The following is a 144,179-nucleotide window of genomic DNA, read 5'->3' on the forward strand; positions in this document are numbered from 1 at the left end:
ATTAGTTGGAGGCTAATTATTTTACAATATTGTAGTGTTCATCGCAGCACTGTTTATAATAGCTAGGACATGGAAGCAACCTAGATGCCCATCAGCAGACGAATGGATAAGGAAGCTGTGGTACATATACACTATGGAATATTACTCAGTCAGATAATTTTAAGTAGCGGCATTCATGGTGTGAGAGAATGCCTAACCCTAACCCTAACCCTAGTTTTCTTTGGGAGGATTGTATGGGACTCACTATCCTTGAATGAATGATGTTTAAGACTCTGGCAAGCTCAGAACTTTGACACCTGTTCTCCAGACCTAAAATACCTTTGTCCCTGCTTCTTCTGGCTACAAGGAGGATTTTGTCACTGGATTTGACCACAAAGCTGGGCTTTCATGCACCTTGGAATGGGCCTTTTATGTGAGCATGATCATATGGCCAGAGCCGAGTGTGGGGTTTCTGCCACATAGAAACTGGAGTTTGAATTGTAATTCTCAGTGGAATTTGTCCCTTTCATTGTTCTACTACCTGGTAGTGAGGTTCTGGTGAAGGGAAAGTCTAACTGCACCCACTCTGAACCACTGGAGAGTCAGCTTCTGGTTGTTCTGTTGTGCTGTGTTAGTTGCTTGTGTCTGACTCTGATCCTGTGATCCTGTGGACTGTAGCCCACCAGGCATCTCTGTCCATGGAATTCTCCAGGCAAGAATACTGAGCACCGAAGAATTGATGCTTTTGAACTATGGTGTTAGAGAAGACTTTTGCGAGTCCCTTGGACTGCAAGGAGATCCAACTAGTCCATCCTAAAGGAGATCAGTCCTGAATATTCATTGGAAGGATTGATGTTGAAGCTGAAACTCCAATACTTTGGCCACCTGATGCAAAGAGCTGACTCATTTGAAAAGACCCTGATGCTGGGAAAGATTGAAGGTGGGAGAAGGGGATGACAGAGGATGAGATGCTTGGATGGCATCACTGACTCAATGGACATGAGTTTGGGTAAACTCCGGGAGTTGGTGATGGACAGGGAGGCCTGGCATGCTGTAGTTCATGGGGTCGCAAAGAGTCAGACATGACTGACTGACTGAACTGAACTTCCAAATGCTCTGGGAGATTACCTCAAGTGATTACCACCGATCTGCACTTTTGTATGGGGGAATTTCATCTATTTTCTTCTGAGTAGGTTTTGTCTATAAGACATCATGAAAAAAAAAAAAGACATCATGAAGACAGCTAAGGAGAAGGGTCCCATGGGAGTAAGGGCAGGATTGGCATTGGGGGTATTAGAGTGTACTGACTTCTAAATTTTTCCTGGGGTCTCTGAATTCTACTGTGAAATGACTCCTGGATGGCAAGTATTCTCCAGTAAACTGGTAACTCTAAATTGAAAAAAAGTTCATATTCATTTTTTCACCCTATATTTACTATCAGCTATTACCAATCAACAAACCACTGCTCCAGACTCTAGCGGTATAAGACAGAGACAATGGTGAGGTGGATAAGGGCAGCAGTAGGGATGGAGAGAAGCAGGTTAATTCAGGTCATGTTCAGAGGTAGAACTGAAGAATCCTGGATGTGAGGGAAAGAGATGAATGAAGACTGATGCTTAAGGTTTGGATTTGAACCACTGAATAGATGGTAGTGTTATTTATAGAGATGAGGGATAGGATTGGGGTGGTTGTGAAATAGAGAGTTCTAGTTTTGTCATGTTAATTTTGAGATGTCTGTTAGATATTCAAGAGAAGATGACAAGCAGGCTTGTCTTAGCTTGGGTTGCTATAATAGCATAAACTGGATGACTGAAGTATCAAACATTTATTTCTCGCAGTTCCAAAAACTGAGGAGTCTAAGAAGAAGGTGCTGGCAGATCCAATGTCTGGTGAGAGCTTACCTTCTGGTTTGCAGATAGCTGTCTTCTCATTGTCTCCTCACATGGCAGAGAAGAGAACAAGCCCTCGTGTCTCGTCTTATAAGGGCACTAATTACATTCATGAGAGCTCCAGCCTCTTGGCCTAATTACCTCCTAGAGGTCCCACCTCCAAATACTATCACACTGGGGTTAGAATTTCAACATATGGATTTGGAATACAGGGGCAGACACATTTAACCCATAACAAGGTTTTTCGAAATGAAAGTAAGGCTGAAATCCAGGGTAAAGTTCATAACCAGGGATGTGAATCTGTGAGTCATTTCCATGTAGTGGGCTTCCCTGGTAGCTCAGCTGGTAAAGAATCTGCTTGCAATGCAGGAGACCCCAGTTCGATTCTTAATACCATGGGATTGTAGCTAGAGAAGAAAAAAGAGGCAAGGTTGAGCTCTTAAGGTTTTGCAGCCTGTAGAGACGGCTTGGAGCTGGCAAAGGAGACTGTGGAGGTGTTGTTACTGAAGTAGGAGGCTGACCAGGAGGCCTGGTGCTTTATGGAGGCCAAGAAAGGGAAGGGTTTCAAGGAGGGAGTACTTACCTTGAACGCTTCTGAAAATCAGATAAGATGAGAATGGAGACATGCCACTAGATGAGGTGACCAGTGATCAGGATAGGACCAGGTGCAGGTGAGCAGAGATGAGGCCAGATTGGGGTTGGCTAAAAGGAGTCTGGGAGGTGAGAAAGTGGAGGCAGTGAAAGGAGATGACTCCTCCCCCCAAAGTCTTTTCTGTGTTACAAAAGTAGAAGCATGTTGGGCTATAGGAACAGGATGGAATTTGAAGTCAGAAGACTTGAATACTAGGACTGAGATGCATCAGTTGGATGATTTGAACAAATACCATTGCACATCTCAGTGTCAGTTTCTTCACTGGCAACGTGGGTTTGGCAATACTGCCTGCTCCATGGAGTTTTGTTTTGCTTTTGGTCTTTAAATATTAAATATTAATATTTGCCTTTTGCCCTTGATCCCAAGAAACTGACCATAGCTCACCTACCCAACAGATTTACCTGAAGGGAGATATAGGCCACTCATCTACTCATATTGTAAGAATCAAGATGGAGTCACTCTCATAGAATCTCTCTCCCATTTGATCATGAAGACTTATCAAAATTCCATTAAAACAGACACTGCATTAAAACTCTAAGTAACCACTCATTCACTTATTATTTTTTTCATTTAGTCAACACACAGTAATTAAAAACCTATGATGCCCAAACACTGGGCTTACTGCAGGGGACCAAACCAAGTCTCTGCCACAGAGTTCATATTACAGTGTGTGAAGGCAGACAAGAAATAAGTCCACATACATATTAGACAGTGATAAATGCTATGGAGAAAAAGCAGGGGAAGTGAGATTGAGGAGCTATTTTCCACAGGTGGCTATGGAAGTCCCCCTAGCTAGAGGGCATTTAAGCAGAGACCAGCAGATAGAGAGGGATGGACCAGGAGGACATAGGGGCATCGCTAGCAGAGGACACAGTGAGTGTCAAGGTCCATAGCAGGGAATGTACCTAGGGTGGTTGTCTGCTATGGGGCTGATTTTTCCTTAGGAATCCACTCCAGACATCCTTGATGTTTTATTGTCCTTCCGAGTTTCAAATTTCATAAACTGCTCTTTAGAAAAAGAAAGCAAAGTCTGGTAAAGTGAAGGTTGCTAATGGTTGACTACACAATTGCCATTCCTTCCATATATGGCCCTTTGGAGTTTGCCATTCAGGATGACAATATTTCCCCTTCTCTGGTGACCCCCAGATTTCCTCTTCCCAACCTATCACAAGTCCCTCCAGTCCCATCTATGCATCACGAAATTCCACACCTCTCCTGATGCATAAGGCAATTCTCAGGTGGTGGTGGGTGGGCCTTTGGTTATATCAGTACTTAAAAGAAAGTCAGAGCTTCCCGGGTAGCTCAGTGGTAAAAAAAAATCTGCCTGCCAATGCAGGAGATGCAGGTTCGATCCCTGGGTTGGGAAGATCCCCTGGAGAAGGAAATAGCAACCCACTCCAGTATTCTTGCCTGGGGAATCCCATGGACAGAGGAGGCTGGCAGGCTACAGTCCATGATATCACCAAAGAGTCGGATATAACTTAGTGACTCAGCAACAACAAAAGAAAGTCTCTGATGCTAATGTATTAAGGACGTGGGCTGTGGTGTTCATGCAAGTTCTAGGCACTTCCCTCTCTCCTTCCTACAGCGCAGTCTTCACTGTAGACTCCGAGGCTGTTGTCTTGTTCCCCACAATGAGTAAATGAGAGGGAAGTAATCGAGGCTTGGAAGTGGGCACAGGTCAAAAGCACCTTTTAAGGCAGGGTTTCTCCTCTGAGAGATGCTTAAAACTGCAAACTTTTCCTGTCTTCTTACCTGTGTCTCAAAGAAACAGCATGGACGGCTGTCGTTATCTCCATGCTGTCCAATTACCAGAATTTTCGAATCTCTTGAATGCCCAGCCTTCCACTTCACCAACAGAGGAATCATCCCAACCCTATACTAAAATATAGTATAGTCAATTCTACTTTTTGCTTTGTGTCTGGATGCAGGGTTCTGTACCACGGGAGAAAACGACACAGTTGTGCAGATTGAAAAAAAACATGAATCTCTATCTATCTGTCTGTATAAACTATTGTTCCAACTAGGACACTGTCGAGAGTGAATGGATACTGTGAGAAATCACACCCGGACAACATGTGTAAACCAGGACTCTCTTGAACACAGAGCAGGTAATGGTCAACCTACTTATAAACAAGCTTGCATAACCAAAGAAAAGGGAAGGAGGAGCAGATCAAGAATGATTCCAAATAGTGTGTGATATCACTTCATGCGGAATCTAAAAATGACACAAATGAACTTATTTACAAAACAGAAATAGACTCATGGACAAAGAAAAGAAACTTATGTTTCCCAAAGGGGATACCGGGTAGGGGATAACTTTTTTTTTTTTAGTAAAAGGATGATTCCAAACCTTCCAGACCTGTGTTGAACCCATCTGTACTTAATAGGCATCTTTCATCCCATTTCATAGAGAAAATCGAGGCTACCAAGCTCATTTCCCTGTGCTCTGACCCATAAACTTGCCATATATCTCACTTGCCATATATCTAAGTTCGCCCTCCCCTCCTCTCCTCTCATTCAGGACAAACCTCCACTCACATGTGAACCCCGTTCCTTCCAGGATCTACCGCCAGCTTCCCCTCTCTTTCCTGTAATCTTCAATCTCTTCTTCTCTGTTTTTCACCACCTAAAAGCAAACTCTAATCCTAAAAATCTCTTTCTTGATATTATGGCCCCCTCATCCTATAATCTAATTTCATTCCTTCTCTTCTAATCAAACCCTTTGAAGTGCTATCTGCATGTGATGTCTCCTCTTCTTTGTGTCCCATCCATACAGGGTTGAGCAATTTCTGTCTCCCTCTGAGTTATTAAAGCTAGTCTCATCAAGGTCAGTTTTATGGAGAATTCCCTGGTGGGCCAGTGGTTAGCACTTGACGCGCTTGCTGCTCGGGCCCCAGGTTCAATCCTTGGTTGGGGAACTAAGATCCTGCAACATGTGCAGCATGGCCAAAAGAAAAAAACGTTAGCTTTATCCCAGTGGTCAAAACCACTGGATGACCTTTATCCTTCTTCACTGCTCTAGATGCCTTTAGCACTGTCAAGCCTTCCTGATGGACACTGATGACTTCCTCATTCTCCATGAAGCAAGACCTCCTGGTTCTTTGGTACCTCTGTGAGACTGCTCACTTACAGTCTCCTCCACAGTCAACTGTCACTAGTACGTTACCTGGACTAACACCATATGAAGATAAAGAACATCTGGCTATTTCTACTTCCTGCAATGACACCAGAAACACAGGGTCAAGAGCAAGTGGACAGAGAAGGAGCTCAGAGAAGCTGGTGATGCTCTTTGTCCCTGACTTGAAAACCCTCAGTGCTCTGGATCTGGAGGAGTCATGTGGCTGAGGCACTTAGTTTTTTTCAAGTCTCACCCAACTGTGGGGTGAAGGTAGGAGTGGGCCACATGTGTAACTTGCATAAGAGGGAGGCCAAACGCAGCACTAAATTGTTTTTTGGGAAGCAGAGTTCAACAATTTAAAATCAACTTTTGTTCTCAGATAGCCAAAAATAGCTTCCTGTGGCTTCTTCTATTTCTTTCACTAGGGTTACCAGAACTCAGCTTTGTGTCAGAAATGCAAGTTTAGCAGAAACATCTTCCCCTAATGAGGCCTGGTGCCTGTCGGTATTATGTCTGAGTCCCTGGGGCTGTTCAGTGGGTGATTTTCCAGTTGTTGTGAAGCCCATAGGCATCCTGCGGACATGTTAAATGGCCATACCCCCCACCCTGGGACTCAGTGTAGAGCTTCCATGTGGGGCCTGACTCTACACGGAGCCTTGTGGGGAGCAACTTACCACTCAGAGCTGGCTGTATGAACCCCCTGTCTCTTGGTGGGTGGCTTTACATTGAAGCCTGTGGCCTGATGGAGCCTTGATTCTGAGTGAAGCTAAATTCTTTATACCACCAGCATCTCCCACTCTTTTTATGAACTTGTTGCCACTGTCTTCTGTCCTCACCTGACGTGGAACAATGGACTGGTTCAAAATCGAGAAAGGAGTCCATCAAGGTTGTATGTTGTCACTCTGCTTATATAACTTGTAAGCAGATCTGGCCATTGGAAGCAGAGGATTCACCAGCTGTGGGAAGGTGGCAAGAATTCCCATTATGGCTACAGACCAGAGTCATCTTTGTGTGGTCTGTGTTACTGAAAGGCCTCTGGAAAAGTTCATTTGTTCAAGGCATCATGGATTACAAGAGCTGGCAGGGGCCTCAGAGGTCCACCAGCCCAGGATGTCAGTCTTTTTAAGTTTTGAAAGAGCCTGACCTCCATCATTGTATCAAGTCATGTTATTTCAAAATGTTTTACATTCTTTCAATGTTAAGCTCTTCACTGCTGACAGCAAAACATGAAATGAGAACCAAGTGAAACATGAAGGTCTTGTAAAGGTAAACTTGTTATACCACCAGCATCCCCCACCCTTTTTAATAACTTGTTGCCACTGTCTTCAGTCCTCACCCTCTTCAGAGACAGATCTCGAGGCCTTCATGTCCTCCTTCTTCCTGGGCTCTTGGGCCATCTCCAGTGACCCACGCTTCAAAGTCAAGCTCCAGTGCCCAAAATGGTTCTTGGTCCCCTCATGTTCATCATATATGGCCTTTTGTTCTACCCAAGGCCCTTCTAATGGAATGCTGTTCTTTGCTGACAAACTAGTGTGGCAGAGTAAACTTCTCTACTATTTATTTTGAGGAGGTCTTTCTTTTTCTTAACTGAGGTAGACTATCAAGTAAGTTACAAGTATATAAAGATAGTGATTCATAATTTTTAAAGGTTATACTTCATTTATTATAGTTTAGTTGCGAAGTCGTGTCTGACTCTTTGTGTCCCTATGGATTGTAGCCTGTCAGGCTCCTCTGTCCATGGGATTCTCCAGGCAAGAATACTGGCACAGGTTGCCAAATCCTTCTCCAGGGGATCTTCCCGACCCAGGGATCCAACCCAGGTCTCCTGCAGCTCCTGCATTATGGGCGGATTCTTTACCACCGAGCCACCAGGGAAGCCCCATACTTCATTTATAGTTATTATAAAACATCAGCTATATTCCCTGCACTGTGCCATATACCCTTGTAGCTTATTTATTTTATACATTGTAGTTTGCGTCTCTTAACCCCCTACCCCTCTCTTGTCCTTCCTCCCTTCTGTTTCCCCACTGGTAACCATTAGTTTGGTCTCTGTATCTGTGAGTTTGTCTCTGTTTTGTTATACTCATTCATTTGCTTTATTGTTTAGATTCCACATATATGATAGCATATGGCATTTGTCTTTGTCTGACTTGTTTTATTAAGCATATGCCCTCCAGGTCCCTCCATGTTGTTGCAAATGGCAAAACATCATGGGTGTCCTTGTGAAGACATCCAAAAACAGAGAGCTGCCACACCCCCTTCTCCCAGTCATTCCTGTTTTGGCACTACATGAGGTCTATGGCACTTCGACAGAACACAACACCACACAACACAACACAGGGCAATGCAGGAGAAAAAACTTCAGTTCACTGAGAAATAGTTTTTTCATCCACAGCAAATTGAGAGGTCAAAACAGAAATCAAGTTGAGTTTTTTAAAAATGTAGAAAATTATCATTTATGTACACGTGAATTTGTGGAGCTAGAGTTGTATACTAACTCAGTAAAATGTGGATTTATCAAAAGAACTCAGAAGACTCTCATGGAAACAAAACTTAGGAAGTACATCTGGGTTTCACGGGACTAAGAAAGCCAATGGGCAGCAACTTATGGTCTGTCACTCTGACTGTCCCTCATAATCACATTTTCTCTGGGACCCGGTGCCAATCCTCTCTCTGCAAAGACCTAGAAAGAGGCAAACAGCTTCCTCTCCTGACTCATGGTCCTTGCAAACCTTTGCAGACATGGCTGGTGCTCATTAAGGTGCCATCTCCACATGACTTACTGGCCTGAGATCACCACCAATCATTTCATTCTTAATGCTTCTAGGATGAAAGTTTCAAGAAGGAATCAGCTTTGACACTCTTTTCTCTGGGGTCCATGGTCCTTAGACGAGAAACCCACCCTGCCCCAGTCATGGTGGGGTGGGGGTTAAAGGGAGGGTGGTCATGTAAATGAGACATGGCTGCTCAAGCCAGTCACATCATCAAAGATGTATGGCTTGGACGTTCCAGAGAAGCCCAGTTTCTAAAGCACCCTTATTAAAATTACTGCTATCCTTGTCTTACACTCCTCTCAATATTTTTATATTTTATTTCAGTTTTTGGCTTTGCCAAATGGGATCTTAGTTCCCTAAACAGGGATTGAACCCGTGCCCCCTGCAATGGAAGTGCAGAGTCAACTACTGAACCATCAGGGAAGTCCCAACTCCTCTCTATTGTAACTTCCTTGGACGCAGGGGCTCTAATTCATTTCTGTGAATGACATCTTTTCTGTGCCTTTTCCATTTGGAAGAGGTCAATGAATATTTGTTGAGTGAATGTCCATCTCTATATTCATTCTCTGTTCTCCTTATCTTCATGCCTCAGAGAACAGTGTTCAGGTTAACATCTGAACAGAATAATTCCTGTTGCTGGGGCATAGCAGGTGAATGCCAGTCAAAATGACTAGATGATTAGGTCTGAGTGACTATAAGTGGGTTACATAGGTGGGTTTCCTGATTAGATACTATAAACATCCTTAGAATCACAATATTTATCATGGGGCTTTCCATAACAACTGAGCATGATAATTTCTCATCATTCTAGAGCCAACTTCACTGCTGCAGAAATTGGCTGGAGACTTCATTCAATCTTTGAAGAACTTATGTGATAGATGAGAACTAATTTAAAGAAGAGGAGCAAGTGATGCTCTATAGGGAGATAATTCCTAGTCTCTTTTTGACACTTTGAATGATTTTTTCTAAATTAAAATCTTGAAGTTTATTGGCAATCACTGCTTGAAGTAAAGAAATCCAAACATTTTGTGATTCTTTGTGCACTAATTAAAAGGGCTCTATTTAAATGGCAGAGCTATTCCGATGCCAAAGATGACAAATCAGAATCATAAAATTTTGAACCTGGAGGGAATTTACAGATCACTTAACCAATCTTTGCATTTTGTAGGAGAGAAAATGGAAGCCGTGACACATCTAGAGGTAGAACTACCACTCCCACCAACCTGGTCCAAGGTTCTGCAGCCCCAGGAAAATCAGCTTGACTATGGGCAAGTGGGGGATGCTGGAGATTATGAACATGGATGACATACGGCATCTTCAGTAGTTCAGATCAGTTTAGTTCAGTTGCTCAGTCGTGTCCAACTCTTTGTGACCCAATGGATTGCAGAACATCAGCTTCCCCGTGTCCTTCACCATCTCCCGGAATTTGCTCAAACTCATGTCCATCGAGTCGGTGATGCCAACCAACCACCTCATCCTCTGTCATCCCCTTCTCCTCCTGCCTTCAATCTTTCCCAGCATCTGAGTCTTTTCCAATGAGTCAGTTCTTTGCATCAAGTGGCCAAAGTATTGGAGCTTCAGCTTCACTCCTTCCAATAAACACTGAGGACTGATTTCCCTTAGGATTGACTGGTTTGAACTCCTTGAAGTCCAAGAGACTCTCAAGGGTCTTCTCCAACACCACAGTTCAAAAGCATCAAAGCTTCCCTGGTGGCTCAGATGGTAAAGAACTTGCCTACAATGCAGGAGACCTGGGTTCAGTCCCTGGCTTGGGAAGATCTCCTGGAGAAGGGAATGGCTACCCACTCCAGTATTCTTGCCTGAAGAATCCCGTGGACAGAGGAGCCTGGCGGGCTACAGTCCATGTGGTCGCAGAGTCGAACATGACTGAGCGACTGACACTTTCACTTTCTTTCAGCTTTCTTTGTGGTCCAACTCTCACATCCATACATGACTACTGGGAAAACCATAGCTTTGACTAGATGGACCTTTGTTGGCAAAGTAATGTCTCTGCTTTTTAATATGCTGCCTAGGTTGGTCATAGCTTTCCTTCTGTTAGGTAGTTATAAGAGGGAAAAGGAGTCCAAACTGGCAGTGGCTAAAAGACAGGAAGGGAAAAGCCCGCAAATATAGAACAGAGGAAGGTCAAGGGAAGGTCCGAGGACCAGAGTGAGGACTTCACGTAGAACAGCGCTCCTGCCTAAGCCCAATTTGCATAGGACAGGCCCAGGGGGAAGGAAAAAAAACATATAAAAAGAGGAGCCGAAGGACTCTCTCTATCTCCCGCACAATGGGGGTGCTCTTCTCTTTGCGTCTTTGGATCGACGTGCCCTCATGCCCCGAAGATGGATTTTCCTGCTATCTTCTAAATAAAATAGAGCTGTAACACTGAGCTGTAACACTGATTTCTTTAAGAGCTATAACACGGTCCGTTCGAGACCTGAGAGCTATAACACGGTCTGTCCAAGACTCGAGAGATGTGACCCGCCGAGGGGGCTTTAATGTCCGTCACTCCAAATCTTTGTTGTGACGAGACAAAGAACCGAGGAACATACACTCACCTGACGCTTCCAAGCAGCAAGCGTCTTTTAATTTCATGGCTGCAGTCACCATCTGCAGTGGTTCTGGAGCCCAAGAAAATAAAGTCTGTCACTGTTTCTATTGTTTCCCTATTTATTTTCCATGAAGTGATGGGACTGGATACCATGAACTTAGTTTTTTGAATGTTGAGTTTTAGGGCAACTTTTTCACTCTCTTTCACTTTCATCAAGAGGCTCTTTAGTTCCTCTTCACTTTCTGCCATAAGGGTGGTGTCATCTGCATATCTGAGGTTATTGACATTTCTCCCAGCAATCTTGATTCCAGCTTGTGCTTCATCCAGCCTGGCATTTCTCATACTCTGCATAGAAGTTAAGTAAGCAGGGTGACAATATATAGCCTTGACATACTCCTTTCCCTATTTGGAACCAGTCCATTGTTTCATGTCTGGTTCTAACTGCTGCTTCTTGACATGCATACAGATTTCTCAGGAGGCAGGTGAGGTAGTCTGGTATCCCCATCTCTTGAAGAATTTTCCACAATTTTTTGTGATCCACACAGTCAAAGGCTTTGGCATAAACAATAAAGCAGAAGTAGATATTTTTCCAGAACTCTCTTCCTTTGTCTATGATCCAACAGATGTTGGCAATTTGATCTCTGGTTCCTCTGTCTTTTCTAAATCCAACTAAAACATCTGGAAGTTCTCAGTTCACATGCTATTGAAGGCTCACTTGGAGAATTTTGAGCATTACTTTACTAGCATGTGAGATGAGTTCAATTGTGCAGTAGTTTAACATTCTTTGACATTGCCTTTCTTTGGGATTGAAACGAAAACTGACATTTTCCAATTCTGTGGCCACTGTTGAGGTTTCCAAATTTGCTGGCATATTGAGTGCAGCACTTTCACAGCATCATCTTTTAGGATTTGAAATAGCTCCACTGGACTTCTGTCACCTCCTCTAGCTTCATTCATAGTGATGCTTCCTAAAGCCCACTTGACTTTGCATTCTAGGATGTCTGGCTCTAGGTGAGTGATCACAACATCATGATTATCTGGGTCATTAAGATCTTTTTTGTATAGTTCTTCTGTGTATTCTTGCCACTTTTCTTAGCATCTTCTGCTTCTGTTAGGTCCATACCATTTCTGTCCTTTATTGTGCCCATCTTTGTATGAAATGTTCCCTTGGTATCTCTAATTTTCTTGAAGAGATCTCTAGTCTTTCCCACTCTGTTGTTTTCCTCTATTTATTTGCACTGATCACGGAGGAAGGCTTTCTTATCTTTCCTTGCTCTTCTTTGGAACTCTGCATTCAAATGGGTATATTTTTCCTTTTCTCCTTTGCCTTTCACTTCTTTTCTCAGCTATTTGTAAAGCTTCCTCAGACAACCATTTTGCCTTTTTGCATTTCTTTTTCTTGGGAACAGTCTTGATCATTGCCTTCTGTACCATGTCACAAACCTCCATCCATAGTTCTTCAGGCACTCTATCATATCTAATCCCTTGAATCTATTTGTCACTTCCACTGTATATTCATAAGGGATTTTATTTATGTCATACCTGAATTTTTTTCCCATTTTCTTCAATTTAAGTCTGCATTTTGAAATAAGGAGTTCATGATCTGAGCCACAAGTCAGCTCCCGGTCTTGTTTTTGTCTTCAGTAGTACATATGGCTAAGCCCAAGGAAGGAAAATGAGACGGCCTTCTATCCTGAAGGAAAGAGAAAAGATGGCTCAGTCTCAGGAGTGTGTGTCTAGCTAGAGTTGTTCCAAACTGGTCAGAGAAGCCCCATGGGCCTGGCAGGGGTCCTGGGTATAACAAGGCTGCCCAGTGAGTTCTTACCACCAGCCAGACACCATGCTCAACACTCAGTCCTCATGGGCTGGAATAACCACACAACCCACCTACGGGATCAGCATCATTACCTTCCTTTTACAGGAGTGGAGACAGAAGTTGAGACAATTAAGAGATTTGTTCAAGGTCACCTAATAACATCTGAACCGTGATTTGCCCTCAGGTCTCTTAAGGAACCAAGCTTATGTCCTTAACCAGGGATGACATTTGAGTAGAGGCTCCCTGGGGACACTGGTGACAGTCTGGGGTTCTCTGGGCAATCTCGCTCTGCACTGCTTGTGCATTTACATTTCTGTGGTTACCTGAGCCTGCCAGAAGAAAAGTCTGCATGCCTGGCTCAGCCTGGCCTTCCAACCCAGGCACAGCTACACCTCCAGCTCTTGCCTAGGACACAGCCGGCCCGGGGCGGGACCATTCTCTGTGCTAACACTCACATTCCTCCTGGACATCCTTTCCATTTGTTCAGAATTCGAACGTGAGAATGGTAAATCTGGAAGGACCTAAGAGATTTGGTGCAATCTCCATTTCCAGAAGGAAGTAACAGAGGCTCAGTTTGCGTTTAATTCTTACTCATTTATCTGCAGGTGTATATGCACCAGGTCAGCGTTGGGGATTCAACAATAAGCTGGAGCTCACTCTGGAACCTTAAAGTCGTCTTCGGTAAGGTCCTACCTCCACCAGGAATGCTTCCCCCTCCATTCTCCATTTCTCATCAGCGCCCGCACGCACAGTAAACTCCACCGCAGAACGAGCCGCGCAGGGCGGGCGACTCGTGTTCTGTCCGTACCGAGTCTGTCAGGGTGCTCTGGCCCCGCGGCGTGTCGGCGCCGTGCACCCGGGCGCCGGGCGGAGCGTGATGGGGCGCAACAGCTGCGGGCTGCCGGCAGCTTTCCCCGCCCCGGCCTAGCCCCCGCGCTGGTTGGGGGCGGCGCCCCCTGGTCTCGCTCCGGGTCCCGGCCGGGGTCGGGGAGGGGCCGGCGCAGGTAGCTCCGCCGCCACCGGGGAGCGAGCTTGGGACGCGGGGCTGTTGCAGCGGGATGGGGCGGCTCGGGGCCCGCAGCCTCTTCCTGCTCGCCGCCTTCCTGGGGCTCTGCGGGGCGCGCAGGGTGCTTGGAGGTACGCGCCCCAACTTCCCCACTTCCCCTCCCCGTCCCTTCTCCGGCCGGCCGCGCGCGGAGCCCGCTAGAAGCGGCGGGGAGCGGGGCGGAGGGCGCGGGCGGGAGCCCCCGGTGATCCGAGGGCCCCGGGAGACCCCGCGGCCCGGCCAGTCCCGTGGCAACCGCGACTTGGACTCTCAGGCGGGGCCTTGGGAGCCGGGCAGCCCGGGGAGGAGAACGCTCGGCCCTGCGCAGTGGCTCCGTGGCCTCCACGGAAAACTTCCGATTCCCCGCCTCGCGCGGCCGGGCCCCTCCGGTCCCGGCCAGTTCGCGAGCCCCGGGGGCGGGCCCTGGGCCGCGGGTCTGGGCTTTGGGGCCGGACTCTCGGCGGCACTCGGAGGAGTAGACGGAAGGCGTCCTGCTGTCCTCCCTTCTCAGGCTTTCCCCCCTACCCTACCCAGGCCCTTCCTCGACTGCTCGTGACCCTCAAGAGGCCTTAAACTGCTCGCCGAGTTTCTTTTGTGGATGGCTGCCCTCTTGTTCCCTAAGTCCCCGCACACGTCCGCAGACATTTTCTGGACCCCGTTCGCTGGAGGTGCTCTACATTTCCTTGGCGGCTTTCAGAAGTCAAAGATGACTAATGAAAGCACAGTGACTTTTTACATCATTGAGCTGGACACTGGGGCCTTCCCGCCCTCTTTGGCTCTTTGAAATTTAATTCAGTTTATAACAAAAGGCATTCTTCGAGACTTGAGAACGCATTCTTAATCAAAGGCCTTGCCAATCTTTGTGGTCCCCAGATTAAGTTCGGAATGGTTCTTTACCTCACTTTAGGCGATTTCGCAAGGAGCTCTGGAGTGATGTTCAGCGCCCGGCCCTGTGCGCAGGCACGCCTGGCTCTCACCCCCGTGCGGACCTGCTTCAAAGTTCGTCTGACACTGCGCAGTCAATTCTGCTGTTTGGGGCACTTGCGAGCTCCTCCCTCTTCATCTTCCTCCTTCCAGATTCTTTTTTCTGCCCGCTTCCCGGCCTCTTCCTGCCTGGCGTGCAGGGAGCAACCTGAGGGTACCGGAGTCCAGGTGTGAGGCCACTGTGGCTGTGGCTGTGGTGTATCCTTGAGAGGGAAGGTGCTGGCTGCAGGCCAGGGGCATCTGAGTGAGCAGTGAATGGAGCTGGGGGACAGGTGAGGTGGGGATGGCCAGGGCCGGGGGAGGTGGGGGAAGGGTTTTAATCCCTGGGTTGGAAAGATCACCTAGAGGAAGGCAGGGCAACTGACTCCAGTGTTCTTGCCTGGAGAATCCCATGGACCTGTTGCAGGAAGGGGGATCCCTTCCAGGACCCCAAACTGGACTCTTGTTTAACACTCAGAAATGAATTGTCCGAGGAGACACATCTGCTGACAAAGCAAGAGATTTTATTGGGAGAGGGCACCCAGGTGGAGAGCAGTAGGTAAGGGAACACAGGAGAACTGCTCTGCCAGTGGCTCACAGTCTCCGGTTTTATGGTGATGGGATTAGTTTCTGGGTTGTCTTTAGCCAATCATCGGACTCAGAGTCCTTCCTGGTGGTGCATACCTTGTTCAGCCAAGATGGATGCCAGAGAGGAGGATTCTGGGAGGTGGTCAGACATGTGGTGTCTCCTTTTGACCTTTCCTAAACTCTTCCATTTGGAGGTGGCTTATTAGTTCTGTGTTCCTTACCAGGACCTCATGTCTAAAACAACTCATGCAAATGGTTACTATGGTGCCTGGCCAGGGTGGGCGGTTTCAGTCAGTGTGCTTCCCCTAACAGACCGAGGAGCTTGGTGGGCTACAGTCCATAGGGTCACATAGAGTTGGACATGACTGAAGTGACTGATCACGCGTGCAGGCAAGACCTCCACACAGGCAAGACATGGCAGCCTGGAAAGTGAAATCGCTCAGTCGTGTCCGACTCTTTATGACCCCATGGACTGTAGCCTACCAGGTTCCTCCATCCATGGGATTTTCCAGGCAAGAATACTGGAGTGGGTTGCCATTTCCTTCTCCAGGAGATCTTCCCAACTCAGGGACTGAACCCGGGTTTCCCGCAGTGTAGGCAGACGCTTTACCATCTGAGCCACCAGGGAAGTCGGCAGCCTGGAAACTACTGGATAAATGTTCATTTCCCTTCTCTCCTACTAATGACTCTCCTGTCCTCTTCATCTGTGAGATTAGCTTGGGCATGAGAAAGACCCAATAGGTTAGATATCCATTGAGGGGTACAGAATATGGATAGAGGAGATTTATTGAATGAAGCCCTGGAGAAGGAAATGGAAACCCACCCCAGTTTTCTTGCCTGGAAAATTCCATGGAGAGAGGAGCCTGGCAGGCTACAGTCCACGGGGTCACAAAGAGTTGGGCACAACTGAGTGACCGAGCACACATTGAATGAAGAATTCCACAGCATATAATTCAACATCTATACTGTTCTTCACCCTCGACTCTAATTGTATGACAAATATCTAATACTGAGATCTCACCAAAAGCTGTTTTCGGGCACTTTGAAGAATATATTCTTGCTTAGCCAGATGTGTAATGTGAGTTTATCTTTCCTCCTTGGGTGATTCAGGCTGTTGTTTTGAAGAATCTAATTGTTGAAGATGCCAACTAAAAAACGCACAACATGAGAGTTGCAAGTTAAGTTTTATATTTGGGGCAAAATGAGGAGATGGCAGGGAGACAGCATTTCAGATAGCTCTGAGAAACTGCTCCAAAGAGGTAGTGAGGAAGCTCAGTATATATGTGATTTTGGTGAAGGTGGAGTACATGCACTCAAGCATCTATTTTCTGCAGAAGGTTTTTGCTAGTCACAAGGAGCAGTTGTCACCATGAAGGATTTTAGTGCCTTTCTAGATGTGAGGAGACTCAAGAAATGGGCTTATAAAATCGTCTCCTGAAAATATCTAACTATCTGAGGACCTGTTCTGCAAGTTTTTCTCAGAGCACAGAATGCCTCACTTCTACTCTCCACCCTAAACTTGCAGAGGGTGTTTTGTTGAAAATCAGCAGCTGCAGTAGCAACTGATTTAGTCCTTGTAGAGGTAGATGGCAAGTGCCAGTTTATGGTTGACAAAGGCTTAGATAAATGCTGCTCTCAGTCTTTATATGACACAGGGTGTTATGTCCTCATGGAGTCTCATCACAGTAGGAAGTTACTTTTGTCTGGTAAGCAGATTGGGGATGCTACAGATACTCTTGCAGAGATAGTTACATCTTCAATTCATTCAACATGGATTGTATTACTTTAGATAGTGAAAGGGACTTTGCAGATGTTATCAAATTAGGGATTTTGAGGGTAGAGAGATTATCCACCCTGAATTATCTCAACGGGCCCTAAAGGTGATCATAGGGGTGCCATAAGAGGAGGGCAGGAGGGTCAAAATCAAAGAAGGAGATGATGTGATGGAAGCAGAGGTCAGAGTGATATGATTGCTGGCTGGGGCCACAAGCCAAGACATGTGATGGTCTCTGGAAGTTGGGAAAGGCAATGAGACAGATTCTCCCCCAGAGCTTCCAGAAAGAATGCAGTCCTTCAAACACTTTGATTTAGCTCAGTGAACTCCAGAACTCTTCATTGTCTAATCGGTGTGTGTCATTTTAAGCGATTAAATTAGTGGCAGTTTGTTAACAGCAGCTCAGTCATGTCTGACTCTTTGTGACCCCATGGACTATACAGTCCATGGAATTCTCCAGGCCAGAATACTGGAGTGGGTAGCCTTTTTCTTCTCCAGGGGATCTTCCCAACCCAGGGATCAAACCCAGGTCTCCCGAATTGCAGGCGGATTCTTTACCAGCTGAGCCACCAGGGAAGCCCTAACAGCAGCAATAGGAAGTTTATAGAGGTTTTCTGAACTAGTAAGAGATCATATAAAGGGCTATTTAATTCTGTTTGTTTTTAAGCTTTTTATTTTATATTAGAGTATGCATGAATGCTGAGTCGTTTCAATAGTGTCCAGCTCTGTGACCCCATGGACTGTAGCCCTCCAGGCTGCTCTGTTCATGGGATTCTCCAGGCAAGAATACTGGAGTGAGTTGCCATGCCCTCCTCCAGGAGATCTTCCCACCCAGGGATCGAACCCATGTCTCTTATGTCTCCTGCATTGGCAGGCAGGTTCTTTACCACTAGCCTCACCTGGGAAGCCCTGTATGTTATAATATAGCTGATTAACAATGTTGTGATAATTTCAGATGAACAGTAAAAGAACTCAGCTATGTATATGTGTGTATCCATTCTCCCCCAAACTCCCCTCCCATCCAGGCTGCCACATATCATTGAGCAGAGTTCCAAGGGCCATTTGATTCTGATTGTCAGGAGAAGGCACATGCCATCAGAGAGCAAGGGAGCTGGGAGCTTTAGAGAAGGTTCTGTCCATGTGCAGAGTGAGTCTGGCTCTAGCACTCACTCTAGAGCCTGTGGCTGGGCCTTGAGAGCTCCTAGCCAGCGGGGGAGCAGACACAAAAATGTCTGAGTGTCACATGTGGAGCATTCAGGATAGGACATAAGCTCTGCGGTCACTAAGGAAGGAGCTGTCAGCTCAGCCTGAGGTGGCTGGGGACCAGGATGACCACTGCCTCATTCTAGGGGTTTCTACAGGAATCTACAGCATCTACAGGATTAGCTCCCCCTGGAGTTGTGCGGGACACAATCTTTATGACCATTTTTAGCAGGCCTAGAGAACGCCCCACTGAGAGGGGGTATGGGCAGGGCCAGTGCGGCTTTTCTCTTGCAACCTGAACAGTGGGCATGGAGACTGGTATTTGGGGAATGAATGAAAGTTGAGAGGCTGGTGGGACATGTTCTGCAAGAGCCAGGATTCCAGGGCTGTGGATTGCTCCAACTCTTCCTGGAAACCTAAGATTTCCATCCTCACAGTGGCCTTGGGCCTACTACTCGCTTCTCCACCACCCTCCCAACTATGTCAGCAACACATTTAGTACAGAGATGTGGAGCCAGGGACCTGTCCTACCCTCCCAGCCTAGTGAATACCTGGTCAGCTGCCCAGCCTATGGCCGTGGAGCAAATATCTATTCACTCATTGATTTTCTTTCTTAACTTACATGTTAGTGGACCTGACTCTTGTGGGAGAAACTTAGAACTTTCCCTATTGGGATTTGCTTTCAGTGAATAAAGGAGGTCGGGCCTCCTAGGGCATGTTAGATATTTGTGCTAATTTTTTTCACATTTATAAGTTTTCTTCTTAGAGTGCTGTGGATTAAGTTGTATGCATGTGAGCTAAATTGCTTCAGTCATATTAGATTCTGTGTGACTCTATGGACTGTAGCCTGCCAGATTCCTCTGTCTATGGGATTCTTCAGGGAAGAATACTGAAGTGGGTTGCCATGCCCTCCTCTAGGGGAGCTTCCTGACCGATCGAATCAGCGTCTCTTTCGTCTCCTGCATTGGCAGGCGGGTTCTTTACCACTAGCACCACCTGGGAAGCTAGTGCATAAAGTTAGTGATCTCTTGACTAAGTGCTCAACATCAGTTTGATAAAGTATGGGCCGTCAATACCATGGTGAAACACTGTCAAGGCTCTTATGGATGCATTGTGGGGTAAAATGTGGCTTTCCTATCCAAGTGAAGTTATTCCACTCAAATGATACAGCATGAGTAAGAGCTGTTTTATAACTTCAGCCCTTCTCTAAGGACTTCATCTTAGGAGTCTGTATAATGCAAATACTCTAGCAGAGAAGTTTGTTTTCATTGTTTTTTATTTTAATTTAAAAAATAAGTTTCTACACTTATGCCATATCATCTATAGAACATCTTGGAAGAAACACAGTACATAAAAAGGCATGACATAAAGTTACCAAAAATACTGTATTATGAAAAGACAATTCTAATTTCAGTGAAAGCAAACAGTTCTGAAATCTTTCTTTAAAATATTTTTCCTGGTTAATTTCCGTCCTATTCTTGTTTTGCCCTTGCATAGTCACCAGAACAGATACGTCTTTTTCCAACTGAAAACCATAATGCTTCCTTACTGTCTGCAGAATAAGGTTCAACCTTCTTGATATGGCTTGTAAGTTACCCACCCCTGTAAGTCGGGATCCAGGTGATCAGTCAGTTATTTGCTCCCTAAACGTTTATTGAGAATTTCCTGTCATATATATACACAACAAAACAAAGGAAAACTAAAGCTCCCCTCCCAGGTTCCCTCACTTAATAGCTGGCTACTCAACCAGAAATCTGGACTGCCCCCTTGGCCTCTCCCTTCCCCTCTCCTGACAGTCCTACTTTTAAAATATCTCTTGAACCTGCCTACCTCTCCCCACTGTTTGCTTCCCCCCATCCCTACCATCCCCTTGAATTCATTCTCTGCATTTCAGCCAGAGTCCTCTTCTAAATTGCAGTCTGGTTATATCATGTCCCTGTGTGACCACTTTATGGTCCTCTTCAGATAGTCTAAACTCTTCAGCTTGGCCTCTAAGCCATCATTTACAGAGTGCCTAATGTGCCCCACACTGCTGTGTGCACGGTGAAGCCGTGATCAAGATCAACAAAGGCTCCTGACCTCAGAGTCTTACCTTCTGTTTGGAGTGGTGTGGTGTTGGGACTGAATAATAACCCAGAAAACAAATAAAGAAGATAATCAGAGATTCAAGTAAGAGTCTTGAAGGGAGTAGCCAGGTACTGGGACTGGGTATCTACCTTTGCAAACATGCATGTGTGTGTGTGTGTGTGTGTGTGTGTGTGTGTGTGGCTGTGCGCATGCCCTTTAAACTGAAAGTTCAGGGAAGGCCTCAAATGGATGCAGTGGTATTTGCCCCCTAACCCCTCGTGCCTGTGCAGCTTCAATCCTGGCTGCCCACTCCTTATGCTGTGCTCAGCCACACTGGGCTTCTGGTTCCTTGCAGTCTCCTCTCTTCTATCTCTCCCCACTCTTTTTCTTTCCTCTTCCTTTCCTCCGCCCCTCACCAGCTCTTCCTAGAAGCCAGTGCCTTGCCTGAAACACTTTTCTTCCTTCTACCCTTCTTGACAAGGCCCAGTGCTTCTGTTGTGGTCTGCATTTCCTGGTTAATAATCAGGCAACTGTAATTGCTTGATATACAGTCTTTCTCAGTCACCACTGAATTCCTAGGACCAAGCAGTCTGTGTGGACAGAATATGCACATGGGATGGGATATTTACATCTGCCAGGGAGAGACCTTAATAGATTGCTCTTTCTCTCATACCCCACTGGGCTCAAGCCAAGCTTCTGTTCTAGCCCTTCCTATTATCACTTGGATACCCTCTTTTTTCTAAACAATTTTCTCCTGTGATAGATTGGGAGTTCCTTTGTCTTATTAATTCTCCAACCAACCCCTCATAGTACCTGGCACACAGTAAATGCCAAAAAACTTGAATATAAAACCAAAATCAGACAAAAATCCAGGAAGATAGAGTTTGAAAAAAGGAATGGAAGCCAATTCTAAATGGTAAAATGAATCACATAGTCACCTACCTGGGGAAAATTACAGAAACCTTCCACGCAAAGTACTTTACCTCATGGTAAAACTTTGGTTTCTATTCAGACATTTCACCATTTATTTAAGGACACAAAATCAGGAAGTTGCTCTGATTTTTTGGTTCAACTTGATTCGCTGCCCTCCTATAAAATACCCAAGTACAGCCTTCCCTTCACTGCAGGTAGAGATTGCCTTTCTTTTTCTAGAAACCAGTTTTACTTGTGCTTCTACTTGCTTTTTATTCTGATTTTGAGACACTTCCTAGGGACCACAAAAGTTAGGGTCGACTTGGAAGTATGTGGCTTCAGGCTGTCAAGCCAGAAGTTTTAAACCTGCTTCCTTGTTTTTCCCCTGAGGCAATGGAAATTTCTAGCCATCAGCTGAGACTGGGATTGATTCAGTGCCAGAGGTGAAACATGGGAAAATATAGGGATGTTGTTTATTAAGGTTACTTAGTCATTCTCAGCAGTAGATTTTATGATTTAGAAAACATTTCCTGGTTTTGAAAACTTAACAATACACCCTCTAAGTCTGTCAAAAATTGGAATGGGAGGTTTCAGTAATGGGAGAGCCAGAAGGATAAGCTAGTGGATTTGTAATTGCTTCTTTCAACTTTATGACTGTGACCCTATGTTCTAGTTTTATTGAATTTAATTATTAATGACTGTTTTTAATGAGGAAAAAGGATGCTTCTGCGTATCTGAGGAAGTCTGAAAGAGATCATGTTCATCTCTGTATCAACTTTGTACCTTGGCGAAAAAAAAAAAAAAACCCTGGCGTGGTGATTGGTTATGCTTAGGTTTTGTCAGTTCAGTTCAGTTCAGTCGCTCAGTCGTGTCCGACTCTTTGCGACCCCATGAATCGCAGCACGCCAGGCCTCCCTGTCCATCACCAACTCCCGGAGTTTACTCAAACTCACATCCATCGAGTCGGTGATGCCGACTTTTTTTTGTCAGCTCTGCTTCAAATTAACTTTGACTTTACCTAAGTCCATAAGCTTCTTTAGGCCTGACTTGACTCAACTATAAAATGAAGGTTTATTGGTTACTTCAGTGTGGTTGAGTAAATGATTGCCTGCTACCTACCTAGCTTGGATTGGGTTCCCTAGAGAGAGAGGCTTAGGAAAGGATTCTTGTGGGAGTGAATAATTGAGTGAGTGCTACCAGGAGAGAACTTTAAGGAAGTGATGGAATCAGGAGAGGGCAGGGAAAGAAACCAAACAAAGATGTGGTCTCATCTCAGCTCTGGAATATGGAGAACAAAACACCTCTTTCAGTCATTGGCTAGAGGTTGCCCTCCAGGACAGAGGGTATGATTTTACTGAAATTTCTGGATAACAGAGTTCATCAGCTGGGGGATGGATGTACCAACCTGTTAAAAGAGATCTAAATAGGGTACCAAAAATCTATTATACCACATGGGTGCCAGGTACTGTGCTAGGTATTGGAGAGAGGAAGGCAAAAAAGAGGTAATCCCTCGTCATAGGAAACTCATGGACTGGTGCAGGAGATAGATGAATAAACAAGTAATTTTAATCCCCCAGGCAAATGCTAGGATAAAGAAATGCACAATGTTGTAGGAACAAAGAGGAGAAGCAGGCATTGCAGCCTGGGTTACTCAGGAAGCCCATCTGGCCAGGCCAATTGCTACTACCTATCAGTCTTTATTCTAACCTCAAGCCACTTCTGGCTCCATTTAAACCAAATGATTAGATATACTACCCATAGTTTTACCTTGGGAGGAATTTTCCCTCACTGGTGGTTTCATGGCCATGCCTAAGAGCAGCTGTAGTGTAGTTGGAGTCCATTTCCAGTCTGCATGCACATGATGATGTTGACTCAGCCGTGAACCAGGCTTAGGTGTTTTGTCCTTCCATCAGCTGGCAATAAGGGGTTTCTCCCTTATTAGGCAACCAGACGCACAAGCTGAGGAAAAGGTGCTGACACAAGAAAGGTGATGACATGAAGCTCCAGGCCACCATGTCATGTAGCTTGCTCATGATTTCTGGTCCTGTCCATGCTCAATTCTGGATGTACCACTTCTGTCCCTTGAATCTCTGCTTCCACCATCCATCTGTCATGGCAATTCTGTCATGTGTGTCTCAGACTGGGTCATTGCACTTTTGTGCTTCTAGGATCTACCTTAGCTGTGAGTTCGCATCATTTACAGTTGTCTGTGCCAGCAGGTTGCATCCTGCATCCCTGGGGATGTGCCCCCAAAAGTATTATTAACTCCCCCTATTTAACTTTATGTTCCTGCCCCCTTGATTATGTACCCTTGGTCCCATGTGCATTTCCCGGCTGCTGGTACTACCCTCTGGATAGATCCTGCAGCTCCTGTAGGGTCTAGTCCATGCCTCCCTATAGGTTATGTTGTGACTTAGGCTTTGTTTTGGGTCTAGTGGTCAGGAGGAGAGATGGGGGCATGTCTTCAGGGGTTACATGTTATTTGTGAGGAGAGGTTTCTGCATCCTCTTTCAGTAAAGGGAGGATCACTTTAATCAGGGAATGGGTCTTTTCTTCAGGATCAGAGTGTTCAGAGGGATCTAGGGACACAGGGTATTTGAGCATCAATCCAGATGTCCCCATCCCATAAGTCAAGTTTCCATTCTTTCCCAAACAAGACCTTGGACTTGTCAGAGGCAGCCTGACATGATTGGAACTTGAACTTTGTTTGAAGCTGACAATGCCATTTCCTGGGTGAGAGTCTCAACTTCCCCTGCCCACCTGCTGTAGGAGATGAGAAAGACTTTATATGCTATGAGGGAAGTCCTTTGGCTTTCACACCTGCCTTGTAATTGTCAGCTAATCTATCCTAGTTTTTCCTTATCTTTTCCAAAGTTTCATTCAAACTTATGGATGGATATCCAATTCCATTGTTCTCATTGCTACTACTTGCCCTATATTTCTCATAGGTTGATATTTCAGAGCTGGCTAATGTGTTCCCTTTCACTATAAAACCAGTTCACCATCAGCGACTTAGGATCAGCCCCTTTAGAAGGGAAAGAAGCAGAATTGGGTAGATAGAGAAGCAGATTTGCAATTCAGTTTCAGTAGAAGCCTCAGCCCTCTTGAGAGTTCTGAAGAGGGACTGACCCATCAGAAGTGTCCTGAGTTGGAGCAAGAGAACACAGCATTTATACCCCCACGACAGATCTGTGGGCTACCCCAGGAAGCAGGTGTGGCCTTGGGTAAGGCAGCTGTCTTCAGCAGGTCTCTCCTGCAGGGAGATGACAATATAAGTGTAACAGTCGCCGTGTAATAAGTTTACTAACTTCTTTTTTCCTACAGCATCTTTTTATGGTGAAAGCTACATGGGGCTCAATATCATAGAAGTTTCCTCTGAGCTATCTCTTCAGTTAAAATTTCAAACCAGCAAACCACAGGGATTACTTTTTCTTGCAGCTGGGGTAAATGACTACTGTATAATAGAACTTCTATCAGGAAACTTACGGGTAAGATTTTTTAAAATCTTTAAAAATGTACAGTGATTCAATTACTGGAGGGAAAAACAGTGAGAGAAAGAGAACAAAACACTTGATTATTGTTATTTCACTAGAATAAAATCAGATGCCACATGTAAGGGTTGAGATCTTCCCCAATTTTACGAGCATGTCTTAAATATTCCAACTCAGAAAATTTCAATTTCAATATGTTGTTCATAAGTGTGGGAAGGGGTTTCCATGTCCGGGTTTCTCTTTCTTTCTTTTTGTGAATGGCCATATTTTCTCAATAAAACACTAGGAGATGAGATTGCTTAATTGTGATTCTTTGTCTTTCAGGTGAGAGTGAATCTGGGGACAGGTGAACTAACTAGTGCTTCTTTCTGAGCAAAGACTTCGTGTGGATGACTTGGCTTGGCATTTAGTGGAGTTGTACTGTGTTAAGGATCATGTCTCTGTGGTTATTGGCAAACATTATGAGATGACGGGCCGGATCACTGGTGGGATGCACGATTTGCACTTTCAGCATGGAATCCACATAGCAGGCCGCAGTGGACTTGATGTCTCATATCTCGATGGACAGCCCCCTAATTTCCGTGGCTGTATGGAGGATGTGGTGTTTAACCAGAGGGAGATCCTTTCCTCTCTTAGATCTTACCCTGGTTTTAAGAAAGTTTATGAGGTGTCACTAGGATGCAGTGATGAATTTTTTGCAGGGGAGGATGAAGCCATCAATTTCTTTAGCTCCAGATCCTATGTCACCTTCCCATAGTGGAAGGTCCAAGGGGACGGGCTGTTGGAATTTGCTTTGCAGACTGGAACTCAACAAGCCTTGCTTTTATTTCAGTCAGGTAGGGAAGGAGATTTTGTCGCTTTGGAAATAGTTAAAGGTTTTTTGAAGGCTCATGTAGGAAGGAATAGGAGTGATACTCAGCTGTCTTCTTTTAGATTAATTAGTGACAACCAGTGGCACGATATTCAACTCAGATTCACTGAAAGATACCTGGGCCTGATGGTGGATGAACAAACCGTAAGGACAAACCTGCCTCTGCAGAGCAAACTGTTTGTATCTGCGGGCCCCCTCTTCGTGGGAGGTCTTGATAGACACAAGAGAGAAGAACTTAAGAGGTTAGGACTTGCCTCTGTGCCTGGGAAATCTGCTGGAGGAATCTCTTTTAACGGGTGCTTAAGAGGCTTGGAAGCCAACTCAGAAAAGAGAGCATTAAAGGATGCCTTTGTTTCCAAAGATATATCTGCTGGGTGTAAAATGAAGGGCAGTGATAATGAAAGTCCTTCTGCAACAACCATGGAGAAACTGCTGCTGGCAGAAGTTCCCCTTTCCACTGCTGACTCTGAGGTAGGCAAGCCTAATCTTCAAGATGTGAGTAGCTGTTTCTTGGTCCTGAATAACTTGGAGGTCCAAGAAGGTGGACAAGCCTTACTGGAACAAAGGCATATGAAGGTGGATGTGGAGCTAAAGGATTTGGGTATCCATCAGTCTCAGATACTCTTTAAAATAAAGGAGATGCCTGTTCATGGGTTCCTTCGATTAGATGTTTCCCCCGAGCAAGGACTGGAGAAAGTTTTCACTCTGTTGGATTTGGAGCAAGGGAACGTTTGGTATGTCCATGACAGTTCAGAAGAACCTAGGGATTATTTCACATTTTCACTCTCTTCCAACAGCAAGAGGGAAGTGCCACTATATCTGCAAGGACATGTTTCTTATGTGTTTAACATTGTTGTCATTCCAGTAAATGATCCCCCAAACCTTAAGCTCCCTGAAGGAAACTTGCTTCTCGTGTTTGAGAATTCTAAGAAACGACTGACTCCAAATATCATACATATTTCAGACCCAGATACAGATTCCCTGAGTCTTAGTGTCTCAGTGCTTGGCAACTTTAATTCAGATGCTGGGTTTTTAGAAAATATCAATGATCCTGGGAGAGCCATTAATGGTTTCTCATATGGGGATTTAAGAGATGGCAACATTTTCTATGTGCACAGAGCCATCCAAACTCCCGGATCCTTCTGAGAGCAAATGATGGAGAGCTGGTTAGCAGTACAGTGGTGTTGCGGGTCATGGCTATTCCTTGGGACTTGGCAGTGGCCAATCGGACCGGTGTGGCCGTGCAGCAGGGTAGCTCGGTCCTGATTACGCAGAGCAACTTGTCAGTGGAGGTTAATGGTGAACGCCCTGAGGTGGACACCCGTTATGTTATCACTTATCCACCTCGCTTTGGCCAAATTCAGCAACAAGGGCCAAGTGGTGAGTGGGAACAAATCAGTACCTTTTCTCAGCATTCTGTTGATCAGAGTCAGATTCAGTACTGTACTACATTCAAAGATTTGCAACTAGAAAATGTTACGGATCACTTTAAATTTAAAGTTGACATAGAAGGAAAAAGCAGCAAAGAGCTGGTGTTTCCTATTACGATACAGTGGCTGAAGTTTACCCTTCTGAAAAATGTTGCCCTTGAGATCAGTAAAAAAACAGGCACGTATTGAATTCTGATCACTTACAGGCCGTGACAGAGGGGGTGGAAGTAGCTGAGAGGGAACTGCATTTTAAGTTACTGACCCCACCTAAGAAAGGAAAATTGCTACTTGGCACAGAAGTTCTACAGACAAACTCGGTCTTCAGCCAACAAAACATTACAGACGGTAAGATAAGTTATGAACCACAAGAGAGGCCCAGGGAACATTCACAAGATATTTTCAGGTTCTTGATGGTTGCAAAACACATAGAATCAAAAGATTATACTTTCAGAATCAACTTTAAAGCAGAGAGGAGGCATATTATTTTAACAAATAGAGGATTACTTGTAAAAGAAGGAGAAGGGAAATTAATCACAAAGTCGGAATTATTTGCTCAAACCTTGGACAAGAGGACTTTCCAATATACAGTCACCAAGAGTCCGCAGCACGGGAAGCTGAAACTGATTCGCTCTTCAGATTCTCCTGGAAATCAGGACAACATCACCGCCTTCACAGATCAAGACATCCTGGGTGAGCGGCTGATATATGAGCACGATGACTCTGAGACCCAGAGTGACGAATTCCTCCTTGTGGCCTCCACCGCAGGACCAGACCAAGAGGAAGCATTCAGGGATCTTGACATGGAGCATCTGTTTACAGAAATCAAAGTCACCATTTCTGTGGAGTTAAAGAATGACCAGAAACCAGTGCGCATGGTGGATAAGGTCTTTCAGGTTGTGCAGAACGGCCAGCGCTGTTGACCCTCTCAGATCTCTGCTACCATGACCCTGACTCAGATTTTGACGATGGGCAGTTGCTCTACATCCGGCGGGGCATCCCGAACGGGGACTTGGTGCAAGCCAGTGACCCAGCTCAGGAACTCTACTGGTTCAGGCAAGAGGACCTGTGGGAAGGACGCGTGCTCTTCAGGCACCGGGGTGCAGACTCGGCCCGTTTTGTGTTGTTCGTGATGGACGGTGTCCACTACACATCATCCCTCCTCGAGGTCAGCGTGTCAGACCCCTATGTCCGTGTAGTCAACAACACGGGGCTGCTCGTGCAGAGAGGAAAGGACAGCAGCCTCACGACAGCCAACCTCAGTGTCACCACCAACCAAGATGTCAGAACAGACCACGAGGTCCAATTCCACATCGTGCAGCCCGCAAAGCGTGGCAGCGTGCTGGTCAACAGCTCAGCATCTGGCTCATTTTCCATGCATGACTTGAAGCAAGGGCGTGTGATTTACAGGCATGACGGCAGTGGCAGCTTCGATATGTTCAACCTAACAGTGCGAGTTAAAGATACACATTTATATGTGGGAGTCTACATGCAGGTGGACTCAGAAAGCCACCAGCATCACACGCGGATTCTGCACAGTAAGACCCTTGTGGTTGAAGAAGGAAAACCAGTAAAACTGAGTAGAGAAAGGCTCCAGGTAGGTGGGGGTCCCAGCTCCCAGCATTCTCCCCCTCTGGAACCGCAGGGACAAGTGATCTCTTTGTTTGCTTCTGAGAGCTGATTTGTGCTCATTTCTCTCCTGGTATTTGGAATTACTTTTTAAAAATGCAGATGCCGTTGAAAAGAAAAGCCAGAAGGTTCCATGATTTTGATACTGCTAATTGTTCTATAGTCGGAAATGGAACATAAAGAATCCTAAAATCCCTTCATTTTAAAGCTGTGTGCACAAGATTACACAAGTATGCATATATGTTTATAATGTAGAATAACCTGCGAAGGAGGAGGGAATGTATATATTACAGGTCATTACAGTATATATTACAGGTTCATTACAGTAATGAAGAGGTCATTACTTTTTTCATCTTTCATGGCAACACTGACAATATTTCATTTGATCTGAGTTACATTTGTAATGTGGTGAAGCAGGGTATAAAAGTGTAATTTAACAGACATAAAAAGGATTCCTAAAACAGATGAGGATACTATATTGCACAGTTTATTTCTTTAGCTCTGAATGTGGCCTTGTGTAGTTTCTTGAAATTGGTGGATAAATTGGCCCAGACCCGGGGAATGCCAAGGGTGAGCCTTCACACCAGAAGCCTCCTGGTTTCCTGAGGCCCCGACTTGAGAGCTTCTAGCAGCACAGCCCTACTGATCAGAGTTAGGTGAGAGTGAGTAATCTGTGCAGGGTACGTAAACTGATTTATGACAGTTGGCCACAAATGCAAGCTATTCTGAATCTACCCTCAGGACTGCAAACAAGTTTGCCTGCTTGCTAAATACAGCCAATAACATCAAGTAGAAGTGAATTTGGACTTCTCTGGTGGGTCAGTGGTAAAGAATCTGCCTGCGGTATAGAAGACCTGGGTTCGATCCCTGGGTCGGGAAGATCCCCTGGAGGAGGGCATGGCAACCCACTCCAATATTCTTGCCTGGAGAATCCCATGGACAGAGGAGCCTGGTGGCTACAGTCCATGGGGGTCGCAAAGAGTCAGACACGACTGAGCGACTGAACAGCAGCAGCAGCAGAAATGAATTCAAGTCAGAGCAATTTACTGAATAATGAGTTTTGACCAAGAGAATATGGAGCCCCCCCAGCTTTTTTCTCAATTATTTTTCAGGATCTTAGAGAATTTAAGTTTCACCACAAGGGGGTGTACACAGTTCATGGACTATAAATATATCACAGAAAGTTTTGAGATGAATTTTGCTGAATCAGTAAATTAAAAGTATATTCAAAATGCTGAGCTAGTTTAAAAATAGACTTTCCTTTAAAGCCTTGCAATTTTAGTGCTTTAACTGCTACTTCTTCTACCATCTTTTATTCCTTCTCTAGATACCATTTTATTTCTTTCAGCTCTATTTTCTGAGTCCTAGGTTTCTTGCCACTGTGAATGATATCTTGATAATACATTAGTAACTGTTCAAATGTTGCTTTGTCTTTGTGATCAGGACTAAAATGCGAAATATTAGCATGGTTACCAGAACAGACCCAGGCTTAAACTGTGTCTTAACCTGGATTGTAACTTAAGCCATTTGTGAACATTAATAGAAAAAAAATTTGGTTCATCAAGGGTCTTGACTCTTCCGTAGATTAATGTTTTTCTTTTTGTGTCTCTGTGTTGTTAATGTGCACTCAAGGCTGTGCATGAAGACCTTGTTCCTTCAGAGGCAGTGTTCATTGTTAGAACTCCGCCAGTGCATGGATACCTTCGAAGGTCTTTACCGGACGAGGGTAGTGCGGGTGCAGAGGAGAAGTTCCCTTTGATGTTTACGCAGCAGGATGTTGATGATGGTTACATTCATTATGTACAGACAATGCCTGACCAACAACTGGACCGTTTTATACTGGATGTTATGAGTGGCTTCCAAGCTGTGAGCAGACTTGAAATCCTGGTGGATGTTGTCCCTAAACAGATTCCTCTGGCAGTACAAAATTTCACAGTCCAGGAAGGTGGCTCCAAGGCACTTCCAGAAGACTATTTCAAAATTCCAGGCAAGCATTTTGAGGGACTTGACTGTGAATTTGTTCTACTCAAACCACCAAAACATGGTTATGTTGAAAATTCTCATTTTCCAAGAGTAAAGCTGATGAAATTTACCAGGAAACAGGTAATAACTCTCAGTTAATATATTTGGATTTGGATATGTTGGATAAGAAAAAAATTGGCTGTTTATCACTTGGATTCTTGGACTTTGGGAAGTGATGGGGCCTTAGTAGATATCTGGTCCAACCTCCCAGCAGATGGAGAAGCCCTTCCAGGATAACCCTTTACAAAAGGTCATCTAGTCATTGCTTAAATATCCTCAGTGGGTTTTTAGAGTGTTATTATTGTGATAGTTTGCTTTCTTACAATGAATAAAAGAATGATTTCCATACTTAAAAAAAATATTGCAAAGTATCTTTCAGATCCCCATTATTTCCTTTATAAGCTCCTAGGAACACACTGTCTTCAGGATGGAAACCATGAACAGCTATGTAGCATCTTTGGATATCTTTGTCCAGTTAGCTAAGAACGCATGTTGCTGCTTCATTTTGCTTCTAAGGATTTCACCTCATCAAGTGACTTGAATCCATTTACTAAAAACTTATTCTGTTCAAGTTACTATGTAAGGCTTCCATGACAAGTAGACATATTTTTTTGCCTGCAAGAATTGCTGTGGGGGAGTTAGGCACATGAACTTTAATATAAGCTATACTCTTCTTGTCTTTCATGTAGCACTTTAACAGTGATATTGTGGGTGTGCAGAATGGTCACATTTGACTCTAATTGAAGGCTTCTCGGAGGGAATAAAGTTTAAGCTAGACTTTTAGGATAGAGTGAAAGGGCAGGGAGATAATAGAGGTGAAGAGAGAAAGCAAAGAAATGCAAGCAAAAGAGGACTATATGTCAGTGGTGTGAAGGCATTGAAGTGAATGGTGTTCTAGGGGCCAAGGAATAGTTCACGAGGTTCCCAGATGGACAGAGTGTGCTGGAGGGTGCTTAGGGGCCAACTTTGGAGAGCCCTGAGGCACATGTCAAGAGGGTTAGACTCTATCAGGTGGTATTCAGAGCCACGGGGAGAAGTGGAGAGTGCTGAGGGTGGAAAAGACCTTGGAGCTCAGTGCCTCTCAACTGGGGATCCAGGGGAGGTGATTCTTCCGTGATTCCATGCAGCCATCTCTTAATGATAGCTTCCTTCCCAAAGGCTGGACAAACCACATAAGATAACCACCTGCTCTCATGTGAATGGAATTTAATTCTATTCACCCCATGTACTCTGGGTGAGAGACTGAGCCCTAAATTTTGGTTCTGTCTTAACCGATTCTTTATCGTCTGTGCTTTGTATTATGAGAAGTGTGTATTTAAGCATGGTTGGTTGAAATATGCATCAAGTGTGTGTGTTCCCTACAGTATCCATGTTGTTGTGTAGCCTTGTTCACAGTCAAGACTATATGTTCCTGATCTTCAGGTGACCCTGTTGACTTAAAAAATAGTCACAGTCTAAAAGTTGAGAGTTGTGTTTTATTTGGTGGAAATTTTTAGGGCTTCAGGCCCAGGAGACAGCAGCTCAAGTGACCCTGAGAGAATTGCTCCAAGAAGGTGGGGGGAGAAATCAGGTTATATAGAAGTTTGCAACAAAGAGCAGGTAGTCTGAACATCAAAAGATTATTGTCAATGAAATAAAACCAGATTAACCAAGCCAAAGAATTTAGCACTTTTCTATTTATGAGACAATGAAAGAGTCTGGGCTCACTCGAATCATTCCTTTCACATGCACCTCAACTAGCTGGGGCCAGTATCCTGTTTTCATATCCTGAGCTGCTCAGAGCTCACTGTAGGGAGTGGCTACAGCCTAACGGCTGCCAGGTTGTGGGTATTCTTCTCCTTCCTGAGTGCCCATAAGGCTCAGGAATTCACATTTGGAGAACCAGAACATCACTGTGACATCCTTTGTTTACTGATGTGACTGGAAATCCTCCATTTCTCAAGACCTTTACAATTTCTCTTCTTTGATGACTTCTGAGGTCCCTGGGGTTTGACACATGGTCATTTTCACTTATGGTGACACCTAACAACTTGTGGCTATAACCTTCAGTGACTCAGAGAAGGAGAGGTCTTGGCCATTTTTGCCCTTCATTCATTCAATGAATAGTTCTTGAGTGTCCATTATGTGTCAGGTGTGCTAGTTCTAAGTATTGAGTGTAAAGCAGTGAATTAACCCAGCAACAAACCCTGCCCTTATGGATTTTTTTTTTTCCTGGTGGGGAAAGAAAGAGACAGAGAGAGAATAAATGAAATAAATAAGTAAACTTATATAAATAAAATAGATGAATGAAGATTAGTGCTATGGAGAAAAATAGAACAGGAAAGAGAGATAGGAAGTACTGGGAACATCAGTGATGTTTGTGTGTCTGGGTGTGCTGATGCTCAGCTTCAAATACAGTGGTTGGGGGCCCAAGGCAGCCTTGAGCAGACACCTGGAGGACGTGATAGAGAGTGAGCTTGGTGGATATGGAGGAAGAGCATTCAGGCAGAGGGAAGAGCAAGCAAACAGCTCTGTGAGGGGAGCAGGAGGAGCTCAGCGTGTGGAGCTTCCCACAAGGGTGGGGGGCCGTAGGTGAGGTTAGGGAGGTCCAGTATGGGAGGGCTTTTGACTTCACCTTTGACCCCTAGTGAGATTCAGAACAATGAGGGAGGGAGAATGTGATTTATTTTTGTTATTTTTTTGTTGATTTATTTTTGTTATTTATTTGTTGTTATTTTTCTGTGTGCTCAGTCACGTCTGATTCTTTGTGACTCCATGGACTGTAGCCCGTCAGGTTCCTCTGTTCACAGAACTTTCCAGGCAAGAATACTGGAGTGGGTTGCCATTTCCTACTCCAGAGGGTCTTCCCAACCCAGGGATCAAAACAGGGGTCGCGTCTCTTATGTCTCCTGCAATGGCAGGTGGATTATTTACCACTGAGCCCCCTGGAAAGCCTGCTGCAAACAGAAGGGGGGAACTTAATATTCCCTGAACATGACTGGTGATGGCGGACCAAACACTTTTTAACCTTTTAAGATTTTCTACAAGTTTATTAAGTACCTGAAGGTCAGCAGATGTTTTTCTAGCATTAGAGCTAGGAACAGATACATTCCCACCAAACCCTCCTTGCCTTTAGATTAATACCTACTAACTGGCATTTTGGGCTTCCCAGCTGGCTCAGCTGGTAAAGAACCCACCTGCCAATGCAGGAAGTGTAAGAGCTGCGAGTTTGATCTCTGGGTTGGGAAGATCCCCTGGAGGAGAGCATGACAACCCACTGCAGTATTCTTTCCTGGAGAATCCCCATGGACAGAGGAACCTTCAGGCTATAGTCCAAGGGGTCAAGAAGAGTTGGACACGACTGAGGTGACTTAGCATATGCATGTGCACACTGACATTTTAAATGGTAATTTGAGAGAGTATTACTCCATTGAGGAAATGATGTATTTCTACAGGAAGGATACAGAGAAGGGATGTCTATTTAAATGCTATCTTCCTAAAGCATATTAGGTTAGAATTTCTCCTGCCCTCTGATGCCCATCTTCCTCATTTTTAAAAAATAGCTTAAAATAGTATGTTCCAGAAATATGTGGTCAGGCCTATGGTCTGGAATACTCTTCCCAGGGAACTCCAAAGAAACTTTCATGCACCTGTGTTCAAGTGGTTACAACCTTCCCTTGAGACAGTTGGTGAACTTTTCAACTCTTGTCAGAGACACCTCTGAGAGATCAAAAGTCTTTGCTCAAAGGAAGTGCGCCATAGAACTGGACAAAGTTGAACTGTTAAGAATGTTGGCTGTATTTTATCAAAACAAACACAACCCCAGAGACTTTTTGGAAGTTCAGCTACTCCTGTTGGGCTTTGGAAGTTCTCTGCTGTTGTATTTTTGGGTCACAGGTTCAGTGAAACCAAGTTCCCTTCTACCTTTAAAATTCTTCTGGTGTCTGGTTTTGATCCATGCTTCCATCAGAGTCTTAAAGACATGAAAAGCATTCTGATGAAATCTGTGGGTATCGCAAATCCAAGAAGAATAACTAATTTACTGGACAACCGTTTCAGAATGAAAATTAGAAAGATGAAATCAACCAGGGATAAAAGTAAACATTTGCATTTTGGTTATTACAGTGAGAGAAATCTGGCTTGATAAAATAATTTATTTCCAATGTATTTCATTATACTCTGTCCTCAGGAGCTTTATGGTAGCTGTTAAGAGAGGCACCAAAAAATGATTGTATTCTGCAGGAGGAGGAGGAAGCAGGTGTAACCTCACATACAAAGAGCAGTTAAGGGAATAATGCATACTTAGCTCAGAAAAGAGAAGTTTGGGGAAACTTAAAGAGTCTGACTGAGCAGGCATGCATGCACACAATAGTTTCACTGGTCCATGTGTCCCCAAAGAGCAGAAATCCAACCAGTGGGTGGAAACTTCAGAGCCTAAGCCCAATATTCTGAATTGTCCAACTTTCTGAATTGTCTACAACTTCAAAAATTAGTCTCTCTAAATACACAAGCAGAGTCTGAATTTTAATGGCTGATCCACTGGAAGAAAGGGAAGATTATGTCGCCTACAACCCATTTTAGTGTTTGAAATAGCCTTTGAACTCAGGCCTTGTGATAACCAGACCAGCATTTTCTTTATTACCCCATGTTGCTCAATCACTCTGTTCATTCTTAAACTTAATTTTGGGATACTGCACTACTTCATCACAATTATGCCATCCATCAGAATTTGCACTCTGATTGTCAGAATCAAATTTTATGGGATGAACACATGCTTCTGTGTTTTAAAGAGATATAAAATATCAGGATTTCTCTTAGAGCGTTTTTGTCATATTTTAAAATTACATATCTCGTAGTTTGGTGATTTGTTTTTTTGGTTACAGGTAGAAAATGAATTGATTTCCTATGTGCATGATGGTAGCGAAGAGCTTCTTGACAGTTTCACCATCTTTGCAAATAGCTCAGAGCTTGGAAAACAGAATTTGCCCCAAACTCTTTTTGTGACCATTGAGTCAGTAAACGATGAGGCTCCAGTAATAACAGCCAATAAAATCCTCCAGGTAAGTGCTCCGTGCTTTTGGATTTATCATAATAATGCAGAGCTACCCACTTGATTTTCTTTTGTATTCTTTCTAATGTTAATAAGATATATGACTATGTATGTATAGTTGACATATTCCAGCTGGTTTTAAATAAATGTTAGTCATTACCAAGACATTATGTTGGTTTTGGCTTGTGCTGTTCTAAACCAGTCATCTAAAATGTTATTTTCTAAGTGACAAAGGATCTAGTCCACCAAGCTACAACTTGGTGCGACATAACCATTGCTATCCAGCTGGTAGTTGACACAAAGAGAAAAAGGATCTTTGGAGAGTGGTGTCCTGGCAGGTGACAGAGAGGGGCAGGAAGAAAGCAAGGAGAACAACAAAGAAATAAGGAACAAGAAGCCTTTGACCTTGATTTAAAAGACACTCCAGCACCAGTTGGATGATTATGCCAGCATACCCAGGAGCCCACCAAGGGCTAATCTAAATAGAAAATTTTACATTGTTAAAAATCACTGGAGCTTTTATGTTTTTATTTGCTCACAATAATTGGATCTGGGAATAGGCTTTTTAGTGCTTTTAATTCTATTACAGCTTGTTCGTTATGCAGCCTCTACATTTTAAGGGAAAAATTGATGATGGTGTTTTTAGATCTTTGGAATCCATTCCTTTATCTTTTAGTTGACTTCCCAGTCATTGCCCAGGTACGTGGGGATAGTGTGTTCCAACTGGTCAACCGTGTGGGCCTCCCTGCTCCGCGCCCCACCCCTGCCCCCCGCCACCGCTCTGTTTTCAGCTTCCTTTCTCCCTCTCTCCACACTTCTTATTTTAGTACCTGTTGACCCACTCTCAGCAAAGTGATCTGAGAAGTAGGCTGTGGGCTAGTGTGATGAACGGTAGGAGTCAATCATTATTAAACACAGTTATAAAAGTTTACATTTATTACTGAGCAGAGTACTGTACATCTTCCATGCTGGTGTCATTTTCACAGCCCTACAAAGGAACTGCTGTGATTAATACCCTTGTTATAGATGGGAGTGCTGAGGCCCTGAGCAGTCTCAAGGGAAGGTGTGGACTTGAAGCCAAGTGTGCCCAAGCCTGACTGTCTCACCACTGTGCTCTGCCACTTCCCCTCTTACCCATGACTGACTCAAGCTCTCCCAGTGTGTCTGTGTGATCAAGGGCTGTTTTATTAGTGAAGAAAAGTCTCCAGAGTTTTTCTTCCTCTTGCTCCTACTAAAGTGGGCTTACAGGAATAGGTCCGAAGCAGGCGTATTGACACCTCCGTGTGCTCAGGAACCTCGGCAGAGGATCCGAGCACTTTGCTGAGTGATGCCAACTGCGGGGTGAGAAAGATCCAGGGAAGGGACTGAGGCTCTAGAAAGAGAAGAGCTAGAGTTGCCTGAGAGAGAGAAGGACCAAGGAATTAGGTAATGAACTCTCAGGCTTCCTTATGGAAGGGAACCGAAGCCCCGCTATGGGCTTGGCGTTCAGTTCTGAGGTACCGTCAATTTGTAAGAGGCACTATCAACTTAATAATAGCTTTACTATATTTAAATGTACTTGTCAATTTAAGATGTTCAGAACATTAAATTGTGAGGAGAAAAAAGTGTGCCCTAGACTTTGTCTTTTCTTAAAATTAGGAAAATATAGTCTGCCAGGAACCTTGCTTGCTCAAGTAGTTTGCCCAGACCTCTTGCCCCATCCCGGATTCCAGTGTGTTTCTCAATAGAAAAAAATAATAGTAGCTGGGGGCAGGGGCCATTGCCTTTATTCCTGCCTTTCCCCCTTGATAGCCTGGATCCAGGCCAGGAAAGATGCAACTTCCCAGTTTCGAGTTGCGTAGTCATTTGACACTGGCTCTTTCTGAAGTTATTTTTTATTTATCTAGTAAGAAACTCATTTCTTCTGTGAAAGTTCTGGATTAAAGTTAGGAGACCAGAGTTAAAGGCTTGTAAACTGCCCAATTTAAGCAAAATTTCCCTGGGCCTCAGCTGAGCTTTCAAAGAATTGATGCTTTCAAACTGTGGTGCTGGAGAAGACTCTTGAGAGTCCCTTAGACAGCAAGGAGATCAAACCAGTCAATCCTAAAGGAAATCAACCCTGAATATTCATAGGAAGGACTGATGCTGAAATTCCAATACTTTGGCCACCTGATGTGAAGAGCCGACTCATTGGAAAAGACCCCGATGCTGGGAAAGATAGAAGGCAAAAGAAGAAGGGGTCAGCAGAGAATGAGATGGTTAGATAGCATCACCGACTCAATGGACAGGAATTTAAGCAAACTCTGGGAAACAGAGAAGGACAGAGGAGCCTGGTGTGCAGCAGTCCATGGGGTTGCAAAGAGCTGGACACAACTTAGCAACTGAACAATCCCTGGGACTCACCTTCCTCGATAGCAAAACCATAAGCATATCTGCAGGGTGAAGTATGTGAGTGTCTATGCATGTGTATGTTTTCCTTGATCATCTTGCAGTCCCTCCTAGTTCTAACATCTTCTGGTTTTTATGACTGTAAACATTGTGTGACACTCTCTGGGTGAAGCTGCACTTGGAATGGATGAAGGGGCTATTGAGCTTCCATTTTCTGTTGGATGGAATCATTCCAGGCTAGACTGGGGGAACCTTTTCTCTTTGACTGGGAAACATATGAATGGTTTTGGTTTTAAAGTCAGTGTGTCTAAAATTTGGAGGTGACTAGGTAAGACTGTAGGACATATTAACTAGTCATGTACACATGTAGAGATAGTTTTGGTAGGATTTGCTTGATTATTTTAAAATGGAAGACATCTCAAGAATTTGTTTCTTCAGTTGTAGATGGTGGTCATGGTGCTCTAACAATGAAAATCTTTCTGTATCAAGATGTTTAGGCTTATTTGCCAAAAATGATTTTTTTGTTGTTGTTTAAGTTGTGATGATTATGAATAGAGGCTTTCTAGATTTCACTGATTACTGGTCATCTGGTGCAGAACATATTAATAGTACCAGGACTCCTTAAGCATGGGTGTGTTGCCTGCTCTGGAAGCCTAGCTGGACCCTGGTCGCCCAGCCTTCTAGACACGCTCCTCTCGTAGATGCTTCCCTGACCACCAGCTGAAGGAGCAGTGTGCCGTCCTCTGTCCCTTGACCCTGCTTTATTCTCCTTCGTAGTAAACAAATATAGTGTATCTCCCCCCATAAACGTAAGCTCCATTGGGAAGGGAATTTGCTGTCTCTTTCCTGTGGTGGCCTCAGTGTCTGGCACAGCCCCTGACAAGTAATAAGGGCAATAAATTTTGACTAAGTGCTCCACGGAGCTTCTGTTGATTGGAGTAGACCTTGAAAGTATGTGATAAACAGAGTGATGAACTGCGGTATTTTTCTGCAGAGCTCTTAAGGGGACAGAGAGCCACGGGGTCAGAGGATGATGATCTTGCAGAGAACATGGTGAGCTAAGGTCTTATCAAGGAAGGGACATTTGAGCAGAGCCCTGTGTGTCAGGGGTTCACAAGCCCTCTACAGGTTTGTTGGTTAGCAAGGACTCATAGAACTCAGCATAGAGTCAAATCATGGCTAAGATTTATTTCAGTGAGAGATATGAAGCAAAGCCTGCTCAGGGAAAAGGCACGTGGGGTGAAGTCCAGAGGAAAGGAGGTCAGGCTGTAAGAGTCCTCTCCCAGTGAAGTCACACAGGACGCAATCAATTCTTCTAGCAGCAAATTGTGATGATGTGCAGGAAGTGTTGTCTACCAGGGAGATCGTTAGATCCCGAGTACCCAAGATGTTTACTGGGGGCTGGAGCCCAATAAACATAGGCGCCCTCTACCTAGTATGTACCAAGTCCCAGATTCCCAGGAGGAAAGCAGGGGTTCAGCACAAACTACATTGTTTGTGCTGTTTAGATACACACTCTTATTATTTTAGGAAAAGGTTTGTATCAGTACAGGAAACTTTAATAATAGAGTTCCCAGATGCCAGCGAAGTACCAATTTGCACACAGGACTTCCTAAGGAAAGGCAGTCTTAAGCCTACTTTTTCTGAATAAAGGCCAGGGTGAGTGGGCTCAGGTTGGGGAGAAAGGAACCATATGACTGTTAGGAGCACAAGCATTCCCAGCAAGGGATTCAGCTAGAGCAAAAGTTGTGAACCTGTAGCAGGTTTGGCATGTTTAAGGACATGAGAAGCTCAGAGTGACTGGAGCAAATGGAGGAAGAAGAGTGGTCAACCATTAGGTTCCATGGTGAGAGCTGATTGCTGGGCATAAGGACCTCCTATGCTAGACCATTTCATTCCACTAGCCAAGAGGAGATGGGGAAGTGGGCCAGCATTTATTGAGCCCCTGCCAGGCTCCATTCTAAAAGCATCACATGTGACTTCTCATTCATTTCTCTCACAGTCCTTGATGTAGAATGAGGATTACAGTAGATCTGGGTGCAGAAAGGTTAAGTTCCTTGAGCAGGGTCATACAGTTAGTAAGAGAGTGAGTTTTAAGCCCAGGTGGTCTGAGCAGAGTCCACTCAGCTATCCACGATGTGAATGATCTGGTACAGTGTTTTAAAACTCCAGGTTGCAAACTGTTCATAGTCTGTGAAATTAATTGAGTGGAACAGGACCAACATTTTAAAAACAAATTAAATAGAATCAAATAGAACAGGTAGCATCAGAATGCACTGTGTATAGCAAGGGCAGGATTGTTATATGAAACTTTTGCTTCATTTTAAACACACACACATACAAATACACATATGTGTTCTAGGTTGTTGTGTAAAAAGTATCCCTCTCTTTGTGTGTTAAAGAACATTGTATGCCACTGATCTAGCAAATCTAAATGCTTTGATATAGATAAATCGCTTTTTAAAATTACTCTTCCTGTTCCTAGGAACATCTGACCTTTGACAGGTTGAGTCAAGTCTTGGAAGTTCATTTATAGAAACTTCTATCTAGAAGGAACCTGGAAGTGGATACTGGAGGGTTGTAACAGAGTTAATGCAGCCTGTAACAACCCCCACCCCCACCCCACCGCCACATACCCCTTCATCAGGGTACTTTACCACTTGCAAGAAGTCTCTGTGTTCAGGGGAGGGGGCATAAATTGTCACTATCAGCTTTGAAGTCTCCCTGTGAACACCATCATCATAGGCCTGCCTGCCAGCTCAGCCCTACCCGCCCATTTGCTGCCCATCTGCCTGTTCCGTCCAGCAGGAAAAGAGACGGGGATGGTCAGGCTGGGTACATTGTCTGCAAACATGGCTGATTCACTTTAGGTGCCGCTCTACAGCCCAGAGTCATGGTGAGGAGGGCATATACAGAAATGGAAGAGCATCATAAATTATAAGATTTTAAATATTAGGGAAAAAAGGGATGTAGACCAGGATATATAATGACAACCTTCCTTTTCTGTTGTATATAGTATAATGTGAATGAAATTGGTTTAAGGATTTTAGAAGAAGGAAATCTTGAGCCCTAAAATTTTATGATATAATTATAATGTCTGTTATCAATCTCAGTATAATTTAGACCTGATGAAAAAGAGCCAAGAGGCAGCTAATATCGAGAGCCAATGTTGGCAGTTTATAACACCTAAGATATCCTTTACTTTTTGCCCCTGATATTTTTTTTAATTGAAGTATGATCTCTCTATCATATCCATGACAATGTGTAATAGCAATGACAAATGAACACAGAAAACTTCCTGGAAAAACTGTGTGTGTTGAACATATTGCAAAGTGTTCTCCAAAACTGACAACTTTTAATACAATTAAAGAAGTGCCACATGTTAACCTTGTTAACTTTCTGAAAATTAATATATAAAGTGTATGCATTTCATCAAAATAGCAAAGCTGTGGGAGTACTTTTTCCAAAAAATAATACTTTCCCCAAAGCTATGGTTACTAGTTACTTCTTTCTAGGGAAAAGTTTCAATGTAGGGAATTATTTCAGGCGGTGATTTTTCTTTTTCTAGATTTCAGAGCATGGGAAACAGTAATAATAACTATTATTTACATAATCATAAGAAGGGTAGTACTAAAGAATGTTCTAACAATTGGACAATTGTACTCATCTCCTGTGCTAGTAAGGTCATGCTTAAAATCTTGTATGCTAGGCTTCAGCATTATGCAAACCAAGAACTTCCAGATGTCCAAGCTGGGTTTAGAAAAGATAGAGGAACCAGAGATCAAATTGCCAACATTTGCCAGATCATAGAGAAAGCAAGAATATTCCAGAAAAACATCTACCTCTGTTTAATCAACTACACTAAAACCTATGACTGTGTGGATCATAAACTGTGGAAAGCTCTTAGAGAGATGGGAATACCAGACCATCTTACCTGTCTCCTGAGAAACTTGAATGCAGGTCAGGAAGCAACAGTTAGGACCCTGAATGGAACAACTGATTGGTTCAAGATTGAGAAAGGAGTACAACAAGGGCTATCTGCTGTCACCCTGTTTGTTTAACCTATATGCTGAGCACATCATGAGAAACGCTGGGCTGGATGAGTTACAAGCTGGAATCAAGATAGGCAGGAGAAACATCAACAACCCTAGATACATGGATGATACCACTCTAATGGCAGAAAGCGAAGAGGAACGAAAGAACCTCTTGATGAGGGTGAAGGAGAAGAGTGAAAGAGTCGGCTGAAAACTAAATACTAAAAAAAAAACTAAGATCTTGGCGTCTGGCCCCATTACTTCATGGCAAATAGAAGGGGAAAATGTGGAAGTAGTGACAGATTTCCTCTTCTTGGGCTCTAAAATCACTGCGGATGTTGACTGCAGCCATGAAATCAGAAGACTATTGCTTCTTGGCAGGAAAGCTATGACACACCTAGACAGTGTGTTGAAAAGCAGAGACATTGCCGATAGAGATCTGTACAGTCAAGGCTGTGGTCTTCCCAGTAGTCATGTATGGTTGTGAGAGCTGGACCGTAAAGAAGGCAGAGCGCCAAAGAATTGATGCCTTCAAACTGTGGTGCTGGAGAAGACTCCTGAAAATCCTGTGGACAGCAAGGAGAGCAAACCAGTCAATCTTAAGGGAAATCAACCCTGAATATTTGTTGGAAGGACTGATGCTGAAGCTGAAGCTCCAGTATTTTGGCCATCTGATGCGAACAGCTGACTCATTGGAAAATTCCCTGATGCTGCGAAAGATTGAGGGCAGAAGAAGAGGGTGTCAGGGGATGAGATGGCTGGATGGCATCACCAATGCAATGGACATGAACTTGGGCAAACTTTGGGAGATGGTGAGGGACAGGGAGGCCTGGAGTGCTGCAGTCCATGGGGTCACAAAGAGTTGGACACAACTGAGTGACTGAGCAACAACAGTCGCTGATGCTTACATAGCACTTATTCTGCTTCTAGCATTGTTATAAGCATCTTGTATTTATTTACTCATTGAATCTTCAACAACTTTATGGGATATGGTTTTTATTTTAAGGATGAGGAATCTGGGGCACAGAGAGACTCAGACATTTGCCCATGATCAAAAATGGAAGAGCCCGTGGTAGACAGTAAGTGACAGAGGTGAGGATGTAAGTTGTCACTTGTAACCGTGACCCTCTATTCTGTCTTCCGTCATGGTTATAGTTAAGAAGCCCAAAATACTGGAGCTTCAGCTTCAGCATCAGTCCTTCCAACAAATATCAAGGACCTGAGGAAGTAGATAAAGTGAGTTTTACTGTTATTTCCATTTTCAAAAGGAGAGAAAGCTTCAGAAATGAAGTGAGTTGCCCAAAATAATCAAGTTAGACAGTGGCAGAGTCTGGGACAAAAACAGTCCTAAATATGAATTAATAAGGCCTCTGTATTACAAAACATTCTTCAGAGAAAGAGAACCAATAGTGTGAGTGTGCGTGTGTATTTATTTGGTTTATCATAAGGAATTGACTTACGTGATCACGGCTGCTTGCATGTCCCAAGATCTACAGGGCAAGGGGGCAGGCTGCAGATGCAGGAGAGCCAATAGTGTGAAGTGAAGTGAAAGTCGCCAGGCCAGAATACTGGAGTGGATAGCCTTTCCCTTCTCCAAGGGATCTTCCCAACCCAGGGATCAAACCCAGGTCTCCCACATTGCAGGTGGATTCCTTACCAGTTGAGCCACAAGGGAAGCCCAAGAATACTGGAATGGGTAGCATATCCCTTCTCCAGCAGCTCTTGCTGACCCAGAAATCGAACTGGGCTCTCCTGCATTGCACGTGGATTTTTTACCAACTGAGCTATAAGGGAAGCCCCATGTAAAGGCTTTCCTGGTTCAAAGGCAGTCAGGCAGGAAAGAATACTCTTCACTCAGGGAAGGATCAGCCAGTTTGTCCCACTTAGGCCTTCAGCTGATTGGAGAGGCCCTCTCAGCTGAAATGGGGGCTTCCCTGGTGATTGAGACAGGAAAGAATCTGCCTGCAATGCAGGAGAGAGACCTTGGTTCAATCCCTGGGTGGGAAGATCCCCTGAAAAGGGAATGGCTACCCACTTCAGTATTCTTGCCTGGAGAATTCCATGGACAGAGGAGCCTGGCAGGCTACAGTCCATGGTGTGGCACAGAGTCGGAGGTGACTGAGTGATTAACACACACACACACACACATCCTTGAGAGAGGGAAATCTGTGTTACTCAGCTCATTTAAATGTTAACCTCCTCCAAAAACATCTTTGTAAAAACACCTGGAGTCATATTTGATGAAATATCTGAGTACCTTGTGGCCCAGTCAAGTTGACATATAAAATGAACCATCAGAGTCTTTCAGATTCTCTTGCTGTCTTTGACTTTCAAGCAGCATTTTCTCAAGACCTTCAGACCACCCCACATGACCGCTCACTCCCCTCACTTGCCATCGGAGCTTAGAGGAGGTGGAACGGAGAGTCATCCACAGTCTGTGTGGGAGAAGATAGCGGGAGGATGGGGTAGAACTGCTGAGGGCATCTCAGACTCTGGATGGGAGTTCAGAGGCAGGAATCTGAGCATTAACCACTCAGTCCCAGCATTCCAAGTGCACTCCTTTCTCCTGAAGTACTTTAAACAACATTGCTTTGAAGCACATGGCTGGCTGATGATGACCAATCAGTGGTGGTACAGGAGGTCATTTCAGCATGACAAACTGGAGTTAGGAATTGGAGTTAGACTGTGTGGGGTGAATCCTTTGCATTTTCCTCTGAAGTATGTTCTCCTGAGTACTTTTGTACTCAGGCATGACCAGTGGTTTTCGTGCATGTTTGATAAAATGTATTGGTGTCCACAAGGGGGCTTCATTTTTCTATTTTTCACCTTTTGCTTTCAATGATACTGTACATTTTGTTTTGTTGTTGTTGTTTATACCAAAAATAGAACGATTTGCTTGTTTCTGATAAGCACTTGCCATCACTGTGAAGATCTCTGAGAGCTATGGACAGTGGAGCGATGAAGGCAGCGAAGTCCAAAACGGTGACTGGGAGGCCTGAAGGCCTGGAAGGGTCAAAGGGTGGGGTAGTCCATTCACAAATATTTCACATCCCTCTTGATACTCAAAACAGAGGCCTGGGTTTTTAAATATTTGGATCATAATTTGGATATATTGGATCATTTTTCTAAATCTAACGTCCTGTTTAAATTAAAAGTGAATTAAAAAAATACACCATTCCAGGTTCAAGTGTTAATTTTTTCAGATATTTATTCCCTGAGCCATTATTTACTGGGCTTTGTATCACACTGAAATCTGAATTCAAGTTTGGAGTCTTTGTTTTCTTGTTCCCTCCCATTTGAAGTTTCTGTTACCAAAGACTAGGCATTAAATCAGGTCTCATCAAAAGCAATGGGACTTTAAATGGAACTAAATTTTGTTTGAGTAGAAATGGAGAACTGAGGTTTCTAGCTCTTGTTTTGAGTGGCAGATTTTACATTGGTTTTGGAAGATGATATATTCTAGAGGCAAGAGGGGCAAAACAATGTTTCACAGAAGAGTAGCTACAGTGGAAAACATGCCTCATCCAGCTTTTGTGTGCACCATTGGAAAGAATGAGTGTCTACGAGTCACAGGAAGGGAAACGGCAGTATAGTTCCAAATCAGTTCAAGTTCCTGAAGAAATGAAGATAAGATTCCTATATGGATTTAAAAACGTAAAAAGTGCAAAACTAGGATGATTGGGCTTAGAGTTTTGTTAGGCAGTCCAACTTGTATATTTTATAGATACTGTAGCCTTTTCATGGATTAACTGAAAGCCAAAACTTACAATTTGACATTAGGTTGATTAGTATTTCTGATAGCTATTAAAATTGATGTTCTCAGAGTTTAGGGCTGAAAAATCCTCCGTGAGCATATTCCAAATGCCAAGACATAGGAGCATCCACTGGCAACACAAACATTAAACAGACAAACTACGCATCCCAAATTATGGAGGAATGCTGTGGGATGAAACAAAATGTGCGGTGCATATTGTAGAATAGCAAATTCGTGGTTATCAAAGGGGAAAGAGATGGGGGAGGGGTAAATTAGAGTATGGGATTAACAGATACAAACCACTATACATAAAATAGATAACAAGGATTTACTGCATAGCACAGGAAACTATATTCAATATCTTGTAATAAGCTATAGTGAAAAATAATTTGAAAAAATACATACATATATACATAACTGAATCACGTTGCTATATACCAGGAAGTAACACATTATTGTAAATCACCTACACTCCAATATTCTTTAAAAAAATTTTTTTTTTTGAGGGGGTGGGGGATTTTCCTTGTGGCCCACGGGCTTAGTAGTTTCAGCATGCAGACTTAGTTGCCCCATGGTGTGTGGGATCAGTTCCCCAGCCAGGGATCAAACCCCGTGTTGGAAAGTGGTTAACCACTGGAACACCAGTTAAGTCCCTATACTCCAATTTTTTTTTAAACTTAAAAAATAAAAAAGAATAGCGTCAAGAGTGATATTACACTCCAGGTGACTTTTAAGTAATTTTAAAAAATCAAATCCATTCTCAGAGCCAAATCTGATGAAGAAAGATGAGTAACATAATGCTAACATTTATTGGATGGTTACTCTGTGCCAGGTAAAACTTGTTCTAAGTACTTTACAGTGCTTTATATCACTCATTCTACATAATAATTCTATTATTCCTACTTCACTAATGAGGAAATTGAGGCACAGAGAAACTGAGAAATGTGCCCAAAGTTTCATAGCTAAAGTGGCATATCATTTCTGGTAGAAAAATGTAGAAATCCTGTGTACTTTCTGATCTCCCTTTCTCAAATTCTGTTTAGTTATAGTTAATTTCACAAACTGTGTTTTCTACTGAGGAGAACAGCCCATTAGACCAGAGAGATTACCTCCTAAATAGTTTAGAATTGAATTTTTAAAGAGTTGATAACAAGTGTAGAAGAGGATAAGGTTCTTGTCAGAGAGGAGAGAATGACACATAAGCTTGGAAATATGCACAGTGTTTTTGTGGGAGGACTTTATAAATACAGAGAGAAATGTGAAAATCTATTTAGTGATAAAGCCGCTGCCTTTAGTGTTGGTGAAATATCACATGACCACAGGATTAGAGAAACCCCAAGCAGCATGATTCCATGAGATGTGATGTGATGTCTCAGCAAGCACTTTAAACTCAGTGGCCCTGGTGGTAAAGGACCCAGCCGCCAGTGCAGGAGACATAAGAGACAGGGATTCCATCCCTGGGTCAGGAAGATCCCCTGGAGGAGGAAATGGCAACGCACTCCAGTATTCTTGCCTGGAGAGTCCCACAGACAGAGGAGCCTGGCAGGCTACAGTCCATGGGGTCGCAAAGAGTCGGACACGACGGAAGTGACTTGTGGGGCTTTGGGGGTTTTGGGGGTTTCAAAACTGAACTCCTCTTACTGCCCAGATCCACTTCTCCTGCAGCTACCCTCATTTCATGGTGATTTGGTCCTTCTAGTTGCTGAGACCCAAACCAGGTCCTTTTCACCGTCTTCCTTCTTCTGCACCTCACCACCCCTAGCTCGTTAGAAACTGTCGACAGCACCCAGAATTCCCCCGCTTCTTCCCTTCTCTCCCAAGTCCCCACTCTCTTCTCTCTGCAGGATTATAGCAGTCGTCTCCTGTTATCCTGCTTCTATCCTTGGCCTCCCACACTCTGTCCTTGACACAAGGCCACGGGGATCTATTACTACCTAAGCTCGCCCAGGTTACAACTACCTAAAAAGCCCCATGGTAATTCCTGGTTGCACTCAAGTGAAGCCCAGGTGGCCTTCAAGAGCCTGCAGGATTTGACCTTGGAGGCCGTGTCGACATGCCTCCTTCTACTCTTCAGCTTGCTAATTCTGGTCCCACTGCCCTGACCTCTTTGCTGCTCCGCAGACGGCCGAGGTTCGCTTGCCCTGTAGGGCTGTGCTCTCTTCTAGGTTGTTCTTTCCCACGGATCCTCATGGCTCCCCCCTCTCCTCCTCCCAGCTTTCCTCAGATAAGCCTCCTATTTAACATTCTCCCGCTCCTGAGCACCTCATTTTGCTTCATTTAAATTTTTTTCACAGTGCCTGTGACTTTCTAACAGACGGTGTAATTTATTTCTTCATTTTTCCTCTCATTGCTTCCCTGTGTCCCTTCATCCTCTGCTGCTGGGATGTATGCTCCATGAGGACCAGACTCTCTTTTGTATACTGATGTATTTCAAGCACCAGAACATTGCCTGGGATATAGCAGATGCTCAAACAAGGATGACTTGTTGAGTAATGTAAATAGATTTTAAATACAACTGGAAAAATAGAGACTGTTACTCAGAAACAACTGTAATAAGCACTCACCGGGGCTTCCCAGGTGGCTCAAGTGGTAAAGAACCTGCCTGCCAATGCAGGAGATGCAGGCAGGAGACTCGGGTTTGATCCCTGGATCGGGAAGACCCCCTGGAGAAGGAAATGGCAACCCACTCCAGTATTCTTGCCTGGAGAATCCTATGAACAGGGGAGCCTGGCAGGCTACAGTCTGTGGGGTCCTATAGAGTTGGACACAACCAAGCACCAGAGTGCACACACACCAGCAGAAACATTGCAAGGCCATAGGGACTAGGTATTTGTTTCCCTGCAAGATGGACAGGATAAAGGAGAATTAAAAAAAAAAAAATGTACTGCTTGTGTTCTGCCCTCAAATATTTAAAAGCTGATGAAATCATTTGCTTCTTAAAGTAATGAATAGAAATCCTTAAGTCAACCCTATGGGGTAGTTTCTGTGATTATTTGAGATTCCATATGGAGTGCTTAGCATGTACCAGCCACACAGACAGTACTTAGTAACCATCAGCTTTTATTGCTTTTGTACTTTACATAAATGCATATGCAGTTTAAATAATTAGTTTTGAATAAATAACAATGAATCCTGTTTTTTTTATTGAAACCTCATAAATTAAATAAACACTGTAACATGCTCTGCATTTCATCTGGCATTTAATTATATGTCTGTTTTGAATTAAGACTCATCATGGTTTAAAAACTTGGGTGAGTTGCTCTGGTTTTTTTTCTTTTAAGTCTTTGTGCTAGGGGCCAGTGTCTCATAGCTATTCAGTTTACTGGTGTTATGTGACTGGAATTTGTCCTCACAAGATCTGTGATTCTTTCTTTTTAAGGCGTGGGTGAATTCTGGCACTGAGATTACCCGTGATGAACTCTGTGCAGTGGATGGGGACTCCCCCTCACAGGACCTGGCCTACTTGGTCTCTCCACCCAGCAATGGACATTTGGCTTTCAAGTCCATTCCTGGACGTAGCATCCAGAACTTCACCCAGGCTCAGATCAAGGAGGGCCAGCTAGTGTTTGTACACACCGGTAGGTAACTGAGAAAAGCAATGTGAAACTAAAATGTGTTTCAATCAAAGGTTAACATGTAGTCAAACCTAATAGCTGCTGACGGAAAACCACAAGCCATCTAAAAACCTTGCAGACTGTATAGTTTTTTTAAAAAGTGACACTTTTTTAGTAAGGCCAATACGTTTAAGTTTACATTTGAGTAAGGCCAATAATAGCAAACATCAGAGGGTGCTTGTAACTCATACTTGGCTTACTCCCATTGTCATGTGAGGTGAAATATGTACATTTCAGATTCTTTTCCATTATGGGTTATTACAAGATATTGAATATAGTTCCCTGTGCCGTATAGTAAGTCCTTATTGTTTATCCATTGTATATAAAATAGATAAATGTAAGCTTCTCAGAGATCTTTGTCTTGACCGCCCACTGAAATCACATCTCTTCCATTTATCTCTACCCCTTATTCTGTCTACCTTACGTTGTAGTATAGATTGATTTGTTCATTTGTGTGCTGTCTTCCCCACTAGAGTATAAGGGCTAGAAAAATAGGATCTTTCTTTTGTTTGCTCTTATATTCTCAGCACCGAAGAACAGTGACTGGAACTTAGTAGGTGCTTAATGTAAATTTGTTGTAAGAATGAAATCCTGTCGATACCTATTATGTGCCGGGTAATGTTCCAAATGTTGTGTTAGTGAACACAACAAATGCATTTGTTAAATGAATGAATGCAAGGATGAATGAATGGATATAACTGTAAATCTAAGAGACCCTGATATTAAAAGGCTTTGTTTTCTTCCCTCAGGCCATCAGTAAATCAATAAGCCACATCACCACTGTACATCTGCAGGAGCGGTGATCTAGCTGGCCTCTGTTTCCTGGCTGCCCTTGACAGTGGTCAGAGAGGGCAAGGTGCCCATTCTCAGCCACAGGAGGAAGTGGGGGGAGAAGGAGTGTGAGCCTGGGGTGCATGATGGGAAAGCCAAAAGCTGTATCTTTCCAGCCACTTTTATTATATTTTCTTTGAAAATATAATAAAGAAAACAAAGATAAAAATCTGGTAAATTCAAAGGTAGTAATTTCCTGATTATCTCTGCAGTTAAGTACAAAGAATTCCCAGATAACCTGAAAAGCATTTACTATGTGACTGTTCTTATCTAGTGGTTCCAAACCTGTAGCCTGGGGACATGTTGGGGGTTAGTTTTATTGCAATAAAATCGTAAATCTACCCACATATGTACCAAAGCGTTGTTTCTAGACTGAATGATCTTTTCCATGTGTTTTTATTTTTCAATTGTATGCAGTTGTTCTCATTAGTAAAATACAATTCATTTAAAGGGGCATTGAATTGATAGGATGTTTCTGCCAATTATGTGTGGTTTTGGTAAGTAGATACTGAAAATCCAGGTATTATTAGGCAAGGGCCTGTAAGTTTTTTTATCTCTATGAAAGGATTATTATATGTTCAAAATAGTGAGAACTGCTTTAGAGACTTGCACAGATAAAGTTTAGAATTTCTAAGACTAAGCAATGTGCAGTGGGAAGGAGTTACTGATTATCTGGCATGGGCTAGGCACTGCAGGAGATACAATGACAGGACCCATTTCATTTAATCTGCAGAAGTTTTCTGAGTTATTGGGAGTAAACGATCTCATTATAGAAATGAAGAAACTGAGGCCCAGAAAGATGTAACTTGGTCTGACTCTAAAGCTGGGCTTTCTCTAATAACTGCCACCCATAGAAGGGCAGAGTAGTTTGAAGAGCTGAAGTTACTCTTTGCAGAGAAGGATTGAAATATAAATTAGCTCTTTGGATTGATTTGTTTGTCAACTACCAAGTCAATATTTGCTTTTGCAAATAGAGAAAATAATTTCTCCTAAAAAAGCAGAAAGGAGAGTTAAAGTCAAGCTCTTTTGAGAGTCAATCCATCACATTTTCTAAATGGATCTGGAGGCAGTAATAGCCTTCAAAGTGGCAGGAGACCAGCTGTAGATGAGCCTCTTGCTGAAACCAGCTGGTTCTCCCTGCTACATCTGTCCCTCAGCAGCCCCAAACAAAGGCTTAGGTTTAATTAGTCTCTCTTAGCATTTATATCTGCAAAGTGCTCCGCCATTAATCTAATTCATTATTCCACATAACAACCTAAGTAGGTCGATAGAGCCAATAAGTGGGGGGATAAGTGATTTCAGGTTGCCCTTCTGAAAGTACTGTCAGGTCAGGAGAATCTAAGGTTGTACAATAAAATCCACAGGTCACAGCTACTTTCATGTTTTCCTCCCTCTGTCTTTTGGTCATAATTTGTATGATAGTTAGTGTACCTAGTACACTATTCTAGTATTTGTTTTGTTATAATTTCTTTGGATTCCATTTCCATTTTGTTTCTGAATTCATGAAATGTTCAAAGTGCCTAATAGCAGAAAACATTTTCTCCATAGTTTCACATTTAATTAAATACAACTTCCAAAGTGCTATTTCTAGTAAAAAGGAGCAAACAAACAAAAATACTATTTGGCTGTGTGCCTCTGTTCTAAATTAGGCAGACCCAGAACTCTCTTCCTCTGTTTTTTTTTAAATGTGGTGACTCCAGTGTATTGGGGAAAAAATGTTTAAAGGCTGTAACCTTTTATTTTGAGGAGTCAGAACTCTCTGGGTTTGCTTAAATAACAGAGACTTAAGAGAAGGTTAAGTCACCAGCCTTTTATTAAATCATGTTATTAAGGGAGTACTTGTAGGTAATTGCAGATCCTGATCATGCCTCCTTTGTTCCTTGCCACATTGTCCCTGAGGGCAACGAGGAGGGCATTTCTACCCATTACATGATGCAGAGACCTGTGGGCTGCACATTTACTGCTGGATGAACAATTTCAAAAGGCGAGGGGACTGTGATCGTCATGCTCTCTGCATGATGATCTTGCCTGGTGCTTTGGGAGTCAGACTGGTAAAGCACTCCGGGGAACAGGATCAATAGGGGGCCCAGCCCAACTTCTGTTTCACACATAAGTTAATTTATAACTTTGTTGATGTCACTGATCCCCTGACAGAAGTATGAGAGTAGAATTGTCTTCTTGCAGGAATTTAACAAAACTGGGGCTGAGTCTTTCTCCACTTTTCTCTTTCCCCTCTTAGCAGGAAACAGAGATAGATGAATAATGGGAAAGTATTTGAGGGGAGGGGCTGTGTTATTTAATTCCCTCTAGTTTTGATTTTCATTATCATCAAATAAGTGTTATCAATAGTTCAGAAACTGCTAAGGGATGCATGTGTGTGGCATCCTTGTTTTACTTTTATTGGTATAAATTGACTCCAAGATAATAAAATACAGGTAATGAACATGTCTTAAATTTTTAAAAAAATTTCTTGGAGGTGACATCTTTGCTTTCTTTTATTACTTTCAGGAGAGGATGAGTTAGGAATATTCATTTTAGACCTTTGTTGGTATTCTTTTCATTTTGTGTTTTGGCAGTATTTGATTTGGTGAGCTTGGTGACCATATTAACTAACTCTCAAATTGGTAGGAGTAGCTTTGCAGGGAGATCAGGTGGGAGAGAAGGTGAAAGTGGGTGGCTTTTGCAAAATGACCAGACTGACCAGAGTGTAATTTCTTCTTTTGAAGGAGCAATGTCAGGAGGCTTTAATTTTCAGGTTACTGATGGTTTGAACTTTGCACCACGACAAATTCTTAGCATCACAGCTCGAGCTCTGATCATTAGCTTGGAAGTAAACAGAGGACTGAGCATCTTCCCAGGTAAGATTTTAACTTCATTGAGTGTTTGGGTTTAAGTGTTTTTCAATTAATAAATTGAAATATAATTTAATATAATATCTTTCTAAATGTAGAAAATTCTACCTGCATGGTATAAAGTATTATCTTTTACTATAGAGTGACTTCAACAACAGTTGCTGCTGCTGCTGCTAAGTTGCTTCAGTCATGTCCGACTCTGTGCGACCCCATAGACGGCAGCCCACCAGGCTCCCCCGTCCCTGGGATTCTCCAGGCAAGAACACTGGAGTGGGTTACCATTTCCTTCACCAATGCATTAGAGTGAAAAGTGAAAGTGAAGTCTCTCAGTCGTGTCTGACTCTTAGCGACCCCATGTACTGCAGCCCACCAGGCTCCTCCATCCATGGGATTTTCCAGGCAAGAGTACTGGAGTGGGGTGCCATTGCCTTCTCTGTCAACAACAGTTACAAAGTCCCAAAAAGGATTGTCTCTTTGCAGGAATTTAACAGAAGTAAGGCTGGGTATCCCCCACCCTTGTCCTTCCTCTTTCCTGTTCCTCAGAAGAGGGCATGCTGGTGAAGGGCAATGGGGGAAGGAATCTTTATGGTCCATGTGCACTTTTTTCCTGCACTAGCCTTAGGATCCTTAATGAAGCAGGAGAGCTTCTGTTATGACTGTCTAGATCTTGGGGTTTTCTTTTTTTGAATATAAAAACCTTGTGTATCAGGGGACCAGCAGTTCTTGCTTTGAGGCCCTGCAGCCTTTGAACTGGTTTTGGCCAAGAATTTTAGCCTGGCTGAGATGGAGAGATACAAGTGAGCATCTCTGACTCAAAATCCTCACAGCAAGGATAGAACAAGGTTTTACCCAATGGCAAGGGTAATAAAAGAGGAGGAAAAAAAATGTAAAATTTGTTATTTCCCTCCAAAGGCACTGAGGTAGATGGCACAGGAAATAATAAAATTTTACATTACAGTTTAAAAAAAACCTGTGTATTATAACTTGTTTAACTGATATACATTATCAGTAATGCTGCAGCCCATTGGATTGCAAAGAGTCAGACGTGAATTGGCGACTGAACAACAACAGCAATGTTATCAGTAAAATATAGACACTGATCATTTAAATAATATGGTCACTCCATGGTTACTCTAGCCAGTTGTTCTCAACCACTGCAAAGCTTTAAAAATACCAGTGTCTCAGCCTCACCAATTGAGTGGGAGTCTTTGGACTAGGTCCTGGCCACCATTTTAAGTTCCAAGTGGTCCTGAAGTACAACCAGGACTGAGATCATGGGACTAGTGGTGTGCTAGTCTTTTAATCCTTATATCTGTGTGAGATAGGTGATATATTCACAGCAAGTTGGCAGAATTTGTGGCTTAAAGAGACGATATAACTTGATTGTGCAACCAGGAAATAGATAAAGCTTACATATCTCTAAATAAACCTAGAGAAAAATCACTGTTCATAACTTTCCAAAACACAAGAATTTTAAGGAAAAATTTTGAAATTTTTAGGTGCCTTAAGCATTTGAGCTCACAAAAAGAATCTTTATCAAAATCTAACTGAAGATATGTTAGCCTGGATTCTTCTCTTCTGAAACCTTTTTATATTCTGTAATTTTTCTCTGAAAAGTGCAATGCTTCTATCATTTTTCAAGGCAATTAGAGTGCCATTTGGTGTTTTAAAAAATAAGCAAACTAGTTTAATTCTTTTACAAGTGGTTGACCAGTTTTCTCAGCACCACTTGTTAAAGAGGTTGTCTTTTTTCCATTGTATATCCTTGCCTCCTTTGTCGAAGATAAGGTGTCCATAGGTTCGTGAATTTATCTCTGGGATTTCTCTTCTGTTCCATTGATCTATATTTCTGTCTTTGTGCCAGTACCATACTGTCTTGATGACTGTGGCTTTGTAGTATAGTCTGAAGTCAGGCAGGTTGATTCCTCCAGTTCCATTCTTCTTTCTCAAGATTACTTTGGCTAATCGAGGTTTTTTGTTTTTCCATGCAAATTGTGAAATTATTTGTTCTAGTTCTGTGAAAAATACCGTTGGTAGCTTGATAGGGATTGCATTGAATCTATAGATTGCTTTGGGGTAGTATAGTCATTTTGACAATATTGATTCTTCCAATCCAGGAACATGGTATATTTCTCCATCTGTTTGTGTCCTCTTTGATTTCTTTCATCAGTGTTTTATAGTTTTCTATGTATAGGTCTTTTGTTTCTTTAGGTAGATATACTAAGTACTTTCTAACACCATACACAAAATAAACTCAAAATGGATTAAAGATCTAAATGTAAGACCAGAAACTATAAAACTCCTAGAGGAGAACATAGGCAAAACACTCTCTGACATAAATCACAGTAGGATCCTCTATGACCCACCTCCCGGAATATTGGAAATAAAAGCAAAAATAAACAAATGGGACCTAATGAAACTTAAAAGCTTTTGCACAACAAAGGAAACTATAAGCAAGGTGAAAAGACAGCCTCAGATTGGGAGAAAATAATAGCAAATGAAGAAACAGACAAAGGATTAATCTCAAACATATACAAGCAACTCCTGAAGCTCAATTCCAGAAAAATAAATGACCCAATCAAAAAATGGGCCAATGAACTAAACAGACATTTCTCCAAAGAAGACATACAGATGGCTAACAAACACATGAAAAGATGCTCAACATCACTCTTTATCAGAGAAATGCAAATCAAAACCACAATGAGGTACCATTACACGCCAGTCAGGATGGCTGCTATCCAAAAGTCTACAAGCAATAAATGCTGGAGAGGGTGTGGAGAAAAGGGAACCCTCTTACACTGTTGGTGGGAATGCAAACTAGTACAGCCGCTATGGAGAACAGTGTGGAGATTTCTTAAAAACTGGAAGTAGAACTGCCATATGACCCAGCAATCCCACTTCTGGGCATACACACTGAGGAAACCAGATCTGAAAGAGACACATGCACCCCAATGTTCATCGCAGCACTGTTTATAATAGCCAGGACATGGAAGCAACCTAGATGTCCATCAGCAGACGAATGGATAAGGAAGCTGTGGTACATATACACCATGGAATATTACTCAGCCATTAAAAAGAATTCATTTGAATCAGTTCTAATGAGATGAATGAAACTGGAGCCCATTATACAGAGTGAAGTAAGCCAGAAAGATAAAGACCAATACAGTATACTAATGCATATATATGGAATTTAGAAAGATGGTAATGATAACCCTATATGCAAAACAGAAAAAGAGACACAGATGTACAGAACAGACTTTTGGACTCTGTGGGAGAAGGCGAGAGTGGGATGTTTTGAGAGAACAGCATCGAAAAATATATATTATCAAGGGTGAAACAGATCACCAGCCCAGGTTGGATGCATGAGTCAAGTGCTCGGGGCTGGTGCACTGGGAAGACCCAGAGGAATCAGGTGGGGAGGGAGGTGGGAGGGGAGATCGGGATGGGGAATACATGTAAATCCATGGCGGATTCATGTCAATGTATGGCAAAAACCATATTACTACAATATTGTAAAGTAATTAGCCTCCAACTAATAAAAATAAATGGAAAAAAAAATAAGCAAACTACTACACCCTAATATTTTGGAAAAAAATACAGCCATCTATTAAAAAGAGGGTCTAAACTTAGAGTAAATCTGGTTGCTGCAAAAGATTAAATACCTTTCATCTATTCTGGCTAAACTCTGGTTTGTGACTGAAGACATTTTTATTAGATTCAAGGGGAGTTATAGTCACTACAGCTTAGAAAGTTTCGAGTTTTTGGCACCTGTTTTACTGAATATTAATTTAGCAAGAAAAACATGTTAAAGTATCTCTTGTCACCCTTGTGCAACTCTGCAAAACATAGAGTAACCAAGGACACGGCCCTGAGTAACCATCCCCTTTCCCTTTCCAACATGCACTGCATCTGCCGTACTGTGGCCTCCCTGCATCCTGTATCTAAGAACCCTCCACCACAACTTGCACATTATCCTCAGATCCCAAAGTGAGCTGTTTCTTTTCCCAGCTCCCCCTAGCTTGTTAGGTCTGTTATCCTTGGTTCTCTGTCATTCTCTATCCCCAGACCATGACTTATATCCAACTCCAGCCCCTGGTCAGTAGGAAGGAAGATGAATTTTCGTGTACGTTTCCATCAGTTGATTTATTACATTTTATCTGAGCTTGGGTGGGTGTGAAATGAGAATGAAGGAGTCATAGATTTTAGAGATGGGGTGGACATTATGGGTCCCTTGGTCCAGTTGTTCTTGGCATTCTTCTTACCCTAATGTCCCCAAGTAGCAGTGTCCCCTCTGTTCTGCATCAGAATTCCTGGATGTAGGAGTGGTTCTGTAGACCACATGGCCTTATCCTCTCTCCAGAGGCATAGTTGAGTCTTGCTCAGCCTGCCTCTGCTGCAGCCTCCTGAGGATATTGGTCCCTGATGCCGTGTAAAGCTGCAGGGGTGATGATGACAGATGCCCAACTCATCTTCCCTTGGGAACCCCCCTCCACCATATCAGGTCCTGCTGGGAGCAGGCCTTGAGTGACCTCTGCCTCCTTCATCTATTAGCCAGCCCTTTGGCAGGGGAAGGAGATAGGGAGATTCTCTGTGTCCCACCTCTGGTGTGGATCCAGGTGTCAGCTGTCAGCTACTGTAGCTCTTGTTAGACTCGAGTTGATCTATATGTTCTGAAATATCGGAGACAGTTTATTCCTTTTTATAGAGCTATGGACTTCATAGAACTATAATAGGAGAAAATCTATTTCTATTATAGGATAGTATCAATAGATACTATTATATCTATGTTTTTATAGTGTTTTGTATCTTTTTAATCTACTGAACTGGGTTGTTATAAAGATTTAAACAAAATAATGTGTTTAAAAGCAAGTTTTGATCATCTCTATTTGGCATATAAGTAACTGAGATGTGGGCGGGTTCAAAGTCAGGTAACTAATAGGAATTGTAAGCTTCGAGACCAAGTGCCGATACCACCCCCAAACCTTGTGTTCGGATCACAGTACCTGTTCTTTCTGTACATGCCTCTATTTTAGAATATCAGCTCCCTGAGAATAGGACCATCATGGTGGCTGCTCAGTTTGTCTCCTTCTTAATGTTATTGATGGATTGATATCCACAACCAGGAAAAGGTGCAGAGCAATTTAATAAGCAGCAATGCTTATGTGGAAATTTTATGTGTGTTTTACTCTCTTGGATTATTAAAATATTATAGCCCAGCATTAGTCAATTTTTTTTAAATTTTTATCACTCCCACTGAGCCCATACCAATTGGCTTTTCTCCATCAGCCCAGCAGACTTGGGCCATGCTGTTCTGCCTCCTTTGTATACCGCCTTAAAAAGCAGCCCTGCTTGAGACTTGTGAGAATTTGTAGGGTAAGCCAAAATAATTATAAAAATACTTACTGAGTGAATATTTTAAGGTTAGTTGTAATTTGTGTTGTTGTTACTGTTTAGTTGCTAAGTCATATCCAACTATTTTGTGACCCCATGGACTGTAGCCTGCCAGGCTCCTCTGTCCATGAGATTCTCCAGGCAAGAATACTGGAGTGGGTTGCCATTTCCTTCTCCAAGGATCTTCCTGACCCAGGGATCAAACCACCATCTCCTGCATTGCAGACGGATTTTCTACCGAGTCACCTGGGAAGCCCAGTTAAAGTTTGTATGCCCTACCAAATTTGAAGTCAATCTTTAACTCAATTATTTTAAAATAGGAGGAGCTGTAGTTCTAAACAGACTTTTTGGTTGTCAACTAAGAAATTAAACTTAATGTATATTTTCATTTTATTATTTTTTTATAAGTATGCTGCTGCTGCTAAGTCGCTTCAGTCTTGTCCGACTCTGTGCGACCCCATAGACGGCAGCCCCCACATACATATATATGTGTGTGTATGCTTATACATTGGAGAAGGAAATGGCAACCCACTCCAGTATTCTTTCCTGGAGAATCCCGTGGATGGAGGAGGCTGGTAGGCTACAATCCACGGGGTCGCAAAGAGTCAGACACGACTGAGCGACTTCACTTCACTTCACTTATGCTTATACATATATTCTATTTCTTTCAGGAAAATTTATTCCCCAGAAAGGAATTTTGTAACCAATTTTTCACCTTGAATGCCACCGTTGAATGTGTTTATATTTAGTTATAGCATGTTGGAACATACTGTGGCCTTAGGTCCTAGTGTTTCTGTGTATCTAAGTTGTACCTGACTCTTTTACAAAGAGTGTAGGGGGTGGGGGTTGACCTTGAGAGTTTTGTCAAACTGGTCTGGAATATAAGCTTACACAGACCTGGAGTTAAGTAACTGATCAGTGAAGGATATTCATAGCAAACTGTGTGACTTCAGTTCCCTGGGGGTTTGGTTATGCTGTGGAGGGAATCATGTCTCACCATTCTCATCTGTCTGCAAGATGGGAATTGAGGGAGAGAAGAAAGCAGCAGGAAGTCACAGCATGTTGTTAAAGGGTTTGGAGCAGAGATTTATAAAAGCTTTTAGTCAGATGGTCTTGACTGAATTGAATATTGTAAGACTTAGCGGGAGATAACCAAGAGCTTTAAGAAAAGACTGTCAATCCTCAAGGAAAAAATTAAAGACTTACTTGCTGGGGAAATAAGAGACTTATACACAGGCATATAGTAATCATGCAAAGTATATTATCCTAAGTGTCCAGTGAGGGTGCAGCCTGGGTGAGCTCCTTGAGTTTAGGGGAGGAAAATTTCCCATAGGCAACACTGGGGAGGGAGATCTTGTAGGCCAGTTGGGCCTTAAGCTGCCCCTGCAGAGCGAGCAGCGTTGTGATGGTGGGAACAGAGAGGGAAGAGGGTACCAGTGAGGACAGCATGATGCAGAGGCAAAGCTCAGGGAGGATACAGGCTCTGTCTGGAAGGTGGAGAGCTGCATCTATCAGACTTCGTGAATCATTCATCACATTTCCTAACTCAGGGGTCATTTTAACTGAGCTCAAAGTATTGGATTGGCCAAAATGTTCATTTCGGTTGTGACATTTTGGCCAACTCAATAGTATGATATAGGCAATATAGTGCCAACTTTTTAATAATACTGACTTCAGAGTCAATGAGATTTACGTTTGACCATTAGGCAAGTTGCTTAACCTCTCTGAGCCTTATCATCCCTTCTTAGCGATGAGGAAAAAAATACATACATCTTAGGAGTTATCATGACATCTAAATGAAAAGGCAGGACTGGGTCTGTGCTGTTTCCTGGTATATCTCCATTCCTTGTATTAGAGGGCTTGTTGCATACAAGGCACCTGATAATGTCTGTTGAAGGGATGCACAAGACCTTCCAGCCCAGTGGCCATGAGACTCTTGCTGTTACGGTGGTGGTTGTTTTTCATGAAGCAGATAGGATATGAGTATGTTTGAGAATTGCTATACTTAAAAGAAGGGTAAAAAGATATCTTTACTCCAAGACTTAGAGTCTTTAACATGTCAACTTGCTTTTGAAATTGCCATGAGGTACATGTAGAGTGGGAGCTTGCCAAACAGATATGGCTACAGGGCCCTTTTATTACCACATTCCTGGTAGGGCAGTTCTTCTGTAGAATATAAATTTAGGTGGGACTTTAGTGAAATCTTTCCCAAATTAAGTGCTTGAAGCTCACTGATGAAAATATCAATGTTTGGATGGAAGAAGGTGGGGTTAGGGGGAAGTAATGTTTGGCTCTTAGTGAATTGGGCTGCGTGGTCAGAGATGCTCATCAGGCATTTGCAGCAAGGAGCCAGCTAGTCTTGCTGACTGAGCATGCTCTGGGTGACTGCTGACTAGGAACTGGACACCCTCCTGGGTTAGGAAGCTGGACAAGGGAATGAGGGATTAATATACGTTGGCTGAGCGAGAAGTACTCATGACCTGGGACATCTGTGGTGGGCCCTCTACCCAAAAAGACTTTTTGAAATTGACCTCTGTGATGGTCCAGAGGCTAAGACTCTGCCCTTCCAGTGCAGGAGGCTCAGGTTCAATCCCTGGTCAGGGAACTAGATGCCACATTCTTCAACTAAAGATAAATAAAACGATTTTTTAAAGAGCCCTCCCACCAAACCCCCCCTCACCTGCCAAAGATAATCCTTGAGTGAAGGAATAAATGAAAAGATAAAGAGTCTGATTTCATTAAGGAAATAATTAAGAAAGCACAGTGTTAAAAATTCCAAAGAAAAACTGAAGATGAGAAGAAGCTGGATGTTGGGGTGCCCGGAGACTGCACACAAAAGAGATATAATCAGATATAATTATATATATAATATAATCAGATATAATCCTGACAGGAGGGGGGACCCTCGCTTGACAGGTAATAGAGAATGGGCCTCAGTTATGACTTCATGTAACATTGACTGAATGTACAGAATGGTTCCTCTTGGCCTCCCCAGGATGACCTCATTGCCTGGGTCCCCAGTTCCAGAAGCTAAAAGGTGGCAGTGACTTTCAGCAGCAAGAACTATAGAAATACGGGAGGCAATTAAAGCATACTTTTGTGTGTGTGTACCAAGGCAGACCTGACCTGACTCTGGGGCAGAATTGTGTTCCTGAGGCTGATATTTCCAGGTACTTCTGCCTTCTCTCAGGAGCCCCAGGGCCTAGTGCCTATCCCCAGAGCTCAGGTATTTTATTTTACTTTATTCTGTTTATTTTGTCTTATTTTATCTTATTTTAGTCTTTTGTTTGGTAGCTTTATAAAGGTATAATTGACAAAAATTGCGAGATATCTGAAATATATAATGTGATGATTTGATATATGTGTACACTTTGAAAAGATCTTCCCCCAAATCAAACTAATGAATACATTCATCTCTTCCTATGTTTACGTTTTTCTTTTCACTTTTACTCCCTTAGCAAATTTGAATTATACAATGAAGTGTTATTTACTATAATTGTACATGCTGTACATTAGATCTTCAGACCTTATTTATCTTATAACTGAAAGTTTGTACTCTTTTACCAAAACTCTCCCCATTTCTTTCATCCCCAGACCCTGGCAATCTCTGTTTCTATGAATTTGACTTAAAAAAAAATTCCACGTTTAAGTGATACCATTCAGTATTTGTCTTTGTCTGGCTTGTTTCACTTAGCCTAATGCCCTCTAGCTTCATCCATGTTGTTGCAAATGACAGGATCTCCTCCTTTTTTGAGGCTAAATACTATTCCTGTGTGTGTGTGTGTGTGTGTGTATGTGTGTATGTTCACTGTAGCTCAGCTGGTAAAGAATCCTCCTGCAATGCGAAAGACCCAGGTTTCATTCCTGGGTCAGGAAGATCCCCTGCAGAAGGGATAGGCTACCCACTCCAGTGTTCTTGGGCTTCCTGGTGACTCAGATGATAAAGAATCCGCTTGCATTGTGGGAGACCTGGGTTTAATCCTTGGGTTGGGAAGATCCCCTGGAGGAAAGTGTGGCAACCTACTCCAGTATTCTTGCCTGGAGAATCTCCATGGACAGAGGAGCCTGGTGGGCTACAGTCCATAAGGTAACAAAGAGTCAGACACGACTGAGCAACTAAGCACCGCACTGTGTATGTGTGTGTCTATGTGTGTGTGTGTGTGTGTGTGTGTGTGTGTATAGCACATTTTACAATATTTTATTTTAGATTATATATGTTAATATGTATATGTGTGTGTGTATATATATATATATATATCACATTTTACAACATTTTTTTTGATCTATTCATCCACTGATTGATATTTAAGATGTCTCTATACCTTGACTATTTTGAATGATGCTGCAATAAACACGGGAGTACAGATTTTCCTTTGAGATAATGAATTTGTTTCCTTTGAATATATACCCAGAGGTGGGATTTCTGGATCATATGGTAGTTCTACTTTTAATTTCTTGAGGAAACTCTGTACTGTTTTCCATGGTGACTGCACCAATTTACATTCTCACCAACAGTGCACAAGGGTTCTGTTCTCTTTTCTCCACATCCCTCACTAGCATTTGTCACTTCATGTCGTTTTGTTAATGGGCATCCTGACAGGTGTGAGGTGATATCTCATTGTGGTTTTGACTTGTATTTCCCTGATGGTTAGCATTGATGAACACGTTTCCATGTACCTGTTGCTTATTTGTAAGTCTTCTTGGGAAAAAATGTCTATTTAAGTCATTTGCCCATTTTAAAATTGGGTTATTTGGGGATTTTGCTACTAAGTTGTATGAGATCCTTGTATATTTTGGATATTAGCCCTTTATCAGATATGTGGTTTGCAAGTATTTTCTCCCATTCCACAGGTTGCCTTTTCATCTTGTGATGGTTTCCTTTGCTGAGCGGAGGAAATTTTGGTTATTTTTGGTTTTATTGTCAGCTATTTTAAAGGGAACCTTAATTAATTAAAGGTTCAGAACAGTCCTTGCATGTTTGAAAACCTTACTGAAAGCTGGTTTTCCCCGTGTATTAGCTATAGTCAAGGTCCTGCCTTTAAGCACCTAACATGGTTTAAATACTGCAGTTGGTGGCCCTCACTCTCCAGGGCTCTAATGGTAGAGTAATGAAAGCAAAATGGATGTCACTTAGAAGTCTTAGTTATTACTGGGTGATTAACTCAACTTTATAAACAATTTATCTCAAGTGCCTACTCCAAGAGCTAGTGCAAGGCCCCTGTGCAAGACCTGATGTTAAAGCCCTTTGCTGCTGCTGCTGCTAAATCACTTCAGTTGTGTCCGACTCTGTGCGACCCCACAGACGGCAGCCCACCAGGCTCCCCCGTCCCTGGGATTCTTCAAGCAAGAGCACTGGAGTGGGTTGCCATTGCCTTCTCCGTAAAGCCCTTTGCTACTGCTAAGTCACTTCAGTAGTGTCCGACTCTGTGCGACCCCATCCCTGGGATTCTCCAGGCAAGAACACTGGAGTGGGTTGCCATTTCCTTCTCCAATGCATAAAAGTGAAAAGTGAAAGTGAAGTCGCTCAGTGATGTCTGACTCTTCGCGCCCCCATGGACTGCAGCCTACCAGGCTCCTCCGTCCATGGGATTTTCCAGGCAAGAGTACTGGAGTGGGGTGCCATTGCCTTCTCCGGTAAAGCCCTTTAGCAAGGGCTGAAACAGAAGAGGTGAGATTCTGGGCCAGGTGGACTGCATAAATCTCTCTCAGATCTGCCATCCTATCAGATTGGAATTATTCCCTAATCCCATGCAAAGTGAAGGGATAATTACTTCAGCCCTATATTCCTCAAACTGTGGTCCATGAACCTTCTGGTCTGTGAAGTGATAAGAATGGAAAGTGAAAGGAGGTGTTTAGAAATTTTTATAGCAATTCGACATTGTTGCAAAGTTTTATTGTATTTTATAAAATTATTGGCCCACAGTGGATTTGGGGGGAAACACCGATCCTTCAGTACAGAGTATGTGACAAGCACTGCTCTAACCTGCGTGTCCCCGTCTCTCTGGCCACTGATTATCAGTGAGGTCACATTAGCACACTGACCACTCACACTGGCTCTTTTTCCCATGATATCCACACAGGCTCTTCCCTCCCCATGTTATCCATGCAGCGTGTACCTCTGGGGGTCCTCTGGGGGTCCTCTGGAGACCTCTCATATTTGTTCTAGAGCCAGCCTGTCCCTCAGGTGTCCACAGATGGACACTCCATGGAGCACCTGCAGCCGTCATCAGGCCAGGATGTGCCTGTCCTCCCAGGGAGGGGGCTGTCTCCTATTCTCTCCATGCACAGCGTCCACTCCCACTTCCTGTGCCGGAACTGAGCTGGGTGCCACTCACCTGGCAATGCCTTCTTTCTCTTGGGATCAGTTAGACACACAGGGTTGTGGGGGTTGAGGAGGTCTTTTCGTGGGATTTTCCTCCTTCATCTCCAGCCCCAGTAGCAAAGCACATCCACAAACAGATCCCTCATGGATCATTAGCTCCTCACCCCAATTTCAAGTTAGAGTTAGCCAGTCTCCTGTACATAACTACATGTTCTCCAGTTCCCAGGGATCTTTAAAGGTCATTAACCATAGCTTTCATATGCTTTACATGCATGTTTTAATCTTCACTTAGGTTCCGTGAAGCCCCTTTCATCTCATGATCTGCGAGCTGTGACCAATGACGTGGACAGTGCAGGAAACAGAACTATAACCTTTACTGTCATATGTTCCCCTAGACTCGGGAGGCTGCTATGTGTCAGTTCTGACAACAGCACAGAGGACGTTTCCGTGTTTACGCAGAATCTGGTGAGTCCTGGTGTCCTTCTGTGCAGCTGGACAGGGCTCGGTGTCTGTGCAGAGCGGGGCCCCCGCTCCTCATCCTCATCCTGTTAAAGTCAAGCAGAGGTGCCCCTTTGCCCAGGCAGTTACTCATTCCAGCTGTGCTGGTCTTAAAACTGGACACTTCATGGTGAACACAGGATAAAACACACTGGCAGAAAACACCAAGCAAATTCAAACCTTGTGTCTAATAAATAAGAGGGGATCCTTTTATCACTAAAAATGAATTTTTTTACCCAAAGCAGAGGTGCAAGAGTAAATCCTGCAGGATATGTCTGTGTACATTTATGCTTAATATATTAAGTGATATACATAATTTCATATATTACAGTTGTATGTATGCATGTAAATATGTATGTGTATAAAGTCTGTGTGTGTGTGTTTAATCTGCACCCAGAGCCATCTGTTTCCAACTTCACTGGTACTTCATCACCACTGGCATCTATGTACGTACCTTTTTATTTAAATGTATAAGCCTTCAAGTCATTTGATTTTTTTTTTTACTTTTGTACCCTAGGAATCTGACTACTTATATGTGATTTCATTTTCTAAAAATCTTTGTTTCCAGATTGTCTTCTTGGATATAACTATTGCTCGTCATTCAACTTTCTTTTTCCATTCTTAAACATTGGATACAGGGATATGGTAGCTGATCTGGCTATAGCTTTACATGACTAAGGAATAAAAAAGTCTTTTCAAGTTTAGAGGAAATAGCCAGAGTGAACCACAAGTCTGCCTTTAACCATTGAGCCATTTTCTCCAGTGTGATGTAGTAGAATTGAATTTAGCTTTTGCTTTGCGATTGCTTTGTCTGGGATGCACTGAATGGAACAGATCATAAGGTTAGCAGAAGTTCTGAAAGGGACACTGAAAAGAGGAAGTATAAATTCTCTAGTTCACAGATGCACTCGGAGGAAGGGAAAAAGGAATTAAGGATGAAAACTACATTGTGAGGGCGAGCTTAATGTGCCCAAAGGCATCAAAACTTGCCCAGTTTTTTTTCTTTTTGCTAGTATTTTGAATACTAGCAAGAATGATGACAGTCATATTAAGATGTCTTGACTCTAGCCCTAGTTCTTTAAAAAATTATTTTTTTATGGTGATCATTTCAAGCTTTAATTTCCACTACTTTTCATTGCAAATATATGATCATTTAGATTGGAGTGCATGCATGCTCAGTCATGGCCAATTTTTTTGTGACCCCATGGACTGTAGCCCACCAGGCTCCTCTGTCCACGGGATTCTCCAGGCAAGAATACTGGAGTGGGTTGCCATTCCCTTTTCCTGGGGATCTTCCCAGGGATCAAACCCAGATCTCCTGCATTGCAGGCAGATTCTTTACCATCTGAGCCACCAGGGAAGCCCAGAAGGCCAGCTAGTAAGGCAGAAAAAGTCTTGATTGATTAAAAATCAATTATTTAAGGTTTTATTTCTTCTACTTTATGAATCAGGAGGCGCGTATCAGGAAAACATATCATCAGTGGCAGCTGTTTGTATCATCAATGGCAGGTATTCGTCTGTGGGTGATGTGTTACCGTGGGGCTCAGGGCTGGAAAGCGCCTGCATTGTGTGGTGTCAGGGATGAGGGGTGTGAGACCCGGCTGTTGGTCCTCGTGGAGGCAGGGGCAGGCTCCAGTGTGGAAGCACAACCTCAATGTCGCAGGTCAGATGTGGTAAGAGAGAAAGGTGTGTTCTTCTTGAATGGACCAGGAGAACATCCCTCTTCTCCACACAGCCCTTTCCTCTCCAGAGCATGCGCCCAGCGTGCCAGTGGCCTGGCCCAGTGCTTTGAATCAGAGGACAAAGGAGAGCCCCTGTGTTGTGTACAAGGCATCAGCCCTTTATGCAGGTAATTCCTGGATGGGATGATTCCTGTCTCCCCGGAACAGCATCTAAGATACATTGAGAGTCTGTGGGAATTTAGCACGGCAGCCCATTCTCCCCGTCTTAGGTGTATGAGTGTGGACAGAGCATATCCTATAGGAATCGGGTGCCCTCTTGCTGCTCCTTGAGCCTCTACTGACCACTTATGACTGAGGACGGTGCCTTGGCCTCTGAAGTGGGAAGATTAACTCTGTGGTTGTAATATATCTTTTAATCCTTAGTTTCCTCATGGGTAAGATGGGGGCAAATAGTAGTAATGACAGTTTAAACCATTTTGAACGTTCCCTGTGTCCCAGGTGCCATTCTAAGCTTTCTGCTGAGTTGTGTTGTTCAGTTGCTGAGTCTCGTCTGACTCTTTGTGACCCCTCTTTGCGACTACAGCACAGGCCTCTCTGACCTTCACTATCTCCCAGAGTGTGCTTAAATTCATGTCCATTGAGTCAGTGATGCTATCTAACCATCTCATTCTCTGGCTACTCCCTTCTTTTGCCTTTAATCTTTCCCAGCATCAGAGTGTTTTCCAGTGAGTCAGCTCTTTGCATCAGGTGGCCAAACAAAGTATTGGAGCTTCAGCTTCACCAACAATCCTTCCAATGAATATTCAGGGTCGATTTCCTTTAGGATTGTCTGATTTGGTCTCCTTGTGATCCAAGGGACTCTCAAGAGTCTTCTCCAGCACCACAATTTGAAAGCACCAATTCTTTGGCACTCAGCTTTCTTAATGGTCCAACTCTCACATCCGTATGTGACTACTGGAAAAACCATAGCTTTGACTAGATGGACGTTTGTCTGCAAAGTGATGTCTCTGCTTTTTAATATGCTATCTTGGTTTGTCATAGCTATTCTTCCGAGGAACAAGCGTCTTTTGAGACTGCAGTCACTGTCCACAGTGATTTTGGAGCTCAAGAAAATAAATTTGTCACTGCTTCCCCTTTTCTCCCATCTATTTGCCATGAAGTGATGGGACTGTTTGCCTTGACTTAGGTTTTTTGAATGTTGCATTTCAAGCCAGGTTTTTCACTTTCTTCTTTCACCCTCATCAACAAGCTTTTTAGATCCTCTTCATTTTCTGCCGTAAGAGTGGTATCACCTGCATATCTGAGGTTGTTGATATTTCTTCTGGCAATCTTGATTCCAGCTTGTGGTTTTATCCAGCCTGGCATTTTGTATGATGTGCTCTGCATAAAAGTTAAGTAAGCAGAGTGACAACATACAGCCTTAGCATATTCTGTTTCCAATTTTGAACCAATCCATTGTTTCACGTCCAGTTGTAATTGTTGCTTCTTGACCCACATACAGGTTTCTCAGGAGGCAGGTAAGGTGGTCTGGTACTCTTATCTCTTTAAGAATTTTCCATAGTCTGCTGTGATCCACACAGTTAAAGGCTTTAGCATAGTCAATGAAGAAGTAGCTGTTTTTCTGGAATTCCCTTTCTTTCTCCATGATCCCACAGATGTTGGCAGTTTGCTTTCTGGTTCTTGTGCCTTTTCTAAACCCAGCTTGTATATCTGGAAATTCTTGGTTCACATACTGCTGCTAGCTTGAAGGATTTTGAGCATTACTTCCTAGCATATGAAATGAGCACAATTGTGTGGTAGTTTGAACATTCTTTGGCATTGCCCTTCCTTGGGATTGGAATGCAAACTGAACTTTTCTAATCCTGTGGCCACTGCTGAGTTTTCCAAATTTGCTGACATGTTGAGTGCAGCACTTTAACAGATTTCTTTTATATTACTCATTTTATCGCTTTGCAGGCTTAGATCCTAAAGCACAGGGAAATTAAGCCACTTGCCTACAGCTAACACAGTTCACAAGTGTCAGAGTCAGGATTGGAACTCAGGGTCTTAACTATAGGTCATGCTCCTATCTGCTAGTCCATATTTTCCTCTTAGAGTTTGTAATGAATTAACACGAGAAAGTAAATACAAAATGTTTAGCACACTGCCCGCATGTAGCAGATGGCTAACTAAATAGTAGCTAAGGCTGTTGTGATTATCTTTTTGTCCTTGAAAATGCGAGAGGTTCCTTTTCTCTCATAGCCAAAGGACTAATTTCACGGGGCAGACCATTTTCTGGGACACTGGAATTGGCTGCTATATCCCCTCTAATGGGCTGTGGTGATTCCATGAATGGAAATGAGGCCATTAGAAGAAAGTGGCATTTGCTTCATCCTGTCACCACTCACTGTTTCCCTTTGTGGAAGAGTCCCTGGTATTCTGGAACACATTTCCCTGAGCGACGACGAGAGGAGGAGGCTAGAGACCATGACAGGGGCTTCATGTCTGGATCCAGCAGCACTGCGTCCTTGGGCAGAGCACAGGCTGGAGGCAGACTGAGGCCTGAGGCTGGGGCAGCGCCAAGGATCCCACCCCAGAGAGTCAGGGCAAGGAGGACCCGGTGGAAGGGCTCCTCACCAGAGCAGCTGGGCGCGGCTGAACAAAGCTGGTGTTTTTTTGCAGGATGTGTTTGACTAAGTTTCTAAACTTCTGTGAATAAATTTCATCAAAATACCCTGACTCCCCTTTTACTTCTTTAGTCACAAAGAGCATCAGTATTATGGGGGAGAGGAGAATGTGCAGAGGAAACTCTGCAAGAATAGAAACCCAAATGCTAACTCTGGCTCTTTCAGTGTGTGTGGGTTTTTTGAGTTTTTATAGAACACATGCAGATTGTAAAAATAAAATTAGGAAACATTAAAGCAGGACATTAATATTGAGATATGTATGGCGTAGTCCCTTTGCTGTCCCCCTGAAGCTATCACAACATTGTTAATCAGTTATACTCCAAAATAAAATAAAAAGCTAAAAAATATATAAAAATAAAAAAGGTCCCGACATCAAAACAAAGAAAATTAATACTGAAAAAGAGTAGAACATCATCAAAAAATTCAGTGCAATTGGTGTTTAGCTGAAGGCGTTCTGTTTAGCTTGTGTATTCAAAAATGAACATTTTAATTTGTGCCTTGGGAAGAGAAAGAAACTTTTTCTTTACCTCTCTCACTTTCCTCTTTTCAGATCCTGTCTTCTTCACATGCAAATGGATTATGAATCCTTTCATAAAATCTGCAGTTTTATGGCCTCTATCACACAGGACCTTGGTCAAATTCTCAGCCATTTTATGATGGTTCAGTTTCCTCCCCAGCAGCTCCAGAACAAGTGAAAAAGAGGGTGGGGTAGGTTTTGGAGGTAGTGATGATGGTTAAAACCTTTTCTCTGAAATTACTGAACAAGGACCTTTGTTGAACACTTATTGTGTGCTTTGATTAGTCCTCTTCAATCTGGTTGGTGAGAAGAGATATTACAGAGGCAACAATTTTCATTTTAAAAGGAGCTCAGAGCTGTTCAGCCATGTTCATGTAATATAATGGCTTCAGTTGCCTTTTGACTTTTTAGATCAGTTTTTTCTAATTTTAAGAGTTGGTTCCAGCCCATAACCTGCTAAGGGTCCAATGGGGAGAGGGCTTCAGACAGGTGGTAGTTGAGTCTTCTTTCCACCATTACCTTAAAGGACTAAATTCTTTCCAGCTCTGTACCACTCAGCTGGGGGAGGCAAAAACACTGTATCATTTGCATGTAAAACCTATACTCTGTCTTGCTTTTGATGGATAAACAAAAATGACCATTTAAATCAATGGCTCTGGATGGTTACAGCTTATGAAAGAAATCAAGACATTTCTTGCTTAATATCATCCTTTGGAAGAGTAATTGTGGGGAAAATATTTGTTAGTTAATAGCTCGAAATACTTTCTTATCCTGGAATAAATTAATGATTTTCAAACCATACCATATCAACCTACCAAGATAAACAGGTAACATTCTTGTTTTTCACCTGCGTAATTTTACAACTGCCCAAGAGGCAATAGCTAAACCACAAAAAATTTGTGCTGAAAATCTTATATCCTGTAGAATTAAACACACAAATACACAGAAAAGGTGAATCATCAAATTTTAAAATGAAATAAAACCTTTTTACAAATGTAGAGAAATTATTGTTCATTTCAAAAAATGTGCAAAGTAAGAATTGAATTCTCTAAAGAATTCTCTTACTAGTAGAGCACAAGGCTAATTGAGTGATTTTCATTCCAGTGCTTGTTTAGATAATTTGGAATCATTAAAAAGCAAAGTGTTCTGGTTTTGAGGTTTATGACGCCTGGCCTTTTTTCTTTTCCTTAGAGGCCAGTAATTGCGTTTTAGCTATTATGCTGTTATGGGTAGATCATCCATCTTCGTCTCTGCCTGCTGCTTCAGCACAGATACAGGATTCCAGGACCACATTTAGAAAGTGATACAATCGATTCTGGGTTATGAGTTTTATCTAATAACCCCTTCTAGACTCTGAAATCAGCATGTACATTTTAAGAAATTGTGAACGCATTTCCCATAGGAGAGAATCTAATTTATTACAACTTAATGGAGAGTGCAATGGGATGGTTAAACTTTGGCTCTTATTTTCTGAGCAGGGTAGGATAAGCTTCTTTGTGTTAGTGATCACTCTTGCCCCACCCTGACCCCTGCTTTCTTGGCATCTCTTCAGTGATAAGCTTAATGGGAACTAGATTCAGTAGACATTTTGAACATTTTCTGGTTTCTTGTTTTAGCAATTTTGACTTGGCCCTTGCAGTTCACTGAATTATGTGCTAGCATATTTTTGCATGCATGGAAATTATTGTATTGCATTGTCATCTAGTCACCTATTCATTGTTCAAACTTGAAGCTGGCTTTGAATAACCAAAAAAGCAGAGAGAACTAATTCCCATTTCAGTGAGCATGGTTGAGCCTTTCTCCTTTTATTAATTTCCTAAAGTTGCTGCAATAAATGACCACAAACTTGGTGGCTTAAAACAGCAGAAATTTACTATCTCATAGTTCTGGAGGCCAGAATTTGGAACTCCTTTTCACTGGGCTGAAATCAAGGCGTTGGCAGGGCTATGCTGTCTCTGGAAGCACTAGGGGAGAACTTATTCCTCACCTGTCTTGCTGCTTCCGGTGGCTGCCAGCCTTTCCTGGCATGTGGCTGCATCACTCTAATTTCTGTCTTCGTGGTCACATTGCCTTCTCCTCTTCTGTCTGTATCTTAAAGCCCTCTGCATCGCTCTTATTCATGTGATTGCAGTTAGAGCCCAGCTGAATAATCCAGGATACTCTTCCCATTTTAGGAAGATTGACTTAGTCACATCTGCAAAGTCTTTGCCATAGAAGGTAACATTTACAGGTTCAAGAGATTTGGACCTGATATTTTTGGTGGGTGTTTTTAGCCTAGTATGCTCATATGGAATAAAAGCAAGGTGTCCCTTATGATCTCACTTGGTAGTTTTATTAAAGGGCTCCATGCTTGTAATGGTATAAGGCCCATGAGAATCTATGTTTGTGTGTGCGTGCTAAGTCACTTCAGCCGAGTCTGACTCTTTGCAACTCCATGGACTGTAGCCCACCAGGCTCCTTTTTCCATGGGATCTCCCAGGCAAGAATACTGGAGTGGGTTGCCATTCCCTTCTCCAGAGGATCTTCCCAACCCAGGGATCAAACTCGAGTCTCTTACAACTCCTGCATTGGTAGCTGGGTTCTTTACCACTAGTGCCATCTGGGAAGCCCAAATCTGTGTCTGAAAGTTAGTCACTCAATTGTGTCCAACTCTTTGCGACCCCATGGACTGTAGCCCATCAGGCTCCTCTATCCAAAGAATTCCCCAGGCAAGAATACTGGAGTGGGTAGCCATTCCCTTCTCCAGAAAAAAAGAACTCTGGTCTGGCAGCAAGTCTGCTTCCATATAAATGTGGATTTGGACCTCTCTGTCAGGTAGGGCTGTAGATGGATATATTGCTAGGCTCCCATGCAGAGCTTTTTGTTGTAATATTTTTATGTAGAGTATGGAGGAGCATGGATAACTGTTTGGGCCTGGTTTTCAGTTGCCCATTTCTAGCTGGAGATTTCCAGATATCACCATTTAAGAACTTAAGTTTCCTAAAATGCCTCTTCTATCCATTTCCACTAAGGAGAGTCATGCCTGGGACTTACGCATGCCTGATCCTGGGCACCCTCTAAGCTGATTCATCCTGAGCTGCTCCAGACTTCTGACCTCTTCTAGGAACCTTTGAGCCCTCTATGCCCAGCTGTTCTCTGCAGGCATGGTGGACCCAGTCCTGGTGGAAACAAGAAAGGGCTCACAAAAAGGAGTCATTTCTCTGAGATCATCCTTCAGGAGCACAGGATCTTGTTGTTTTCCCACTCTTAGCCTTTAGGACTTTTTATTAACCCATGTGAAACCTCGGAGATTCTATCTTTTTGAAGTGTTTGGATTCCTACAGTCTCCTTTCCTTACAAATATCTGCCCAAGATAGAGATTTTTTGGCCAGTTCTTTTTCCCTTGCTCCTTCTGGCCAATCATCATCCTATCTAGAAACATGCCTTTTGGCAAAGCCATCATGTTATGGAGAATCAAGTGAGTGGCCTGCATGTCCCTCCTTCTCCCTTCCTCTTCACCCAGCTGACCCTGAGATAATTTGGTTATTCTCTCCTCCAGTGGGAATATCAAAGCTACAGTCGACTTTTAGTACACACTGTGGGAAAGATCAGGCTTCCCTGATGGCTCAGATGGTAAGGAATCCTTCAGCAATGCGTGAGAGCTGGGTTCGATTCCTGGGCTGAGAGGATCCCCTGGAGGAGGGCGTGGCAACCCGTTCCAATATTTTCGCCCGGAGAATCCCCATGGACAGAGGGGCCTGGTGGGCTACAGTCCATGGGGTTGAAAAGAGTCAGACACGACTGAACGACTAAGCACAGTCAGAGGGAAAGATTGGTGTAAAGAATTCATGTTCTGATTTTCTTATTAGGGTCATGGGGAGCTATATTTAGAAAGACCCCCAGAATGAAGATGTAATCCAAAACTTTCTAGCCCTGCCCTTTGGCCAAGTTTGACAATTTTATTCTCCAACACAGTCCTGACCACATGTACTTTTGGACAAAAATTGCCCTCAGTCTGGAGCCAGGTGGGAACTCCTTTCCTTTCGGCCCCATCCTCTTTCCCTCAGTGTCCTGTGAGAAAATCTACCTTATCTGCAATGGCAGCAGTAAAGAAAAGGAATACAACCTTCCCTTAACTTGCTATTGTAATAGATACAGTATGGGAAAGATATTTCTTTGAATCCTTACAAGCTCTGGCCAGTGGTGACTGTAGACGTGGTGGTCCCATGCAGACACTGCAGTCCTGGTGGAAACAAGAAAGGGCACATAGAAAGGAGTCATTTCTCTGAGATCATTCTTCAGGAGCACAGGAGCTTGTTTTCCCAGTCTTAGCCTTTAGGACTTTTTGTTAACCTATGTGGAACCTTGGAGATTTTATCTTTTTTAACTGCTTGGATTCCTGCAATTTCCTTTCCTTACAAATATCTGCCCAAGATAGAGATTTTTTGGTGAGATTAGTGACTGTGTCCTAGACAGGCCAGACCAAAATGGCACTTGTCTGCCCTAATCATACCTACCCATTCACTTTCCACATTCCTGAATTCCTTAGGGTTACAGAGCCTATGTTGTGAATTTCTGGTTTACTATAGTGTCACTGGGCTTTCTGGGCTTCCCAGGTAGCACTAGTGGTAAAGAACCCACCTGCCAATGCAGGGGAGGTAAGAGTTCGGGTGTGATCCCTGAGTCGGGAAGATCCCCTGGAGGAGGAAAAGGCAACCCACTCCAGTATTCTTGCCTGGAGACGCCCATATACAGAGAAGCCCGTCGGGCTTCTGTCCATGGGGTTGCAAAGAGTCGGACATGACCTAAGTGACTTAGCACACACTGAGCTTTCCACACACAGGTACAATGAACTCTGGAGTCACACAGGACTAAATTAAAAACTGAGTTCTTACACCTGTTGGCTAGTGAATTATTTAAATTTTCTGAGCCTCAGTTGTTTTTTTTTTAATCTGTCAAATGAATATAACAATCCCTCCTAAAACAGAAATAAAGTGAGTTACATATGTGCCAAACAGAATGCCTGACATATATTTAGGGCACAAGTAAAGTTAGGTACTGTCAATGTGTTTTTATTAAATAAATGGGTAAGATGTCTTGAATTGCCTTATTTCTACTGCTTCATGATATAAATGTACACTTTATAATTAAATTTTGTAAAACACTTTGTAAGTAGTGTATCTGTTTGTTAAACAAATATTTACTGAGTCACCAAGTGTAGAATGGTGCATGCTTGCATCCTAAGTCTCTTCAATTGTATCCAACTCTTAGCAACTCTATGGACTGTAGTCCACCAGGATCCTCTGTCCATGGGATTCTCCAGGCAAGAATACTGGAATGGCTTGCCATTTCCTACTCCAGGGGATCTTCCTGACTCAAGGACTGAACCCGTGTCCCTTATGTTTTCTGTATCAGCAGGTTCAATCTTTACCACTAACACCACCTGGGCAGCCCATAGAATGGTGAGCTAATACTTATTTACAAAGCAACTGAAAATAAGCTTCCAAAATATGTGTCAAAATTCCACCCTACAACTTCCTTTGTTTTGTGGGAAAATATTTATTTTATTAGGCATATTTTAGAACTTTCTGATTGCTTAATATTCTCATGCCGTGATTCACTATAAAAAACAAATATAGCCTTCCATCTGTAAGGAATTGTTTAGTTAAGGCTTAGATCCTTTCTTGAAAGCCCTAGAAATGCCTAAAGCCTGCCATTTTGAACATTGGCAAAAGACCAATTAGGTCAAATGCATATCTGCAAGTCAGATACGATTCTGTATTTTAATGCATAAATGGAGGCTCAGTGAGATTAAATAATTTGCATGAAAGCCACAGAGCTGACAGTTGGTCATATTTTTATTTGACTTTGGGTCTGATCAATCTGGCTTCCCAGGTGGCTCAGTGTAAAGAATCTGCCTGCCAATGCAGGAGACACAGGAGATCCCTGGGTCAGGAAGATCCCCTGGGGAAGGGAATGGCAACCCACTCCAATATTCTTACCTGGGAAATCCCATGGACAGAGGAGCCTGGTGGGCTATAGTCCATGGGGTTGCAGAGTCAGACACAACTGAGTAACTAAGCACCATGCAGTGGCTGATCAATCCAGGGTTCAAATTTTACTACATTCCTATGCTTCCATTTTTATATTAATGAACATCCTTTTCCTTCTTGGAGGAAGAAGGTTAATGGTTCAAGTAGTTGGGGTCAAAAAGTTGCCAGTAATGTGGCTCTAAAGAAAGAGCTCTTATCTATAAGCCTGGACATCTGGCTTCAGGCCCCTGCTCTGCTTCCAGCTAGCCCTGTCACTGCGGGGAGGAAGAGGAGTTACTGAAATTCCAACTTCTTTGAGCATCTCAGGAGCTTCTCAGCTGTAAACTTTAACCCATCACACAAAAACCAATAGAATCCCTAGCCTTCTTAGAGCCAAATCTGTCTCTTTAGTCTCTGATAAATGTTTTTCTTTGTGGTTCTGTAGGAATAAAGGATATGAGATCCAGAATGTTTAGATCTCAGAGATCCAAAGGGTGTTATCCTAGTGTCCCTTCTAGTAACAGTACTACTCTGAGAAGGTCTATGATTTGGAACTACATATTCACCCATTCGAAGAGGAATACAACCTCAGTAAAGTCCTAAAGAAATGGACCAATTTGGAGGTGGGGTGCATGCTGGGATAGTCTACAGGCTCTTGTTGATTTCACAGTGCCCAAGGCACTTCCCCCATTCTACATACACTGAGTCATCAGAGCAAAGGGACTATTGATCCCTTCTTGAAGTTGATGTAGTTAAACACTGCAGGAGTCACTTTTTAAATTGTTAGATTAGCTTTTTATTTTGAAATAATTTCAGACTCAGAAAAAAATCACAATAGAATATAGAATTCTCTTATATTGTTCATCCATATTCACCAAATGTTGGCATTTAACTGCCTTTTAACTGCCTTTATCATTCTCCCTATACACACACACACTTTTGATATTTTGAGAGTTTTGAGAGCCAGATACAGACACGATGGCCCCCTTACCACTATATTTAGTAACATATTTGTATTTATTTACTTCTATACTTAGTACATTTATGTTTATCTCTGTATAGTTCCTAAAAACAAGAGACCATTCTCTTATATAACCCCAATTTAATTTTCAACAGCATGAAATTAACACTAATACTGTTTTATAATCTATAGACCTTAGTCACATATGACAAGTTGTTTCAGTGAATGTCCTCTATGGCAGAGGGGAAAACCCACAGCACAAAACATGACAAATAAGTGTCAGGAGCCTTTAGTTGCCTTTAATCTGGATCCATTCCACAGTCATGTTGACTTTTGTGACCTTGCTCTTTTCTGTGGCCAACAGGCCAATTATTTGTAGGAAGTCCCTCATTTTGGTTTTATCTGATGTTTCCTCTTGTTTGGGGCAAGAGAGCCACAAGAGAGGCTGGATTCTTCCCAGAGCTTCCTGCCCGGTGCTCGCTTTGCCCTCTCCCTGATGATATTTTCTTTCATCACTTGGTCAGGTGCTGTTTTTCAGGCTTCTCAACTGTGAAGGTACCTTTTTCCCCTTTGAAAATTAGTAAGTATCTATGAGGAGATACTTTGGGACTATCTAAATATCCTGTTTCTCATCATAATTTAGCTCACTAGTTTTAGCAGTCATTTTAGGATTCTTACCTGAAGCATTTATTACTAGTTGGTTGCTAAATGGTGAGTTTTCTTTCCTTTTTTAAAATAGTTGTATCTGTTATTTATTTTTGGCTGTGTTGGGTCTTCACTGCCATGTGGATTTTCTAATTGTGGCAAGTGGGGGATATTCTCTAGTTGTGGTGCACGGGCTTCTCACTGTGGTGGCTTCTCTTGTTGCAGTGAATGGGCTCTAAGGTGCACGGGCTTCAGTAGCTGGGACATGGGCTTAGTAGTTGTGGCTCAAGGGCTCTAGAGCACAGGCTCAATAGTTGTGGCACACAGGCTTAGTTGTTCTGTGGCATGTGGAATTTTCCGGGATCAGGGGTGGAACCTGTGTCTCCTGCATTGGCAAGCAGATTCTTTACCACTGAGCTACCAGGGAAACCCTGACTTTTCTGATTTTCTATTTTTCTTTCTATATTGGAATTATACACCATTCAGTTTCTAATGACATAACAGAAAGATTGTAAAAGAGAAAATATCTGGGCTAATCTAAATCCGTAGGAAACAAAAACACCCCTCTCCCCTCCGCTTAATCCCAGAGCCCAGGTATTCTGCTAAGTGGCTTATCTGTCTATATTTAACACAGTGGAAATATGCAGAGCTGTTGGAAGTTGCTCCTAAGGCTGCTTTCTATTTGAGGTAACATGTAATTCCTAATCTTCTCTGAGAACCTTCTCTCCTCAGGTTGACCCTATACTTTTTCTCACGAGGTCTTGATCTTATTCTCCCTTTTCTGGCCCTCTGTCAGCATGCACACACACACATGCACTCTCACAAATACACATGCTCACACACACACACTCCCCTTAGAACCTGACTCTTAAAGCTGGTGAAGTCAAAGTTGTTTTCTAAACATCACCTCAACCCTCCTATCCTCTTTCAAGGCATGACTGGCAAGTTGACATTCCACAGGTGCCCTCACTTCCTTTGACTTTTAGCTCAGCCCTTTCAGTAACCTGTTCTCTGGTCTTAAAGCTCACACACTCAAGATGAATCTAATTCTATTCTCTCTCCCACTCTCCAATGTAAAGTGTCACTTTGTTATCCACAATTTCTTAGTCTTAAAATGCCTTTCAAAAACAGAACTCAGAACAGACCTCTCCTACATTAGGCACCTGAAATGCAAAACTATGTTTAAGACTCTTCTGCAGTTACTTCTTTCAGAAGAATTCTGACCTTCATGTCGGCTCTTCCCATCTATGAAAACCATTCTTTCCATGGGAAAATCATTTTCCTTACAACAGACATCAAAAGATCTTAGATTATTCTAATAATTTGTTATATATATATTTAGGGAAGCTGACTTTCACTCATACCAAAGAAGCAGTGGGCACGAATGACCTGTATCCACAAAAACCTTCCTCCTGGTTAATAGTCTGTTACTGTTCATATTAAGAAACTGGATCTTGTTTGCCTTATAATATTGTACTTCTTAAGCAGAATGGAAACATTTCAGGAACCATCCTCTGGTCTAAAATCCATGGCACAGTCACCTACTTCTAGGAGGAGGAATATATTTATAACTAACCTTTTGTCGTAAATTGTAAACTAGGAATAGAAATGGTAGATCTACTAAATAAAACTGACTTATTCTCCAGGAACTTCTGGGGTATTCAGTTACTAGTTAGTAGCAGAAATTACTATCTTTGGAGAAAGTCCAATTTCTCATGAGTAACCTTGTTTTTTTAATTAGGAAATGTTGAGAGATGATATTTTCTTCTCCCCACTTAAAATCCCCAAGTGACAGCACTTCCTTGCTTTATCCTTGAATAGGATAAGAAACAAAAAACTCATCATCAGCAGTTTTGGCTACTCTGGGAACACAGATATTTTATTCCATGAAACTCACTAGCCAAAAGCCTTTCTGGTTCTGGATACATCCACTGTCATGAGCAGAGAGTCAGAGCAATGCATTGCCAAACCTCTGTTAATTAATACATTTCAGTCATCCTTACATATCTGTAGGATTTTAGTTCCAGGACCATTCCCCCACCACTGCAGATACTAAAATCTGAGGATGCTCAAGTCCCATATATAAAATGGAATAGTATTTGCATATAACCTGCACACATTCTTCTGTATAGTTTAAATCATTTCCAGATTACTTACAATACCTAATACAATATAAATGCTATATAAATCATTGCCAGTATGTAATACATAACAATTTTGACGTTTGGAACTTTATGGGATTTTTTTTCCCAAATGTTTTTGATCCATGGTTGGTTGAATCTTTGGGTGGGGAACCCATGGATATGGAAGGCAGTATTTCCAAATACTTACTGATGAAAATTTCGCTAAATTATATGATGGTTTATCCTCAGCACTTTTGACGTAGACAGTCAAGTACTTTGGCAGAACCTACCTGTAAGTTCAGATATTATGATAGATAGCAGGTCAGAAAAAGATGTGACTTATTGCAACTAAGGGTTGAATGTTTTCTCTTTAGCCTTCCCTTCTGTGGTTATAGTTTTAGAGCATTCAATCACTGTTGTTGGAGGAAGGGCTGCTCACATGGTATCTGGACAACAACACGCTGGGTGGGACCACCTCCATCAATTGATATAAAAAGGACCTTGATAGTGTTATGTGACAGCCTCGATGGGAGGGGAGTTTGGAAGAGAACGGATACATGTATGTGTATGATTGAGTTTGCTGTCCACCTGAAACTATCACAGCATTGATAATTGGATATACTCCAATATAAAATAAAAGGTTTTCAAAAAAAGGATGTTGATAGACCACAGACATTAAGGACTTTGATTAAATCTTGAAAAATATCTTAAGAAGATGGGAAAATTTGAAAATCAGTAGGAGTAATACTTGCAAGAGAATGATATACACCTTATATTAAAATTCATGAATTAATGATGATTCTCAAGTAAACAAAACAAAACCAGTGGTCAGTGTTTGGGGATTGGAGCCAAGGGACTCATTCTTCTGAAGAATGATATGATAAGGAAAAGAATAAAATACTTATCCTGTCTGTCCTGCATGTACTGTATATCAGTGCAGCCAACTTGCTGATAAGAGAAAGTTCTATATAGAAGAATTCCAAATAAGAATGAAGAAGGAATGATGAATAATATCAGTGTTTTGTCACTGTGAAAATAATGTGCTTAGTTTCTCCATCGTGTCTGACTCTTTTTGACCCCAGGGATTGTAGTCTACCAGGTTCCTCTGTCCATGAGATTTCCCATACAAGAATACTGGAGTGGGTAGCCATTCCCTTCTCCAGGGGTCCTTCCTGACCTAGGGATCGAACCCAAGTCTCCTGCATTGCAGGAGGATTCTTTACTGTCTGAGCCACTGGGGAAACCCATGAAAATAATGAATTGAGGCAATTGTATAAATGAGCACGTAAAACTATTAGTTGATAGACTTAATGGGGAGCTTAAAGATAGTTGGATCAGTCTGGCAACACTTGAAGTCACCTATCAATCTTAACATATCCAAAAGAGAAGAAGCCCAACATTATTTTGCCTTGTGATGCAATGCAAGAGGAAATATACATGTAAAACATTCTTACTGAAAAATTGAACCTGATTTTTATTAAACCTCTAGATATAGCTGCAAATACATGAAAACTATAGGTGCCAGAAGACCATGTTAAATGATGCCGTATGGGTGGTAACTGAATATTTGAAAATAATCATCTTTTACTAATACTTGCTAGAGCATTTACAGATGAAATGATTCAATGTCTGTGTTTTGCTTCAAAATAATCTGTTGGGCAGAAAAGTAGGAATACATATGAAGCAAGATTGGTTGGGAGTTGGTAGTTATGATGCTGACATGGAAGTAAAGGTTCATTATAAACTTGCTATAATATAGATACCATAGGCACCAGTCATCTCAAAATCAATGTGCTTTTCTTTCTTTTTTGGTAAGAGAATCACCTAGGTTTGACAAATAAGTTACCACACTTTTAATGTTCCTGAATTTGCATGGAAATGTGCAATATTCTGAGGATGAATAAACCTTGAAAAAACATGTATCTCTTCCAATTGGGATATATGTTAATTCTCATATGATCCCTGAAACCAGGGGCTGATTTTTCTTACTATCTGGCCAGGTGAGTGAACAGCTGATATTATACCAGCATATGGACTGGGAAAACACAGGCTGGACTGCGGAAGACTCTTTCACGTTCACAGTGTCCTCCCCACCAGCAGCTCTAGGCCCTGAGGAGTTTCATATAACTATTTCATATGAAATTAACGAACCTGGTCGGCAGAGTCGTCTGCTTGCAAATACAGGTAATTCCACCTTATTCTACTGATAAGGTCAATATCTTATCTCCACTTACTAAAACAGGGACATTTGGAGACTAAATCTTCCCCTTTTTAATTATCAATGCCACGATATCAATCTTTGAAATAAAACTTATATGGCTATGAAATATGTTACTTCTTTATGTATGCTTTTTCTCTGGGCCTCTGCTTTTTCCTCTCCTGAGCCTTAATAGTTTTGGTGGGAAAAGGATGGAAAATTAGCTTTCAAGAATTCCTATCTGTACTTCCAAGTGGGGACTTCACCATGCCCATGACTGAAAACCGTTGATGGAAAATGAACATAACAGAAAGGGTAAATTCTTAAAAAGAAAGAGATATTGAAAGCTACGCCTGTTTCTATGGTAAGAGAAAGTCCAGTAGTAGGAAAGTTAGGAGATGAACTTGTTATAAGTGAATCTCAAGGTTCAAAACTCTCTTACTTGAAATATTGACTTAATAGTGTGGGCGTGTGTATTTAAAATTTATTTTTTTTTAGTACGCCTTGGGTAGCAATGCTAATTCAGGTACTGAGGTGTTTTGAATCATCCGCTGGGACAGGCAAATATGAGATCATTCGAAAGTTCTAATGAAATGCCACTTTGTTTTTTACGTGTGTTTTTAACAGGAGCTGTTGTCAAGGAGGGAGACAAAGTTCTCATTGATCAATCTAAGTTAGATGCGTCCAATCTCTTACTTAAATTGCCCAAATCTCAGCGTTCTTCCTATGAAATCTGGTTCCAAGTTACATCTCTTCCTCACCATGGAACTCTTATGGTTGGAGAGAGAAATATTACCAAAAGAAAACCCAATTTCTCTCAATATATAATCAATAAATTTGGAGTCACATACCTTCACGATGACTCTGAATCACTGGCTGATAACTTTACCTTTGCCATTTGGCCCAATGAAAAGGGCAAGTCCACCATGAAGCCAGAGGCCGACTTTCTTGAAGAGATGTTTAACATCACCATCACTCCTATAAACGACCAAGCACCAGAACTAAAGACAAAAGGGCTTCGACTGCAAGTTCTGCAGGGTAGTAGGTTGGTTTTAGGACCTGAAAACCTAAAAGTGGAAGATCTAGACAGTCCTCCAGAAGAGATCAGGTATGTGATCATCCGTGATCCTAATAATGGCTTTTTGGCAATGGCTCACCATCCACACATACCTGTTCACCGCTTCACACAAGCCGACATTGATAACTCTCAGGTGTGGTTCATACAAGATGGAAGCCCATCCTCCGGAGCGTTTTACTTCAGTGTCACCGATGGCCAGCACTGCCCACTCTACAAGCTGTTCCACCTGGATGTCATCCCCATCTCCCTTGTGAACCTCGCTGACCTTCTTCTTCCACAAGGCCAGACAAGTGTCACCATCACCAGTGCTCACCTGTCAGCAGTGACCAATGGGAGGAGCCCCCATATCACTTACAAGATAAGGTGGCCCCTCCAACATGGCCATCTGCTCACTGAAGACCAGGCGGTCGTCAGTTTTGGACAGGAAGACCTGAATTTAGGAAAGCTGTCTTACCACATGACCAACCTCACTGCCTCAGAGGACCAGCTACAGTTCTCACTGTTTACCTCAGAAAGCAAGCTGACAGGACAAACACTGTGCATCCGAGTGCAGCCTTTACTGCGGGTTGTGTCAAACCTGACAGTGGCCAACAGAGCCGCCCATCAGCTGACAAGAAAGGACCTTGATGCTACTGAGCTTGCTAACAGGACTAACAGTGATCCCAAATTTGAAGTGACAGAACCCCCTGTCCACAGCAGACTTGTACGGAGAGTAGGCCGGGACACCGCCTTGGAAGGTGCTACTCTGTTCACTCAGTGGGATATGGACCAAGGACTGCTGATGCTCGAGCCGCATGCCAATCTAACAGGCCCCAACAGCCTCAATGACTCCTTCACGTTTCTGCTCAGGGCAGACCACGTCCAGCCAGCAACAGCGTGTCTCCCCTTCACCATAGTGCCACCTGACCCCTTTCTTTTGCAGGCTTTTACCCCCGATGTTTCCTTCTTAGTCACTGATAACCTTGTGACTATAGGTCTTTCTCAGGAAAAGCCTGTGGTTTCCTCAGGACCCACAACACAGACAGGAACTCTGGGGAAGCTGACCCAGACCAGATGGCCGGAAGCAGCTCCCTGGGGACGACAGAGTGGTGAGGAGCCCACTCTGGATGTCACGGCTTCTCCCACCAGAGTCATTTGGTCACCAGATACCACCAGAGCCAGCCCTGGGGCGCCCACCCAGCCCAGGGAGAGCAGTCACCCTCTGATGGTCATCACACCACTGACAGTGGCGCTCTTCCTGCTAATAGTAACCGTGGTGGCCTCATGTGTCTGGCTGCTGGGCCAGAAAGCAGAGCAGGCAAAACCTCTTATCAAGCCCCAGATCAACCTAGAACCCCCAACCGCGGGTCCTAGGCCAGAAAGGAGCACAACGGTTCCCGCTGTCACAGTGACGCCTCTCCTAAGAAGCTCTGGCAGTCCTCCAGTCAGTCTTTTCAGGGCCCCACAGTGTGAACGCATGGAGAAGTCTCCAGCTTCCGAGCCAGCAGGAAGATGTGCTCCTTGGGAGACATGGGTGAATTTGGATCCTGACATGGTCACGCTCTGCCGACAAACCAACCCAGCACTGAAGCACAACCAGTACTGGGTGTAGACTCAGGGCGCTTGTTCCTCACGGACCACCTGCTGTGTGCCAGGTCCTGGGATACCAAGGCAGAGAAAGGCTGGTTGGATCAACTGAGAAAAGCCTGGCTCTGCCACCCCTCGGTGCTCAGTTTCAGCTCCATGGTTAGATGCTGGCAGGTGTTTACTGTAACTTCTGTACAACACGCACCTTAGGGGCTGTCCACAGTCTTGTGTGCCTTCTTCTAGACCCAATGCTCTGAGTGTACTTAAGATTTTGTCACTGTTTACATGACAGAACGTGCTGACCTGACTGCAGATTTACACAGGAGCTATAGTTAGTGGAGGAAGGCTTTGAATGCTTTTCCCTAAAGATTCACTCTCTGAGTGAGTCAGTGAGGAAGTGAAGGAACTGTGTCAGCAAGTAGAAGAGGGAATTGATAGTATCTGTGAGTTTGTTTCTGGTGTTTTTCTGTAATGACTTTTCCTCCTTGGAGTATCCAGCTTTGATTTCCTAATGCAGGAAATGCCTTGGTGCTCTAGATAGTGGGACAGTCTGGCCCCCTTTGAAGGTATTCATTGAACACATTGTGTTTAATCAAGAGGCCTTGTCTATTCTGATTTGTAACATCAAACCTGTTGTACAAACATTATTTAAAGCCCTAAGGAATAGGTTTAATGCTTTTGTGATGCCTCAATTTGGCTTAACTTTACAATGAATGAAATAATGGCAAATTTGTATTTGACTTGCCTAGTCAAGCCTACAATTGGCCAACCCAGCTTCAGTTTCCATAGCTATAAACTGGATACATCAGTACTTCTATTAGTTAGCAATGCTTTGGGTAGCAAATCATCAGACATCTGCTATGAGTGGGATTTAGGTTGGGGACTGGTGAACTTGTTCTGTGCGGGGCTGTATTGTAAAAATATTTTGGTTTTGTGGATCACATATGGGTGTTTATTTTTATTTTTTAACAACCTTTTAAAACCGTAAGAACAATTCTTAGTTCCTGGATGTGACACACAGACCACAGTGTACCAGTTGTTGGTTTAGCTAAGCAATGAAAGTGTTGAATTATTTCAACTAACAAGCAGCCCAAGGTGGATATTCCAAGGCCAGTTCAACAGTTCAAAGACATCATCAAGGACTGAAGCTCTTTTGTTCTTTCTACTTTACCTTCCTCAAGCTATTGGCATTTTAGCCTTCTGTTTAGTTCCTTGTGACTGTGAGATAGCTGCTGAAGCTCCAAGCAACACTCAAAGGCAAAAATCCTAGTGGGTGAAAAGGAGAGATGGCTGAAAGACTTTTTCTTAGAGAGGATCTTATTTATTGTTATTTATTGATATTTTTTAAAATCTTGAGGGCTTCCCAAGCATTCCCCCACTTTTATCTCTCATTGTCTAGAACCGAGCTACATGCTTCCCATCCCTTGACCAACCACTGGCAAAGGGAAAGGGGATTTGCATGATTGGCGTCTCTTCAGGGGCTGGGACAGGATTCCATCAGCTCAGAGATCAATGAATCAAGGAGTTCTCTGGTAGTCTAGTGGTGAGGATTCAGTGCTTTCACTGCAATGGCTTTGGTTCAGTCCCTGGTTGGGGTAACTGAGATTCCACAAGCCGTTCAGCATGGCCAAAAAAATTTTAAGAAAAGAGATCAATGAATCAGCCCACCATGTAATTACAGAGGGCTGGGAAATGGCCATTAGATAGGCAATGAATAAGATCTACTAAAAAAGTTTTCAAGTATGAAATATTGAAATACTTGGGAAATGAAGATTTTGAGTTTTAAAATTGGTATCTAATATCTCCATTTCATATGTTAATGATTTTCTTAAAGCCAGTGTTTCTAGGGTGAGGGGAGGAATTTCTTCCTAAGAGACGTTTGGCAATATCAGGAGACATTTTTGGATTTTACAGCTGGTGCTGATGGCATCTAGTAAGCATAGGCCAAGGATGCTGCTAAATATCCAACACTGTACAAGAATTTCCTGGCCTCAAAAGTCAGTAATGCCAAGTTGAGAACCCTGGTTAAAGTCATAAATGTGGAGTTTTCCTTTCTATCCAGTGAAGGATTAATAGGTCCATTACCAAGTCTAGGCAAAAACTGTATTCTAAAAATGGAATGGAAGGGTAAAAATTCCGTAGTGTGTTTGAAATTGTGATTGGCTAATGGCAAACATGAACATTTTTAAAGAGAATATTAAAAGCCAAACAAAACTTGACAGACTCATTTCTTTATAATCTTTTGTCCAAGGAAAAAAGTTTCCTTGTACTAACAGGTGGAATACATCAGGAGAAAAAGAGAGCAAAGTGGGGAGTGGGGAGGATATTTACAAAGGTAAAGATGAGGTCAAAGTGTCCCCGTCCCCAGAAGTCTGATGCCCCTAATTTGTTCCATATAGAAAAGGCTTTTTCCTCACCTTCTCCCTTTTCTGCCCTTCTAGGTTGCTTTTCTCTCCCAACCCAATTTTAACTGTCTCTTTGTGGAAGCAGATTTCACAATCTACAAAATAAATGGAAGTATAGCATATGTAGGGGCTTCCCTTGTGCCTGTCGGTAAAGAATCTGCCTGCAATGCAGGAGACCTGGATTCGATTCCTGGGTTGGGAAGATTCCTTGGAGAAGGAAATGGCAACCCACTCCTGTATTCTTACCTGGAGAATCCCATGGACAGAGGACCCTGGCAGGCTACGGTCCATGGGGTCGCAAGAGTCAGACACGACTTAGCAACTAAACCACCACCACCATAGCATATGTAGGCCTAGAGACAACTACCCTGTCTTAGATCCTTAGATGTATGCCACAGACAGCTATTGCCACCATCCCTGGCCATGTACAACTGCTGCTGAACTAGACTTCTCTTTGTTGTTGTTGTTCAGTCACTAAGTCATATCCACCTCTTTGTGACCCCATGTACTGCAGCACACCAGGCTCCTCTTTCCTCCACTGTCTCCCAGAGTTTGCTCATATTCATGTCCACTGAGTCAGAGATGCTATCTAATCATCTCATCCTCTAGTAGAAGTAGACTTCTCTGCTCTTCTCCCAAAAGTGATTCTCTCCTGCAGTTTCTGGATTCCTGAATTTTATACAGACCTCCCAAGTGTTTTTTATACTTGATCCCTTTAGAAAAAAGGAGGAATGAAAGTTGCAATCCAAGGTTGGTTTGATCACTGTACAACATAGGATTGTTCTTAGGTCTGTTCTAAGTAGTCAGATGCTCAGAAGAGGCAGAATGGCATTGTGTGCTTGAGTTTATACATAGAAAGAGAAGGCTAAGGAGCATCTTTGCATACAGTAAGTGAGCCTTTGCTCTCCTTCGACTGGGAAGGAGAATGCCTGTTCTTTGTGGAAGAGCTGGACATACTTGGCTCTATGACTATGTTGGCCTCTTCCTTACTTCAGCCATAAAGTCTCTGAAGCTAGGACTACCAGCCCAACCAAACAAAAAGGCCTGATTTCCCTCCTCTTTTTCCTGTTAACTCTGCAACTCCAAACAAACTTGGTGTCCATTTTGGAATGAGACACACACAACTACTTTAAAATGATAATTCATATTGTTTGTGAGTGTGCCTGCTAGAATAAGAACAGCAGTGTGAGATCCAGATGTCAAGACTCAGTCATAAATCAAGTAATTCAAATAGAGCTTGGAAAGATTTTTTCCAGAGGATCTGGAATATTCTACCGATTTGCGTATGGGTTCAATTAAAAGGAAACAATGCCTATCATTTGGTGCTGGCTCAAATAAAACATGAAATAAAACATTTTGGCAAAGCTTTGTTTAGTGTTAAATCAGTCCGAAAAGGTTTCTCCCGTATGCAGAACTGTAACTGCATAGTCTCAATTCTGTCATGATGAATTCAATGCTTCTTAACAAGCGACTGGGCTTCCGTGGTGGCTCAGACAGTAAATAATCTGCCTGCAATGCAGGAGACCTAAGTCTGATCCCTGGGTTGGGAGGATCCCCTGGAGAAAGGAATGGCTACCCACTCCAGTGTTCTGGCCTGGAGAATTCCACGGACAGGGGAGCCTGGCAGGCTATAGTCCTTGGGGTTGCAGAGTCAGAAGCGACTGAGCAACTTTCACTTTCATTTTAACAAGTGACTGGTGATTTAATAAGTGGATACTAAGGGTTAGTGTCAGAAGATAATAGGCTAATTGTGCTTAAGAGAAGGTATATTTTGTCTGAGGTGGACTGGGAGTGGAGGATCTAATATTTTTCCTTATCTGGAGGCTTTGGCAGATTCTAACCTTTCAGAAAAGTGAAAGTGTTAGTCACTCAATCCTGTCCAGCTTTTTGCAACCCCATGGTCTGTAGCCCACCAGGCTCCTCTGTCCATGGAACCTTCTAGGCAAGAAGAATACTGAAATGGGCTCCGTATTTTTCCTCCAGGGAATCTTACTGACGCAGGGATTGAACCCACATCTCCCGCATAGTAGGCAGATTCTTTACCATCCGAGTCACCAGGGGAGCCAGTTGTGCTCAAACAGCATCAAGAGGTCCTGTTCAAACACTTGGGAGTACTTTCTTAGAGTTGTGCATTAATTAAGTGGAGATGACACAGAAGCTGTTTCTTTAGATTTCTGAAGCTGAAGTAGACACATTTGGAGGGTGGATGATAGGTAATGGGAGGCAATGGACCATATCAGATGACATTCCCTGAATTTGGGAATGGGGCCTGCACTACACACCTCCTGCATCTTTCAGAGGCATTGTAATTAATAATGAGGTTTGTTTTTGAGAGGGTAACAGGCAGGAAGGCCAGGGGTCTCCAAGCAGAGGAAATGGGCTGCAAGTGTCAGACATTTTTTTCTCTCTCTCTTAAGCAGCAGGAGGAAACAAACAAGTGTTAGATTTTTTTTCCATTCTCTATACAAATTTAAAAAGAGGTTTCTCTTAAAATTCTGTGTTGCTATGATGACACTTGGCTCCACCTGAACTTAACTTTTCTCAAACCTTGAGCTAACCAAGGCATTTTTCTTATGGAAATATTTGTCTTAAGCTATGTTAATATACTATGTATTTACCCTAGACTTGGTCTTCAAATCAGTTCTGCCTAAGACTCAGAACCGACTTGACAAACCAGTATGTTTAACTCATACATTGTTCTCCGAATCTATGTTAATGAAACTATATATTTGCTTGGAAGTCTGCCTTTCTTCAAGATTCATGTCAATCGTTTTATGGCCCGGATGACTCACCTGGTGCCAATGTTATCTCAAAATGCATGTTGTGGGTAAAGGGCCTAGTGCTATTCTCTGAGTTTTGAGACATTTCCTTTCTCTAATTTGTAGACTGCTAATAGCTATTTAACATCTGGCTAAAAACTAGCAGGGGGCACTCTTTCTGCCCTCTTCTGATGTCTATGTCAGAAGCTTTCTTTATCTCTTTAATACTTTAATAAAACTTTATTACACAAAAACTCCGAGCGATCAAGCCTTGTCACTGGCCCAGATTGAATTGTTTTCCTCCAGAGGTCAAGAATCCTGGTGTCTTTTGTGGTTCAGCAACCACCTTTCATTTTGACCCCATGTAGGGAGAGATGTGGGAATAAAAGTAGGCATGGAGCCCAATATGTGGCATGCTGGATGACAGAGACTTTGCCAGGTTGCTCAAGAACACCACTGGATATTTCATGGGGACCTGGAAGAGGCTGCCTTCTCAGAGTGATCTGCAAGCATTTATTAGGCTCCTACTGTATGTGAGATGCTAAATGCCAAATACTGCTTCTAGATATTTAAGATGTAAAGATTTTGTCCTAAAAGGAAATTTTTGGTCTGTTTTCTCTATTGGCTCTGCCAAAATCACACAAGGAATGCTAGGAGGAAAAAGGGTAGAGAAAAGAAGGACAAAGAGAGACAGAGGTGAGGAAAGGACCTTGTGCTTTCATTTGAAGCCCTCTTAGGTAAGTGCTGCACGCCCAGTGATGCAGCAAGAATTATGGAACTCGCTGGCACCAACCTCCACACTTCTCAATGTGGTTGGCATCAACCTCCAACCTTGCATCACTGCCCCTCAGGGTGCCCCACTCATGTTCTCACAGGACTAGTGACATAGCAGGGGGGTTAAACAATAGACTTTGGATCTGTTTTGAATCCTGGCCCTCTGCTTCCAAGCAGTGTGGCTTTGAGTAACTTGTTCAGTCTCTCTGAACTTCAGTTTCCTCAGCAAAAAATGGGGATGATATTAGAACCTATTTCTCTGGGTTTTGTTAGGATTTAGTGATATAATCACCTGATGTTAATATCATCATCATATATGTGAGCAGTATCTTCCATGCATCAGGCACTATACTAAGTGCTGCTGAATCTTCTTGCCTAGGGTTTTAATGCATATTTAAAGAATTAACACATTAACACTTGAGTAAACCAGAGGCTCATATTCTACCCAAAGTAGTGCAGTACTGGCAGTGGAATTCCACGTGGGTGTTCTAAGGATAGATGAGGTTTTTTAAGAAGAGCTTCCCGAATGCTCGTACTCTTACCTGACATTTCAGTTCAGTTCAGTGGCTCAGTCGTGTCCAACTCTTTGCGACTCCATAGACTGCAGCACGCCAGGCCTCCCTGTCCATCACCAACTCCTGGAGTTTATTCAAACTCATGTCCATTGAGTTGGTGATGCCATCCATCCTCTGACGTCCCCTTCTCCTCTCACCTTCAATCTTTCCTAGCATCAGGGTCTTTTCAAATGAGTCAGTTCTTTGCATCAGGTAGCCAAAGTATTGGACTTTCAGTTTCCAGCATCAGTCCTTCCAATGAATACTCAGGACTGATTTCCTTTAGGATGGACTGGTTGGATCTCCTTGCAGTCCAAGGGACTGAGAGACAGGGCTTTTTCCTTCATCCTTACAGAACCTTGGCAAGAAAAATGGATGAAGGAGAAAGAACATCAGGAACACTCACAAGAGGCAGACGAGTTTGGAGGTATTGATGGTTCTCTATCTTGTAAGGGATGCTGGGTTGCTGATAAAATACCCTGCACTGTTCTCTGTCTATCCAAGTAGCATCAAATCCTTACATCAACCAACCTCTTGATTTTGAACACCTATCTTCTCTTCTTCCTCCAACCCAGTATTTCCAGGTATTCACGAGCCAGTAATTTTCTTAAGTCCAAAACTGCAAAGGACTGACACTCAAAAAAACTAATATCCTTTTATAGCCAAAAACAAAAAAAAGACCAAAACAACAACAACAACAACACTGCTTACTATCACCATAATTTCATTTCTAAAGTAAGGAAGAAATCTTATATTAAAGAATCTTATGGGAAAAAATAAGCAGCTTCATGAAAAATTCTCTCCTTTGTCCAGACTTGACCTGGGCCTTGAAAAATCTTAGCACACACCAGGGTCAGGAGACCCCTTGCAGAGGCCTTGCTTATGGGTGTGTGGTCAGGGCTGAGGGAGAGGCAGGGACAGGGGAATTCAGCTCCTTGATGTCGGTGTTTCTTATGGAGATGTTAGTCAGGAGTAGCAGGTGAGTGTGTGTGTGTATTGCCAGAATGGGAGTTGGGGTGAGGGTAGTTTGCTACTTTAGAGTCTGGACAAGGCCACCTTCATGGCCATGTGCAACCAGTGCAGTCACACAAGGTCCCCTCTCAGAAGAACCCTGGGTTTGGCTTAATGTCTGCTGTCACCATCTGGAAATTCTAATAATTTTTGAACAAAGACTCCACATTTTCATGTTTTGCTGAACCCTAAAAATTCTGTAGCTGATTCTGAGACCTCACAGAACTTAGTTGATGGTTGCATCAGACACCTCGTAAGCATTGTTCTCAACTTGTTTACAGCTAAAAATGGGTGTATGGTGCGCCTGGTACCTTCTACCTTGGGTCCCTCGGTCTCCACAGCATGCCTGTGGGAACTGATGCTTGCACAATCCAGAAGGAGGGAGAGTTACTTCTCCACAGAATGGCCCTTGGCCATTGGCCAAGTGGAGCTGACAAAAAAGCACTTCCTCCATTCATCTCAGGGGTAAACAGCTATAAAATGCATTGTGAGGCTTCTCAGAATGTCCTAAAAGTTGAGCACAAATACACTGGCATGGATACTTCCAGTACTGTTTATTAGCCCTGTCTGTCTCACAGAGGACCCTTTGCTTTGGAGGAAACCTAGGCTAAGATGATAGTTCACTTTGTCCTTGTATTGTGTGCCCCAGGACCATGGACTCTCAGGGTCTCAACTCTTGCACAACCCTTAGGTACACAGTTATGCTCTGGGTTACTTGCCTCCAGGATCTGTTCCCCAGAGGACCCAGGTCTCCTCGGACACTGCTGTCTGCCTGCAAGTGGGGGCCAGGAGGCCTTGTGCTAGTGGGAGACTTGGCTGTTTTGGCCTCATGCTGAGAAGCCAGGCTTTTCCCAAACCACCTTCTAGTTGAAAATCCCCTCACTCTAGACTACAGTTTCTCTGCTGGTTGTGTTAGATCCCAGAAACAATAAATTATGCACCACAACTTGTAGCAGGACCAAAATTTGCTGCATTTTGTAATATTTGAAAAAAAACTCTGCATTTCATTTTAGCATTGCAGGTCTTCACATAGCAAAGACTACACTGGCACTTTTCAAAAAATTACAGCTTTATTGAGAGATTATTTGCATACCATACAATTCACTCAAATTATACAATTCAATAGTTCCTAGTATATTCACAGAGCTGTGCAGCCGTTACTACAATCAATTTTAGAATGTTTTCATCACTTGAAAAAGAAACCCTGTGCCCATTAGCAATCACTTTTCTTTTATCCCCAAATCCTCCAGTCCTAATATATTTTCTGTCTATATTGATTTGCCTATTCTAAACACTTCATTTAAATAGAATCATACAGTGTTTGAGCCTTTGAGGTTGGCTTCTTTCACTTAGCATAATATTTTCAAGGTGCATCATGCTGTAGCATGTATCCGTTCCTTTCTGTGGCTGTCTATGTTTCAGTGTATGAACATGTGTGTGTGTTAGCCACTCAGTCGTGTCCAACTCTTTGTGACCCCATTGACTGTAGCCCGCCAGGCTTCTTTGTTCATTGGATTCTCCAGCAAGAATACCAGAGTGGTTTGCTGTTTCCCTTCTCCAGAGGATCTTCCCCACCCGGGGATCACACCCTGGTCTCCTTCATTGCAGGCAGATTCTTTACCATTTGAGCTATTTATCCATGCATCAGTTAACGGACATTTGGGTTGTTCCCACCTCTTTTTTGGCTATTGTAAAAAATAATGCTTTGAATATTTATGAACCAGTTTGTGTTGATATGTTTTCATTTCTCTTGAAATGAAAGCAGAACTGCTAGGTAACATGCTAATTCTATGTTTAATCTTCTGAGAAACTGCTATACTTTTCCAAAGTGGCTACTACATTTTACATTCCTGCTAGCAATGTGTGAGAGTTCAAATTTTTCTACATCCTCCCCAATACTTATTATTTGCCTTTATGATTTTAGCCATCACACTGGGTGTGAAGTGGTTATCTCATTGTGGTTTTGATTTGCATTTCCCTAATGACTAATGATACTGAACATTTTTTCATTTACTCATTGGCCATTTGTCTTTCTTCTTTAGAGAAATATCTACTCAGATCCTTTGTTAATGGCATTTTCTTTTTATTCTTGTGTTGTAAGAGATATTTATGTATTATGGTAGTAATCCTTATCACATATGTTATATACAGAATTTTTCTCCCTTTCTGTGGACTGTCTTTTCACTTTTTTGATGGTGTCCTATGAAACACAAAATGTTTTAATTTTGATGATATCTAAAAAATGTATTATTTTTTCTGTTGCTTGTACTTATGGTGCAGAATCTAAGTAAACATTTCCTAATTCAAAGTCATGAGGATTTATGCTTGTGCTTTCTTGTAAGAGTTTTAGAGTTTTAGGCCTTAAAATTAGATCTTTGACTCATTTTGAGTTCATTTTTACACATAGTATATATGGTGTGAAGTGTAGGTCCAACTTCATTCTACATTGAATGTATACTTATCTTAGCACCATGTGTTGAAGAGACTATTAGCTCCCCATTTAATTGTCTATACTCCATTTTCAAAAATTAGTTGACTGTGAGAAGATTATTTCTGTCTTCTCAATACTATTCTATTGATTTTTATATCTACCTTTATGCCAATTCCACCCTGTCTTGATTACTATAGCTTTATAGTAAGTTTTGAAATTAGGAAGTGAGTTCTCGAACTTTATACTTCTTTTTCAAGATTGGTTTGCCTATTTTGAGCTCCTTAATTTTCATATGAACTTTAAAATCAGTTTTTTAATTTCTTCAAAGAAGGCAGCAAAGATTCAGATACATGTCTCATTGAATCTGTAGATAAATTTGACAGTACCAGGTAAGTAGAAACTTTTCTTTTCCCCTGACCTATTCACCCTGAGTGTGCTTCAGCTCTGCAGGGATTGAAACCATAAAAGCCAGAGGAAGCACAGATAAGAGAGCAGACAGGCCCTTTACTTCCTTGACATCAGACCCACACCATCAGAGGGGGAGAAACCACAATTTAAAGGCAAATTTGAAATTTTGACTATTATGTAAGACTAGACACATTTTAAAGCAAATATGAAATTATGAGTTATGACTTGAAGTGACCCTAGAATTGTGTGTATTACTCAAGAGTGACCAGAGAATTCTTGAGGGCTTTCCTTGCTCCTGGCATAAAACTCAGCAGACATGGCCTCACAGAGCTGATTGAAGGGGACAGTGAAAGACAAAAATGAAACAGTCTGTGTACTGTTTTTTTTTTGCTGACAGTCTGTGTACTGCTTGTTCAATACAGTGTTTGCATGAGAAGGATGCATTTTTATTTGTTAGAATCACACCTCGACCACAGGGCTGAGCCAGAGGCTGCTGAGTTTTATTTCAAATTCGGTTTCACTCTAATAATGCCTTATCTATATACTATTTCTTCCCAGAGGCCTTGTCTGACCTTGTCTGATATTTATATGGACTCAGTCACCACAATGGACCTATGTCCTTCTTCCTGGCCACTGAGCACTGGAACCTCCTTCCTATGTCTGGGAAATCTCTCATCTTAGGAAGTAGAACCCCACCGAGGGATAGAAGCCAAAATGTCAGGTACTGAAGTCCCACCCTCCCTGTGGCGGTCGTGCAAGCGTAGCCCAGCAATGGGGGGAGTTGGGGTGTCTGGACTTCATTGTGGTGACAGATGGTGGTAGCGGAAGCCACATCTGTTTCCAGAGGCAGCAGGGAGCGAGGAAAGGGCCTGGTGTTATAGTGGGGGGGTAGAGCCTGCAGAGCTGATGCCCCGAGGGGGCCACGGAGTCTGTTGGCCCAGTTCTGCCATCTGGGCTTGGCAGCAGATCCTGGCTCCGTAGCTACACCTGGTTCTCTGGTGCTCCTGGACATTCACTGAGCTTCTCAAGTCATCTTTTTTCTTTTCTATTTTTTTGGAAGTAATTATAGATTTACAAAAAGCTACAGACATAGTAGAGAGTGTCCTCAGGTACTCTCACCCAGCTTCTCCTAAGGTTAATATCTTATATAACTATAATACTTTTGTCAAAACTAAGGAATGACCATTGGTATAACACTATTATCCAAATGACATAATTTATTTCACCAACTTTCCCACTAAGGTTCCTTTTTTCTTACAGGATCCAGTTCAGGAGACCACTTTCCTTTTGGTTATCATGTCTCCTGGGTCTCCTTTCATCTGTGACAGTTTCTTAATAGTCTTCCTTTGTTTTCTAAGAGAAGTTGTCAGTTGTTTTGTAAAATGTTTCTCAAGTTGAATTTATCTGATGTTTTCTCACTATTTGACTGGAATTATGGATTTGGGGGAAGAACTGCACAGAGGTGGTGTCTTTTCCCTTCAAGTGTTGAATATCAGGGCATACATGATATCCACATGACTTATCACTGGTATATTAACTTTGATCAGCTAAAGTGCTGACAGATTTCTCCACTGTGAAGCTACTATTTTTCCCTTTTCATACTTTTGTTAGAAGGGAGTCCCTAAGTCCAGCTCACACTTAGAGATAGGGAAGTTGAGTTCCATCTGCTAGAGAAGGCTTGTGTTCAAAGGTTTGTCCTTTCTCCTCTATGTATGTATGTATATATGTCTATAGACATTTATCTATCTATACAATTCTCATTCTAGCACAAGAAAAGGGCATTTGTTAGCAAAAATTCAGAGAGAAAGTTTAGAACCCAATAGCAGGAAAAATAACCGGCATGTTAAGGTCTAGAGAAATATTATAAACTGAGACAAGAGACCACATGGAGGAAACAAGAGAGATGATCTTTATGAACCTGCTCTATTTCCTTGGCAATGGACCGGCGCGGGCTACAAGGTTCTTGGTTTTAATTTCCTCATGGCTTCAGCTAGCCAGAGCCTCCATATAGCCTGAGCCTCTCCTTTATCCCCAGGCTACATGACTGCTGCATCAGGTCATAATATCATCTGACTACAATCCAGGGCCACCTGGCTCAAATTCTCAAGAGAAAGGAATTTTCTCAGCCTAACTTATAGAGTCATTCTTCCCGAGTCAGGTATCCACTTGAATTCAGTTAGCTGTGACTAGCAGTGGGGTAGAATTACTTGGCCAAAAAAATGCCAGTATGGTGGGCTGGCATTGCAAAATACTCCTACTGCACTTTCTTTGGCTCTTCTTGGAGTAAGGGTTCTACTACTAAAATAATGTATTAAAAAGCAGAGACATCACTTTGCCAACAAAGGTCCATATAGGCAAAGCTATGGTTTTTCCAATAGTCATGTATGGATGTGAGAGTTGGATCAGAAAGAAGGCTGAGCACTGAAGAATTGATGCTTTCAAACTGTGGTGCTGAAGAAGACTCTTGCGAGTCTCTTGGACAGCAAGGAGATCACACCGATCAATCCTAACAGAATTCAACCCTGAATATTCATTGGAAGGACTGATGCTGAAGCTGAAGTTCCAATACTTTGGCCACATGGTGTGAAGAGCTGACTCAATGGGAAAGACCCTGATGCTGGGAAAGATTGAAGACAATAGGAGGAGGGGGTGACAGAGGAAGAGATGGTTGAATGGCATCATCAACTCAATGGACATGAGTTTTGAGCAAACCCCAGGAGATGGTAAAGGACAGGGAGGACTGGCGTGCTGCAGTCCATGGTGTAGCAAAGAGTCAGGCATGACTTAGCGACTGAACAACAACTAAAATAACATCCAGAGTTGCATTTGTTTCAAAGTCTACATATGGGCTCTTCTGCTTACCACACAGTGCTCTTCAGTGATCATGTTTATTCTCGAATATTTTGGAGTATCTACCTAAAATTTTCTTAAGCAGATAAAATATAGCTGCTCTGGAAGCCTTGGTGGGGGCTTTCATGTCACCTTCTCAGCCTCTCCATCCTCTCCCCAGTAACTGCCAAGATCCCCTTCAGAATATGGTTTAAGGGATGTAGACCAGATAAATGACTTACTTCTCTGGGCCTCAGTTTTCATGTTGAAGAATGAAAAGTCACTGCTTTCATATATCATTCTCCTCTATGAAACTATACTGAGGGGCCCTGGGAAATTCAGAGTTCCTGCCTCTAAAAACATCATAACAATGAATTTAGTAATAAAACCTTCAAGGTCCCAGAAGGCACACCCAAACTGGGTCACCGAGAAGCAGTTTACAATGGACGCTACATAGATGTGGACAGGGTTCTGAAAAAAGAAGTATGGCTCAGTACGCCCAGGACTTGCCACCACAGGGAGCTATCGCAACCCCTCAGGCCGGAAGGACAAAGGAAGGAGTGGTTCCTAGAGTTGGAGAGAGAGGTTCCCTGGCTGTGAGAAGCAACCAACCTCAGAGAATGGAAGGGAGAAAGCTGGGGGGGATACACACTTATCCCTTCCTCCTCCCTTCTGACCTCCTGCCATCCACTGAACCCAATGGGAAGCCAGAGGGCCAGGTTGCCCTTGATTTAGTCCATAGAGGGCAGCCTTACCGGACAGACAGCAGGGTGGGGAGGGTGGGGAAATGGCTCTACAGAAACACAAGGAAGGTACAAGATAGATGGTGTGTGGCCCAATCGGGCCTAGAACTCCAGTTTCCAGACTTGTATCATCAAGCTCTTTAAAACACTCTGACTTCTCATTTTCTGCTGCTCCAAGGTTTGTTTCATGTTACAGATGAAGGAGCAGCTTAGCTTTGCAGACTGTGAGGGCCCCACTTTGGCCTGCATTTTACACAGTCCAGTCATGAAGGACCTTGGCCTTCACGCCTGCTTTTCTTGCATTTCCTCCCAGTTCCAGAGGCCAGAAAACAATCTTATGGCCCTTCCATCCTGTTCTCTGATGGGCTTACTTCTCGATGGAATGCTTTGCCGAGAAACCCTTCCTTACGAGAGCACCGGAAAGCCCCCAATAATTGTGTGTGTGTGTGTGTGTGTGTGTGTGCGCGCGCGCGCAATGGAAAAAGAAGCCTCAAATTGTTTCTGAGTAAGTGAGGTCTGCATTCTTCCTGGAAAGAGTTTTCTTCTCTGAGGCTGTTATTGCCACGGTCAATTGAGAACTAGGAAGCTGCTTGCAGAAACCTTCGCCTGTGCTTTGGAATGTAATTGAAAACAACTGTTCCGTTTCTACTGAAATGTGTAGGGAGTTGGAACCAACACTGGCAGCTAGTCCAGGAGTGGGTGGGGGAAGAATGGTTTGGAGGAGGGGAGGGGAAAATAGTGGTTGGCTTGAGGCAGGAAAAAAAAAAATTTATTGGTGACAAGAAAGGAAAATAATTGGAGGTTTCCACGTAGAACACATTTCCGTCTGACCCGCCCTGATGGCAAACTAGGCTATGGATGAGAGAAGCTGGTTGAACTTTTTAGAGTAACAGTCTCAGAGGCAGGCAGTAAGAAGGCGAGTCCAGCACAGAAACCTTCCTTTCTTTATTGCCATCCACATTTTAAAAAAGGAGAAGGGGAGGCTAGTCCACACAGCCATGGGGATATTAATAGTTTATAGAAGATAAGGAGACACCCTCCCAGCCTTAGAAGGAAAATTCCCATTACCCTTCCAGGTATCTGTCTGACACGAGGAAGGTTGAACATTCATCCCATCGTGCCATTTGCCTTTCGTTCCCTGCAGACTCCATATTCTCTGGCCTTAGCCTTTTTTTTTTTTTTCATAAGTCAGAATTTTTTTCCTAAGCAAATGGCCCATACCAAATGCAGATGAGGGTGGAGTCTTTGCTGGCTAGGTGCCCACATGGAACAATTCCTCCCTGAGCAGTGTCTCTTCCAGCCCTGAAAGAGTAGAGGCTGGGATTCCTTCAGGAGATCTGACACATTCTTCCATTACTTGAAGAATCCAGAGAATCTGGGGGCTAAGCTCAAGAGGCAGAGCTCTTACATGCATTCCTTATGAGAAAGAAAACATTTTCCCTGTGGTACTGAGATTAGAGTTGATCACATTCAGAAGCATTAAAAAGGACCTTTGAGGTGAAGTTACTTCCTTGAGCTTTTATGGTTGTAAGCTTAGGAATGAATGAGAACTGGTCTGAAGTCTTTCATGCTAACCATTTTGGCTGAGAGCCTGGACCTCTGAGGAATCAATGGGCTGCGTCCAGAGAGATTTTTGTGGGGACATCTCCCCTTTTTCTGGTCTCCCATAAGATTCCACAGTTCCAATTAATCCCCAAATGTTAAACACTCTTGTTACTGTGCAGTTTTATGAGAGGCATGTGATAACTAACCCTTGCAACAGTGCCAGGCATATAGCAAGTACTTAATGAATGTCTTACATGTCTTAACTTATTTAATTATCATACTCTATGACGTGTGTGCTTCCCAGGAGGCTCAGTGGTAAAGAATCTGCCTGCCAATGCAGGAGACTCAGGAGGCATCGGTTCGATCCCCGGATCAGGAAGGTCCCCTGGAGGAGGAATTGGCAACCCAAGGTAGTATTCTTGCCTGGAAAATCCCATAGACAGAGGAGCCTGGCAGGCTACAGTACATAGAGTCACGAAGAGTCAGACATGACTGAGCACTGGCACGGTGAACTACATATTCCAATAGCATCTTGTTTTTCTCCTTTGTAAAGCATAAAGAGTCTAACTTGCTCAAGGTCATGTAACTAATAAGTACTTATAAAGATGTTGAGATGTCTCCCTCTTCAGAGGTGAAGGACTTCCACCTCCAGCTGCTGAGAGTGTGGCTGCAGATAGCCCTTAGCTGTCAGCCCTTTTTGGGAAAGGCCTTTGCTGAAGAGAACTATCAAGCCTAGGGCCATACTTGCTTCTTAGGGCAGCCCGTATCCAGTGATTGATTAACAGAGGAATACGAAGGTAACCCCCACCCCCGGTTCATCTCAGGAAAATGCTGAAGGTCCATCTCAGTTTCAGAATCCTGAAAAGTTGACTCAGGCCTTCACTGAGATTACACTGCAGCTTAACTTCTCCCATAACCCAGTCCTACTTATTTCCTTTTCCTTCCATAGTAGTTGATCCAAGGAACACTCCCTAATAACTCTCCAGCATTCTAAAACCCTTGACTCAGAGTCTGCTTCCTGGAGAACCCATACCACGACAGTGCGAGAGTCACAGTTTGAACTTGGGCCATCTGGCTCCTTAGGCCACGTTCTTAGCCAATGCATTCCCCCAGCCCTGCACATGTTTTAATGATATGAATAGAGATCTGTTGCCTACCTTGGTAGAAATAAGGTCCTCTACTGTTTTTCAAAGAGCTTCTAAAAGTTTGAGTTCAATGACTCTTGGGCCCTTGAGAACTGAGCCTTGTAGATGACAGCAAGGGAGGCAGGCCCTGGAAGAAAGTTAGAAACCACCACAGCTTTCTCCATCAGGGCTTTCTCTATGTGGAATCCTTGGTGAAAAGCTTAGTGATCATCCATGTACCATCCTCACAAGCTTTATGGAATTGTGTCTTTCAATGTGGGAATAGCTCTGGACATGTAATCCCACTTCATCTTCTATAGATGAGGATGCTGAAGTATAGAAGAGCAGAGGGTTCCCTCAGCTAACCAGTGGCAGAAATGGCTCTGGAACACTGCACCTGGACTGTCACTCAAGGGCTCTTTCTACTGCTCTGCTCTTCCATTTTGAGATTTCATAAAGCGTTTCCAATATGATGAACGTGCCAGAGACAGTTGATGTACAGTGCGTATTCCATGTGTCCCTTTAACACTTCCCAGCTTCCTCTGTAATTAGGTTGGAATCACGAGACCATCGGCTTGAACCGTGAGTAGAACTGGAGGAGGAGTCTCATCCAGGCTAGTGAGTTTGGGTCAGTGTCCCTTCTCCATTCTTCACATGCTCTGCAAAGGAGAACTCAGAGATCAAAGCTGCAAGGCAGAGGATGGCCTCCCAACTTACGTGAGACTTCGTCTGAGCATGAAATAAGCCACAGCTCTCTGAAGCCACTGAGATTTCAAAAGTTTGCCTTTGAGATGCAAGTATCCACTACCAACTGAACAGGCTTCTATTTCTGGGCCAGCTTGCTGAAACAAGATATAAGGAGCAAGATTTGGCAACAGCAGGACTCCATGTGGGAGAAGTCAATAGGAATGTGGTACCCATCACTTGGACACCTCTTTCTCAACTCAGAGACAGAGGCCTGAGAGAAGGCAGGAATTTCAAAGTTAAGGAAAGAAGACCAGTTGCTACTTGAGTGTACCTTCCTACTCTAGGAAATCAAATTTCCACGGATATAGACAAGGCTGTTAGGCAGCTCTGGTGTGTTATCCCTCAATTCTCTTTTAACAACCAGGGTGAGCTTGTGGCCACATTGCCTTTTCAAGCCTGAGCCCAGCTGCATCCCCTCTCACAAGTGACCTCAGAACTGGTAGGAGGAACTGAGCCAATGAAACTTCTCTATGAAACCTCTTCTTCAGACCCCAGTTCATGCCCCACCTGCAGTGGGCCTCTCAGGACCTGGCTCTGAACTGAGAATTCACACCCCTTTCCCTTGGTGGGCACAACTGTGTTTCCAAACAAACCCCTCTCTGCCAGGCAGTTGGTTCTGTAGCAATAACTGAGTGGCCATTGGCTCTAGGACCTCAAACTGAAACATGGATTGCTGGCCCCAGTGTGGAATTCTGGCCAACTGGCCTTGGTGGTTTTGGGTGTCCTGCCACTGAGCCTGGCACACCCTCCGTGGTGAAGTTCACTGATGGAGAACTGGGTTGCCTGTGCCTTCTCCCTCCACAGATGGCATTTTATTTCAGACTGACTCCCCCATAGATGATCACAGTCACATATTCCAGTGTCAGCAGGTGCAAGGCCAGATTTTCATATCCTCACCTCATGTAGCTTTTGATAAGACTTACTATTTAAAGTCACAGTGGTTTCATTGCATGCAGACTCTTCTCAGAGAACAGGATGTGATACAGCTGGATGGTGATTCTCTGGTTGTTGATCATATAGATTATATAAGAAATCCCTGTAACTGGGTTGACCTCTTCCATTTTCATTAATAGTGATAGAGTCTTCACTAGGTTCTGGTAGATATAATAATTAGCAAATAAAGAATTAGAATATCCAGCAAATGCCCAACATTTTATGCAAAAAACCAAGGAGTTATTGTCACAAATACTTTATTTTCCTGACATTTATCTTTTTGAAAAATCCGTTTCAATTGTAAAGCTTAAAGTAATACAACAGAAAGAAATGGTCATTTTCTAGTCCTAAATCTCTAACAGGTAAGTGAACAATTTGACATATAATCTTCCATGTTTTTATGCTAAAATATCCACAGGGCATGGCAATCCACTCCAATATTCTTGCCTGGAGAATCCCATGGATTGAAGGGCCTGGCAGGCTATAGTTCATATGATCACAGAGAATCGGATACAGGACTGAAGTGACTTAGCATGCATGCACGCACACAAATCCACATATTTTAAAAATATAAATGAGATCATGCATGCACACATGCTAAGTTGCTTCAGTTGTGTCTGATTCTTTGCAACCCTATGGACTGTAGCCCACCTGCAGGGCTCCTCTGTCCATGGAATTCCAGCAAGAATACTGGAGTGGGTTGCCATGCCCTACTCTAGGGAATCTTCCTGACCCAGGGGTCAAACCTTTGTCTCTTATGTCTCCTACACTGGCAGGAGGGTTCTTTACAACTAGTGCCATCTGGGAAGCCCAAGTGGGATCATACTACACATATATATTGCTCTGTAACTTTAATTTTTATTTCATTTTAAGGTATTGGGTCAGTAGGATCTACCTCATTAAAAAAAGAAAATCTACAGTGTATAACTATGTGGGTGGACCATGACATATTTACTTAACTCTCCATTGATAGACACTAGGTTACAGCCATTCATTTATTATTATGACCAATACTACAATAAGCATCTTTATACAGTATATCTTTGTACATCTGTCCTATAATTTCTTTAGGATAAACCACTAGAATTAGAAATATTAGCTCAAAGGCATGTGCAGAAAATCTTTCAAATTGTTAACAGACTATTTTCTAGAAATGTTGCAACAGTTTATACTCCTAGAAACTAGAATGACAGTACCCATTTTTGCCATACCTTTGGATCACTATTACCACTCCAATTACTCTGAAAGGTTTAAATAAATCTTCAATCTTGCTTTAAAAAAATTTGCATTTCTCTGTTTACTATTGAATTTAAGCAGTTTCTTTTCAGATAGTGTTAATCATTTGTATTTTACCTAATTGAGTGCTTAATTTTTGCCCATTTTTCTTTTGCTTATGTTTTATAACTGATAGATAAAAGTTCTATATATTTTATAGATCTTAAACCTTTGTGATATACATTGAAAATATTTTATAATACATTTTATTAGTTTCTCATTTTGAAAGATTTGATTTAAAGTTTTATGTACTTCTGTAAAAGCAAAAGTCACAAAGGTAATTTTCTGCTTTAATGTTTCTGGCTTTGTGACATGCTTAGAAAAGCCCTTTCTACCTCAAAAGAATAAAAGTTTTCTACATTTCCTTCAAGTACTTCTAAGTATAAAAACAAAAGAACTTATGAATATTCTCTCATCATATAAAAAATATTTCTCCAAAATGGAGTTAACATATTTCTTTACCCAGCATATAACCATTCTTTCAATGCTACATAATGAAATGTGAAACATTAAAATACTCCAGTTATTTTAAAATTCATCTGTAGGTTTTAAACATAAAAACAAATTATACATGTTTGGATTTTAACTTAGACCCTATATTCTGTTTCACTGATCTCTTTTTCCATAGTTAATTCAAACCCATAGTGTTTTCATTGCTGTGGCTTTAAAGTATGTCTTGATATTTAGAAGGGCAGATTTCCACTCATTAATTTTTTTGTGCATTTATTCTTTCAAATGAAAGTTAGAGTCGATATTTTGATTCTTTCAAACTGCTATTAGAACTTTATTAGAATTGTGTAAATTTATAAATTAATTTGAAAGGAATTGAAATTTATATGAGATTGAATCTTCCTAAACAGAAACAATATAGAAATCCATTTATTTAAATCGTTCCTGTTTTTCAGCAAAGTTTTTTTTTTTATGGAAATCTTAGGAAAATATAATCTAAAATTATTCCATTTATAATAGCATAAAACTATTGTTGGAACTTTTAAAAATATTTAGTAATTCCTAAATTATTTCTGCTATATTAATAATTTTTTGATTATATTAATTAATAATTTTTGATTAATTAATTTTGATTATATTAATAAATTTTTGATTTGTTTGATATTTAGATATTGTCCTGCTATATGATTGTCTTCCTAAACTCTCTGTTATTAGTTCTAATTGTTTTTGAGGTATAATTGTATTACAAATAATGACCATCGGTCTCTTCCTTCCTGATATTTCAACCTGTCTTATTGAATTTGTTAGAACCTTCATAAAAATGTATAATATTACAAACGATCATATTTACCTTATTTCTGATGGAATGTACAACACTAGAAGTAGTTCAATTTAAGTATGTGTTATCTGTTGACAAAATGTTGTCAAATAAGGAAACTTCTTTCTATATCTGGTTTTAAAAATTTGTGTATATTTATGTATATGCAACTGCTCAGTCAGTAAAGAATCTGCCTGCAATGCAGGAGATCCGGGTTTGATTCCTCAGTCAGGAAGATCCCCTGGAGAAGGAAATGGCAACCACGCCAGTATTCTTGTCTGGAGAATCCCATGGACAGAGGAGCAGTCTGTGGGGTCACAAGAGTCGGACATGACTTAGCAACTAACTATGACCTAAGTCCACAGCCCACACATGTATATTTTATCAAGAATAGATGTTTAATTTCACTGACTGTCTTTTGACATTTATCCAGATAATTATATAGTTTTTTCATTCAATATAAAATACAATGAATTCTATTAATTGATTTTCCAAAATATATTAAATGAATAGATGAATGAATCAAATCATCCTTGAATTCCTGGAATGAGTTAATTGATTATGAAATATTTTTAAAATATATTACTGTATTCCATTTTCTCATATAATATTTAGAATATTTGCCTGTATATTTTTAAGTGAGACTTAATCTATACTTTTCTTTATCATGTGCCATTTTTTCAGGTTTAGAATACATGTGATTCTGGCTTCATAGATGGCTTTGCAAATGACTTTTTCCTTTTAAAATGAATTTTAAATATTACTCTGGGTCACATCCCACAAACAAAGTGAGAATACTTCTTATTGAGCATGTAGCCCCTCTATATTAACAAATTAGGGCTTCCCGGGTGGCACTAGTGGTAAAGAACCTGCCTGCTAATGCAGGAGACATAAGACTCGGTTTGATCCCTGGGTCAGGAAGATCCCCTGGAGAAGGGCACGGCAACCCATTCCAGTATTCTTGCCTGGAGAATCCCGTGAACAGTGGAACCCAGCAAGCTGCAGTCCATAGGGTGGCAAAGAGTCAGACACGACTGAAGTGACTTAGCATGCATATAACATGCATATAATATATTACCCCCAAACTTTAGTGGCTTAAGACAACAAACATTTATTCCCTCACAACTGTTATGAGTCAGGAATTCAGGAGTGTCTTAGCTAGATGGTTCTGGATCATGATCCCTCATGACATTATAATTAAGATACTGACTTGACTGGAGCTGGAGAGTATGACTGTTAGCTGGAGCTTCAGTTCCTTGCCATGAGCCTGGAGCTTCAGTTCCTTGCCATGAGCTTCTCCCTAGAAGCCACTTGAGTATTCTTATGACGTGGCAGTTGGCTTTTCCTGGAGTAAGTGATCTAAGAGAGACAGAAGCAATGTCTTTTATGACCTAGCTTCATAAATTATACGCTATCACTTCTGACATATTCACTGGTCACAAATCCTGATACAGTGTGGGAGGTGACTACACAAGGATGTTATTATTAAAAACAGGGCTCATTGGAGACTATTTTGGAGTCTAGATACTATACTCCATCTCTTGTCTGTATGTTTTGGTCATCTTGTTTGATACCCATTGGTGTCAAAATTGTACCACTGTGGATACTAATTGTAACTAAAACTTTGTAAGTGATATCAGACTTCATCTTTAGTAACTGGGGTAATTATGATACCACTCTAATGGAAAGCAAAGAGGAACTAAAGAGCCTCTTGATGAGGGTGAAAAATGAGAGTGAAAAAGCTAGCTTAAAGCTCAATGTTAAAAAAACTAAGATCATGGCATCCAGTCCCATCACTTCAAGGCAAACAGGGGGAAAAATGGAAGCAGTGACAGATTGTCTCTTTTTGGGCTCCAAAATCACTGCAGATGGTGACTGCAGCCATGAAATTAGAAGACGCTTGCTCCTCAGATGAAAAGTTACGACAGACCTACATAGCATATTAAAAAGCAGAGACATAACTTTGCCAACAAATGTCCATATAGTGAAAGCTAGGGTCTTTCCAGTAATCGTGTACAGATGTGAGAGTAGGACCATAAAGAAGGCTGAGCACCAAAGAATTGATGTCGAACTGTGGTGCTGGAGAAGACCCTTGAGAGTCTCTTGGACAGCAAGGAAATCAAACCAGTCAATCCAAAAGGAAATCAACCCTGAATATTTATTGGAAGGACTGATGCTGAAGCTCCAATACTTTGGCCACGTGATGTGAAGAGCTGACTCATTCTAATACACCTTGATGCTGGGAAAGATTGAAGGCAAAAGGAGAAGAGGGTGGCAGAGGATAAGATGGTTGGATAGCATCACCAATTTAATGGATGTGAACTTGGGCAAAATCTGGGAGATTGTGAGGGACAGGAAGGCCTGGCATACTGCAGTCCATGGGGTTGCAAAGAGTCAAACACAACTTCAGTTCAGTTCAGTTCAGTTGCTCAGTTGTGTCTGACTCTTTTTGACCCCATGAACCACAGCACGCCAGGCCTCCCTGTCCATCACCAACTGCCGGAGTCCACCCAAACCCATGTCCATTGAGTCAGTGATGCCATCCAACCATCTCATCCTCTGTCATCCCCTTCTCCTCCCTCCCTCAATCTTTCCTAGCATCAGGGTCTTTTCAGATGAGTCAGCTCTTCACATCAGGTGGCCAAAGTATTGGAGTTTCAGCTTCAACATCAGTCCTTCCAATGAACACCCAGGATTGATCTCCTTTAGGATGGACTGGTTGGATCTCCTTGTAGTCCAAGGGACTCTCAAGAGCCTTCCCCAACACCACAGTTCAAAAGCATCAGTTCTTCAGTGCTCAGCTTTATTTTAGTCCAACTCTCACATCCATACATGGCTACTGGAAAAACCATAGCCCTGACTAGATGGACCTTTGTTGGCAAAGTAACGTCTCTGCTTTTTAATATGCTATCTAGGTTGGTCATAACTTTCCTTCCAAGGAGTAAGCGTCTTTTAATTTCATGGCTGCAATCACCATCTGCAGTGATTTTGGAGGCCAAGAAAATAAAGTCAGCCACTGTTTCCACTGTTTCCCCACCTATTTGCCATGAAGTGATGGGACCGGATGCCATGATCTTAGTTTTCTGAATGTTGAGCTTTAAGCCAACTTTTTCACTCTCCTCTTCCACTTTCATCAAGAGACTCTTTAGTTCTTCCTCACTTTCTACCATAAAGGTGGTGTCATCTGCATATCTGAGTTATTGATATTCTTCCAGCAATCTTGATTCCAGTTTGTGCTTCATCCACCCAGGGTTTCTCATGATGTACTCTGCATATAAGTTAAATAAGCAGGGTGACAATATACAGCCTTAACATACTCCTTTTCCTATTTGGAACTAGTCTGTTGTTCCATGTCCAGTTCTAACTGTTGCTTCCTGACCTGCATGTAGGCTTCTCAAGAGGCAGGTCAGGTGGTCTGGTATTCCCATCTCTTTCAGAATTTTCCGCAGTTTATTGTGATCCACACAGTCAAAGGCTTTGGCATAGTCAATAAAGCAGAAATAGATGTTTTTCTGGAACTCTCTTGCTTTTTCTGTGATCCAGTGGATGTTGGCAATTTGATCTCTGGTTCCCCTGCCTTTTCTAAAGCCAGTTTGAACATCTGGAAGCTCATGGTTCACGTATTGCTGAAGCCTGGCTTGGAGAATTTTGAGCATTACTTTACTAGCATGTGAGATGAGTGCAATTGTGCGGTAGTTTGAGCATTCTTTGGCATTGCCTTTCTTAGGGACTGGAATGAAAACTGACCTTTTCCAGTCCTGTGGCCACTGCTGAGTTTTCCAAATGTGCTGGCATATAGAGTGCAGCACTTTCACAGCAGCATCTTTCAGGATTTGAAATAGCTCAACTGGAATTCCAAACCTCCACTAGCTTTGTTCTTAGCTGCTGAATAACAGCAACAACATTCATGTGTTCAACCCTGGTGACTAGAGACAAATTTCTACTTGGTGAATATGGATTGCTGGTTGTGAATATGACAATTCTGGTACTTTTTAATGACCCCCACCTTCTGTCCAGAAGTTACTTTAATATATTGTTTGGAAAGGGTGATGTGTCTGCTAAGAATTTCCCCCAGATTCTTCTCTATTACCACATTTTACTTTAAAAAGAATAAAGAGTTAAATATAAAACTGGGTACTTCTTCATGGGTGGGACAGCTAAGGTTAGTTATATATAAAACTTGTTCATTTTGGAAATATTGCTTTATGTACATCCTCATTCAGAACACAAAAAGAAAAGAAGCATTTACTCTAATGGCATGACTTCTGAGGCTAAGTCATAAAAGGCATTGTTACTTCTCTCTTGGATCACTGGAGAAGCCAACTGCTATATCACTAGTGAGTGTGTGTGTGTGTGTGTGTGTGTGTGTGGTTGGGAGGAAATTTCTTCAGGGTGAGGGGAAAGTGTCATGCTATTTTAGTTGAACTTGGCATTTAGTCCCATCTTCTTTCCTCTCTCCACTGAAAATATCACAATATTAGAAAAACATTGTTTATTTTATTTTTTCAATAGTAAAAGATGTTTATCAGTTTTCAAAATCAGTAGTCAGACAAAAAATAAAAGATAATTGCACTTTCAAGTCATATGGAAACATGATCAACTTAACAGTATAAAATAGTTACATACAATTTTGGGGGTTAAGTAGAGTGATGCATTAAGTGGAAGTGCATACATGCACATGTTCTCATCTGCCCAGCCAGTTGATGCTTTTTGGTTGGTGCATTTAATCCTTTTATAGTTAAGGTAATTATTGATATGTATGATCCTATTACCATTTTCTTAATTGTTGTGGGTGTATTTTGTGTAAGTCTTTTCCTTCTCTTATGTTTCCTGACTAGGGAATTTCCTTCAGATTTGTTGTAAAGCTGGTTTGGTGGTGCTGTATTCTCTTTTGCTTGTCCAGAAAGTTTTTTTGATTTCCCCATCAAATCTGAAGAAAAGTCTTGATGGGTAGAGCATTCTTGGTTGTGGGTTCTTCCCTTTCATCACTTTAAATATATCATGCCATTATCTTCTGGCTTGTAGAGTTTCTGTTGAAAAATCAGCTGACTGGAGAAGGAAGTGGCAACCCACTCCAGTATTCTTGCCTGGGAAATCCCATGGACGGAGGAGCCTGGTGGGCCACAGTCCACAGGGTCGCAAAGAGTCGGACACGATTGAGCGACTTCACTTTCTTTCACTTTCACTTTCATACATTAAGATAACGTTTCTATTAAAAAAAAAGAAGAAGAAAAATCAGCTGAAAACCTTATGGGAGTTATCTTGTGTTTGTCATTTTTTCTCTTGTTGATTTTAATATCTTATTTTTGTCTTTATTCTTCATCATTTTGATTACTATGTGTCTTGATGTGTTCCTCCTTGGGTTTATCCTATCTGGGACTTTCTGTGCTTCCTGGACTTGGCTGACTATTTCTTTTCCCACGTTAGGGAAGTTTTCAGCTATTATTTCTTCAAATATTTTCTTGGGTCCTTTCTCTCTCTCTTTTTCTGAGACCTCTGAAATGTGAATGCTGGTGCATTTAATGTTGTCCCAGATGTCTTTTAGTCTATCTTCATTTTTTTTTTTTTCATTTTTTCCCCCTATATTCTGTTTTGTGGCAGTGATTTCTACCATTCTGTCCTCTAGGTCACTTTTCCATCCTTCTGCATCAATTATTCTGCTATTGATTCCTTCTAGTGTATTGTTCATCTCTGTTTCTTCTTTAGTTCTTCTAGGTCTTTGGTAAACATTTCTTGCATATTTTCAATCTTTGCCTCCATTCTTTTTCTGAGATCCTGGATTATCTTCACTATCATTATTCTGAATTCTTTTTCTAGAATGTTGCCTATCTCCACTTCATTTTGGTTGTTTTTCTGGGGTTTTATCTTGTCCCTTCATCTGGGACAAAACCCTCTGCTTTTTCATCCTGATAAACTTTCTGTGATGTGGTTTTGGTTCTAGCCACTGCAGGATTGTGGTTCTCCTTCTTCACATTTTCCATATATATAGATCGATAGTTATAGATATAGATATGTTCTACTTACAAATAACCTCTCTAAGTCTGTGTCTATATAGGCCCCTGTATTAGCTTGTTTGCCTGAACTGACATAAAAGATAGTTTTTAAACTAAGTTTTCATTCATTTATTTTTAATGGTACAGAGAAACTTTACCTTCTTCAAATTCTTTGGTCATATACTTTATTCCTCCATCCATCCTATTCAGTTATTAGTCCAATAATTCAGGACTTTTCCCACTTTGTCTACATTCTGAGAAGCATCTCTGAATTATTCTTGCGCTGTGGAATGTACCCTATTTTATCTTTTTTTATTTTATCTGGAAGCTACTTTTTCTTCTCTCATTTCCCTACTTTACCAATTTTGTTTTCACATCTACGTTTTCAACCTTTTTTTTAAATACTATATTTGAACATTAAATCAGGAATGGAAGAAAGGCAGAAATTTGTGCAAAGGAGGCTTCAAAGAAGAGCCATTGGGTAAGAAGAACTGAGATACAAATGAAGTTTTCCTAGTTTACTAAAATGTCTCCAGTCAAGACAAAGGTCCTTTTCAGCTCAATTACTTTTATTCTATAATCTATGTCTGCCTTTGATGCAAAACCATTTTTTTTTTCATATAAAAGCTTAGAAGTAGAGCAGATTAAGAAATATATGTCACTTTAATTGACAAACAATATAGAGTTCAGATTCTCACATACTGTTCTTACCTCAACTCCACACTCCCTTTCACTGTGATGCCTGGAGTTGGAAGAGGGAACTACTCCTGACAACTTCCAACAATCTGCAGAACATAGTTTAAAAATCATTGGACTAAATAGGCTCTGAGCCCTTGCTCTGAAATTCTGTGTGTCCATAACTCTCCTTACCTTTCTTCTCCCCCTATTTAAATCATACTCAAAGCCCAGTCTACATCTCTGACCTCACCTGAATATATTTGTATCATCCTCCTTTGTGTTCTTGCTCATTTTATTCCTGCTATGTCAACTTCTCTCCCCACCTTTTTTGGCCCTGAAAAAGTGTAGACTTTTAAGGCAATAAACTGTATTCTAGTTTGACTGGAGCATGGGAGTTCTGAAGGAAAACAGTAAGAAAACTGGGTACGGATCATAGAAATAGTAACTGTCTGAGGTATTCTAGGTGTCTAGCCACTTAGGTCTAGAATAAGAGAATTATACAAGTATCAACCAACTTATACATAAAATGATTTCACAGTTCCTTTCCCATCTAGCATTCCTGACTTCTATGATCAGAGTTGTTTCTGGTCTGGCAGCAGGGGATGGAGTGAACTGGAGCAGGCAGGACCACAGGCACGGACATCATGTTCCATTCTCTGGTCTGTTAGCTCCGTAAATTAAAAGCCATAAAAAAGCAATATCTACCCAAGCATCTTTCCTTTGCCCCTCCTGTGAAATGTCTAAGTGGGTCTTCCATTTCTCCACAGGATTGGGAAATCTGAAATCACCTTCAGTAAACACTTAAATTGGCAGATGGTGTTTTGAACTCCTGGCTTCTCTTGGAATTTCCCTCACAATCTCCATTTCTCTATCCCTGTTTTTTGTTTAAACATTCATGTAGCATTCTGAGCTTGCTAAAACATTCCACATCCACAATTTCATTTTATAACAACTTAGTAATGGAAGAAATGATCTTCCTTTTACAAATGAGGGAACTGAGTGCCTGGCAGGTTAAATAACTTGGTAAGATCACATATGATAACTAATTTTAGTGGCAGAACCATAACAGAAAAGTGATGAACTGGGAGCTAAGAGACCAGTATGACAAGTGTATGCTCATGTTGTTAACAGGATTTAGTGGGAACAGCTCCCTTCTTGCCACCATGCCCACTGCCAAGTTAGACCTAAATCATCTCCATGATGTCATGAACATCATTGACAATCTAGTCAAAGTGAAAATCTCCACATAAAAGAAAATGCTTTAGACTAATCATCTTTGCTTTTCAAAATGTGGATTTGTGGAACACTCAACATTGTGGATGGCTTAAGAGTTGGCACAATTAGGACAAAGTAGGTTTTCAAAGTTGGTTGGAGGCAAATAGGCCCATGGAATATGGTAACCAGATTTTGCACATCTAAAATACATTCCTATTTAAGAAAGAGAAACTTTCTAAATCAGCTCATAGCAGTACAAGATGGGAATAAAAGTCTTATGCCAAAACTCCAGCCACCACAAAATCTGTTCAGTTCTCTCAGAGTCAGCTTGGCAATGTGTCAGAACATGCCTCTCGTCCCTGCCGAAAGGCTGGGACCCACCATTTCACAGACAGAACTCTGGCACCTTTCAGAAGCTCCGCGTTTAGAGGGGAGAAGCCAGAGTGGGCTGGGGGACTCCGTGAATACTGGGAGAGGGTGTGGGACCTGGTTACTATGCCCAGAGGCACCGCTGACGTCAAGCCCTCACCTCCCTCCTGCTCAGACTGGAGCAAACACACAGAAAACTCCCTTTTACAGCTGTGCAAACTGTTCCTGTTGAACTGCAACGCGCCCACTGCCCCCTACAGCCATTCTAAATCCACAGTGTCATTGGCCGTATTCAGAGGGAAATTAAAAAAACCTGTCTATTTACCAGTTGGCCCTTTTTCCATCAGATGAAATTAAAATGAAGCCTGAAGTGTTTTAAATGAAATGCTCTTCCAGTTTATGCTCTGGAGTTTCCATGCTTCTTCCTCCTCTGCCTGATTAGGGTAAGCTGGCCAGCTGAGGGCTTTTCTTCCAGTGTCTCCTAAGGAACATTCTGGAAAGTTGGCTATAGGGCTGCATTTCTGTCTAATATGCATCTGCTTCAGGCTTCATTCTACCTTCCCTGGCAGAATGTGGGACATAGGATTGGATTCTAAAGGTTGGCCCTGTAGAGGGAAGGGGAGGGGACAAAATTACTGATTTGCCCCAGGTCTTATGAGAGCCCATTGTACCCATTGGTCCTGCAATGCACAGTCTTCCCAGCTCCATCTCCTACCCCAGTCTGTGGGGAAGAAGAAGGTCATTTCCTTTGTGGGAATAAATGGTGGGATCTGCCCCTTTCAATGGAAGCTCAGGTGGGAAGGGGTAAAACATCTCTTCCAAATCCCTGTAAACTGTACTTCTAAGAGTTTGACCTCAAAAGTGGTGTTAGAATTAAGAGGTACAAACAACTGTGTAAATATGAATAAGCTACAAGCATATGTTATACAGCACAGGGATTATAGTTAATATTTTATAATAACTATAAAGGGACTGTGGGCTTTCCTGGTGGCTCAGAGGGTAAAGAATCTGCCTGCAATGCAGGAGACCTGTATTCGATCCCCAGGTTGGGAAGATCCCCTGGAGGAGGGAATGGCAACCCACTCCAGTATTCTTGCCTGGAGAATCCCCATGGACAGAGGTGCCTGGAGGACTACAGTCCATGGGATCGCAAAGAGTTGGACACAACCGAGCGACTAAGCACAGCACAGCATAAATGGAGTGTAACCTTTAAAAATTATGAATCACTATGTTGTACACCTGAAACTTACATAATATACTTCAATAAACAAACTCATAGAGAAAGACAGAAAATTTATATTACTAGAGGGAGGTGGGGTTGGATAATTGCATGAAGGTGGTCAAAATGTACAAAATTCCAGATATAAGATAAATAAGCTTTTATTTATGTAATGTACAATATGATAAATACAATTAACACAGCTGCATATTATATATTGAAAGTTAATGTGAGAGTAAATCATAAGAATTCTCATCACAAGAAAAAAAGTTTTTTTCTGTTTCTTTAATTTTATATCTGTATGAGATAATGGATGTTTGCTGATCTTATTGTGGTCATCATTTTATGATGCCCGTAAGTCAAATCATTATGCTATACACCTCAAACTTATACAGTGCTGTAGGTCAATTATATCTTAAAACCAGAAGAAAAAAAGTGAAAATAAAATACTACTAAATGAAGATAAATGAGTAAATAAATAAATAAATGGTCAAATTTTTAAAAAATTGTTTTAGAGGTTTGGGGACAGAGGGAAGATGGAGCTCTCTTGTTACCTCTATCCCAAGTGCAATGCAAATCCCAGTGGTTCTTGGGTATGTATTGAAGTCATCTCTGGAGCTTTCTAGAAATATAATTGTCAGGTAATGAGCCCAAATATTCTAATTCAGTAGCAAGGGCACTGCAGGGTCTTAGCCCTTGTGTAGTTTATAAGGTTTTACAGTGATTCTTCTGCAGATGGTTTCATGTATTTGCCAGTTTCCTCATCTGAAATGTGTATCAAAACCACCCTAAGGGTGGAATTCTAAAGTCGCTGGGAAAAAATTCTTCTAAGTGGAAATCTGTAGCTCATGGGTAAGGAGACAGCCAGTTTAAAACGACTGGAGGATATAAGAGCAGGAAGGTTTACAGGATACAGGAATAAATGCCGCATTTGTAGACAAAGGGAGTAAGGCTCTTTTTTCTAGGAAGAATACCTTGGCCAGCAGCAGTAGTCACTAAAATTAATTGTGCTCTAGCTGCAGAGGCAGTACCTAGCAAAGGGTGGAAAGAATAAAAAGTCTCATCCTTGGAGGTTGGCTTGTTTGTAGTTGTTTAATCACAAAGTCATGTCTGACTCTTTGAGACCCCATGGACTATAGCCCACTCAGCTCTTCTGTCCATGGGATTTCCCAGGCAAGAATACTGGAGTGGGTTGACATTTCTTTTTCCAACGGATCTTCCCAACACAGGGATCGAAACTACATCTCCTGCATTGGCAGGTGGATTCTATATCACTGAACCACCAGAGAAGCTCCAGAGGTTGGGTAATATTAGACCCATCCATCCTCAAGGAGAAGGGATACATGTGGATAATCACCACATGCCTCAAGGAAAAAACATAGGTCAGTTATCTTCAAAATTTTGAGCTCTCTTTTCTAGTGGTTTTAGATACCTTGAATATGTTTTGTTTGTCAAGACTTTCATTTTTTTTTAACAAGTAATGCTAAGGCTTTTTGTTTTTTTTAATTGATTTACAATGTTGTTAGTTTCAAATGTACAGTAAAGTGATTCAGGTATACATATACATATATTCATTCTTTTTCAGATTCTTTTCTCATATAGGTTTTTACACAATAGTGAGTAGAGTTCCCTACACTGTACAGTAAGTCCTTATTGATTACCTATTATATAATAGTAATGTGTGTACGTTAATCCCCAATTCCTAATCTATCCCTCACCCCACATTTCCCCTTTGGTAACCATGAGCTTGTTTTCAAAATCTGTAAGGCTGTCTCTGTTTTGTAAATAAGTTCATTTATGAGTATCAGTTCAGTTCAGTTGCTCAGTCGTGTCCGACTCTTTGCGACCCCATGAACTGCAGCACATCAGACATCCCTGTCCATCACCAACCCCCGGAGTCCACCCAAACCCATGTCCATTGAGTCAGTGATGCCATCCAACCATCTCATCCTCTGTCATCTCCTTCTCCTCCTGCCCTCAATCTTTCCCGGCATCAGGGTCTTTTCAAATGAGTCAACTCTTCACATCAGGTGGCCAAAGTATTGGAGTTTCAGCTTCAATATCAGTCCTTCCAATGAATACCCAGGACTGATCTCCTTTAGGATGGACTGGTTGGATCTCCTTGCTGTCCAAGGGACTCTCAAGAGTCTTCTCCAACACCACAGTTCAAAAGCATCAGTTCTTCAGTGCTCAGCTATCTTTTAGTCCAACTCTCACATCCATACATGACCACTGGAAAAACCATAGCCTTGACTAGACGGAACTTTGTTGACAAAGTAATGTCTGTGCTTTTCAATATGCTGTCTAGTTTGGCCATAACTTTCTTCCAAGAAGTAAGCGTCTTTTAATTTCATGGCTGTAGTCACCATCTGTAGTGATTTTGGAGCCCAGAAAAATAAAGTCTGACACTGTTTCCCCATCTATTTGCCATGAAGTGATGGGACCAGATGCCATGATCTCAGTTTTCTGAATGTTGAGCTTTAAGCCAACTTTTTCATTCTCTTCTTTCACTTTCATCAAGAGGCTCTTTAGGTCTTCCCTTTCTGCCATAAGGTGGTGTCATCTGCATATCTGAGATTATTGATATTTCTCTCGTCAACCTTGATTCCAGCTTGTGCTTCCTCCAGCCCAGCGTTTCTCATGATGTACTCTGCATATAAGTTAAATAAGCAGGGTGACAATATACAGCCTTGACGTACCACTTTTCCTATTTGGAACCAGTCTGTTGTTCCATATCCAGTTCTAACTGTTGCTTCCTGACCTGCATATAGGTTTCTCAAGAGGCATCCATTTTAAAATGAGATTCCGCAAATGAATGGAAATATCATATGGCGTTTGTCTTTCTCTGTCCGACTTACTTCAGTTAGTATGATAAGCTCTAAGTCCATCCATGTTGCTGCAAATGGCATTATTTTGTTCTTTTTCATGGCTAATAGTTCATTATTAAGACTTTCATTTTATTCTTTCACTAAATATTATTGACCACAGCTATATGCCAGTCACTCACTCAATGCTAGATTCTGGAGGGCAGTGACAATGCCATCAGAACTCTTTTTCTCTGATCTTTTCTCTTCTTGCCTTATTGTTACTTGATCTTAGCTTTTCATTTAGACTTTTTTTCTACATGGTAGAGAAGCTGACTTCCTCTGCCCTTGATTTACACCCTTCAGCTTAGAAGTTCCAAGAAAAGGGAACTACTTTTTTTCAGCATCTGTCACTCTGAGGGAAATATTTGGAATGGCTCTGCTTGTGTCACATGCCCAACCATGGCAGATGATGTTTTCATTGGTGAGATGATGATCACATCAATACATTCATTCTTCATTCTAAATAAGCATCTTACAACGTATTTGATACTCCTTCTACCAAGTGAGAGAAGGGGACAGGGATTGGTGGGGGTTCCTATATTTCCCTTTCTTCTTTTTGGGTGGGGACTTCATGGTTCCAACCAACAGAGTACTTTAGAAGTGGTAACATGGAACTCTTCAGGATAGGACATCAAAAGGATATCAAAAGGATGTCAGAAACACTTTATGGCTGGCATCCACACTGTCTCTCTTTGGATACTCATTTTTTGATCCCAGCCTCCATGTTGTGAGGAAGCCCAGGCCACATGGAGATGCAATATGAGCATCAACATGCAGACATGTTTGTGAGTCTGCACCTGATTTCAGCCCTAGCCTTCAGTTCTTCCAGCTGTGACCCCAAACACTGTGTAACAGAGATGAGCCATCCTGCTCTGCCCTGTCCAAATTCCTGACCCACAGCACCCATGAGCTATAATAGATCATTACTTATGTTTTAAGTCACAACGTTTTAAAAAATTGTTGTGCAGCAAAAGGTAAATAGTGGCTTCCCTGGTAGTTCAGTTGGTAAAGAATCTGCCTGCAATGTAGGAGACCTGGGTTTCATCCCGGGATCAGAAAGATCCCCTGGAGAAGGAAATGACTATTCACTCTAGTATTCTCACCTGGAGAATTCCATGGACAGAGGAACCTGGTGGGCTTTGGTCCATGGGGCCGCAAAAGTCGGACATGATTTAGTGACTAAATCACCACCACCATACAACTGATAAGTAAATAGTTGTCCATTGAGCTGATCTCTGTTGCCTGGCAATTGGGGCATTATGATTAGGGGAGCAGATGTGTTACTAAAGAAGAAGAGATGTGAAACGTTGCTGGGTAGACAAGATGAATAGATACCACCACTCAGTATGATCATCCTAGGATAAGTTAATTTCCCATGAGTGTATAAATATACATGTATATGACCAATTGAAGCCAGAGTCATTATTATAAACAGCAAATGGAAAAGGATCCTAATTTTACTAATTCTATTTGCTACATCATGAGCCGTCTAGTACTATCCAGGTAACATATGTCTGCATTCTCTGATTTATTACTTAGGCAATGATTCTCAACTCAGTAAAGCTTAAAAACCAAAATTTCAGAAGTGTTACAAAGAAGGTTTTGGGTACAAGTTAAAGTTCTGCTATGTAACTTGGGAGACTGAGTTTGAAAGCTGGTTTAAGAAACAGGTTCTACAGTAGTGTTTAAGAAGAGACCACACTCTGGGTGGGATGGGGGATCACTTTCAAGAAAGAACACTTCTTTTCCAGCACAGCTTCCCTCTGCCTGCTTTGCTTTGAGCAATTCAGGAGTTTGTCCATTTGTCTTCTCAAGGTCATGGTTAATTTGCATAAGTGAAAACAGAACCCTAATTCCTCATTAGCAAAAGAAAGTATACTCTCTGGAAGCTAGAAGATTGGTTTTTTCAGTTTTACTTTTTTTTTTTTTCTTTTACAGAAAGAAATATTCTCAAGGTTTATTGTGTGTAATTATTTTTATAGACTTTTGATTTAAAAAAACTTTTTTCCCTTAATATATATATTTTATTGAAGTATAGTTAACTTACAATGTTCCAGGTACACAGCAAGGTGATTCTGTTATATAAATGGTCTTCCCTGGTAGCTCAGCTGGTAAAGAATCCACCTATAACAGAGGAGACCCCAGTTTGATTCCTGGGTCATGAAGATTCCCTGGAGGAGGGCATAGCAACCCACTCCAATATTCTTGCCTGGAGAATTCCATGGACAGAGGAGCCTGGCAGGCTATAGTCCGTGGGGTCACAAGGAGAATAGTTGACTTATAATGTTTCAGGTGCACAACAAGGTGATTCAGTTTTCCATATACACATATATTATTTTTCAGATTATTTTCCATAATAGGTTATTACAAGATATTGACTGTTCTCTGGGCTGTTCAGTAAACCTTTGTTGTTTATCTATTTTTTTCAAATTAGAAATTATATAGACTTCTGATGAAAAAAAAAACAATTCCAGTTTTGGAAACTCAAAACACAGAGGGGAAATCATAAATAAAGCAATATCTAAGATACGCTCTTTCTCACAGAAAGAGAAAAAATTTTACTCTGTAGTGAGTTTAAATGAGAGCCACAGAGGCCAGGAGACTGGGTTCAGGATTAGGGACTAAGATAGGGCATTAAAACACCTGCATCAAGGCTCATCTATAAAGAAAAAACAAAAACAACAGACATTGAGATGTTATGTCTGAGAAAGGCAGGCTTTGGGGAAGAGGAAAAAGGTGAAGTTCGTTGGCCCCCAGCTCTCTAGCTGAATGGGGCTCACAGAACCAAATGCATCCTCAGGTTCTACTTCCTTTCAGAGAGTGGCTGCCAGTGAAAGAGGACACATTTTGCCCTGTCCCTCCCTGAAGTAAAATTTTCTCATCTAAATCCACATGGTAACTGAAGAGACTCAGTCCATTTCAGAATTCAGCAGGACTGGGTCTGCTTTCTGAGCTTATAATGAGTGTTGAATTATGTGAATATTGGAGAAGATTTTGTTTAAATTCTAGATTTAAAAAAAATTATGGTAACATTTACATAACAAAAAAATCTACCATTTTAACCATTTTAAGTATACATTTTAATGACATTAATGTTGAACATTCGCACTATTGTGTAACCATCTCTGCCATCCATCTCCAGAAATTTCTCACCTTTTCAAATGGAAATTCTATACTCATTAAACAAAAATTGCCCACCCCCTACCCCCTAGACCCTGGTAATTAGCAGTCCACTTTCTGTCTCTCTGAATTTGACTATTTCAGGCATCCCGTATAAGTGGAATACAATATTTGTCCTTTTGACAAGCTTATTTCACTTCAAGCATATGTCAGAATTTCCTTCTTTTTAAAGGCTGAATAATATCCATAGGATGTATAAACCACATTTGGTGACTTTTTTTAAGAGGAGGGATTATCTTCTCTACTGATAATCTTCAGGATAGCCTTTCTGGTCTGTATCATCTTTTCAACATTAAACATTAGTTTAAACATGATTTCTTTTCTTCTATGTTTTATCATCATATCTGGTGTAGGGAAACAAAATTTGCTGTCCTCAAATATGTCTCACTTCCTTGAGGATTAATTTAGCCTGATTATTTTTTGGACTCAAAAGCCTCAGGAAAAACCTCTGACTTTCCCCCTAACTGCCTAAAAAATGTAGATAGAAGACCTGTTCCTGGGAGGGAACTATCACCATAAATAAGTATAGTATGAACTAGGTGTGTAGACAGGGAGGGACCTAGCAAAGTCTGTTTGTAAAAGCTCCTTTCTGTGTCCCACTGTCTCTGCCTGGCTTGACAAATATTTGTTTTATAAACATCTGCTTTTTCATCTCCACATAAAATGTCTTGCTCCCCTTTGAAGTCCCAAATGCCTACCCTCAGCATGCTCTTTTGCCCTTAGCTGAAGATTGTATTTAAGGTGAGGGCTTCAGCCATTTTGGCAAATGACTCAGTTTTTCTGGGTTTCTGCCTTGTCTATGTGTTATTAAATTTTTGCTTGATGTTTTCCTTTTAATCTGGTTGTGTCAATTTAATTCTTAGGCCAGTCAGAAGAACGTAGAAGGATGGAGGGTAATTTCCTTCTCTGCCATAATGATATCTGTTTACTCCTTACCTCGCTTTTTTCTTTTGTCCCTTCCTCCCTCCCTTCCTTTCTTCCTTTTTCCCTCCCTTCTCTCTCTCTCTCTCTTCTTTGCAATAGCAGGTGATACATATTGCTTGTATCACAACACTTATAAAAGGTGTTGGTGGTGGCACTGTGCTCAGTCGTGTCTCCTTGTGACCCCATGGCCTGTAGCCTAATAAGCTCCTCTGTCCATGGAATTTCCCAGGCAAGAATACTGGAATGGGTTGGAATGGTTTGCCATTTTCTACTGGGAACCTAAAAGTTTTACTGATGTGGCCCTCCCCAGAATCTTCAAAGGATTTATCTCACATTCCCTAGGGTGTGTGTGTCTCACCAAGGCCTCCAATGACCTAAGCAGCCACTGTGCTCCTCTAGTCTGATTAATATGATGCCATCAACAGAGTAGACCAAATGGAGTTCAGTGGGACATCCAGGTCTTTCCAGACTGTATTTTATGAGACAGTGAGAAAGTTCACATAGTCCTAGGGAAAGACAGTGGACACATACTAATGCATATTCCAAATAAATGTGAAGCATCTAACCTTCTTTTCTGATCAAAAAGAATGTCTGACTCCATCCCATGAGCCTGAAAACACGCTCATCTGCTCTGTCACAGTAGCTGCAGCTGGGGCTACTACTTAGTTGAGTTTGCACTAGTCCACTGCCTGCTTCAGTGTCTGTCTAGTTTCTGCAGGGGGAAGACTGGTGCATTACATGGAAATACGATGACCATTACTTCTGCAACAGGTGACATACAAAGGTGGATGAGAGGAAATTTATTGATTTGGGAGCACTCTTCCAAGATACCCCCAAAATAAACTAGAGAAGGCCCTGGAAATTGTTGTAGGATGCTGCTAGGATGACTCCTGCCTGCTCATTTGCTCAGTCATGTCTGACTCTTTGCGACCCCGTGGACTGTAGCCCAACAGGTTCCTCTCTCCATGGGATTTTCTAGGCAAGAATACTGGAATGGGTTACCAATTTGGAACCAGTCCCTTATTCCACGTCCGGTTCTAATTGTTGCTTCTTGTTCTGCATACAGGTTTCTCAGGAGCCAGGTAGGTGGTCTGGTATTTGCAATCTCTTTAAGACTATTCCACAGTTTGTTGTGATCCACACAGTCAAAGGCTTTAGTGTAGTCAATGAAGCAGAAGTAGATCTCTTTTTAAATTCCCTTGCTTTTTCCATGGAGAAGGCAGTGGCAACCCACTCCAGTACTCTTGCCTGGAAAATCCATGGACAAAGGAGCCTGGTAGGCTGCAGTCCATGGGGTTGTGAAGAGTCACACACGACTGAGCAACTTCACTTTCACTTTTTACTTTCGTGCATTGGAGAAGGAAATGGCAACCCACTCCGGTGTTCTTGCCTGGAGAATCCCAGGGACTGGGGAGCCTGGTAGGCTGCCGTCTATGGGGTCGCACAGAGTCGGACACGACTGAAGCGACTTAGCAGCAGCAGCAGCTGCTTTTTCTACAATCCAACAGATGTTGGCAATTTGATTTCTGGTTCCTCTGCCTTTTCTAAATCCAGCTTGTACATCTGGAAGTTCTCAGTTCACATACTGCTGAAGCCTAGCTTGAAGAATTTTGGGTATAATCTTGCTAGCATGTGAAATGAGTGCAATTGTAGGGTAATTTGAACATTATTTGGCATTGCCTTTCTATAAGATTGGAACGAAAACTGACCCTTTTGACTCCTGTGGCCACTGCTGAGTTTTCCAAGTTTGCTGGTATATTGAGTGCAGCACCTTAACAGCATCATATTTTAGGATTTGAAATAGCTCAGCTGGAATTCCATCACCTCCATTAGCTTTATTTGTAGTAATGCTTCCTAAGGCCCATTTGATTTCACGCTCAGGATGTCTGGCTCTAGGTGAGTGACCACACCTAAAATCATCCCCAGTATGAGGAGGCCTTAAAAATAACTGAGAAAAGAAGAGAGGCAAAAGGCAGAGGAGAAAGGGAAAGATATACCCAACTGAATGCAATGTTCCAGAGAATAGCAAGGAGAGATAAGAAAGCCTTAAGTGAACAATGCAAAGAAACAGAGGAAAACAATAGGATGGGAAAGACTAGAGACCTCTTCAAGAAAATGAGAGATACCAAGGGAACATTTCATGCAAAGATGGGCACAATAAAGAACAGAAATGGCAAGGACCTAACAGAAGCAGAAGAGGTGGCAAGAATACACTGAAAAACTGTACAACAAGGGTCTTAATGACCCAGATAACCACGATGGTGTGATCACTCACCTAGAGTCAGACTTACTCTGGATTGGAGGCAAAAAAAAAAAGGCTGGTTCCAAATCCTAGATGCTTTGAAAAGTACTATGCTGATCACAATGCTGATATTTGGGGTTGTTATGGGCCCTCCACTCTGGCTTTTCTAGCCTCCCCTAAGTGATGAGAGTGGGGACCCTGGCCCACAGCTGCTCAGGACCTTCCTGGAGTGTGTGGAGGAGAGTTGAGGAGTAGGGGGAGTCAGGTCCTCAGATGTGTCATCTTCCCCAAAGGCAAATCTTCACCATTCCTCTTTCCAGTCATACCCCAGTGCCTTACCATTTCCACCTTCTCTCTTTCCCCTCACTAAAGGATTTTCAAAGTTTATTTTAACTTTTTGTTCTCTTTCTTTGGTCAGTTTTTTTGAGAGTGCATGCCCCCCACATATTTCACATGGCCTGCATTTTTATGAATCCAAGAATAAATGCATTTTTGGCCAACTACTAAGGAGTATTTTTAGACACATAGGGCTATATTTTTGTCTTTTGCAGAGCATAATTTAAAGCAGATTCAGTTGCATGCAGAGCTCTTAATTCTGAACCCCATTTCAGATGTCCTACTGACATTCTACATCCCTTGAGAAATATGTTAACACTTTAATGAAAACCCATCTGTTATGAAGTATCTTAGTTTAGAGGGATGAGCCATTCAAAGAACAAGGAGATGGTGTTTTGCTTGTTCCTTCAAACTGCTTTGGCTAAGCTGCCATTTGACCTTTGCCTTGCTGAGAAGAGGGATTTTGCTATGGAGATGTTTAGCAAGCAAGTAGAAGAGAGGACAGAGGGTGGTCAGTTCAGTTCAGTTCAGTTCAGTCACTCAGTCTTGTCTGACTCTTTGCGGCCCCATGAACACCAGGCTTCCCTGTCCATCACCAACTCCCGGAGCTTACTCAAACTCATGTCCATAGAGTCGGTGATGCCATCCAACCATCTCATCCTCTGTCGTTCCCTTCTCCCGCCATCAATCTTTCCTAGTGTCAGGGTCTTTTCCAGTGAGTCAGTTCTTCATATAAAGTGACCAAAGTATTGGCGTTTCAGCTTCAGCATCAGTCCCTCCAATGAATATTCAGGACTGATCTCCTTTAGGATTGACTGGTTGGAACTCCTTGCATTCCAAGAGACTCTCAAGAGTCTTCTCCAACACCACAGTTCAAAAGCATCAATTCTTGACACCCAGCTTTCTTTATAGTCCAACTCTCACATTCATACACGACTAATGAGAAAACCATAGCTTTGACTCTCACATCCATACGTGGAAAAACCATAGCTTTGACTAGACAGAACTTTGTTGCAAAGTAATGTCTCTGCTTTTTAATATGCTGTCTAGGTTGGCCATAGCTTTTCTTCCAAGGAGGGTGGTCAGAGTTGGGCTAAGTTTCAAAGCCCAAGGAGACCATGGGGGTGGGAAAACTGACCTTTTCCAGTTCTGTGGCCACTGTTGAGTTTTCCAAATGTGCTGGCATATTGAGTGCGGCACTTTCACAGCATCATCTTTCAGGATTTGAAATAGCTCAACTGGAATTCCATCACCTCCACTAGCTTTGTTCGTAGTGATGCTTTCTAAGGCCCACTTGACTTCACTTTCTAGGATGTCTGACTTTAGGTGAGTGATCACACCATCGTGATTATCTGGGTCATTAAGATCTTTTTTGTACAGTTCTCCTGTGTATTCTTGCCACCTCTTCTTAATATTCTGCTTCTGTTAGATCCATACCATTTCTGTCCTTTATCGAGCCCATCTTTGCATGGAATGTTCCCTTGGTATCTCTAATTTTCTTGAAGAGATCTCTAGTCTTTCCCATTCTGTTGTTTTCCTCTATTTCTTTGCATTGATCACTGAGGAAGGCTTTCTTATCTCTCCTTGCTATTCTTCGGAACTCTGCATTCAAATGGGAATATCTTTCCTTTTCTCCTTTGCCTTTCACTTCTCTTCTTTTCACAGCTATTTGTAAGGCCTCCTCAGACAACCATTTTGCTTTTTTGCATTTCTTTTCCCTGGGGATGGTCTTAATCCCTATCTCCTGTACAATGTCACGAACCTCCATAGTTCATCAGGCACTCTGTCTATCAGATCTAGTCTCTTAAATTGATTTCTCACTTCCACTGTATAATCATAAGGGATTTGATTTAGGTCATACCTGAATGGTCTAGTGGTTTTCCCTACTTTCTTCAATTTAAGTCTGAATTTGGCAATAAGGAGTTCATGATCTGAGCCACAGTCACCTCCTGGTCTTGTTTTTGCTGACTGTATAGAGCTTCTCCATCTTTGGCTGCAAAGAATATTGCAACACCAATCTGATTTTGGTGTTGACCATCTGGTGATGTCCATGTATACAGTCTTCTCTTGCATTGTTGGAAGAGGATGTTTGCTATGACCAGTGCATTCTCTTGGCAAAACTCTGTTAGCCTTGGCTCTGCTTCATTCCGTACTCCAAAGCCAAATTTGCCTGTTACTCCAGGTGTTTCTTGACTTCCTACTTTTGCATTCCAGTCACCTATAATGAAAAGGACATCTTTTTTGGGTGTTAGTTCTAAAAGGTCTTGTAGATCTTTATAGAACCATTCAACTTCAGCTTGTTCAGCATTTTGGTTGGGGCATACGCTTGGATTACCATGATATTGAATGGTTTGCCTTGGAAAAGAACAGAGATCATTCTGTCATTTTTGACATTGCATCCAAGTACTGCTTTTTGGACTCTTTTGTTGACCATAATGGCTATTCCATTTCTTCTAAGGGATTCCTGCCCACAGTAGTAGATATAATGGTCATCTGAGTTAAATTCACCCATTCCAGTCCATTTTAGTTCACTCTTGCCATCTCCTGTTTGACCACTTCTGTTTTGCCTTGATTCATGGACCTAACATTCCAGGTTCCTATGCAATATTGCTCTTTACAGTATCGGAACTTGCTTCTGTCACCAGTCACATCCACAACTGGGTATTGTTTTCGCTTTGGTTCCATCCCTTCATTCTTTCTGGAGTTATTTCTCCACTGATCTCCAGTAGCATATTGGGCACCTACCAACCTGGGGAGTTCCTCTTTCAGTGTCCTATCCTTTTGCCTTTTCATGCTGTTCATGGGGTTCTCAAGGCAAGAATACTGAAGTGGTTTGCCATTCCCTTCTCCAGTGGACCACATTCTGTCAGACCTCTCCACCATGACCCGACCGTCTTGGGTGGCCCCACATGGCATGGCTTAGTTTCACTGAGTTAGACAAGACTGGTCCGGTGATCAGATTGGCTAGTTTTCTGTGATTATGGTTTTAGTGTGTCTGCCCTCAAATGCCCTCTCGCAACACCTACCGTCTTAGTTGGGTTTCTCTTACCTTGGACGTGGGGTATCTCTTCACGGCTGCTCCAGCAAAGTGCAGCCGCTGCTCTTTACCTTGGATGAGGGGTATCTCCTCACGGCTGCCCCTCCTGACCGTGAGCATGGAGGAGCTCCTCTCGGCCCTCCTGCGCCCGCGCAGCCGCTGCTCCTTGGACATCCGGTTGCTCCTCTCAGCTGCCGCCCCTGACCTCGGGAGTAGGGTAGCTCCTCTCAGCCACGCCTCTGTGCAGTCCGTCATAACCTGCTCAAAGGCTCCATTTGGTTCTAACTTGGCTTTCTATAATTATCATCGAACTAGATGTCAAAAGTTCTTTGAACAAGTGGATGAATGAATGGAATTGAGACCCAGCAAAGGTTAAGCACCTTGTCCAAGATGACAGAGTTCAAAATATATCAGACTTATTTCCATACAGTCCAGCAGGCCTTCTGTCGGTACCAACAAAGAAGAAGAATGCTCTTGTTGTGAACCAGACTTGGCACTGGTTTTCTCTTGGCTAGCTAAGGGTTAAAAAAATATCCCAGCTGTATTTAATTGGTTCTAGAAGCAGGAATTCTATGCATTTTAAATCAAGAGGTCTTGGTCCCAACAGCTGGAAAGTTTCTTGTGGTTGGAAGGGCCAAATCTGAGTGAACATTCTGTAATATCTTATTTCACCTTAGAAAGTAGGGGCTAAGTTATGGAGGGTTGGCCATGGTTGAAATTCTTTCAGTTCTACTATGATCAGAGCTAAGCAGGCATATTTACCATTTTCCCAGTAATATAAAGAGCAAAGTTTGCCCCCCACCAACAATCTTCCAAGTGTTGCAGATTTAAGGGTCTATTAGAATCAAAATTAAGGAAATATCAACAGCATTCTGTGGCTAAAAACCCATCTTACTTTCTCTGAAAACATCATTTAGAGTTTGGGAATAACTCCAGAGAGAATAAATGACATGTAACTAGGATGCTCGTCTGTCAGTATCTGACTGGGGTAAAGACTAGCCTGGAAAAGAGACATTGAGCTTCGCTTCACAGATGGGCAGTGTGAACAATGAACAAAAGCTGTGATGCAGCACAACAAGCTCAACTGCTGTCAGAAGACTCGATGGGGCAGGTGATGTGCCTGCTCGAGCTTTGTTTTCTTCATATGAAAATGATCGTAACAATACTCCCCTCACAGAACTGCTGTGATGAGGGTTATTAGGAGAAGGCATTTGGGCATGCTAAATCGCTGCAGTAGTGTCTGATTCTGTGTGATCCTGTAGACTGTAACCTGCCAGGCTCCTCTGTCCATGGGATTCTCCAGACAGGAATACTGGAGTGAGTTGCCATGCCTTCCTCCAGGGAATCTTCCAGACTCAGGGATCGAGTCTCTTATGTCTCCTGCATTGGCAGGTGGGTTCTTTAACTCTGGCACCACCTGAAAAGCCCTATTAGAAGAATAGTTTTATGTTAATACTAATAGCTAAAATTTTTCTGTGTGTATGCTCAATCATGTGTGACTCTTTGCAACCCCTTGGACAGTAGCCCACCAGGCTCCTCTGTCCATGGGATTCTCCAGGGAAGAATACTGGACTGGGTTGCCATGCCCTCCTCCAGAGTATCTTCCTGACCCAGGGATCGAACCTCTGTCTCCTGTGTCTCTTACACTGCTGGTGGATTCTTTACCCACTGAACCATCGGAGAAGTCCACTAGCACTTACTATATGCCAAGGCATTTTTCTGAGTACTTTTTTTTTTAATACTGACTTATCTCAGAAGCAACTCAGGCAAATTATCCTTTATCCTTTCAGATTTTATTCTTTATTAAGAGTAAACCTCTGGAAATTAATTTTACTTACCTCAGAGTTGTTGCAAAGGTTAAATAAGTCAATCTAGGAATATACTTACTCAGGTATACAACCCATGGTAAGTCCTCAAAGAGGGTTAGCTATTCGGATTCATTATGTTATACTGCCTAGTGGTAATTAACAATATAATATTGAGTTCCCATGAATATTGCCTGAATGAGGAGGGGAAGAAGTGGACAATTAGGATTTTGGTGACTGTGGGAAATTTCCATTTTGTCCCTCCATATAGACTCTCCCCCTTGCTCTGTTCCCAGGGAGGCTGAGATATATGGGCTACATCAAGAGGTTCCCTCACCCTCCGACTTCTGGTTAGCTCAGCTGATGCAGAGCCTGAGCAAAGAGGGAGGAGGAAAAAAAAAAAAAGGGAAGAGGGTGGGAGGAGAGTGAGGTCAGGGCATTCATTCCCTGCTTCTTCCCTGTGGGGTTCCTGTGGGCCATCTGGCTGCAATCCTCGCTATGACCCTGCTATGACATAGCTTTTTCTCTGGGGCTCTACATAGGACACCCTCCCTTAGCCCATTCAGGCCTAAGGATGGTAAGTTCCCTTTGTAGCTAGCTGAGAGCACGTCACTATCACTTGTGGTTTCCTTGTATTCTGCTCACACTTTGGAAACAGTCCCCTTGTCACACTTCTTGAATTGCCCAAGCAAGGCCCATATAGTCTTCCTGGGTACTGTCTCTTGTGTTCATGCATTTCCTGTGCTAACATCCAATAGAGGTAGCAAACACTACTTCAGAGGAATAAGTTCAATCATTTCCAAATTGGTCCCCCTGATGTGTTTCTTTTACACATTTGTACTTCTTCTACTCCCTTCCCATCTCACTCACATGGGAGGATTGTGACCCTGTTCAGATTTTTCTACACAAGGCAGTGGAAGGACAGGGCTTGAGGACTCTGGAGTGTGGGTAAAAGGGTGTTGGATGAATTTGGGCTAAACAGTATGAGGCCAGGAAGGTGCTAGTAGACTGGAAGAAGATTAAAGAGATCCAGGGACTAGTGATCTGCACAAGGCTAAAGTTCAGGTGATCAGGGAGTGAAGAGAAGAGATAGCTGAAAACATAAGAAGTTCTGTCTGAGGGTGAGATAGTAGGTTAACAGGGTTAGAGTAATTATAAGAGATGACAAGAGCCACAGTATGTGGTGAGATTAGGTGGGCTAAGTGGAACAAATGTGTCAGCCACTGTATTTGAGGAGTTCCAGGAAATGGAAGGCAAGGTGAAGGATGAGTTGCCCATGTGGTCACTTGAAATCAACAAGGATGGAGTCACTAGCACCAGACAGGTGCTGGAAGGACAATGCGCTGGGTACTGAAGATGTCAGTGAAACCTGGGAGTGAACCAGGAGGTTAATAGATGATAGCAATAGAAGGGACGGCTATGTGGCACACATCTCAAAGGAGTAACTCAAGGGCAGTTATTCCCATTTGTGAATGTCAATGCCTCTAGGCCCCAAGGAAGATTTATGGGAGAATAAACAACCTCCTGTATAGTTTGACTCATAGCAGAAAATAGATGGCACACTTACTAATATTTTGGGTAAAACATTTTAGGACACTGGGAAATTAGGGTAAGAGATGAAAGATTTCCACTTGGAGAGGAAAGATATCATGACAAACATGTTTATTTAAATGTTGACCTAAATCTCTACAAATCTCAAAAATTCTTTCCCATAATTTTACCTTCCCAATAGAAACGTTTTCATACTCATTTTTTAGCATTTGTGTAATATGTTCTTCCTTTAAATACTGTAGTTTTGCAAGAATTTCCTGGTTTAACAATAAATGAGTCCTGCAAAATTACACAATCCATTTCTCATAGTTTGCTTGAAAAATGAGAAGAAAAGAACAAAAGATCTAGGATATGAGATTAGTTTCCACTTGATTTACTGTAAAATACAATTTGCCATTTCATTTGGTGTTTTATCTCTAGAATCTATTTTAAACTTTTTGCAAAGAAAAAACTGAAAATAAGAGGAATATTTAAACAATACAAATACATTTCTTGAGGCCAACAGAATTCTTTATGGTCACTTTTTGTCTCTAGCTGTTCAACTTTTGCTTCTGACAGAGAAGCCAAAAGTTACTTTAGTTTTGCACTTAGAGAGGGCAGGATCCTATTTCACGCTGTATGGCACGTGCCTATTTCCCCCATCATCCACTTTCTCTTCTTTCCCATTTCCCCTGGATTTATCACTGGACTACAACCACCCAGAATAAAGATAGTATTTCCCAGCCTTGGTTGGAGCTAGGCTTGACCATGAACCTAAGTTTCAGCCCGTTTGAGGTATTTGAATCCGTTGATGAACAAAGTTCACTATTCAGGTTGCTATGAATTCCACAGAATTTGCCTTGATGGATAGGAGCACAGAAATTAGCATCTTTTTCTGTACACACTCAGGTGTATCACGTGGGAGCATCACCTAACCTCTTGCTGTTATTGTTGTTTAGTTGCTAGGTCTTGTCCAACTCTTTTGCAACCCCATGGACTGTAGCCACCAGGCTCCTCTGTTCATGGGATTTCCCAGGCAAGAATATTGGAGTAGGTTGCCATTCCCTTCTCCAGAGGATCTTCCCCACCCAGGAATCAAACCCACCTCTCCTGCATTGCAGGTGGATTCTTTACTGCTGAGCCAGGGAAGTCCTAACTTTACTACCATCTGTAGAATGAGAATAATATATCCACCTCATGGGGTGATTGTGAAGATAGGGGGAAAAAATGATAATGAAAAACAGTATTTAATTGGGCACTTCCCCTGTGTCAGGATGTGATATCATTCCATATCACACATTTAATAAACGCCAGCACAAGGCTCCCAGCCTCCTACCCACACTGTGAACACTGCTGCTCTAGACTCCAAAACAAGTCTGCACGCATCTCGGCCCCAGGGCTCTTCCCCACAGCACACGGGTCAGAATTCACAGGGACTTTAGTCTCATGGTACAATCTGAGTGAAAGCAACACTTCTGTGTTCAAAATAGTTCTTTTCCTACCCTTGACCCTGATATATTGTAGTTAAGCCAAATAACGTGAGTCACCCCCAATTGTTCTTGTCTCTCATGCAAAGGAAGGAGGGAAGAAAATGTGCCAGATATTCCTTGCAATTTTGTTTAAGTTCCCTGGATATGTCTAGGCATGTCTGAACCCCAGGGTGAACAGTCTCCAGTTGAGACTTATTCACCCTCTCCCCACCCCACCCCTGCAGCAAACACTGTGCATGTCACTCCCAAAAATGGAGATTTGGGATACTAATATCTCTTGACATGTTGCTGTGGTACAGTTGTCACCTTTGGGGGACAAGAGGGTCTCTGAAGCCAGGAGAGTTTTTCCCCCCAACATGTGGGCTGGAATCAAAGAAAGCCAGTCAAGAATCACATCAAAAGACTAAGAGCCACTACCTTCAGCAATGTGGGCCCAGGTCATTTCACCCTGTGGGTCAGATCCAACAATATTATTGAGACGCTGATAAAACCAGTGGGATGTGTCAGTAATCATTACATAATGGCTTTCCTAGTGGCTGAGTGGTAAAGAATTTGCCTGCCAGTGCAGGAGACGAAAGTTTAACCCCTGGGCGGGGAAGGTCCCCTGGAGAAGGAAATGACACAACCCACTTCTGTATCCTTGCCTGGAGAATCCCCATGGACAGAGGAGCCTTGTGAGCTATAGTCCAAGTGGTTGCAAAGAGTTGGACGTGACTTAGCAACTTAAACAAAAACTGCCAAAGAGCAAATGACTTACATTTTGATCTCTCTTGGTGGTGACCGGAGGCAGCTTAGATCTTAGGGATGGTTTTGTCCCCACAAGATGCCCTGGGCCTACTAGCTTGCATACCAAATCCTGGCCCAGCGACCCACAAAACCCAAAGCAGGGGGAGAGGTGCAGCTGCATTGCTGGCCTTTTTACTGCGGTGCTGCTGTGGAGGGTGGCCAGGGGGATGGTGGGCATGCGACCTGGCCCTGGTCACTCAGTCTGCCAGGGATCATCAGCCAAGGCTAGGTTTTCAGAAGGAAGCCTGGGGTACTTGGCAGCACACGGGTCACTTGGGGTGTCAGGAGAAACGGCTAAAGAGAGATTTAAACTTTTGTGAGGAAGCAAATGAAGCTTCTATTAGAAGACATTCCTTGGTCAGTATTTTAGTTTTCTGCAAGTTTAAAATGTGCGACTATATGGTGTCTTGTGTAAGTGTGCTGTATGTGTGTAGTGTAAAGTGTGTATGTGTGCATGTGTGTGAATATATGTGTCTGTGAGCCTGTATACAGAACAGTGCATTTCCACCCCTTATCCCTGGGGAAATGGAGTGACAGCTTCTATAAAACTAACCTTGCAGGGACCTTTTGCCATGGGTTTTATGAGACAATCACTATTTCAAATATTTGGGTCAGAACATACTTTCTGAATTGGATAACGGGATATGCGTTCTCAGTGTTTAATGTCATGTGTTATTAAGATGTTTCATCAACTACCCAGTTTTCTCTAAAATACTCATCAGTGTCCCGCCCCCAGTCTCCAAAAGCATCATTTAAAGTTTATAAAAAAAAACATATTTTTACCCTCCTCAAAATGTTTTTATTGAGGTTTTCTCGTGCATTCAACTTTGATTCTGGAAACACTGTCCTTTTTTCTGTTTGCCACAGATGTTGTGAAATGATATTTTTTTTTTTTAAAAAAGTGAGATTAGGGTTAAGGAGGTTGGAACACCAAGAAAGAATGGAGAGGAGGACTAGACTTCAAAAATATATAAACATATACACTACCATATGTAATATAGGCAGTCAGTGGGAACTTGCCGTGTGACTCAGGGAATTCAAATCAGACTCTGTGACAACCTAGAGGGGTGGGATGGGGATGGATGGGACATATATACCTATGGCTAATACATGTTGATATATGGTGGAAACCAACACAACATTGTAAATTATCCTTCAATTAAAAATAAATTTCTTAAAAAAGAAAACACACACACACACATATATATATAAACACTTTTGCTTTGCAAGCATTAGATACGGAGTTTAACTAAAAAGCCACCTCTAACTTTGTAGGGCTGATCCTCAGCATAAGGCAATTAGGTGGTTGTTCTCACCAGATAGTTTGTAACCATAAAATAACAGCCTTAGAATTGTTCACATTCCTTTGCTTCTCAAAGTGAAGTTCAAGGCCTGGAAGCCCTGGCAACAATTGGGGGCTTGTTAGGAATGCAGCTGGAATCAAGTTTGCTGGGAGAAATATCAATAACCTCATATATGTAAGTGACACTACCCTTATGGCAGAAAGTGAAGAGGAACTAAAGAGCCTCTTGATGAAAGTGAAAGAAGAGAGTGAAAAACCTGGCTTAAAATTTAACATTCAAAAAACTAAGATCGTGGCATCTGGCCCCATCACTTCATGGCAAAGAGATGCAGAAATGATGGAAATAGTGAGAAACTTTATTTTGGGGGTCTCCAAAATCACTGCAAATGGTGACTGCAGCAATGAAATTAAAAGATATTTGCTCCTTAGAAGAAAAGCTATGACAAACCTAGACAGTATATTAAAGAGCAGAGACATTACTTTACATTACTCATGAAACTATGAACTATGCCATGTAGGGCCATCCAAGACAGACGGGTCATGGTGGAGAGTTCTGACAAAACATGCTCCACTGGAAAAGGCAAAGGCAAACCACTTCAGTATTCTTGCCTTGAGAACCCCAAGAACAGCATGAAAAGGCAAAAAAACATGACACTGAAAGATGAACTCCCCAGGTTGGTAGGTGCCCAAAATGCTACTGGAGAAAAGTGGAGAAATAACACTAGAAAGAACGAAGAGATGGAGCCAAAGCAAAAACAACACCCAGTTGCAGACGTGACTGTGATGGAAGTAAAGTTTGATACTGTAAAGAACAATATTGCATAGGAACTTGGAATGTTAGGTCCAAGAATCAAGGTAAATCGGAAGTGATCAAACAGAAGATGGCAAGTGGTCAAACAGAAGATGGCAAGAGTGAACATCAATATTTTAGGAATCAGTGAACTAAAATGGACTGGAATGGGTGAATTTAACTCAGATGACCAGTATATCTACTGCTGTGGGCAAGAATCCCTGAGAAGAAATGGAGTAGCAATCATAATCAACAAAAGAGTCCAAAATGAAGTATTTGGATGCAATCTCAAAAATGACAGAATGATCTCTGTTCATTTCCAAGGCAAACCATTTAATATCACAGTAATCCCAACCAGTAATCGGGAATATGTCCCAACCAGTAATGCTGAAGAGGCTGAAGTTGAACAGTTCTACGAGGACCCACAAGACCTTCTAGAACTAACACCCAAAAAAGATGTCCTTTTCATTATAGGGGACTGGAATACAAAAGTAAGGAATCAAGAGATACCTGGAGTAACAGGCAAATTTGGCCTTGGATTACAAAATGAAGCAAGGCAAAGGCTAACAGTTTTGCCAACAGAATGCACTGATCATAGTAAACACCCTCTTCCAACAACACAACAGAAGACTCTACACATGGACATCACCAGATGGTCAACATCAAAATCAGATTGATTATATTCTTTGCAGCCAAAGATGGAGAAGCTCTATACAGTCAGCAAAACAAGACCGGGAGCTGACTGTAGCTCAGATCATGAACCCTTTATTACAAAGTTCAGATTTAAATTAAAGAAAGTAGGGAAAAGCACTAGACCATTCAGGTATGACCTAAATCAAATCCCTTACAATTATACAGTGGAAGTGACAAATAGATTCAAGGGATTAGATTTGATAGACAGAGTGCCTGAAGAACTATGGACAGAGGTTAATGACATTGTACAGGAGGCAGTGATCAAGATCACCTCCAAGAGAAAGAAATGCAAAAAGGCAAAAGGGATGTCTAAGGAGGCCTTGCAAACAGTTAAGAAGAGAAATGAGAGCAAAAAGAGAAAAGGAAAGATACACTTATTTGAATGCAGAGTTCCAAAGAATAGCCAGGAGAGATAAGAAAGCCTTCCTCAGTGATCAATGCAAAGAAATAGAGGAAAACAATAGAATGGGAAAAACTAGAGATCTCTTCAAGAAAATTAGTGATACCAAGGGAACATTTCATGCAAAGATGGGCACAATAAAGGACGGAAATGGTACAGACCTAACAGAAGCAGAAGATATTAAGAAAAGGTAGCAAGAACACACAGGAGAACTATACAAAAAAGATCTTCATGACCCAGATAATCACGATGGTATGATCACTCACCTAGAGCCAGACATCCTGGAATGTAAAGTCAAGTGGGACTTAGGAAGCATAACTATGAACAAAGCTAGTGGAGGTGATGGAATTCCAGTTGAGCTATTTCAAATCTTGAAAGATGATGCTGTGAAAGTGCTGCACTCAATATGCCAGCACATATGGAAAACTCAGCAGTGGCCACAGGACTGGGAAAGGTCAGTTTTCATTCCAATTCCAAAGAAAGGCAATGCCAAAAAATGTTTGAACTACTGCACAATTACACTCATCTCACACGCTAGCAAAGTAATCCTCAAAATTCTCCAAGCCAGGCTTCAACGATATGTGAACCTTGAACTTTCAGATGTTCAAGCTGGATTTAGAAAAGGCAGAGGAACCAGAGATCAAATTACCAACATCCACTGGATCCTTGAAAAAGCAAGAGAGTTCCAGAAAAACATCTATTTCTGCTTAATTGACTATGTCAAAGTCTTTGACTATGTGGATCACAACCAACTGTGGAAAATTCTTCAAGAGAGGTGAACATCAGACCACCTGACCTGCTTTCTGAGAAATCTGTATGCAGGTCTAGAAGCAACAGTTAGAACTGGACATGGAACAGTAGACTGGTTCCAAATAGTGAAAGGAGTACATCAAGATTGTATATTGTCACTCTGCTTAATTAACTTATATGCATAGTGTATCATGCGAAATGCTGGGTTGGATGAAGCACAAGCTGTAATCAAAATTTCTAAGAGAAATATCAATAACCTCAGATAGGCAGATGACACCACCCTTATGGCAAAACTCAAAGAAGAACTAAAGAGTCTCTTGATAAAAATGAAAGAGGAAAGTGAAAAAGTTGGCTTAAAATTCAACATTCAGCTCAATTCCAGAAAAATAAATGACCCAATCAAAAAATGGGCCAAAGAACTAAACAGACATTTCTCCAAAGAAGACATACAGATGGCTAACAAACACATGAAAAGGTGCTCAACATCACTCATTATTAGAGAAATGCAAATCAAAACCACAATGAGGTACCATTACACCCCAGTCAGGATGGCTGCTATCCAAAAGTCTACAAGCAATAAATGCTGGAGAGGGTGTGGAGAAAAGGGAACCCTCTTACACTGTTGGTGGGAATGCAAACTAGTACAGCCGCTATGGAAAACAGTGTGGAGATTTCTTAAAAAACTGGAAATAGAACTGCCATATGACCCAGCAATCCCACTTCTGGGCATACACACTGAGGAAACCAGATCTGAAAGAGACACGTGCACCCCAATGTTCATCGCAGCACTGTTTATAATAGCCAGGACATGGAAGCAACCTAGATGCCCATCAGCAGATGAATGGATAAGGAAGCTGTGGTACATATACACCATGGAATATTACTCAGCCATTAAAAAGAATTCATTTGAACCAGTCCTAATGAGATGGATGAAGCTGGAGCCCATTATACAGAGTGAAGTAAGCCAGAAAGATAAAGAACATTACAGCATACTAACACATATATATGGAATTTAGAAAGGTGATAACGATAACCCTATATGCAAAACAGAAAAAGAGACACAGAAATACAGAACAGACTTTTGAACTCTGTGGGAGAAGGTGAGGGTGGGATATTTCAAAAGAACAGCATGTATACTATCTATGGTGAAACAGATCACCAGCCCAGGTGGGATGCATGAGACAAGTGCTCCGGCCTGGTGCACTGGGAAGACCCAGAGGAATCGGGTGGAGAGGGAGGTGGGAGGGGGGATCGGGATTGGGAATACATGTAAATCCATGGCTGATTCAAAGAATTAAAAAAAAAAAAAAAATTTATTTTCTGTGACCCCCCTCACCAAACAGAAAAAAAAAAAAAAAAAAAGAAAACTAAGATCATGGCATCTGGTCCCATCACTTTGTGGCAAATAGATGGGAAAGCAATGGAAATAGTGACAGACTATATTTTGAGGGGCTCCAAAATCACTGCAGATGGTGACTGCAGCCATGAAATTAAAAGATGCTTGTTTCTTGGAAGCAAAGCTATGACCAACCTAGACAGCATATTAAAAAGCAGAGGCATTACCTTGCCAACAAAGGCCCATCTAGTCAAGGCTATGGTTTTTCCAGTAGTCATGTATGGATGTAAGAGTCAGACTATAAAGAAAGTTGAGCACCAAAGAATTGATGTTTTTAAACTGTGATGTTGGAGAAGACTCTTGAGAGTCCCTTGGACTACAAGGAGATCCAACCAGTCCATCCTAAAGGAAATCAGTCCTGATTTCTTTTGGCCACCTGATGTGAAGAACTGACTCAGGGTGGAAAAGACCCTGATGCTGGCGAAGATTGAAGGCAGGAGAAGAAGGAGATGATAGAGGATGAGATGGTTGGATGGCATCACTGACTCAGTGGACTTGAGTTTACGCAAGCTCCTGGAGTTGGTGATGGACTGAGAAACCTGGTGTGCAGCAGTCTATGGCATTGCAAAGAGTCGGACATGACTGAGCTACTGAACTGTACTGACATTACTTTGCTGATAAAGGTCCGTCTAGCCAAAGCTATGGTTTTGCCAGTAGTCAGGTATGGATGTGAGAGTTTGACCTTAAAGAAGGCTGAGTGCCGAAGAATTGATGCTTTTGAACTGTGGTGTTGAAGGAGACTCTTGAGAGACTCTTAGACTGTAAGATCAAACCAGTAAATCTTAAAGGAAATCAGTCCTGAATATTCATTGGAAGGACTGATGCTGAAGCAGAAGCTCCAATACTTTGGCTACCTGATGCAAAGAACTGACTCCTTAGAAAAGACCCTGATGCTGGGAAAGATTGAAGGCAGGAGGAGAAGGGGACCACAGAGGATGAGATGGTTGGATGGCATCACGGACTCAATGGACATGAGTTTGAACATGCTCTGGGAGTTGGTGATGGACAGGGAAGCCTGGTGTGCTGCAGTCCATGGGGTCTCAGTGTGGACCACGACTGAGCAACTGTACTGAATTGAACTAGGAATGCAGAAGCCCAGGCCCTGACTCTTCCCCACTAAGAAGGATCTACATTTCAACAGGATTCCCAGGTGGCCTAATGCAGAACAACACCTAAGAAGCACTAGTGTAGAGATTATCCCACTTCACAGGTGTGGAAACTGGCATCCAGAAATGGTGAGGGATGTATCCTAGACTTCTTCTTTTGTGGTAAGTCTGCAAAGATGACTTTATTTCCCTGCCACTGAACCTGGATTTTGAGCCCAGATTTCTGTCCTGTAGAAGAAATATTATGCTTGTCAGTCAGGATAACTTGGCAGTTGTGGATGTTTTCAGTCTTGTGGGTTGGGAAGATCCCTGGAGGAAGGCATTAAGAATCCCCATGGACAGAGGAGCCTGGTGGGCTCCTCTTTTCTCCTAACCTCCTGCACAAGGGTGATCGTCAGCCCTGGAATTAGAGAGCCAGTGTAGGGCTGCCAGGGACAACTGTACTGTTTGCTCCTCACAAGGTACCTGGAACCAGAGGCAACTGAGGCTGAAATACCTTCCTTGTGCTCACTCTCCAGGTTACAGTCCTTGGTGGGGGCAGTTCTGTATGGAAGAAGAGGTGTCTTTTACTAATTCACACAAAATCTCCTGGACAGGACAGCTTAGCAGAGGCCCTGGGTCAGGGCTATTTAATTCATGGTGATCCCCAGTAGAGAAGAGCATGTACAGAGAGAAACCTCATCTCCCCGTGTCAGCTGAATGGTCCTGCAGGGACTGACTGACTAATCAGAGAAGCTGAGATGGCTGTGAAAAATTCAGCCAGAGAGCAGTTTTATGATCTTAGGGTCTGGAGAGCTTGTAGATATGAAAGAATGCAAGTTCCTCTCTGGGTTTTTGCATTTCTTTGCTTCTTAGGATACATACATGTCTTTTTCAAGGGACTTTAATCAACCGATAATCCGAAGTGTGAATCTCAATCTCTTTGAGCAGATCGCAGACTTAGGAAATTTATAACTTGACCTTAGAGGGTAGAGGTCATTTTCTTAAAGTTGTGTTGTCTATGAGGTAGCAACTACAAGTAGGATAAGATATATCCCACCAGAGTCTCATGCCCCCAGCCAGGTCATCTAATTCAAAGGCAAGCAAACTGAGAAAGTTATCCCTAAATATAGTGTGGGGAGGTACAGTAGTCTCCTTAGTGGAAACAGGGAGGTTTGGAATTGCGTATAAAAATGTTTAAGGATACCAAGCAATAATATTGATGTTTTGTATTAATGCATACAAATGCTGATAATGTTTAGGAGCTGGGCTTATTAGAATAAAAGTTCAGCCTTATAACTCCAATTTGAAATTTATAATTGAGTAATTAATTTTAATGTATTCTTTTTTCTTAATATATATATATTTTATTGAAGTATAGTTGACTGACAGTGTTAGTGTATTACTTTTGCACTTGATCTTAGCCAAAAGTCTAAGACGTGATAATATATTATTTTTAAGTAAAAATCTTACTGTTCTGTTTTCTCTTGGGAAGATGGAAAATTGAAGTGGAAATAAAGTGGAAAGTTTGTTAAGTGGAAATAAACATATTAAAATATAACATCACTTGAAATATTGAATGTGTTTAGCTTCATAAAGGGAACCAAACAAGCAAAGTTCTCCCCAAAAGCAATGACCTGAATAATATTTACAAGACCAGCAAACTTTATTCACAAACTGCACTTAAAAACTAAAGGTAGGACGAAGTTTTTAAATGTGAAACCTTAATAAATCAGTTGCTAATTTAAAAACAACAAAGCAAACCTCAGAACAGTTGCTTTTGCAAAACCACAGTTACGGGCATGCTGCTGCTGCTGCTGCTAAGTCACTTCGGTCGTGTCCGACCCTGTTCGACCCCATAGACAGCAGCCCACCAGTCTCCTCTGTCCCTGGGATTCTCCAGGCAAGAACACTGGAGTGGGTCGCCATTGCCTTCTCCAACGCATGAGACTGAAAAGTACAAGTGAAGTCGCTCAGTCATGCCTGACCCTTTGCGACCCCATGGACTGTAGCCTACCAGGCTCCTCCGTCCACGGGATTTTCCAGACAAGAGTACTGAAGTGGGTTGCCATTTCCTTCTCCTACGGGCATGAGAAACAGCTATCAATGAGCTGGCCTTCATTGCTAAGGTCCTTAGTTCAGTTGGGCGTAAGGCCACACACCCTGACCCCACAAGATACTTCCTGAGAGAGCTTGCAGTGCTCTCCATGGTCAGGATGGGGTAGGGTGGGGTTTCCTACAGCTGCCGGTTGCCCATGTCCCCAGACACTACATTCAGTCTTTCCTATCCTACCACTCAGTCACCATGGTGGTCAAGAGCTTCTTTATGGTGCAGCATGTTCTCTGTGGACCAGCATCTCCTGAACTACATCTGGGCAGAAAGACCCAGCTCCTCTCTGTCCTGGTACCCTCCTGTCCTGGGTTTCTTTCCCTCACCTTCACTGCAGGGGTTTTACTCAGGAGAAGCGAGGGTTGTCACCGCCTTTCTCATGGAGCCACACACATGGCTCACCCTTTACGTCTTCTCCCCTCATTGGGAAGCTTCTCCCTCAGAAAGGCAGAAATCTAGCTTTTCATCTGACCTCTTCCATTCCATTGTTTAATGCTTTATTACCCTCTTCTTCAGGTTCTGGGTAGTGACAGACTATATTTTCCAAAATGGCCACAACAACACTTTCACTTCACAGGCTTGTCTCCCATATTCAGGTGAGAGAAGGCTCCAGATCCCTCTAGCTTACTCCTCTGAGTTAGAAAACAGAAGCGGTGAAGGCAAAAGTGGAAATGTTGTCCAGAGGGGAGAGGAGGCAAGGATATGACATGCTGGATGTTTATCAGTTCATTCAGTCATTCATTCAACAAACCACTGGCGGAGTGTATCAAATTGCATCCTTGGAACAAACAGTAATGACAGTCTTGCACTACCATGTACTAGGCTCTGTTCTGAACACTGTACGCATATAACATTAAATCTTCACAACAATCCTGTGAAGTGGATGTTGTCATGAATCCATCTTACTGATGAAAAGACTTAGGTATAGAGTGATTTAGCAAGCTCCTACACCGGGTAAGCAATGAAGCTGGGATTCAAACCCCGCTAAGAACAGGGTCCTGCCAGGAGGCATCAAAAGACAAGTTGTACCTGCTCACTTGCTCAGCAAGCACCTGCTGTTGCTAAGTTCTGGGGGGATAAGGATGACCTGAAGCCAGACCCTGCCTTCCTGAAGCTTACAGAATGGTGGGGGAAACTGATACTGAAACAGGCACTAAAATACAGTGTGATAAGTTGTGGGGATTCCAAACCCAGCTCTTGGAGACCAGGCAAGGCTTTTCCAGGGAAGAGGGGAAGAATAAATGGAACTCTGAAGGAGGCAAGCAGCTGGCTTACCAGGTGGGGTAAATGGAGAGGAGGAAAAGCCACATCCATAGCCTGACAGAGCAGCACGGTCATGGCTGGAGAGGGAAGCGAGGTGAGAACAGTCCAGAACCCAGGTGCCCTTTAAGGCGATTAGACACGTGAAGTCCTAACCCCACTAGAAGGCCACTGAGGGGGACAGGAGGCCTGACTTTAGGTAGGGAAATAGTGTTGCCAGAGGAAGTAATAAAGCACTAACGACAGACCTTGGTAGGCTTCACAGAGACAAAGACTCTCTCCTTGACTGACTCAAGGCGGACTCCTGATCCTTCTCCTCAGCTGGGCCTCAGCCTTGGCCTAAAAAACCTGAACAGACACGGACATGCTGGGGGAAGGGATAGTTAGAGAGTTTGGGATCGACATGTTCACCCGGCTATATTTAAAACGGTGTACATCAACATGTAGACAGACCTACTGTATAGCACAGGGAACTCTGCTCAATGTTTTGTGGCAGCCTGGATGGGAGGGGAGTTTGGGGGAGAATGGATACATGTATATATATGGCTGAGTCCTTGAAACTATCACAACATTGTTAATCAGCTAAACTTCGATCTAAAATGAACAGTTTTTTAAAAAATTTTTTTCTTAAACAAATGGGACCTAATGAAACTTAAAAGCTTTTGCACAACAAAGGAAACTATAAGCAAGGTGAAAAGACAGCCCTCAGATTGGGAGAAAATAATAGCAAATGAAGAAACAGACAAAGGATTAATCTCAAAAATATACAAGCAACTCCTGCAGCTCAATTCCAGAAAAATAAATGACCCAATCAAAAAATGGGCCAAAGAACTAAACAGACATTTCTCCAAAGAAGACATACAGATGGCTAACAAACACATGAAAAGATGCTCAACATCACTCATTATCAGAGAAATGCAAATCAAAACCACAATGAGGTACCATTACACGCCAGTCAGGATGGCTGCTATCCAAAAGTCTACAAGCAATAAATGCTGGAG

At 42.3% G+C, this 144,179-nt stretch overlaps 1 protein-coding gene across 1 annotated transcript; it reads left to right on the top strand.

The window, feature by feature from the left end:
- The first annotated feature begins 28,231 nt into the window (after window positions 1-28,231).
- Window positions 28,232-88,893, top strand: LOC122683754 (chondroitin sulfate proteoglycan 4-like). The gene is made up of 8 exons (XM_043887579.1): window positions 28,232-28,723; window positions 30,388-30,858; window positions 35,640-35,816; window positions 49,341-49,539; window positions 53,133-53,264; window positions 65,264-65,436; window positions 82,075-82,258; window positions 82,899-88,893. Exons 1-8 carry the CDS (start codon window positions 28,259-28,261, stop codon window positions 84,938-84,940), a joined length of 3,843 nt encoding a protein of 1,280 aa, XP_043743514.1. The 5' UTR covers window positions 28,232-28,258; the 3' UTR covers window positions 84,941-88,893.
- Window positions 88,894-144,179: the final 55,286 nt, after the last annotated feature.

The sequence above is a fragment of the Cervus elaphus genome, chromosome 25 (genome assembly GCF_910594005.1).
Source record: "Cervus elaphus chromosome 25, mCerEla1.1, whole genome shotgun sequence".
In the NCBI taxonomy this organism is placed as follows: domain Eukaryota; kingdom Metazoa; phylum Chordata; class Mammalia; order Artiodactyla; family Cervidae; genus Cervus; species Cervus elaphus.

Coding starts and splice junctions, on each gene's coding strand:
- LOC122683754 (XM_043887579.1), top strand. CDS start 28,259: ATGGACGGTGTCCACTACACATCATCCCTCCTCGAGGTCAGCGTGTCA. Junction 35,817..49,340: donor CAGCCAATAAAATCCTCCAG/GTAAGTGCTCCG, acceptor TTTCTTTTTAAG/GCGTGGGTGAATTCTGGCAC. Junction 65,437..82,074: donor CCGTGTTTACGCAGAATCTG/GTGAGTCCTGGT, acceptor CTATCTGGCCAG/GTGAGTGAACAGCTGATATT.